General features: G+C 44.9%; 1 protein-coding gene across 1 annotated transcript; it reads left to right on the top strand.

Moving 5' to 3' along the window:
* The first annotated feature begins 2,015 nt into the window (after positions 1-2,015).
* Susd6 (sushi domain containing 6) lies at positions 2,016-120,277 on the top strand. The gene is made up of 6 exons (XM_004649292.2): positions 2,016-2,142; positions 61,139-61,350; positions 104,785-104,982; positions 106,150-106,288; positions 111,283-111,710; positions 116,582-120,277. Exons 2-6 carry the CDS (start codon positions 61,230-61,232, stop codon positions 116,605-116,607), a joined length of 912 nt encoding a protein of 303 aa, XP_004649349.2. The 5' UTR covers positions 2,016-2,142; positions 61,139-61,229; the 3' UTR covers positions 116,608-120,277.
* Positions 120,278-144,179: the final 23,902 nt, after the last annotated feature.

Consider the following 144,179-nt stretch of genomic DNA (forward strand, 5'->3'; position numbering starts at 1 on the left):
AGGGTCTCACTCTAGCCCAGGCTGATCTGGAATTCACAAGGTAGACTCAGGGTGGCCTCAAACTCAAAGTGACACTCCTACCTCTGCCTCCCAAGTGCTGGGATTAAAGATGTGAGCCACCAAACCCAGCCCCCCTCTCTTTTTTTGAGACAGGCCTTGTACTCAGAATCCTCCTGCCCCAGCCTGCAGAATGCTGGTGTTACAAACGGGCCTCACCACATGTAGCTCTGATGATTGCTTTTCAGCCTCTGAATGGTCTGGACAGTGCAGCCCCACTAGGATGGGGAAATGTACAGAGAGGGCAGGTGTCCACATACCCCAGGAAAGGAAGAAAAGGCAGAGAGGGGTGGAGAGATGGCTTAGCGGTTAAGGCATTTGCTTGCAAAGTAAAAGGACCCAGGTTCGATTATCCAGGTCCCACATAAGCCATATGCACACGGTGGCGCTTGCATCTGGAGTTCGTTTGCAGTGGCTAGAGGCCTTGGTGTGCCCATTCTCGCTCACTCTCTCTCCCTCTTAATCTTTTTTTTTTTTTTTTTTTTTTAAGGCAGAGAGCAAGGGCAGGCTTATGGAAAAGGTAACAATGCATGATGGGTTGCTCAGGGATCCAGAAGGGTAGCGCTCTCTAGAGAATGGGTGTGTTTGGGTGTGGGGAGCACTCTGCATGTCTTGAACTACTTCAAGGACACACACGGTTAATTAACAGCATTTTTTCCTGAAAGCCTTCTAGGTGAGAGGTTCTGAGATGACTTCATGTCCAAAGGGCATTTGGCAAAAGAGAAAACAAAACCAAAAACAACAACCCTCTTCCGGGGGGTTATAGCTCAGTGATAGAGTGTTTGCTTAGCATATATGAGGCTTGAGGTTCTCTCTAGCACAATGAGAGAGGAGGGAGGACAGACCGAGGGGGAAGGGCAGGGGGAGAGAACGAGCGAGCACAACTGGGAGAGGAGGCCTGCCTGAGTCCTCTCAAGAGGCGGCCAAGGCCACCCCGATTGTCCAGTAGGATCGTCCCAACAGTTGCTGAGCACCCCTAAGGCAAAGCAGGCCAGGAAAAGGACCTGGGAACAAAAAGCCACACGGTTCCCACCGTTAAGGGACCACGAACCTTGTAAACATGTATCCAGTGAGAGATCACCAATGAAAGACCCAGTGGGCCAGTGCACAAAGTGGTCATTTAGGATTTGCAGGACAATAGTACAGGAAGGTGAGGTCAGGAACAGCGGGGACGGCCCCAGCTCCGCCAGTCCTTGCTCGAACTTCAGGTTCTCAACCTTGAGATCCCACCGTGTGCCTTCTAGTGTGCAGAAACATCAGGCACGCTTGCTAAAGCGGATTCGCGCTCAGCTTCATTGGACCCGAATGGCTGGAGCTGCATTTACACAGGCACTCGCACCACAATCCAGGAGTCCTGCTTAGTAGGGGAGATTTGATCACCTGCTTCAGAAGAGAGGTCAAGAGCTAAAAAGAAAAAAACCAAAAAACCCGCAACGTGTGCGAATGAGCAGCCCCCTCCCTCAAAACTCTACATAAGATTTAAACCAGATCCGTTCAAAGATCCGGAGAGTGCACCGTAAACGCACCGAGAGGTTCGAGCCGGTACCACACAGCAAGTAGGCGCCCGCTCAATCAGAGCGACTGTTTCTTTAAGGCTCCCCCCCTCCCACTCCCGGCCAGTGCGTCCACCCTGCCAGTCTCTTCCGTCGGCTTTCCGACCGGCTCCGCAGCGCATGCGCGCGACTCGGCCGCCCGGAGGTCTCCGCGGCACGACGCCGGCGCTTGTTGCGTGCGCGCCTGGCCCCGCCCACTCCCTTCCCTCCCCACCCCCCCCTCGCGGGGCCTTCCCCGCCCGCGCCGTACAGCTGGGCCAGTGACGCTGGCGCTACCGCCGCCGCCGCGTTCAGTTCTCCCGAAGCCGGCGACCGCCTCGCCGCCGCCTCCCTCCCTCCCTCGGGCTCCCCTTCCTCTCTGTCCTCCCGCCGCGCCGGCCAGCGCGAGCCAGACCGGGGCACGCGGGGCGTCACCTGGGACCCCCGAGACGGCTGCGCGCGGCGCGGCGGCGGCGGCGGCGGAGGAGGAGGACGGGACTCGGCGGCGCGGAAGACGCTGTGAGCGCCCGGAGGTCTCTGCGCCGCTTCGGGGGTGAGTTGTCACCGCGGCCGGCCGGCCGGCATTGTGTCATTGGCGCGCGAAGGTCGGCTGACAGGGTTCGAGTCGGGGTGCATCGAAACCCGGCTTCGTGAAGCTCGCGAGGGGGCGGGGGGAGCGCCCGGTGTCGCTACTGGCAAAAAAAGAAAAAGAAAATAATAAAAAGCTCCGCTAAGGTGGCCCAGGGAGGACCACCCGGACTGGCTGGTGTCCTGGAGCTTGGGGCCGAGCCGGGAGGGCCGAGCTGAGGCCCTCTTCTTTTGCTGGCGTGCTTTTTCCCCTCCGGCCGACCGGAGCTGCGGTCCTGCTGGGTCCGGGCCGGGCTGCCGTGGCGGAGGTGGATTTCCTGGGAATATCATGCAGCCGCGCGCGTGTGTGTGTGTGCGTGTGCGTGCGTGAGCTTTCTGGACCCCCCCCCCCCACCCTGCGCCTCCTCTCATCTTCAGTCTCACAAACTTTTATTATCTGAGCTGAAACTTATTGAAGTCACTTCCTGCTTTTGTGTGTGTGTGTGTGTGTGTGTGTGTGTGTGTGTGTGTGTACACACAGAGACTTTTGTTTTTTTAATGCCTGTTTTTTTTTTTTTTTCTTAAATAGACTCAAAGCATTAGCTGAGTTGACTCTTCCTTACTGAAGTGGAAAAAGTTACCTGTAACGGGATTGGGAGGGGCGTCTGGTTAAGAGGACTGATTGCAAGACCCCGGAGAAAAGGCGTGGGAATCGAGCCTTTGGACTGACTGTTCCGGGGGGTGGGGGGTGGGGGGGTGAACGTCACGTCTCCGCTGAGAGGCCCTCGGCCCTGCGGCTTGTTGCCACAGCGTTTTTCAGTGGGTGACAAGGCACGGTTTGCTGCGCTTTGTTGTGACCTGCTAACGGGGGCGAGGGTGGGGGCTGAGTGTCTTGTCTGGAGTTGCAGGGGTATTCTCCATTTCAATTAAGTCATAAGTATTCACTCTCTTTCTACATCATCTTCACAATGGTTAATTCACTTGCTATTTGGATCTCTTTGGCTTTAAAAAAAAATAATGTGTGAAAGATACACGCGCTCAATCACTTTTTTTCTGCTTTGGGAATTCTACACCCATATTGTCACCACTTAGCGGAGGCTAGTAGAGACATGCCCTTGGTGGCACTGAGTTCTGAGCTTTGCGTTTTTAGTTGGATGCATATTCAAGCTGAAATGAACATTTTTCTGGTCTGTCTGTCTGTGTGTGTGTGTGTGTGTGTGTGTGTGTATGTGTGTGTTTCTATATCATAGAAAAGGAGAAGGAATAATTTAAGAAAGCAACAATGTAGTATGGAAAACTTTTTGAGGCCTTACTCAAAAACTTGTGCTGAGAGTTTCACTCTTTTTTCTTTTTTAAGACTTAAAGAGGTAAAGAGAAGAAAAGTACAGAGATCTCCTGCCATGTGGAAGGCAACAGGCAGTAGGGAGTCCACTGTGGGAATAGGGGTCCCCCCCCCCCATTCAGCCTAGCAGGGCAGATGAGGAGGGCTTACCAGAGCAAGGACCTGGAAGTTCAGGAAAGGGTAAAGGCCAAGTCTCTAGAACTTGCACAAAGCACTGCTACTTCATTCAAGCTGTTTCTCAGAGCATGGACATCCTTAATTCTTTCTCCAAGGCACACATTTATGCTTGCGCAGCACTATTTTTAAAAAATATTTATTTGAGAGTGAAAGAGACACAGAGAATGGGCTTGCCAGGGCCTCCAGCCCCTGCAAATGAACTCCAGATGCATGTGCCACTTTCCGCATCTGGCTTTATGTGGCTACGGGGGTCCTTAAGGCTTCCGAGATGAGCGCCTTAACCACTGAACCTCAGTACTATGTTTTTAAGCAACTATTACTTGTTCACTCGTTTTTGTCTGTGAACTTCACAAGTATTATGTGTTATGGAATGTATTCTGGGCGCTGCCAGGTGTTATGGATACTGTGATGAGTAAAACAGAACCCAGTCGTGTTGCTATGGAGTTCAGTCTTTAAGTCAGTTTATTTTGGTTTGTGGTGTTAGTTTTCATTAGTGGCTATTTGCTGCTTAAGAAACTTTTGCCCAGTAAGTTAAAGAGAGGACAGCATCAGAATTGAAGCCTGTAGATAGGATTTCTGTTCCTGTCCACAGAGTGATTTTTTTGATAATTATTAAATTACTATATTTATTGAGGGAATACAGAGACAAGGAAGGGCACCATGTGGAGGGCCTGGAAAAACCGTGGAAGGAAAAGATAGTTTAAGGAGTTCCTGCCGTGTTGGGAGCTGGGCGGGGAAAGGAGCCCTGTGGAGATTTGATTTCTTTTCTTTTCTTTCTTTTTTTTTTTTTTTAAATCTTCAAGGTAGGGTCTCACTCTAGCTCAGGATGACCTGGAATTCCTTAGGCTTTGTAGTCAAATGCCTTAACCACTAAGCCATTTCCCCAGCCTCACAGTGCTTTTAAAGAAAAAAAATTTTTAATGAGAGAGAGAAAATGAATTGGCACACCAGAGCCTTCAGCCACTACAATTGAACTCCAGAGGTATGCGCCACCTTGTGTGCTGGGTAACCTTGTATGCTTGTGTCACCTTGTGTGTCTGGTTTATGTGGGATATGGAGAATCGAACATGGGTCCTTAGACTTCACAGGCAAGTGCCTTAACCACTTAACCATCTCTCCAGCCCCAGACTTATTTTTAAAAAATACTTTTTAAATTTTTATTTATTTGAGAGACAGAGGCAGATAGAGAGTGGGCACACCAGGGCTTCTTCCCACTGCAAACAGACTCCAGATGCATGTGCCACCTTGAGCATCTGGTTTATGTGGGTTCTGGGGAATTGAACCTGGATCCTTTGGCTTTGCCGAAAAGCACCTTAACAGCTAAGCTATCTCTACAGCCTCCCCCGTGGCTTTTTGAAGAAGGGTCTCACTGCAGCCCAGGCTGACCTGGAATTCACTAGGTAGTCTCAAGGTGACCTTGAAATCTTGGCGATCCTCCTACCTCTGCCTCCCAAGTGCTGGTATTAAAGGTGTGCACCACCAAACCTGGCTAAAAAATATTTTTGTTTATTTGCAAGCAGAGAGACAGAGAGTAAGAGACAATGGGCACGCCAGGGCCTCTAGCCACTGCAACTGAACTCCAAATGTATGTGCCACTTTGTGCATCTGGCTTTATGTGGGTACTGGGGAATTGAACCCCAGTTGTTTGGCTTTGCAGGCCAAGTACCTTAACCATTGAGCCATCTCTCCAGCCCCCCCCCCCCCCTTTTAAAATCTCTTTAGGAATGATACATGAAATAAATCCTCACTGACTTTGTTAGGCTTCTGGGTGCTCAAAGTTTAAACCGTGAGAGCAAACCCAGCGTCACATGGCAGAGTTTGGCTTGCTTATCCCCCCAGCCTTCTCAAAACCTGGGATTTAGGCCCATTGAAAAATGAGGCAGACAGGTAGAAAGAGGTGTTGCAGGCTGACAGGTGGCAAGAGCTCAGTGTTTTGTGGTTTTCTGGCTGGTCTCCATGGTGTGGTCATTGAATTGGAACTCTTGTGTAATGATGCATCTTTCTGACAGGGGATTTCTTCCTTGGCTGTTGCTGGGGCAGCAGTTCCTGCCTGTTGCACCCCCTCCTTCACACATACACATACATGTACCCTGCGAAGGTAGTCATTCTCTTGGCTTTGAAAAGGTTTTTTTTTGTTTGTTTGTTTGTTTTGAGGTAGGTTCTTACTCTAGCCCAGACTGACCTGGAATTCACTATGTAGTCTCAGGATGGCCTCAAACTCACGGCGATCCTCCTGCCTCTACCTCCAGAGTGCTGGGATTAAAGGTGTGTGCCACTATGCCTGGCCCCCAAAAGAAAACTTTTTAAGTATATTTCCTATTTTGCTGTGCTTTTCCATTTCTCAGATAAAAACTTGCTTTTGGTTGGGCATGGTAGTACATACCTTTAATCCCACCACTGGGGAGGCTGTGGCAGGAATACCATGAGTTTGAGGCTAGTCTGGGATACACAGTGTGACTGTCACCAAACCAAACAACAACAGAGCCTTGCTCTTTTTATTTTATTTTTAAGATTTAGAGAGACTTTCTTAGACTAAAAGAAGGAAGTACAGAGAGCTCCTGCTATGTGTTTGGCAGGAAGTAGAGAGCCCCATGCCTTGCTCTTTTTTTTGAGATGTACATTTTCTTTTTTCCTATGTCTTTAGGTCTCCTGACTACCAGTTTACTATGCAATTCTCTGTAGGCTTGGGGCAATATGGTGTCTTTTTTAAAAAGTCAGTGATGGATTGGGGAGATGGCTCAGTGTTTAAAGGTGCTTGCTTGCATAGCTTTCTGGGCCAAGTTTGATTTCCTGTACTCATGTAAAATCAGACACAAAAAGTGGTGCATGTACCTGGAATTCATTTGCAATGGCAAGAGGCCCTGGCACGATATGCATTTGGGCTCTCTGTCTCTCCCCATACCCTTTATTTCTCAAATACATAAATTAAAACAAAAAAGTCAATGAAGTCTGAGAGACAGATATTGTTCCTTGTTTCGGTACCAAAACAGGCAAACTGGGAGAAGGAAACTGCTGCTTCCTGGCAGTGAAAGCCCGAAAGCACAGGTCCTTGCCTTTTCCCTCTGGTTTCTCTCTTACTGAGAATTCACAGAAGGTAGTGGCTGGGCAATGGAATCCACTTGGAGATGCACTGGGCCTGGTTGTGTATCTGCCATACATAAAAAATTTACTGAACTCCTGAGTTGGCATACAGTCCAGCTGAAGCTGACAAGCAGGGTTTACTTTTTTGTCTTTTAACTGCCTGGACTCTAGGGATTCTTGTGGGAGCATTCCCTCAAGAACAGGAAGGAACAGATGGAGGAAGGAATCCTGTAGCTTTTTTTTCTTGTTTTTAACCTTGAAAGCAGATACTGTTTCACTTCAGCCTTGAATGTTGAAGATTGTGACATTTGAGTTAAGGGTAAACTTTGAGACAATACGTGAGGAAAAATTGTCCTGGTTTCTCTGTGAGATTGCTTCTGTACAAGGATCACCCTCTTAGTGTTCTAAGTCCATTTTCTGAAACTTAAAATGCCTCAACCTTGGTGATCTATAAAGATGTTTATTTGACTCACGGTTTTGGAGACTGGGAAGTTCAAGAAGTTGGTGCCAGCATCCTGCATCATAATGTGGCACAGAACATCACATGGTGAATGGAGCAATCTTGGTGTAGCTTGGGTCTCTTCCTCTTCCTCTTCCTCTTCCTCTTCCTGTAAAGCCACTGAAGGTGGTATGGGAGCCCCACCCCCATGATCTCATCTAATACTAATTACCCGCCAATACTAAGAGGCCCTGGTGTGACCATTCTCTCTCTTCTTGCAAATAAATAAATAAAATATTTACAAAAAAAGAATTCAAGTTGGGTGTGGTGGCACCTGCCTTTAATCCCAGCACTCGGAGTCAGGAAGACCATGTGATTGAGGTAGGTCAGCCTGGGCTAGAGTGAAATCCTGCCTTGAAAAAACAAAACAAAAAACCAGGTAAACAAAAGAAATAATTTGAGGATTAAGTTTTAAATACCTGAATTTTTAGGGGACAAATGAAGCTGTGGGAAGTAGAGGCAGGAGGTTGAGACCAGTGTGGGCTACATAGTGAGTTCCTGGCCAGGCTTGGCAGTTAAGTAAGATTGTGCTTCAAAAGCACAAAACAAAACCATAGCATCCACATATGCAATAATAACTTCATTTAGTGGAATGGTGTTTTAGAAAATGCATGCTCTTAAGTCATATGGCCACACAGTACGCTATTTAGAAATAGCACTGAGAAATACTGCTTGTGATGGGGGAGGACTGTCTGCCTGTAGATAGGAGGAAAGAATGCAGTTTAGGATTGGGGGCTCAAGGCTTTTTGATGTGTATTTGCAAGCGCCAATAGCTGTGGATTTGAGACTCAGGAAGCAGGCAACCCTTGGAGTGACTTGACCTTGAGCATGGAAGTCTGTTCACTCAACCATGGCTTAGGTTCGAGGCAGTCACCATTGTTCTTTGGATGACTGTTCATGAATGTAACCATGTAAAAAGTCTTTTATGTGAGAAGGTAGAGATTCTGGCGGACACCTGTGTTGTCTTTTCTTCTTCGTGCTCATGTCTTTTGTTGTCCCCCCCCTCCCCGCCCCCACACTCTTGGGCTAGAAACCAGCAGGATTCTTCCAGTTGGCCTTTCATCCTGCAGTTTCTCACCTGGCTGTGGAGGTCTCTTGTCAGGTGGTAGACCTCACAGTGGTGTTGAGCTGCATCCTTGTAGCTGGGAAAGGCTAACTATTGTTGTCAAGGCCAAGGGACAGTTGGGTCTGTCAACGTACTGGGTTTAGGGATAGCAGGAGGTATAGCAACTGTAGTGAGAACTTAGCTGGTTTCAGACCCTGGTGGTGTCTGGGGTGCACTCTTCCTGGCGCTTATATCTCAGAAAAGGAAAATAGCCACTCTGGAAACATCGGAAGGCTGCACCCCAAGAATTCACGTAGCATCCCTGAAACAGGGTATCACTGAAGCATTTTCTCAAGCAGAAACACTTGTGACTCCTTGTCACTGTAGCCAGTGTTTGTAGATCTCTGAAATTACCTGGTAGTGGTGTGTCCTGATATACCTCCAGCCATACACATGCACACATTTTGTTTTTATTTAAAAAATTTTTTTTTTGTTGTTGTTGTTTGTTTATTAATTTGAGAACAACAGACAGAGAGAGAAAGAGGCAGAGAGAGAGAGAGAGAATGGGCGCACCAGGGCCTCCAGCCACTGCAAACGAACTCCAGATGCGTGCGCCCCCTTGTGCGTCTGGCTAACGTGGGTCCTGGGGAGTTGAGCCTTGAACCAGGGTCCTTAGGCTTCACAGGCAAGCGCTTAACCACTAAGCCATCTCTCCAGCCCTCGTTTTTATTTTTTTGCAGAGCTCCTTGGATTGGTTTGGGGAAGTTAAGCCTAGGATTTCTGGTGGCAGCAACAGACCCTCTGTGGGTTTACAGACTTCAAAGGTGGTGATTGACAAACCTTTATTATTCACAAAAGGATCTATGTCTTTTTATTTATTTTTTTTCATTTATTTGCAAGCGGAGGGAGACAGAGCAAGAATGAAAATGAGAATATGAATAGGCGTGCCAGGGACCTTCTGCCCCTGCAAACTTTACGTGGGGTACTGGGGAATCGAACTCTGGGCTATTAGGAACCCCCTTAACCACTGAGCCATCTCTAGCCCATCTTCTGTGGTGAAAAACTAAAGGATTTAGGATACTGTCTCCTGCAGTGTGAGATTAGAAACAAAGCCTCAGAGAAGAGGCCTGAATGGAGACTCCCAGGTACTCTCCTTTTTTACTACCTTTTGCGAAACGGAACATCTATCTAATACGCTCAAATTGAGTATGTTACCAGCAGTGACTTGCCCATACCCACAGAAATTTAAGATCAGTGTGGAATTAACCTTTATGTAGACTCTTAGCTAAAGTTGTCTTTGGCTAGATTAGCCTTTGGCTTTTGACACAGCCAGTAAAATGAAACTGGCTTCTGGGAATGGGATAGGATAGGAGTGTATTTATCTAATTCTTCCTTCTTTGGGTTGTTCTCAGTGGATCCCAATTAACTAACTGGGTGTAAATCTGAAAAAGGGAGCAAGGGGTGTTTGCTTATTTTTCATTTTATTTTTTTAAAATTTTTATTTTATTTTTTTATTTGAGAGCGACAGACACAGAGAGAAAGACAGATAGAGGGAGAGAGAGAGAATGGGCGCGCCAGGGCTTCCAGCCTCTGCAAACGAACTCCAGATGCGTGCACCCCCTTGTGCATCTGGCTAACGTGGGACCTGGGGAACCGAGCCTCGAACCGAGCTCCTTAAGCTTCATAGGCAAGCGCCTAACCGCTAAGCCATCTCTCCAGCCCCTTATTTTTCATTTTAAATTGCAGTATGTACAAACTGAAGGAAGAATGAGGGAATATTTCTTTGAATTGTCAATGAAGTAGGAAAAAAAATGATGAGGGCAGAAAAAAAAGTCATGACTCTTACCAGCCTAACACAAATATCCTTTCTATGTGTTGTTTATTCTGTCGTGTATATATAATCACAACACACTCAATTTTGTGTTTTTTCACTTAGCATTATTCTGTAAACAGTTCCCCATGATATACCCTTTCTTGTTTAAATAACTTCATAATATTTCACATATAGCTGAATCATTTCTAAGTCCCCCCCCAACCGGTAGGTGGGGTTTCACTCTAGTCCAGGCTGCTCTGGAACTCTGTAGTCCCTGACTGACCTCAAAATTGCAATGATCTTCCTACCTCTGCCCCCAGTACTGGAATTAAAGGCATGCACTACCACACCCAGCTCATTTCTAAGTTTGCTCAACATTTTTGGGAAATTAGCGTTTTATTTTGTCATGTACCTTTTTTAAAGAAAGAGCTTTGCTAACATAATTTACATAGCATAAAATTCACCCTTTTAAATTGTGGCTTCTTTCACTTACCACGTTTTTAAGGTTTATGTTGTATGTGTATTCTGTCCTTTTAAATTAATTAATTAATTATTTTTGTTTTTTTGTGATAGGTCTAGCCCAGGCTGACCTGGAATTCACTATGTAGTCTCAGAGTGGCCTGGAACTCATGGCAGTCCTCCTGCTTTAGCCACCTGAGTGCTGGGATTAAAGGTGTACCCCACTATGCCTGCCCCCCACCCTTTTTATTTTGTTCATAGTTTTCGTTTATATAAACATTCTGCTTTATGCATTAACTGATTGATATTTGTGTGCACAATGCAACTGTCTTTTTTTTCTTTCTTTTTTTCCTGAGGTAGAGTCTCACTGTAGCCCAGGCTGACCTGGAATTCACTATATAGTCTCAGGCTGGCCTCAAACTCATGGCAATCCTCCTGCCTCTGCCTCCCTAGTGCTGGGATTAAAGGCATGCACCACCACGTCAGGCCATAATGCAACTTTTTTTTTTTTTTGGTTTTTTGAGGTAGGGTCTCACTCTGGTCCAGGCTGACTTGGAATTAACTCTGTAGTCTCAGGGTGGCCTTGAACTCACGGCGATCCTCCTACCTCTGCCTCCCGAGTGCTGGGATTAAAGGCATGTGCCACCACACCCGGCACACAATGCAACTTTTAAAAAATATATTTTCAGTGGTTGGAGAAATGGCTCAGTAGTTAAAGGTGTTTGTTTGTAAAGCCTGACAGCCTGGATTTGATTCCCCAGTATCCATGGAAAGCCAGGTGCACAAAGTGACGCATGTGTCTGGAGTTTGTTTGCAGCAGTTGGCAGAGGCCCTGGTATGCCCATTCTCTTTCTCTGTCTGTTTGCATATAAATAAATAATACATATTTACAGGCCTGGAGAGATGGCTCAGTGGTTTAGGTGCTTGCCTCCAGAGCCTAATGACCTGGGTTCAATTCCACAACCCACATAAGGCAGATGCACAAAGTGGCACATGCATCTGGAGTACATTTACAGTGGTAGAGGCCCTGGCATGCCCATACTCACACACACACTCTCTTTCTATGTCTCTGTATCTCTGTAGTTGCAAGTAAATACAAATATTTTAAAAAATTAAAAATATATTTACAGTGTTGTATTGCATTACCCTAATCTAGTTTTAAAGCCTACGTGAAATCTATTAGTAATCACTATTCCTGCATGTTCTTTGTAGACTTAGGCCACCACTAAGTATTTTCTCTATGCATATTTGCCTTACCTGGATATTTCATATAGATATAGTCATGAGGGTAGGAGAGATGGCTTAATGGTTAAGGTGCTTACCTGTGAAGCCTAAGGACCCAGCTTCCATTCCCCAGTACCCACCTAAATCAGATGCATAAGGTGGCATGTGTCTGGAGTTCATTTGCAGTGGCTGGAGGCCCTGGTGCGTCCATTGTCTCTCTACCTATCTCTTAATCTCTCTTTCTTCTCTCTGTCAAATAAATAAAAAAATATATAGTCATGATATGTCTTTAGTCTTTAGTCAGTTGCTTCTTTCATTTAGTATGCCCTTTCTGTTATGTGTATGTGTGTGTGTGGAGGCCAGAGGACAACCTTGAGTATCGTTACTTAGGAACACTCTGCACCTTTTTCTTTTGCTTGAGGTAGGAACTCCCTCTAGCCCAGGCTGACATGGAATTTACTCTGTAGTCTCAGGGAGGCCTCTAATTTATGGTGACCTTCCTACCTCTGCCACCTGAGTGCTGGGATTAAAGGCATGCGCCACCATCCCTGGCTCTTTTTTTTTAATTTAAATTTTGAGACAGAGTCTCATTGGCATGGAGCTTGCTAACAAGGCCAGACTAGTTGGTCAGTGGTCCTCAAGGATCATCCTGTCTCTACCTCTCCCTAGTACTGGGGTTCCAAGTGCACACTAATATACCAGGCATGGGCTCTGGGGATTTAACTCATGTCTTCGTGCTTGCAAGACAAGGAGTTAGTTTACTGACTCAGTTATCTCCCCAGTCCTCAGTACGTTTTTAAGGTTTCTTCATGTAGGAACGTGAATCTATAGAAATATGAATCCTATTTTGATGCTGAATACTGTACCTTTGTATGGATAAACCACATGTTTATGCATCAGCTGAGGGACATCTGCACTGTTTTCATTTTTAGTTATAAATAATGTCTCCAAGAAGATCCTTTTTTGTTGTTGCTTATTTTGAGACAGGCTGGCCTGGAATTCACTATCTAGCCTAGGCTAACCTTAAATTCGCAATCCTGCCTCTTCCTCCCAAGTGCTGGGATTACATTCAAGTCCACCACACTCATCTAAGAGTATGCTCTTGTGGACACATTTTCATTTCTTGAGGTGATATTTTAAAGCTGCATCCACAGTCTACTTTGAAGTCAGTGTTCTACCTTGGTTATGCAGTTTGAAGAAGAGAGTGTAGTTTTTTTTTTTGTTTGTTTATTGTTTTTTTTTTGCTCTGTTCTTTTGAGGAGATTGCTCTGAAATTTTTGTTGTAGAACCTAACTCATCAGTGAAAGTTGACAGATGCAGTAGTGCTTAAATTTAGTACACATGTGCCACTGCTTAAAAAAAAAATTAAGGTTTTCAGTGTGAAGGCTCAGTTCTAAATCATGCATTTACCAGAGAGACCATTACCATATAGCCCACAGAACTTTCCTTATCAAATGTCATTTACAGTTCTCAGAAGCTTTTCCTTCCCTTGTGGAAAACTACCAGGGCTCTGTGCCCCTGCTTCTGCCAGGCTAGGGAGCCAACTGGCAAGTAGGGGAGGTCTGGGGGCCCTGAGTGCAGTGACAGTGCGCTCTCACAGGGCTCTTACAGGTACGTTTTGGCTTCAGACAAGGTTAAAAATACAGGCTCGGCTAGACACCAGGAGTAGCAGATGGTGCTGCTGAGTGTCATTTCCTCTGCAGGATCTACCCCTGGGTGCTTTACAGTCAGGCCAGGCATCTTACTGGAAGAATGCAGCAGCATGTCTCCTTTCGTCCTTGTCCTAATTGGAACTGGCATTCATGATCAATAGCTGGGTTTGCTCCTAGATCCCTACCAAAAGCTCTTGCAGGTTACCTGATTGCTTTGCCACAAGGTCAAAATGGTTCTATCCTAGAGAAACATGTAGGATGAGGCGCATGCCCTTTGTTCAACAAGACAGGCAAAAATGAGGAACTTCACTTAGCTTTGTCTGGGTTCCTAAATCTGGAACCAGGCCAAGGATTAGCCCTTCTGTGTGTAAATGTGTTTAAATGCAGCCATAGCTTACTTGCCAAGATTTATTGCCCCACTTTTTGGGATTTGGATGAGGTCTTTATTAATACAAATTTTAGTCTTAAGTCATTGGAGCTTCAGAAAGTTGAAAGAGTCAGATATTTGACTGGATATGTAGATGCTACCAAGATTCCTAGTGCAACAAACCCAAGTATGTGAAGAGAAACTGTGGGCTGATGGAAGTTATAAGAATTGAACCTTACCTCTTAAAGAAATGACAATTAGGAGTTGGAGAGATGGCCCCATGATTAAGGAGCTTGACTGCAAAAAAGTCTGACAACCCAGGTTTGATTCCCCAGTACCCAAGTAAAGCCAGATGCAATTGGAGTTCGTTGGCAGTGACAGGAGACCCTGTCAGTCCCATTCTTTGTGTCTGTCTGTGTCCTTCCACTTGCAAATAAATAAAAATATTTTGAGGAAAAAAATGACAAATGGGTCATAGATACCCAGAGCTGACTTTGAAAGAGCCAGTAGATAGCCCAGACTCCTAGTTTCTAGTCTAATGTGTCCCCCCCCCCCCATGTGATCATCTTGTTCCATTTCCTCTGGGCCTATCCCAGAGTCCAGGCACTCCTCAGGGTTTGTTTCCATGTTGTTCTGAATTAACCCTTACTCCTTCAGTCGTGTGTGTGTGTGTGTGTGTGTGTGTGTGTGTGTGTGTGTGTGTTTCCCTTTTCTACAGCAGGGTCTCATTACTTACTGTGTGTCTGAGGATGACCTTGAACTTCTGATCCTTCTGCCTCTACCACCACCCTTGGTGCTGAGATTACAGGCATGTGTTGATTGTGTGTTTGGGACTCAAACCTACCCAGGGCTTCATGCATGCTAGGTAGGCGTCTACATTCTCAACCCCTGTGGTCATGGTTTGAGTTTAGTAGTGAGTTACAAAGGAGAATGTGCCTTTGAAGTGCTTCTCTGTGGGAGTACAATTCTAAAAAAGGGTACATTTGCCTGGTAGGCTGGGCCTCTTAACTATTTATGCTTCTTTGCTGTTCAAAAACACCCACTTGACCCCAGGCCAGTGGGATGTGTTCTCTTGTTTTTTTTTTTTTTTCTCCTCAAGGCTTCCAGGTGCTCTTCCTAACCTAGACATAGTAGGATTGCTTAAAGATTGTCTGGGAAGTAAGTCATCTTAAAGAACTAGTTCCATCCCCTTGACTCCAGTCACATTCTCCTCCCTTCTGCCCATAGCAGACCCTTCACAGCTGTGGGTTTGACTGCCACAGACTCAGGTTATGTAGAATTACCACCTACTGAACCGCAGTGTGAGCGCTCATCTTCAGCTCCTTGTCTCTAGTCTGCTAGGAAGGAAATGGCTCATATATTCTGTTTGGCCCCGTTCCTGAAAGGCATTGAACAAAGTTTTATCTTAAGTGGGTGCTGCTGCTTCAGTTGGCTTGCTTGGGACATTTCTAGACAATTAGCAAAGGTCATGTTGGCTAGTGTACGTGCACCTTTATCAGTCCTTCGCTTCCCACCCACCTCCAGGGAGAAACTGCAGTGGGAAGGCCATCTGCCCTCTTGTTTCAGTCCTGTGGGGGAGTTTGCTTGTTACACACAAGGATAGCAAGAAAAACAGGCTCTGGCTTTCATAAAAGTCTATTGGTGTCATTGGTCTATCTTTTACCCCCTGTTTATATGTACCCTGAAGTCATAATAATTTGTGAGCTGATAATTTGGCTCTGACTCTGTCTGATGAGAGGAGGGTACGCAGAAACCCAAAGGAAGTCAGTCATTTGTCTGGCATGTAGTGACTGCTGGGCTAGGCATCAGATATGTTGTGACAAAGAGCAAAATGGACACAGTCCTTGCTCACATGGAGTTAGCAGTGTAGAGGGTCATCCAGGTGTGAATTGAGGTCATATTGGAGGACTCTGATGGAGATAGTAGACAGCCTACCAGTTCTGACTTTGTCAGTGATTTCTGTGCATCAGGCCAGCAGTCACATGGAAAGGAGGACTAGAGAGTATCCTTGGGGACTTCCTGGCTCTCCAGCAGTGAGCAACTTGTTTCTCTCTTCAGTGAACTAGGCTTACTAAAGGTGATTGGTCTAGAGTAAGTATTCTGCTGTCTAGCTTTACTTAGCCGATCAGATTTTAAACTGAGGTGTGCTGGAACCCTGAATATCTTTTTTTTTTTTTTAAATTAAGAAACATGAAAGTTATAGTAAAAAGAGATCAGTGACATGAATTCCTTAGGATTTTTTTTTTCATTCTCTTATTTCCCCTAAGCCTTTACTTTTTACTTCATTTTATTTTAGTTTTTAAAAACTTACTTGCTTATTTGTGTGCATATGTGTGTGGAGGCCAGGTGTTTTCTTCACTCCTCTTCCATGTTGTTTTACTGAGACAGGGTCTCTTACTTGAACCCAAGGTTCACCTTGACTAGCCAGCCAGCTTGCCTCAGGGATCCCCTCACTGCCTTAAGAACACTGGTATTGTTGCAGGAGGGTCTCCTGCTCACCTGGCATTTACATGGGTGCTGGGGATTTGAACTCTGATCCTTAGCTTGCATGGTAAGTGCTTTTATTCACTGAGCCATCTCCTTAGCCAGTCCCTTGTTTTGGCTTTCTGAGACAGTCTTGATACTTGTATCTCAGGCAAGCCTAGAACTCACTATCTAGCTTAGGCTGGCCTCACATTCTCCTGCCTCAGCCTCCTGAGTCCTGAGATGGCAGGACTGTGTCACCATACCCACTCTAAGCCTCAATTTTAGATAGAAATGTTGGTTGCATCTTAGTGTAAGACAAATTCTCTAGAGCTCCAGCTCTTATTTCTTAGGTATCCAGCTATTTATTATTTTTGAGACAGAGCCTCACAGCCTCAGGAATAGCTTGAGAATTGGTCATGGTGGGTCGTGGATGTTGCTTTGTGAGATCTCTTTTTCTGATACTGTATGTTTGTGGCTTTATAATCCCTTGAGACAATTGAGGAAATAGTCTCCCAATAAACCTAGGCTCCTGTATGTTTTACCTCTGGGTAGTTATTTCTGTGTCAGCCTAGGTTTCAGGCTGACATTGGAAGTTCTCTGAAGTCAGTGACTTATCTATTTTTTTTCTTTTTTTGTTTTTATTTCAGGGTAGGGTTGAAGGTAGGTGATCCTATCCTACCTTTGCCTCCCGAGTGTTGGGATTCTCGTATATTTTTTAATACTCCTCAATCAATAAGCGATTGATCAGGCATAAAGGATTACAATTAAAAGTGAAGGTTGGGGCTGGAGGGATGGCTTAGCAGTTAAGGCGTTTGCCTGCAAAGCCAAAGAACAAAGGTTTGGTTCCCCAGGATCCACATTAGGCAGATGCACAAGGGGTGCATCTGTCTGAAGTTTGTTTGCAGTGGCTGGAGGCCCTGGCATACCCATATTCTCCCTCTCTCTCCCTCCCTCTTTCTCTGTCAAATAAATAAAATATTTTTTTTTAAAAAAGTGAAGGTTGGATATGATGGCTCATGCTTATAATCCTAGCATTCAGAAGGCAGAGGCAGGAAGATAGTAAGTTTGAGCCCCCCCTAAGCTACATAGTGAGAGCCCTCCATCAAAAATAATATGTGGGGCTGGAGAGATGGCTTAGTGGTTAAACCTTTGCCTGTGAAGCCTAAGGACCCTGGTTTGAGGCTCAATTCCCCAGGACCCACGTTAGCTAGATGCACAAGGGGGCACACGCATCTGGAGTTCATTTGCAGTGGCTGGAGGCCCTGGCGTGCTCATTCCCTCCCTCCCTCCCTCTCTCTGTTGGTCACTCTCAAATAAATAAATAAATAATAAACAACAACGAAAAAGTAATGTTTGGCCTGAAGATGGCCCAGAGGTTAATGTTCTGGCTTGCAAAGGCTAACAGCCTAGGTTCAGTTTCCCAGTGCCCATGTAAAGGCAGATGCACAAAGTGGCACATGTACCTGGAGTTTGTTTGCAGTGGCAGGAGGCCCTGCTGTGCCCACTCATATTCTCTTTCTCTCTATCCCCTCTCTTTTGCTAGCAATTTTTTTTTTTTTTTTGCTTTTTGAGGTACAGTTTCAATATAGTCAAGGCTAACCTGGATTCACTATGTAGTCTCAGGGTGGCCTCGAACTCCTGATGGTCCTCCTACCTCTGCCTCCTGAGTGATGGGATTATAGACATGCGCCACCATGCCCGGCTTGCAAATCAATTTTTAAACGTGTGGGGCTAGGCATGGTGCAGCAGGTCTTTATTCCCAGCACTCAGGAGGCTGAGGTAGGAGAATCACCAGGAATTCGAGGCCAACCTGGGGCTACAGAATGAGTTCCAGATCAGACTGGGCTAGAGTGAGACCCTGCTTCAGACAAATAAATGAATGAATGTATGTGTGTATGTGTGGGAGGGCATGGTGATATTTAGGTCTTCAACCTTGATGATGAGGGATAAAAACCACGAATTAAAAAAAATTATTTGTGCCTACGTGCACCGACATAACCAGATTCTCTTGTTGCCAGAAATGAATGTTGGTCCGCCTTTATGTATATGGTTGGAAAATAGAAACTGGGCAGGCAGGGCTTGTAAGCAAGTGCTTTTAACCACTGAGATATCACCCATGATTTTATTGATGAGATTCTAAAATGCAAACATTTGGAGGATGGCCTAATTTGAATGAAAAATGTAAAGAAGGTGGTAAAAAGCTGTTAATGTTTTCCGAGTTCCTGATTGGTGGCAGGAAAAGATGACAGTTTAGGAACTGTGGCTGTGGTAGGTAAAGGAAAGATGGAAAGGATATTGGAAATTGTCCAAAATATTTTGGCAAGGCCAATCAAAAACAAATAACAGAGCCCTTTAAGTGCTGTGGTCAAAAACCACCAGAAGCCAGACATGGCACATGCCTTTAATCCCAGCATTTGGGAGGCAGAGGTAGAATCGCTACGAGTTCAAAGCCACTCTGAGACTACATAGTGAATTCCAGGTCAGCCTTGACTAGAGTGAGACCCTACCTCAAAGAAAAACAAATAAACAACAATAACAAAAAAAAAAAAAAAAAAAACACAGCAACAACAACAAAAACCTACCAGAAATGTGTGTCCACAAGTTTTCAGGTTTAGGGCTTTATTTGTAAAATCTTGTTGGCTTTTGTAAAAGCCCTGGTAGGCATCAGTCATGCTCTTAAGACCAATTTATGCAAGTGCCTCTGCAGTTTGGAGAAATGAATATATTAAGCATCCACCGTGAATCAAGTTGAAGGCAAGGAAGTAGTTAACAAGATGACTTGTTTCTTTGTTCTCTAGAACTGAGCTCTTTTGGCTGCATTTCTCCTGCTTCTGGAATTATAAAATTCAGTTGTGTGGACTCTTTTTTTTTTCTTTCTTGTGTATGCTTTTTGAAAGGGCTGCTTTGAACAAATGCTGACTTGCTGTTCTAGGCACATAGGTGAGCAGGAGCTGTGTGAACAGATTTCAGAGCTGTTGGTGTCACTCTATGAATAGGGATGATATTGGTAGAGTGACAAGGTGAGGAATTTTTCAAGTAATACATCTGAATTCATTTGGTAATTAAATATTTATTAAACACCCTCTTCCATATTGTTATCTTCCCACAAGGATATTTTGTAGCACATAGTTTTAACACTTAATAATGTTAATAATGTCTTTTTATTCTCCAGTGTTTTAGTTAGTCTTACAGATTTCAAAGCCCTTGAGGATGGTTTTGAGTTTCCTGTGTTCACTATGCAAGCTGGACATCTGTGGTAATAGCAGCAAGGATTTCTTCATTTTGCAACCTGCTTCCATATAAGACATCTCATATAGAATACAGTGCCTCTCCATAACCATGGATAATAATCTGAGGATTAGATTGAAATTTTTGAGGAAAATGTGTGGAGAGATGATAGCAGGCTAGAGCGCTTGCTGCTCAGTGAGCTGGAGACCACCAAATTCGACTCCCAAGAACCCACATTAAAAGCTAAGCTTGGCCACACACATCTGTACCCCAGGCTCTGAGGAACAGTTATGGGTTGAAAGTGAGAACTCACATACATAAGTGAGAAAAAAAAAAAAACCTCCAATGTTTTCCTTTGGCCTCTGCATACGTGGGTGTAGCGTGTACTCATTTACACATACACATGAATACACCACATATCACACACACACATTGTGTGTGTGTCTTGAAAAATGTGTGTAGGCTTTTTTTCGTGTTACTCTCAAAGCAGGATAGCATAACAAGTATTTGATTAGCATTTACATTATATTAGGCCTTACAGGTAATCTAGAGATGTAATGTATGAGAGGATGTGTATAGGTTCTTTGCAAATACTATGTCATTTTATATAAGGAACTTGAGCATCCTCGGATTTTCATATCCATGAGGGTCCTGGACACCAAGGGATGACTATACCTAGATTTTCTCCTATTTTGCAAGTGGGAAGGGACAAGACCTTTGGCCGTGAATAGGTACTTGGCAGTTACTGTCCTTGTACTTGGGGTGCAGAGTCAGCTGGGGCTCAGACCTTACTTAAGTCCAGCATTGGTAGTGCATGCTGTGAAACGGGGATTGCAGAGGAATAGCAGTAGCTCATTTTCTGTTCCTCTAGCTACATCTCAGCGTAGGTACCCCAAAGTCTGCATGTTTTGTGTACTGATGGTAAGAAATGTGAATGTGAACATACTTTGAAAGGACAGCCTTCATATCTTAAGGAAGACTGTTCCTAGGCAATAAAAGTGATTTTATTTTTATTTTTTGGAGGAGAAGGGGAAGGCCCCAGGAAGAAAAACCTTATTATCAAAAAAATCTATGTAGTTGACATGTTATTAAATAGTCTAGATGGGATAGAAACAAAGTAGAAATTCTGAGTTCCTTGAGGTCCAAGCACTGTGCTTGTTAGAATTTTGGTTCTGCTGGAGTGGTGGCGCACACCTTTAATCTCAGCAATCAGGAGGCAGAGGTAGAAGGGTCACTGTGGGTTCTAAGCCAGCCTGAGACTACATAGTGACTTTTAGGGGTCAGCCTAGGCTAGAGAGAAAGAGACCTTACCTCAAAAAAAAAAAAAAAAATGCCGGGCGTGGTGGTGCACACTTTTAATCCCAGCATTCGGGAGGCAGAGGTAGGAGGATTGTCATGAGTTCGAGGCCACCCTGAGATTACATAGTAAATTCTAGGTCAGCCTGAGCTAGAGTGAGACCCTGCCTCAAAAAAAAAAAAAAAAAAAAAAAAGAAAAAAAGAAAAAGAACTTTGGTTGTAACAGTGGTCCACCTGCAGTCATATTCAGACATGCCATTTCCAAAGGGGGCTGTTTCTGCCTCCTTCCTTTTGCTGCTGACGGGTCAGGGGAGAGGGAAGCAAAGCCCCGAATCTTCTATAGACCAACTGCCTCTCCCCCATTGTGGTGACAGTTTTTTAGAGGCTGGAGATGAGCGTGGACAGTGAGGAGGTTGGAGGTGGAGGTCTCGCCTCGTAGCTTGGAGAGAAAAGGCCCAGGAAACAGTGCCAGTGGGCCACACTTGTGCATGGACAGCCGTCTGATTTTTTGCATTTAGTTGGAAAGAGGAGGAGTGAGACTTGCTATATAGGCCAGGCAGTTACCCTTTCCTGTTTCTAGTGGTAATGTACGGTTGTTTTCATAAGTGAATACTTGGTGTGAGGCAGTGGAAGGCTGGCTTTGGGTTCAGAGTCCCTATGTTTCCAGTCTCAGCTCTTCCACTTACCAGCTGTGTGACCCTGAGCAAATTGAACATCTTTGATTCTGCGTCTCCCACCCCCCCCTTTTTGAGGTAGCATCTCATTGTAGCTGTGGCTGAGAGAATGGATATGAATAAGAGAGAGGAAAGGGGCACTAAGGGCCTCTTGCCAGCCACTGTAAACAGACTTCAGATGCATATACCACTTTGCACATCTGGCTTTGTGTGGGTGCTGGAAAATTCAACACAGGTCATCAGGCTTTCTAGCAAGTACCTTTACTTACTGAACCATCTCTCCAGCATCTCCCTTTCCCCCTTTTTTAAAAGCCAGAGTCTTTGTACCCCAGGCTGGCCTTTAGCTTACTGTGTAGCACAAGCTGCTCTTTAACTCATAGTGATCCTCCTGCCTCAGCCTCCTCAGTGATGAGATTGTAGGTATGTGTCATCATGCTTATCTGATCCTCAGTTATCATTTGTAACATTGAAATTGTGTTAACATCATCTTTAGAAAGATAGCTTATGAATGACTTAATGATTACCTGGGTAGGGAATTCTGGGTCATAAAGATAAAGGAAACTAGGTTTTAAAACTTCTTTTTTGAGTTATTTAATTTTTCATTAGTGGTATATATAACTTGAGTAGTTTATTTAAATTACATTTAAAGGTCTGGAGAGTGGCTCAGAGGTTAAAGGTGCTTGCTTGCAAAGCCTGATGGCCAGGGTTCAATTCCCCAGTACCCACGTAAAGCCAAATGCAAAGTGGCACATGTGGCTCATTTGCAGTGGCCTTAGGCCTGCCATGCCCATTCTCATTCTCTTTCTTCCTCCCTACCTCCTTCCTTGCAAACACATAAATGTTTTTTCAGAAGTGGAAAATCTGGGCTGGAGATATGGCTTACTGGTTAATAAGCTTGCTTGCGAGGCCTAAGGACCCAAGTTCGATTCCCCACGTAAACTAGTTGCACAAGGTGGCATGGCACATGTGTCTGGAGTTTGTTTGCAGTGGCTGAAGGCCCTAGCACACCCTTCCTGCTTCTCTCTCTTTTTCTGTCTTTCAAAATAAGTAAATAAAATATTTTTTAAAATGAAAAAATTTTTAAATTACATTGAAAGATATCCCCTAATAAAATTGTTAGGAAAACAAATTGGTATATTTAAAACAGAAGGTCCGGGCTAGAGAGATGGCTTAGCGGTTAAGCACTTGCCTGTGAAGCTGAAGGACCCTAGTTCGAGGCTCAATTCCCCAGGACCCACATTAGCCAGATGCACAAGGGGGTGCATGCATCAGGAGTTCGTTTGCAGTGGCTGGAAGCCCTGGCGCACCCATTCTCTCTCTCTCTCTCTCTCTCTCTATCTGCCTCTTTCTCTCTCTGTCACTCTCAAATAAGTAAAAATGAACAAAAAATAAATAAAAAAATAAAACAAAAACAGAAGGTCCAGTCCTGATGGGCATGGTGGTATGCACTTTTAATCCCAGCATTTGGGAGGCAGAGGTAGGAGGATTGCCATGAGTTTGAGTCTAGCTTGGGCCCACAGAGTAAGTTCCAGGTCAGCCTGGGCTAGACTAATACATTGCCTTGAAAACAACAACAAAACAAAACAAACAAAACAAAACCAAAAAAAAGAGGAGGAGGAGGAGGAGGCTCAGTCGTAACCACGAGAAGGTAATTCATATAGCAGTTTGGGGAAGAAGTAATATATCAGCTGACCCTTGCTTTCATAATGTGGAATTTCCATTTAGATACAAGGCTTGTAAGTAAAGTCTCTTAGCTAAGTCTCAGTTTCTTCAACTTAATAGTAGCATGTACTATACGTAGTAGGTTTTGAAGATTAAATGAAATAAGACATCTAATGAGCCTAACACATGTTCGGCTAACAATAGTGTCAGCTGTTACCTATCCTCATAATGATGCTTGAAGTGAGGTGGGAGTTACCAAAAGTTGGGGTAAGGCATAGAGAGATTAGGCAACTTTGCTTCCCTCCCGTTTTCTTTCTTTTCTATCTTTTTATTTTTATTTTGTTTGAGACAGGGTCTTGTTATGTACAGGCTGGCGTGAAACTCATGTTCCCTTTTTCACAGTCTCCCAAATGCTGGGATTTCAGGCATGTGCCATCATGGCCAGACTTGTGCTTAGGGGAATTTTAAGTCTAGCTGAAATGGGGTTGACACTCTGTGGGTCTCATTCTGTCAGTCAGCTGTTGCATACTGGAGATTTTGCAGATGTACATACAGAAGCCCTTCTAGGGACTGGACTTCAGTGCTGTGGAACACCACTGATCTGGGCAGAAGGGCTTACAAGGGTCAGTGTGGTAGGGTTGACTGAGGCGCCAGCTGTGGACCACATCCTGAGTGACAAAAGGCATGGGCTTGTTTCCTTTAATTTTTTCTTCCACATTCACCAGCTAACTCTAACATTGCCCTTATTTGATTGAAATCTCTGACAGGCCTTGAACATTCAGGTCTGTTTTGTGAAGCTGTCCCTGCTATTAGAGGCCACCTAGCAAACACACTACCCAAGCCTGCATACTTTATTTCCTCCTCCATCCCAATAGTCCTTCAGAGGACAGGTCTAGTTTCACTCAGAAGAAGACCTCCCTCTCTGTCCACTTTGGTGGCCTCAATATTGTCTGCCTGTTGAGGTACTTAAAGGTGAGGCAAAGTCATTTTTGGTATTAAATAGGTTCTAAGTTTCACTGTTTTACATATTAACATTTTGAGATGAAAAGGCCTTGAATGATTTCTAACTGGTAGTTTCCAGAGAGCAAAAGATTCTCATCCTGAGTAAGGCCTGGTGGCCAGAGCTGATGGATAAGCCTCTGGCTTGTCACCTTGGGTCGTTCCCCCCCCCCTCCCGTAGAGTCTCACTGTAGACCTGGCTGACCTGGAATTTACTATGTAGTTTCAGGGTGCCCTTGAACTCAGGGTGATCCTCCTATCTCTGCCTCTCAAGTGCTGGGATTAAAGGCGTGCGCCACCACGGCAGGCTCTTTACCTTGGGTTTTTACCATACACTTACCACCCCTTGCCCTTTTCATGCTCCTAATTGGAGAAATCCATATTTGCCCACTGTCTTCCATTTTTAGAGGGATCCTAAACTACTTGATAGGGATAAATAGAGGTAACACAGTGTGAAACCAATATAAGTGTGTATAGTAGCTGGGAAGAAGGAACATGTGTATTTATACAACTCTGTACTCGCTAGTGTTTGTTGTTTACATGTGTTTAACATACATCCTTCCCCAAATTTATATTTGGTGTTTGCTAGCAAACCCTGTAGTCCACTTTTCTTAAGAGTACCTCCTTGTCGTGGATATTGGTTTCACCATTATTCCCTGCAAGGATCTGAAAAGTTTAAGGGTCTGCTCTAGAGGCACCCACTTTCTCATACTTATTACCTACCACCCAAGTGCCTGCACCTCTTTACACTGATCTGTTGTTACGCCCCCTCCAGCTCAGGTTGACCTGGAACTCCCTCTGGAGTCCCAGGATGAGTGTTGGGATTAAAGGTATGTGCCACCATGTTCCCTGCTGTCACTCTTTTTAAAATTTTTTGTTGTTGTTGGTTTTTTTTTTTTTTTTTTTTTTTTTTGGTTTTTTGAGGTAGGGTCTCACTCTGGTCCAGGCTGACCTGGAATTAACTCTGTAGTCTCAGGGTGGCCTTGAACTCATGGCGATCGTCCTACCTCTGCCTCCTGAGTGCTGGGATTAAAGGCATGCGCCACCACGCCCGGCTGTTGTTTTATTTTTTGAGGAAGGGTCTCACTTTGGTCCAGGCTGACCTGGAATTCACTATGTAGTCTCAGGGTGCCCTTGAACTCATGACTATCCTCCTACCTCTGCCTCCCGAGTGCTGGGATTAAAGGCGTGTGTTAGCACACCCGGCTTTTAAAATTTTATTCATTTTTAATTTGAAAATTTTTATGAACAACTTCCATAATTACAGACAATAAACTATGATAATGCCCTACCCCCCTCTTCCCCTTCGCAACTCTACTCTCTATCATATTCTTTCCCCCTCTCACTCTCAATTAGTTTCTCTCTCTTTTTTTTCCCCAGGTAGGGTCTCACTTTAAGCCCAGGCTGACCTGTAATTCATTATGTAGTCTCAGGATGGCCTCGAACTCAAGGCAACCCCAAATGCTGGGATTAAAGGCGTGTTCCACCATGCCCAGCTGCTTCTCTCTCTTAAAATTGCAAAATAAGACTTCTCAGCAGGGAAGCCGCTCTTTTATGGGGAAAGTCCCTCTAAAACACAAATTTTGTTGAGTGTTGTGGCACACATCTTTAATCCTCATAAAACAAACAGAAAAAAGTAAATTGCTCAATTTTTTCTGGTATTCATCTGGTTTTTGCAAATAGTCTTGTTTTTGAAAGTAGTCATGTTTAATTCTGGTTGTAAGGGTGATAATTGAAAGTTTTGGAGAAGCTGTTTATAAAAGAACCATGTTCTAGATTTATTTCAAGGCTCATCATGAGCTTGCAGGAGCAGCTTCAAGACACCAGGTAGAAAAAAAGAAGACATTGTGCCCAGTCTTGGAACTGTCATTAAGGATGACACCTTGTGGGATTCAAATTGTCGGCAGTCCTGGCCTATGTAAACTCATGCCTGGGTCTTATTAGAAATGAACCAAGGGCTGGAGAGATGGCTTAGTGGTTAAGGGCTTGCCTGTGAAATCTTAAGGACCCTGGTTCGAGGCTTGATTTCCTTAGGACCCAGGTAAGCCAAATGTACAAGGTGGCGCATGCATCTGGAGTTCCTTAGCAGTAGCTGGAGGCCATGGTGTGCCCATTCCCTCTCTTTCTCTCTCTTTCTGTGTTGTTCTCAAATAAATAAATAAACAAAATTTTAAAAAAATGAACCAGTGTAGTGGCCGAGCCAGGTTGGGTGTGGTGGCGCACGCCTTTAATCCCAGCATGGTGGGGGGGAGTGGGCAGAGGTAGGAGGATTGCTGTGAGTGTGAGGCCACCCTGAGACTACATAGTGAATTCCAGGCCAGCCTGGATCAGAGTGAGACTCTAACTCGAAAAACCAAAAAAGAAAGAAAGAAAGAACAAACGAACGAACGAATAAACCAACCATTGGCATTTCTAGCAAAACTGGTAGATGTTTTTGCTATGAGAATTAATTTAAATTTTTTACATGTGAAGTATGGAATTATGTGACTGTTACTCCTGGGATTTTGTTCACAGGTGGAGAAGCTGCCCTTACCATGCAAAGGCTTCTTAACTCTTAACTCCCATCCCTTTTAATTTCTTGTCCCACATGAGTCATTTGAGGAGGGGGGAGCTGCTACAAAGGGACCATTCCTTTAGGGTTAATTGAAGTTTGCTGATAGGTTGCATGCTAGCTACAGAGATACTGTTACTGATGAAAGACACTCTTAATGTGAGACTTCTGGATTTATCAGGAGTGACACCTAGGAAGAGTAATGCAGAAAAGGAAAGACCAAAGTTCCCTAGAGTATAGGACAAGTCAGGAATTACTTGGGTGGGTGGCCCTGTGCTAGGTGCTTTAGGTGGGCTAGTCTTTTATAGATCAGGACATTAGCCTCTGCAGCATGATGTACTATAATGTGCTTTGTTGGAACTAGAATCAAAGTTGGAGTGGTTCCAGAGCCCATGTTTCTTTATGGCAGATAAAGTCTGGGGATTAGAAAGCTTCAGTGTGGGCTATGAGATGGTGAGGGAGACAGAACAAATGCCTGGAGAAAGGAGAGTAGATCCAGATGGGAGCTATCATGCCAGGGATTCTTGGGGGAGTAGGTTGTTTGGGTGAGGGTGGAAAGGAAAGGTCAGCAAAAACAGACTAAAGTGGAAAAAGAGGTTGGTTGTGTGTGTGTGGGGGGGAGGGAGAGGAGTCAGTGTTGGAGGATAGTTCTTGCCTAAGGGAGGCTCCCTGGAGTTTGCTTGGAGGACCAGAGAGCCTCTGTATTTAGGCAGAAGCCCCCACAGGAAGCCTTTTAATAGCTGATATTTATAGACTGGCCTATGCTTTGTGAAAGGCAACTCCCATTTCAGTTAGCAAGCAGCATTATGTACCTTTGAAGCATTTATGGATCCCTGTCTGGCCTGGTGGGTGGACCTGTGCAATGTCCACTACTTTATCCTGACTCCCTGATGCCTCAGAGGTCATTTGTACAGGGACAGTTCTGACATCTGCCTCTCAGTTACCTCTGCTTCCTCCCTTTCAGGGGTGAGGTAGAATCTGGCCTGGAAAAGGTCTTGTCTCTGTTCAGGTTGACCAGGAGTGATGCTTATGATTTGTTCTCCAGCCTGTAGTCACAATGCTGCGGTTGCTTGTGGACTGTTGTAGTCAGTCTTTTCTTTTTGGTTTTGAAACAGGATCTCACGATGTAGCCCTGGCTGGCCTGGAACTCACTGTGTGCATCAGGCTACCCGTGAATTTGTGACAGTGCTCTTGTTTCTGCCTCCCAAGTGCTGGGATTACAATTGTGAGCCATCATACCCAGCCACTCAATTTAATTCAATGTGGATTGATTGAACATCTGCTAGTGTGGTATACAGAGGGTATACAGAGATGATGGAGACAAGTCCGTGACCTAATGAGGCAGACTAGTGTGTAATCAGCTCCTACACTTGTTATGAGCATGTAAGGACCAGCATATGGTCCAGGGACAGTTTAGATAAATAAGTTTGTTTTTCTTTGTGTGTGAGAGTAAAATTGCAAAGTCAACCTTTGTAAGCAAAAATCTAAGAAAAAAACTGAGTACAATGACATAGTAAGAGATTACCAGAAGGTGTGTGTGCAACCCTAGATAAGTAGTGGAAAATACAAAAAACCCAGCTGCTTAGCAGCCGTTGTCCCAGTCCTCCCGACACTATGACTGACTGAACGGCTGCTCAGCGGTCCGGACTGAGACCTCCGTGAGACGCATCGCTGATCCGAATTCATCTGCCCGACACGCTGTCCGAACGACCGAGACGACTGAGACTCGCCTTGAAAACTGCGAACCGAGAGAAAGTCGGAGCACGGACCCCGCGTCGCCAGGTTGTGACGTCAGAAATCTCACAGACCGAGTCTCGCGATACTCCCAAGTGTCGCGATATCAGGTTGTATACATTTTAGACTCACTAGAAATATTGTGTTAGTAGTGATGAATATAATTTGGATATATATTATATTAGCTATAATATTAGTTGTGATAGTTTGGACTTGCTTGTGTGTGACTTTCATCCCAGTAAACTCCTTTGCGAGTACACCAGCGTCTGAGTATTATTGACCTTCATGGGCGGAATCCTCTCAACCAATCACCTTTGAGAGTGCTCGCGACAACACTCCAGCTAGTTCTTTTTTCTTATAGCAAGAAATGTTCATAAACTGTTTCATCTAAGGTACATGGTTGTTGTGAGTCATAATAGATTGAAATTCCTCAAATATACAAAGCCTTAAATTTATATAGAACTTTCTTAATATTATAAGGTAGACTAAATAATAAATGCTAGCATATATTGAGTGACTTTGTTATTAGGTTGTTTTGAGTCAGCATTTGAAATGTAGCCCAGGATGGCTTCAGACTTGTTATGTAGCCCAGGCTGGCTTTGAACTCAGGAGCCTCATGTCTCATCCTCCTGAGTGCTGGGATTACAGGTGTGTGCCATCATGCCTGACCTCATCAAAAGCTTTCTATGTGCTAGATACTGTTCTTAGTGCTTGCATGTGTTAATTAATCTTCTTAGTAACTTTGATACAGGTTGCTTATTTTCATCCATCTTAGACTTAAAAGAGAATCTTCTTTTCTTCCTCCTTTTGCAGACTGGGGATTGAACTCAGGGCCTAATGCATTCATGGCAAGCACTCTTACCACTGAGCTACATCCCTCAATCCTCTTCTTACATTTTTTTATTTTTTTGAGGTAGGGTCTCACTCTAGCCCAGACTGACCTGGAATTCACTATGTAGTCTCAGGGTGGCCTTGAACTCATGGTGATCCTCCTACCTCTGCCTCCTGAGTGCTGGGATTAAAGGCATGTGCCACCACGCCTGGCCTCTTCTTACATTTTTAAAAATTTAAATTTATTGGGCTGGAGGGATGGCTTAGAAGTTAAGGCATTTGTTGGCAAAGCTAAAGGATCCAGGTTTGATTCCCCAGGACTCATGTTACCCAGATACACAAGGGGGTTCACGCATCTGGAGTTCATTTGCAGTGGCTGGAGGCCCTGGCATGCCCATTCTCTCTCCCTCTTTCTCTGTCAAATAAATATAATACTTAAAAAAATTAATTTATTTGCAAGCAGAGAGAGAGAGAGAAGAGAAGAGAGACAGAGAGAGTAGGCGTGCCAGGGCCTCCAGCTGGCGCATGAGCCACATTGTGTATCTGGCTTTATGTGGGTACTAGGGAATCGAACTCAGCCAGTTAGGCTTTGCAGGCAAGTGCCTTAAATGCTAAGTCCTTTCTTCAGCCCTGTTTTTACTTTTTATTTTGAGATAGGGGCTCACTCAATTGCCCAGGCTGGCCTTGAACTCATTATAACCTTTCCCCTCCTCAGACTCTTGAGTAGCTAGAATAACAGGCCTGTGCCAGCAGGCCTAGCTTAAAAGAGTATTTAAGAAGCTTACCTGGGCCGGGCGTGGTGGCGCACGCCATTAGTTCCAGCACTGGGGAGGCAGAGGTAGGAGGATCACTGTGAGTTTGAGGCCACCCTGAGAATACAGAGTGAATTCCAGGTCAGCCTGGACTAGAGTGAGGCTCTCCCTCGAAAAACCAAGTAATAATAAAAATGTACACAATGATTTTACCAGGAAAAAAAAACCAAAAACAGCAGCAGCTTACCTGGGCTGGCACAGCAAGTATTAGCAGAGCCAGGCTGTCTGAACTCATGGGCACGTGCCGCAGCCCCTGTAACAAGTCTTGTGGTGGTCAAGGAATCAAGGTGGTCCCATCCTAAGGAGAGGCAAGAGGAGCAAGGACTTACCAACTAGGACCAGAAAAGAGCATTGGGTGGTCAGGCTGGTGCCTCAGAAAGCATCAGCATTTTTGCTTAACTTAATTACATTACTAAAACTGTTTCTGAGTTTGGAACTATTTTTCCTGAACAGTAATATAATTGAAATAGAATACTTAAGCCAAGGAGGAAGGACAAAATTAGTGAGCTCACGTATGTGGGCAGATACTTGCTGTTGCTCTATTTTTTTAAGCATGAGGCACAACCTTAAAGTGAATGCATATGTGCTTAGTTCACAGACACAGAGACCCCAGCCACATGCTTGTGCTTGAAACCTTAAAACATCAGAACAACCACCCCCCCCAAAAAAAATTCCCTCTGTTTTCTACAGTAGTTTTTTACTAAGAATGTTTGAATTTGATCATCACTAAACAGTGCATTCATCTTGGGCAGTTATTTTCTAGAGAAAACAGGCTAATCCCTCCCCCCCTCGCAAGTTGGAGTATTACTGTAGCCCAGGCTGGTCTCAGCTCACAGTGATCCTCCTACTTCTGCTTCCCAAGTACTGGGATTAAAGCATGCATATACCACCATACCTGGCCTAGCATCTTTTTTTTTTTTTTTTTTTGAGGTAGGGTCTCACTTTAGCCCAGGCTGACCTGTAATTCATTGTGTAGTCTCAGAGTGGCCTCAAACTTATGGTTATCCTCATATCTCTGACTCCTAAGTGCTGGGAATAAAGGCTATCATACCTGACTCCAGCTCACTTTTTTATTTTAAATTTTTGTTTATTTTTATTTGTTTGTTTGTTTGACAGTGACAGAGAAAGAGGCAGATAGAAAGAGAATGGGCACGCCAGGGCCTCCAGCCACTGCAAATGAACTCCAGATGTATGTGCCCCCCTTGTGCATCTGGTTTATGTGAGTCCTGGGGAATCAAGCTTCAAACCGGGGTCCTTAGGCTTCATAGGCAAGCATTTAACCGCTAAGCCATCTCTCCAGCCCCAGCTTACTTTTTCGTTCCTTTTATTTATTTGAGAGAGAGAGAGAGAGGGAATGGGTGCTCCTGGCCCTTCAGCCACTGCAAATGAACTCCAGACGCACGTGCCCCTTAGTGTGCATGGGCAACATTGAATGCTTGCGTCACTGCATTTGGCTTATGTGGGACCTGGAGACTCAAACACAAGTTCTTAGGCTTCGTAGCCATCTTTTCAACCCCAGCGCTTTTTTTTTTTTTTTTTTTGCAGCGGCTTTTAGCCAGGTTATTTCAGATGCAAAAGATTTGGAGGATTGGTCTGGGGAGATGGCTCACTGGATAAAGTGTTCTCTGCTCAAGCTGGAATTCCCAAGTTTGGTCTCCAGACCCCACATTAGAAGCCAAGCCAAACCTTGGTAGGCTTCTGTGATCCAGCACACTGATGCTGATGGCAAGATAGGGGGCACAAACAGGAGAATTTCCTAGAAGCTTATGGCAAGTGCAGCAAATAACAGCACAGTGAGAACCCAGAACAGGAATCCATGTTTCAAATGAGATGGACAGGCGAGGACCAACCTGCAACTTGTCCTCTGACCTCCACACATGTGCACCCTCACTTATGCACATGTGCACACATAAATAAAAGAAGATGGACCATGACACTCCATATGTCAATGGCTTTGTTAGCATATGGCACCTATGACTAAAAGTGATTGTACATCTCATTAACATTTTAGGGAATTACCCATCATCTAGTGATGTGTGTACCCAAATCTTGTAGCAGCTTTAGGAGTTATCTAAAATACCCCAAAAGTATCAAATCTCTATGTGCTTTGGAATCACAATCATGTGATATAATCATAGAAAAGGGATTGTTTTGACAGAGAAAGGAGACCAGTGCTGGTCCCATGGTATAAAGGTTAGCCCTCTGAACTCTGAGGAAGGAACCAGGCAAAGGAGGAATTGGAGGATGGAGATGGTGGTGATGGGGTGAATGTGATCAAGGTTCAATGATACATGTATAAAAATGCCATAAGGAAACCTAATATTTTGTACACTAAAATATTTAGCTTAAAAAAATTTTTTTAAAATGATGATCCTGAGGAGGCTCTGAGCCTCTGCATTTTTCCCCCTAAATTTTATTTACTTATTTGCAAGCAGAGAGAGAGAGAGGAGAGGAGAAGAGACAGACGGACATAGAGAGAATGGGCATGCCAGGGCCTCTAGCCACTGAAAATGAACTCCAGATGCATGTGCCCTTTGTGCTTCTGGCTTACGTAGGTCCCGGAGAATTGAACCTGGGTCCTTTGGCTTTGCAGGCAAACACCTTAACTGCTAAGCCATTTCTCCAGCCCTTAACGATTTTTTTCTTTTGGATTTTTGATGTAGAATCTCCCTGTAGTCCATGCTGACCTGGAATTCACTATGTGGGCTCAGGGTGGCCTTGAATTCATGGCAGTCCTCCTCCTCTGCGTTTTGAATGCTATGATTACTGGCATGCACCACTAACACTATTAATTTTTTAAAATATTTCTTTTATAGAGAAGGAGAGAGAATGGGAGAGAGAGAGAAAGATAGATAGATAAGTAGATAGAATGGGCTCATCATGGCCTCTAAGCCACTGCAAATGAACTCCAGATGTATGCACCACCATGTGCATCTGGCTTACGTGGGACCTGGGGAATCAAACCTGGGTCCTTAGTCTCTGTAGGCAAGTGCCTTAACCACTAAGCATCTTTCTAGCCTCCCCCCAATTTTTTTTAAAGTTAAGACTTTTTTTTATTATTTGAAAGTGATAGAGAAAGAGGTAGATACATAGAGAGAGAGAAAGAATGGGCGCGCCAGGGCCTCCAGCCACTGCAAACGAGCTCCAGATGCGTGCACCCCCTTGTGCATCTGGCTAACATGGGTCCTGGGGAATTGAGCCTCGAACCAGGGTCCTTAGGCTTCACAGGCAAGTGCTTAACTGATAAGCCATCTCTCCAGCCCTCCCCCCAATTTTTAATTAATAAAAAACAAACAAGACACACTGGGCTCACCCTAGCATACTAGCTTTTCAAAATCAGTCCTCATGGATTTGATAGAACCCTGGCATTCACATACTCTGAAAGGTTTTTCCTCTCCTTGAGTTCTAAAGTCCAGTCACCTTAGGGGGTATATAACTGCAAGCATCAGTGTGAAAAAAAAAAATTATTTATTTATTTATTTGAGAGCGACAGACACAGAGAGAAAGACAGATAGAGGGAGAGAGAGAGAATGGGCGCACCAGGGCTTCCAGCCTCTGCAAACGAACTCCAGACGCGTGCGCCCCCTTGTGCATCTGGCTAACGTGGGACCTGGGGAACCGAGCCTGGAACTGTGGTCCTTAGGCTTCATAGGCAAATGCTTAACCGCTAAGCCATCTCTCCAGCCCTGAAAAAATTTTTATAAGGCTGGAGTGACGGCTTAGCAGTTAAGGCGCTTCCCTGCAAAGCCTAAGGACCCAGGTTTGATTGCCCAGAACCCAGATACACATGTTGGTTCATGTGTGTGGTGTTTGTTTGCAGTCGTTGGTTAACCTGATGAGCCTCCCCCCCATAAATAAGTAAATAAATAATTTTTTATGGTTTCCTGTTTTCTTTTTATGAAAATTCCTGCCCTCTATGGTCATGATAATAGTAACTTTTAAAATGACAATATGCGACGTGAAATTTCATGTCTACCAAAATTGCATGCTTTGGGGTCAGACTGCTTAGTTGAAATCATGGCTTTGTTAACTTAAATCTGTACCTATTTTCTTGCTTAAAAGTGGAGATAATAATAGTACCTACCTTTTAAGGTGGTTGTGAGAGCTAAATCAGATAGAAGATAGAAAGTAATTAAATCCATGCACAGTGAATAAGCATCTAAATGCCAGTTAATAATAATGACAATGTTGATGTTATCCTGAGGGTTTATGGAACTATGACCACCCAGTTACAAAGGATGGTGAAACATTCCCCTTGGATGGGTAAAGCCGGCCATAGTCTTGTAAAGGACTGTTTATCATCTCCAGTCCTAGGAAACGGTCGTGCCTCCTTGACTTAACTTTCCTGAGGCCCTTGTATGGAAGAATACAGCAAGACTGTTCCAGGGTAGCTAGAATCTGTCATGGGTGGGAGGGAAGTACTTATTTAGAAAATGTCAGAGAACTCACAAAGTTCTTAATAACCAACAACCATTTGTTCTCCATTCAATCTGTTCTCTTTTCCCCTTGTGTTTATTTAATGGTTAGAAAAGAATGCCAGGGGCTGGAGAGATGGCTTAGTGGTTAAGGCACTTGCTTGCCAAGTCTAAAGACCTAGGTTCGATTCCCTTGTACCCATGTAAGCCAGCTGTGCAAGGTGGCACATGTGTCTGGAGCTCATTTGCAGTAGCTACAGGCCTCGTGCCCATTTGCTCTCTATCTCTCTACCTGCCTGTTTTTTTCTCTCTCCCTTCCCCCCCACCTCTTTTTTTTTTTAATTTTTTAAATTTATTTATTTGAGAGCGACAGACACAGAGAGAAAGACAGATAGAGGGGGAGAGAGAGAGTGGGCGTGCCAGGGCTTCCAGCCTCTGCAAACGAACTCCAGACGCGTGCGCCCCCTTGTGCATCTGGCTAACGTGGGACCTGGGGAACTGAGCCTCGAACTGGGGTCCTTAGGCTTCACAGGCAAGCGCTTAACCGCTAAACCATCTCTCCAGCCCCCCCCACCTCTTAAATAAATGAATAAATAAAATTTTTAAAAAGAATGCACTTTTCCTTTGTAAAGATGCCCATCTGAAAATGATTCCTCCTAAGGAACTGAATTGTTTAAAAAATTTTTTCAGAAATCAAACATTAGGCTTGTTTTTTTCTTCTTTTTTTTTTGTTGTTTGTTTGTTTTTTGAGACAGGATATTGGTATAGTACAGGGTTAAATTCTAGGTCTTCCTGCCTTAGTCTTCTGGTCTCTTGCACCACCCATCATACCTAGTTTCATTTTAAAAATATATTTTTAAAATTTATTTTATATATTTTAGGAAAAGAGAGGGGGACAGATAGAGAATGGGTGAGGCAGGGCCTTCAGCCACTGCAAACGAACTCCTGACATATGCGCTCCCTTGTGTATCTGGCTTATGTGGGTACTGGTGAATCAAACCTGGGTCCCTAGGCTTCGCAGGCAAACACCTTAACCACTAAGCCATTTCTCCAGCTCTTCATTTTTTCTTTTTTTTTGTTTTTGTTTTTATTCAGGTAGGGTCTCACTCTAGCCCAGGCTGACCTGGAATTCACGCCGTATTCTCAGGGTGGCTGGGTGGCCTCAAACTCAATGGCGATCCTCCTACCTCTGCCTCCCGAGTGCTGGGATTAAAGGCGTGCGCCACCATGCCTGGCTTTCATTTTGTTTCTTAAAGAAAGGTTAGTAATACAGGGTAATGACAGCCATTCCGGAGATGGCCTGTTTACTCTGTTCTGGTGCTGATTGTCCCTCTGGTCTAGGATGGTTAGGGGTGCCATCTTGGTTGGCTGGCAGGGTGCTGGTCTTCACTGGTTCACTGCACATTTCTGGGAGCCAGGCTAGCTGTGTGTTGCTGGTAGCCACACACCACTTCAGGACAAGCACTTTGAGACAGTGTCCCTAGGTCCTGTCCCCTTCCGAGCCGTCATGGTGTGCAGCGGTGCATGTACTTGGAAGCATTTTTCGATCTCTTGTGTAATGCTTCTTTCCTGGCTTGATGCTCAGTTTTCACCCAGCCAGGAAGTGAGGGATCTAGTGTTCCTCCTCTGTGTAGGAACTAGTCTTGTCCCAGGGCTCAGAGTGGATACTTGGGAGCCATTGCCTCTCACCACCACCAATACAGCCTGGGAGGGTGTACCTACGAGGGGAAATTATTGTGTAAAAAGAGTGCTTCCTTTATGGCTTTCAAAACCAGATGCTTCCTTCCCCATTTCTCTTCCCAGAATATGAGCTGCCGGTAAAACTGTAGTAAAGGACTTTTGAGATGTGTCTGTTACAGTGTGGTGGTAGAAGACTTGCCAGTGTCTCCTGTCCCATTTTTTCCATCGATCCTCTTGCAACTAGGAATTACAGGAAATCACAACTAGCATATTAAAACCACAGGCAGATGGGAAGAATGAAATGTGTAACCCCCATTCCCAGAATCAGGCAGAATGCCCAGCTCACTGACCTTAGCATTTGGCTTCCGCTGAGCCAAAGCATTTCGGCCTGAAGATAATGGCACCATGTGGGAGTGGAAATCCAAGTCTTCCTGCTCCACCCAACGCTCCTCTGTTTACGCCCCTCTGGCCAGCCCTTGTCACCTTCTGCAGGCTCCTGTCCCCAACATCTTGATTGGACCATATGGCCAGTTTGAGCTCTCTTTCAGGCTTGATTTACCTCCTGGATTAGGTGATGGAATCAAGCCTGTGTGTCAGAGTTTTGCCGTGCATCCCTTCTGTCACTTCTTGAGTGCTTCTTGGGGGCCTTTAGAAGATGCCCTAAAGTTGCATTCGGTAGATTTCATGTTCAAGAACAAGTGGCCCTGCTGCCTACCTATCCAAGGCTGCATTTCTCTGTCTGATTTTCATGGCTGTGCAAGCTAGTGTTACCTTAAGATTCATGTGAATGCTTATTGCTTCTTGGAATAGGGGCTGAGGAGATGGCTCAGCAGACCAGAGTCTGCTAGGTGGCAGAAACTAGGGAAACCAGTAAGAATTGTGCCTTACCCTAAAGGATTTTTTAAAAAAATTTTATTTATTTATTTGAGAGTGACAGAGAGAGAAAGAGGCAGAGAGAGAGAGAGAGAGAATGGGCGCGCCAGGTATTCCAGCCACTGCAAACGAACTCCAGACGCATGTGCCCCCTTGTACATCTGGCTAACGTGGGTCCTGGGGAATCAAGCCTCTAACTGGGGTCCTTAGGCTTTACAGGCAAACACTTAACCGCTAAGCCCTCTCTCCAGCCCACTAAAGGATTTTTGAATGGAATTTATTTTCTGTTACTCCCTGATCCTTGGCCTTCCAAGGATCAGGGTGTTCATTTCAGTGTTCCTACATGAGAATGAAAAGTGGTTGCTTTTATATCTCTTGTTTGTTTCTCAATACTGCTTTTGAGATACTGGCCTAATAGGGCCCAAGCTGGACTTGCCTCAGCCTCCCAAGTGCTGAGCTTAGAGGCGTTTGCTCTACATCACGCTGCTGCTCTGCACTTTTTAAATCTCTATGATTATCTGGCTCAGATTATTTACTCTGCTCTTGTGTGAGTATCCACAAAATAATAAAAAATCAAAAGTTGGTGCTGTTTTTTTGCACCCACATAGAATGTTAAAAATAGATACTTTTGTTTGTGATTACTTGCTGTCTGAATTTCTAGCCTCCTTATCTTCATTGAAAGATTTGGTGGCCTGAGGACTATTCCTTCTGTGCATTTTGCAAGCTGTGTGTAGAAAGACTTAGGAAATGACGGGACAGGATCACACAAAAGTAACCATTGGAGGTGAGAGAGAATGTGATTCCCAGCAGGATTTTAGATGGCCCAGAGCAGAGCAGGGAACTGGAGAATGGATGCCATTCAGGAGTTTTAGGATTCTGGGAACCAAGCCTGAGAGAAACTAGAAAGCACAGACAGGGCCAGTCTTGTGCCCCAAAAGTTCATCCCACCATGAGATTTTCGTAGAAATTTATTTGGGTTCATATGGGTATTTTTTTTTTTTTTGCATGTGTGTGTGGTTGGTATGAATGTGTGTGTGTGTAGGTGCACATGTGTGCATGTATCCAGAGGTTGATGTTGGGTGCCTTCTTCAAATATTTTTCATCCCATTAAATATTTTTATTTATTTTTTATTTTTGCAAGGAAAGAGAGAAAAGAGAAGAGAGAGAGAGAGAGAATGGGTGTGGTAAGGCCTCTAATCTCTGCAAACCAACTCCAGACACATGAGCTACCTTGTGCATCTGGCCTTTCATGGTTATTGGGGAATTGAACATGGATCCTTTGGGTTTGTAGGCAAGCGCTGTAACCACTAAGCCACCTCTGTGGCCCTCCACCTCATTAAAAAATATTTTATTTACATGTATATGTGTATGGTGTGTGTCCATGTTCATATATATGTGGGTGAATGTGTGTACAGGTATGTATATGCACTTGTATGTATGAGTCAGAGATTGACATCTTCTCACTCTTGACCTTACATTACTGAGGCAGGGTCTTACTTGAAACCAGAGCTTACTGATTCAGCAGTCTAGCTAGCCAGTTTATCCCCAAGGTCCTTTCCACCCCCAACATGCTGGGATTACAAGCAGTCTGGCACACCCACCTGGCATGTATGTATGTACTGAGGATCCAAATTCAAGTCCTTCATACTTGCTTTATCTACTGAGTCATCTCCCCAGCCCTTCTGCCTTATTTTTGAAGCAGTCTCTCATTGAACCTACATCTCACATACTAGCTAGTCAGCAGGTCCCAAGATTCCTTGTCCCTGCCCTGCCTCCCAGTGCTAGGATTACAGGTGTGCACCACCATGCCCAACATTTTTATATGGGAACTGGGGATTCCAAGCTTGGGTCCCCATGCTTGCATGGCAGGTACTTTACCCACTGAACCATCGCCCAAGCCTGTGACAATACTTCTATTCCAGAAGATACCCAGGCAGAGGTAGGAGGACCTCTGTGAGTCGAGTCCAGCCTGAGACTGCATAGTGAATTCCAGGTCAGCCTGGGCTAGAACAAGAGTCTACCCCTCAAGGCAAACAAATGAGAACAGAAGATTGCTAGAGTTCTTGGGAAATAGTGGTAAGAACAGGTATGTATTTGATCCAGGCTCATTTTGTGGTGAGTCACCACAAAGAGAAATGTGAAAGAAGCCTGGCCATAAGGGAAGCTTGCAGTTCAAGGGAACAGATAGAAGCAATGGTAAGCAGATCTGTCAGACTGAGGATTTAATTTATTTGTATTACTGACATTTGCACTGATTTTTCTACACAGTTTAGAGGTTTGAATGGATCCTACAAATACAAACATCCTTTGCTTTTAGGCTTATTGTGGTGGTTTGAGGCAGGTGTCCCCATCAACTTAGGTGTTCTAGATGCTACATTCCCCAGCTGATGGCAATTGGAAATTAAAGCCTTCTGGAAGCAATGTGTTGTTGGGGGCGGGCTTATGGGTGTTATAGCCAGTTTCCCCATGCCATTGTTTGGCACGCTCTCCTGTTGCTATGGTCCACCTTATGTTGGCCAGGGGCTGATGTCCATCCGCTCCTCATGCCATCATTTTCTCTTGCAATTGTGGAGCTTCCCCTCGAGCCTGTAAGCCAAAATAAACCTCTTTTTCCCAGAAGCTGCTCTTGGTTGGGTGATTTCTTCCAGCAATGCAAACCAGACTGCAACACTTATGTTGCATTTTTCTTAGAATAATAGACTCTTACATAAAATTGAAATGAGTGTCCTCTGCTTCTGATTTGGGGACAGAGTTTTAAGTATTGTGATGACTTTTCCCCATGCTTCCTCTGTTTCTCAGAACTACCTAGGAGTGTGGAACATTTTGGTAACATCTGTGGGAAAGGACCAGTTTCAGCTAATCAGATTCCTTGGGCATACTCAGTTTACTGGAATTGTAGGTAGAAAGAGTGATTGCAAAGCTCACACAAGTGTAATTTGTATGAAAATAAACTTTTCTTCTCACAAACAAGATCTTCTCCAAAACCTTTCTCTACCTCTATAAATCTTATTTTTGCAGTTGGGCTTTGGGTTAGCAGCCCCACTACTGTTGTGAAAGAGGGACGGCACATACTAGATTCTTAAAAACCTGGACTTCGACAAATGTTGTTGCTTTTGGAAGCTAACAATAGCAGAAGCTAGGCCAACTGTCTTAAATTTATACCCTCTTCCCATTCTGTTTGCACCCAGCAAATACTGTGGCCTAAGCCTTTCTAAAAAAGATGACTTAACCTTGCCTGAAGTAATATATAATAGTTCATAGTAAAGTTCAGTCTTTTGCCGGTAATGATGCTATTGAGCAGCAGGTACACTGGCTGAGTTATGAACTAGGACTTTACTTTTATTCAATCCTCTTCTCTTTTTTTCATTTCTTCTCTTTGTGGGACAGAGTATGACTATATAGCCCAGAATGACATTGCAGTCACTGTGTAGTGCACACAGCCCTCGAATCTGTAGTTCTCCTGCCTCATCCTCCTCAGTGCTGGGATCTCACATGTGCATGTGGCCATGCTCAGCTCTGAAGTAGTTCTTCCTAAGATTGCTGGTAAGAAAATTGCTAGCTTATGTTACATGTGAGAGTCTAAATGTCAGGTAGAGGAGGAAGCAGCTGTGGGATGTGGACACATCTGCCCAGATGTTACACTTCAGGGAACGTCTCTGAGGGAAGTGTGTTTTCTGTTTGGAATTGGATGCATTGCCTCTTCTGAAAAGGGCCTTTGAGAAAAGTACAGTGGCTCCTGTAGACCTCAAAGCCAGCTTCTTTTTTTATTCTCGAAGCTGTTTTTCCTTTAGGAGACCACTTATCTACTTTAAAAAGCAGAGAAAAAGGAAGTTCTGGAAATCAGAACTGTATTTGCCTTTGGGGAGGGCAAGTTCTGAAGGGTTGGTTGTTTGGAGAGAAGGCAAGTCTAGATATAGAGTTAACCACACACAGACACACAAATGCCTTCACCTCTATCCAGAGGCTTCTCATAGTTGACTTGAAGGAGTTTGGGACATAAAGTTCTTCTTATGACCTCTTTATACTGGAGCAGACATGGCTTTTTAGCCCTTGAGTAAGTCAGTTTTTCTGGCAGGCCACTTGCATGTCTGGCCTATGTAGTTGGTGAAGGTCAGAGCTAACCTTTTTCATAAAAAAGTCTCCCCATCCACTCCTTGTGGTGCTGGAGATGGAACCCTAGTGCCTCATACATGGTAGCAAGTATTGTACCCCTCAACCACACCCTTAGCCCCTAAAGCCAGCATTTAATGATTGCACTGGAGTGTGCAAAGGAATCTGAGGGCATTTGAAGCAGCAAAGATTTCTGATTCTTGGGCTGAAGAGGTAGCTCATTCTGTAAGGCGCTTGCCTCACAAGCATGAAAACCTTAGTTCAGTCCTCAGAACCCGTGTAAAAATGTGGGGTATGATAAGTTTGTAATCTCAGCCCAGGGGAGGTGGAGACAGGCAGATTCCTGGGGCTCCCTGGCCAGCCAGTCTAGCATAATTGGTGAGATCTAGGCCAATGAGAGACCCAGTCTCATAAAAAATGGATGCCATTCTTGAGGAAGGACACTGAAGGTTGTCGTCTGGCCTGTACTCACAATACATCACCTGCATCAAAAGATTTCTGATCATTAGAATGTTTTCATTTTGCTTTTGCTTCACAGTCTTGGAGTAGAGGATCACCAGGCAGGAAATAGGCCAGTGCATGGATTTGACCCTTTTGCTCCTTAGCCTCTTTCCGCAGCTTTAACCAGGTATATTGATATTGATAGCAACTTTGCTTTGTTAAGAGCAGAGGGAAAATTCTATTTTGGCATCTGGATAGTTGCACCTTCTGTTTAGAGTCTAGAGAGGGTCACAACTCCAAAAACTAATGTGTTTCCACCCACTCTACATAGACACTAATCAAGAGAAAGGGGCAAGCTGAGGGCTAGGCAGGGCTTGAGATGACAGGGCAGTCGCATCCTGCCAGTCTAGGGGCTTGGTCCTTAAGCTGATGGCTCATCCCCTAAGGCTAGGGGGACTGCTTCTCCACTAGATTACTGGGACCAACCAAAGAGAGGTGTATTCGTGAGGACTGAACGAGGGAGTCTTAATTAAGCTTGTCCAGTTTAGCCACCTCAGATATGCCTACTGCCCTCTGCTGGCAGATAATTTCCCTTAGCTCGTGTTTCCTGGGGGACCCATTTCTGATAATACTATATGTAGACACACCCAGACACAGAGCCTATCTTGGGTGCTGCTGTGTATGTCCTCTGTAAGTAACTGCTCCTATTTTGTTATGAGCTGCTCCTGCTGCGCAGATCCATTCCTGAGCAAGACCCATTCCAGGGGTGCCCAGGATAGACCAAACCCAGGGAGAGTAGGTCTGGGGCTGTTACTGTGTTGCATAGGAATTTAATACTCAGTGATCAGATTCTGGTCAGGAGATACCTGAGGGAACTCTATTTTGTGAAAGATAGGAGAACTGAGATCTGGTTTAGCCATTCAGAAGCCTTATGTCCTTGGGCAAGTTTTGACTGTGTTAAGGGCACAGATTGCTCTTAAATTGAATAGATTGGATTTTGAGATGCCCTTTAGGCAGTAATGATTAGAATATTGTAACAAATGTGAAAAAGGCTGGGGCAGTCCCCAGTTCTCCTGCCCCCAATCTTAGTTATTTCTTTTTGAAATGCCCTACTGTTCTAAGCCCTTTACCTCTTTCATTTCTGCCTGGCTAACACCTTTCCAAAACTAGGCTCTGTATGAACTGCTGTTTTCTGGGTGTCCCTCCCCTGTGTAGTCACACTGCCTGGTCCTGAGCACTTCCCCACTGTATTGCCATCTGTTTCCTTGCTCACCCTGAGCTTCCTGAGAGCAGATTGTCTGTTGTCTCCGTTTCCCTAGTTGCTGGTACAGTGCTTGGAATGCGGTGTATGCACAGCAGATGAGTGATTCGATCCCTAGGCCCGCAGACCCCTGTACCTGCTGGGAGTTGTGCTTGATCTTTCCCCCACTCCATTAGACTCCCTTCCCCACCCAGACTCTTTCTGAGCTGTTGTGGATGCTGGAGAACCTTGCATAATGCTGAGTCTCTATTTTTTCCAGGTAGGGTCTCATTCTAGCCCAGGCTGACTTAGAATTCACTGTGCAATCTCAGGGTAGCCTCAAACTCATTGCAGTCATCCTGTCTATGTCTCTCAGGTGCTGGGGTGAAAGGCATGTACCATCATACCTGGCTTGAGTATTGTTTTTGAGCTGTGCCTCACTGAGGCAAAGCATTGGGTAACTTTGCCACCTCCCACCCCTAGGGCAATCTCACAAGCAGTGGTGGGCCTTGATTTTGCCCTGCTCCTCTTCACATCCAGACCTGGGGGAAGGGCAAGCAGATTGCTGTCCTCTGCCAGCTGCCTGGGGCTGGGCCATCTGCTGCTTGTGGTGAATGACCTGAGCAAGGGGGAGGGAGTGTGGCGCTTGCAGCAGCCTAATCTTCAGGGAACTGGCAGGGTCCAGGCCCCTTCTTCCCAGCTCTGGCTCCTGTTACCAGGTCTCTGTTATGCTTCATTTCTCTCAGGCTTGGTTTTTGTTCTAGCTGCCATTCTGCTGGAGAATCCTGGCTGAGGCTTTGTTTCCTCTTTATGTTCACTTCACCCTTTGCCCTGGTCCCCAAGAATCATTATGTAATAGCAGCGGCAGCAAAGAGAAAAGGAGAAACAAAAACTTTGGACTTTGATTGATCTCTGTTCACATGCAATGATAGTTGTACCTTTGGGTTCATCGGCCTGTTTTCCATTCCTCCTCCTGGGGAATTTTTGAACAGTAGATGTAAGCTACATTCTCACTTGGAAGAATTGTGATGTAGCTGTGCTTCAAGCTTTGTATGTCTGTCTGTCTTTCTCTGGCCTTGTATGGAACTGAGAAGATACAAGGGGGAAGTAATGTGCTTTCATCACTCTTGAGAACCTAATTTGGAGGCTCTAAGCTGATACATGTTGTATGCATGTGTGTAAACTGCCAGGAGGGGGATTAGTAAGGGAGTGTGGGCAGAATCTTTAAAGTCACTTTTCCTAAGTGAAGAAGTAACAAAACAGGGACAAGGAAGTCAGCACATACTAAGTCAAGATTTAAAAACTTTACCACTCTTGTAAACTCCCAGAGCAATCTTACTGAAATGCAGATTCTGATCCAGTAGATTTGGGTTGAAGGTTTAAGTTTACGGTCCTCCCCTCCCTTCCCCTTTCCTTTTTCCCCAGGTAGGGTCTCACTCTAGCCCAGGATGACCTGGCACTCACTCACCAGGCTGGCCTTGATCTCACAGTGATCCTCTTACCTCTGCCTCCCAAGTGTAGGACTAAAGGCGTGTGCCACCACGCCCAGCTTCATGTTTCTTTATCATGTGTGTGCGGGGACATGTGTCAGTACAGATACATATGTGTATGTGCATATAGAAGCCAGAGGACAGCCTTGTATGTTGCTGTATTCAGCACAGATTACTTTTTGTTTTTGACAGTGGTCTCTCATTGGCTTGGAGCTCACCAATTAGGCTAGACTGGTTGGCCAGCAAACCCAGGAATCAGCCTTTTTCAGCCTCTTCATCCCTGGGATTACAAGCACCCACCCCACCGGGGGACTTTTTTGTATGAGTTCATGGGATCAATCGCAGGCCCTCATGCTTTACCAATTGAACTATCTCCCTGGCTCTGAAGTTCATGGTTCCAACAAGTTCTTAGGTGATTCCAGTGCTGTCTTTTGATGAAGGCCTTGTCTGTCTTCTACCTTGTTCTTCATCAAAGAGACTGGCAGGAGGAAGGCTGGTATAGATTTCTATATTTTCTTCTTTTCTTTCTTTATTTTTTTCTCTGGTTTTTGAGGTAGTATCTCACTGAAGCTCAGGCGGATCTGGAATTCACCGTGTAGTCTCAGGGTGGCCTCAAACTCTCGGTGATCCCCCTACCTCTATCTCCCGTGTGCTGGGATTAAAGATGTGCGCCACCATGCCCAGTGAGAGGGTTTTTTCTTCTAAAAAATATTTGGGTGCACAGAAGTATTAATGATAGAGTGGAGCCTCCATTGTCTCCTGACTTGCATTTTTTCTGACTTGGAGTGTGCTGTAACATTTTCCCCTCCTCTGTATGCAGTGTCTATTCCCTACCCCCAAAGTGCTTTCAAATTTTTCTCTCTATTACATTTGTTTTCAAGGTAGGGTCTCAGTCCAGCCCAGGCTGACCTGGAGCTCATAGCAGTCCTCCTACCTCAACCTCCCAAGTGCTGAAACAAGGAATCACTGGGCTCACCAGCTAGCTTAGGAAAACAACTGTGTGCAGCTGCTTCCACAATCACACTGATTGATGGGAACTGGAAGTTACGTATTCCTTTTTTTTTGGAGGTAGGGTCTCACTCTAGCCCAGGATGACCTGGAATTCACTATGTAGTCTCAGAGAGGCCTTGGACTCATGGCGATCCTACCTCTGTCTCCTGAGAACTGAGATTAAAGGTGTGCGCCACCACGCCCAGCAACTACCTGTATTCTAATGTTGTACGCTCTCTGGTCCAGGAGTCAGAACCTGGCAGCCCTTTGGGTGGCAGGGATGAGAATATCAAGCATGTGTGTGGTTGGCTTCTCTGTTTTACCTGGCCTGCTTTGTGTCAGACCATGGAAATTTTCAAAAGTAAATGCATCCATCTCTATCAAGTAGGTACTGATCATTCCAAATCTTTTACATGTTTGTGTGTGTGGTATGTGTGTACATTTTTGTGTATGGGGATACACACACTTGTATATGATGTGTGCATGTGTGTGCACAATGTTGGTATCTTCCTAAATCATTCCATTTTATTCTTTGAGGCAGGTCTCTTGCTGAACCTTACTTACTGATTGCGCTAGACTAGCTATCTGGTGAGCCCAGTGACTCCTTGTTCTCTGTCTCCCCAGTTCTGGGATTGTAGGTGTATGCCACCATGTCCAGCATTTTACATAAGTGCTAGAGATCCAAACTCAGGTCTTCATGCTTGCATAGCAAGTACTTTACCTGCAGAGCCATCTCCCTAGCCCTGTTAATCCCTTTTATTTTATTAGAGAGAATGAGAATGGTCATGCCAGGGCCTCCAGCTGCTGCAAATGAACTCCAGACTCCTGCACCACCTTGGGTCCTGGGGAATTGAACTTGGGTCCTTTGGCTTTGTAGGCAAGCACCTTAACTGCTAAGCCATTTGTCCAGCCCAATCCCAATTTAAAAAAATTATTTTTATTTATCTATTTGAGAGACAGAGACAAAATAGGTGCACCAAGTCCTTCAGCTACTGCAAATGAGCTCAAGAAGCATGTGCCACCTTGTGCATCTTATATGGGTCCTGAGGAATCAAACTTTAGTCCTTTTGCTTTGTAGGCAAGTGCCTTAACCACTAAGTCATCTCTCCAACACCCCCCTCCCATTTATAAAGAACTATTCTTTATTCTTTATTTATTTGAGACATACAGAGAGAATGGGGGCACCAGGGCTTCTAGCAACTGCAAATGAACTCCAGATGCCTGCACCACCTTGTGCATCTGGCTTACATGGGACCTGGAGAATTGAACCTAGATCCTTAGGCTTCACAGGCAAGCACCTTAACCACTAAACCATCTCTCTAGGCCCCCCCCCACCTTTTTGTGTTTTGAAGTAGGGTCTCACTTTAGCCCAGGCTGACCTGGAATTCACTCTGTAGTCTCAGGATGGCCTTGAACTCATGGTGAACCTCCTACCTCTGCCTTCCAAATGCTAGGATTAAAGGCGTGCATCACCACGCCTGGTGGAAAAGACCTTTTAAAAAATAATTTTATTTATTTATTTGAGAGAGAGACAGAATGGGCACACCAGGGCCTCCAGCTATTGCAAAAGAACTCCAGACAGGGGACTGGAGAGATGGCTTAATGATTAAAGCATCTGACTGCAAAGCCAAAGGATCCCTGTTCGATTTTCCAGGACCCATATAAGCCAAATGCACAAGATGCACAAGTCAGATGCATCTGGAGTTTGTTTACAGTGGCTGAAGGCCCTGGCGTGCCCATTCTCTCCCTCCCTCTCTTCCTCTCTTGGTCTGCCTCTTTCTCTGTATTAAATAAATAAATAAGTGTATATACATATTTTTTTTTAAATGAACTTCAGACGCATGTGCCACCTTGTGCATCTGGCTTATATGGGTACTGGAGAATTGAACTTGGGTCCTTAGGCTTCTCAGGCAAGGTCCTTAAATGTTAAACCATCTCTTCAGCCCAAAGACTCTTTTTAAATTTTATTTTTTATTTCATTATTTTTTGAGGTAGGGCCTCACTGTAGCCCAGGCTGACCTGGAATTTACTATGTAATCTCAGGCTGGCCTCGAACTCTACCTAACATCATCCCTCCTACCTTGTCTCCCAAGTACTGGGATTAAAGGTGTGCATCACCACGCCTGGCCCAAAGACTTTTTAAACAGAAAACCTTGGTGTAAGGATTTGTCAATATTAGAAATAGGTAGATTTACCCCTGTGCTGCTTTTAGGGTTGCCCTAAAAGCTAATAGAGAAATCCTTTTTGTCGTTCAGATAAAGTGTGTGAAGTCTGATTGTGCTGGCTCAGAGGAGTGTTGTTCATGGCATTCACAGGAATACAGGCGTGCAGGGTATGCCGTGGGTTTATTGTAATAGGCAAGACTTTCCATTTGGGACAATGACATGTCCCATTTTAACTATCTGATGGATTTCCTTATCAAATCCTATTGTTATTAACATAAAGGCTGTATTTAACTGATCTGTATTTAACTGTCATGTTTTGCCTAGTTTCCCCCCACCACCACTTTTTTCTAGTACTCGTTTATTTTATTTTATTTTTTCTCAAATTTTTAAAACATTTTCCATGATTATAAAAAATATCCCATGGCAATACCTCCCCCCCCCCCACTTTCCTTTTGAAATTCCATTCTCCATCATGTCCTCTCCCCATCTCAATAAGTCTCGCTTTTATTTTGATGTCTTGGTCTTTCCCTCCTCTTAAGATGGTCTTGTGTAGGTAGGGTCAGGCACTATGAGGTCATGGATATCCAGGCCATTTTATGTCTGGAGGGAATCTAGTACTCTTAAAAGAAAAACAAAAAAAAAAAAAATGTAGGAAAAAGTAACAAAGAATAATAATCATAGGATTTGAGTCCAGAAAAACTCTGTCCTGAAAACCGTATTTTCCATGATTAGGACATGATAATGATAGGGAGACAATAGTAACTACCATTTTTAAAATTACTTATTTATTTGTTTGTTTATTGGTTTTTCGTGGTAGGGTTTCGCTCTAGCCCAGGCTGACCTGGAATTCACTATGTAGTCTCAGGGTGGCCTTGAACTCACAGCGATCCTTCTGCCTCTGCCTCCCAAGTGCTGTGATTAAAGGTGTGCACCACCACGTCTGGCTAAATTTTATTTTTTATTCTTTTGGTTTTTCAAGGTAGGGTCTCACTCTAGCTCAGCCTGACCTAGAATTTACTATGTAATCTCAGGGTGGCCTCGAACTCACAGTGATCCTCCTACCTCCGCCTCCCAAGTGCTGGGATTAAAGGCGTGCACCACCATGCCCAGCTCTTTTTTTTTATTATTTTATTAGCATTTTCCATGATTATAAAAAAAATCCCATGTTAATTCCCCCCCCCCATACTTTCTCCTTTGAAATTCCATTCTCCATCATATTACCTCCCCATCACAATCATTGTACTTACATATATACAATATCAACCTATTAAGTACCCTCCTCCCTTCCTTTCTCTTCCCTTTATGTCTCCTTTTTAACTTACTGGCCTCTGCTACTAAGTATTTTCATTCTCATGCAGAAGCCCAGTCATCTGTAGCCAGGATCCACATATGAGAGAGAACATGTGGCGCTTGGCTTTCTGGGCCTGGGTTACCTCAGTTAGTATAGTCCTTTCCAGGTCCATCCATTTTTCTGCAAATTTCATAACTTCATTTTTCTTTACCGCTGAGTAGAACTCCATTGTATAAATGTGCCACATCTTCATTATCCACTCATCAGTTGAGGGACATCTAGGCTGGTTCCATTTCCCAGCTATTATAAATTGAGCAGCAATAAACATGGTTGAGCACGTACTTCTAAGGAGATGAGGTGATTCCTTCGAATAAATGCCTAGGAGTGCTATAGCTGGGTCATATGGTAGATCAATCTTTAGCTGTTTTAGGAACCTCCACACTGTTTTCCACAATGGCTGGACCAGATTGCATTCCCACCAGCAGTGTAGAAGGGTTCCTTTTTTTCCACATCCCCGCCAACATTTATGATCATTTGTTTTCATGATGGTGGCCAATCTGACAGGAGTGAGATGGAATCTCAATGTAGTTTTAATCTGCATTTCTTTTTTTTAAAATATATTTTATTTATTTATTTGAGTGAAAAAGAGGTAGAGAGAGGGAATGGGCGCGCCAGGACCACCAGCCACTGCAAACAAACTTTACATGCATTTCCCCCCTCCCCCTGTGCATCTGGCTTACGTGGGTCCCGGAGAATCAAACCAGAATCCTTTGGCTTTGCAGGCAAGTGCCTTAACCGCTAAGCCATCACTCTAGCCTGAAACTACCGTTTTTAATTACTCATTGTGCTAGACATTTTGCTAAGGTGATAATGAACATTTCTGTATAGTACTCATGAAATAGGTATTATTGGTGCCATTTTACAGATATGGAAACTTAGTTCCAGACAGGTTGAATAACTACATTGGGATTAGGGTTACACTGAAGCAGCTGCTTCTTGTTTGCTTAAAGTCAATTTTTCTAGCTAGAGGCAAAACCTAAGTAGGACTCTTGTTTCTTGACCCTGACCTCAGTTGATCACTTTTTTTTTTAACCTCAATATTCATTTTCTGTGGTCATTTTGTCTCACTTACTCTCTACCCATTTAATTTCACTGAAATTGAATAAATTAGAAGGAAGGGTGGTTTAAAGTTGGGGGTTTTGGTGAGTTTTTAAAGTTTATTTTTAAGTAGGCAGCCTTCCCAGCCTGACCGGGAATGTAGCAGGCCTGAGAACCAGGAAGTGACACAGACCTGTTTATACCTTCCCACATGGGAGCCTTTGGAAAGCCATTCCCAGAGATGGTGGAAAGCAAACAGCATTCCAGCAGCCCTGTCCCTTTGGTTGGCTGTTTTTGACCTAGAGGAGGCGTTTCCTGCACAGCTGTAAGTACTTTGCAAACCAAAATCCAGGTCCTTGCACCCCTCAAATGAAGTCATAGAGACGCTTACTTCTTGTTCCAGATAGCAGCATTCTGTGGTTGTAAGCAGATTAAAAAAGTCATATACCGCATCCTTTTTTGGTGAATTGTTTTCCTATTTCTTTATAAGTAAACAGCTCTCTATATGCAGAAGACTGACTATCCTGGGAGCTTGCTAAGATGTGTCAGTTCAAGGTCTCACTCAAAGCTTTCTTCTTCCCTACTTTGCTCCTGTCAGAGGTCTTTCTTCCCAACGCCTTTCAGTTTTCTCATAGCACTTAATTTTTTTTTTCTTTCAGGCTCTAGTAACAATTTAAGTGTCCTATAAGTACATGTGTCATTTCTGTCCAGTATATTGTGAATTCCTTGAGAATAAGAACTGTTCCTCATTTCATCTTTGTGATCACCCAAACCTTGCGCAAAAGATAGCCAGTAAATATTTGCTAAATTGCAGTCCCTGGAAATGTAGAGTCCTAAGAGTCAGTGTGAGCAAGTCAGCTTCCCTAACTTTATTTATTTTTGGTTTTTCAAGGTAGGGTTTCACTCTGGCCCTGGCTGAGCTGGAATTAACTATGTATTCTCAGGATGGCCTTGAACTCACAGTGATCCTCCTACCTCTGCCTCCCAAGTGCTGGGATTAAAGGTGTGCGCCACCATGCCTGGCTTCCCTAACTTTATTTGTAAGGGGGGGAGGGGTGGTATGGATGTCATGCAGGTTGTTTGTTCAAGTTAGCAAAGAATTGAAAACATAGACTCAGAGGGGTAAATTATGAATTATAAGGTTTATTTTAGGGAAAATTAGGATCCAGAGGGAAGGCAGCTAGAAGACCCAAGCCAAAAGAAGTTCTCCCTTGTTGCTGGAAAGGAGATAGGAAGTGGAGAAAGTATCTCTCCCTATTGCATGCCACACACACACACTCTGTCTTTTCAACCCCTCTCCCCCACCCTCAGCAAGGCAAAGGAGCCCAAACCACAAGATCACCCCTCACTTAGGGGGACAGAGAAGTCTAAGAGATGGTCAAAGACTCTGAGCTTAAAGAGAAACATCACATGTAACAAAGCAAGAATACATCCCAAAACAAAGGCAGGAAAGTGCCCAGACAAAAAGAAATCCTTCCCCTTAAGAGGCTTGGGTGAGCCTGCCATCAATCTGTATCCGGAAGGGGCCAGCCTACCTAGGTGTGCTAAGCCTGGGGAAATGCAAAAGCAGGAAGCACTGCTGAGTTGTTGCTTGTAGCCATTTTGAATGAGACTGAGTCAGATATGGGTTCTAGTCTTACCAGGGCAGGCAAGGTGGCATTGCTTTGGGCCTCTGTCCCTTGTGGATTGCCTATAAAAGACTGTTTTGGGTGGGCATGATGGTACACGCCTTTAATCCCAGCCACTCAAGAGGCAGAGGTAGGAGAATTACTGTGAGCTGAAGGCCATCCTGGGACTACAGAATAAATTCCAGGTCAGCCTAGGCTAGAGTGAGACCCTGCCTTGAAAATGCAAAAAAAAAAAAAAAACAAAAAACCTAAAAGAGGCTTATTGCTCATATTCTCCTTCCTAAGCCTTTTCATTCAGCTCTGCTGGGAGCAAGCACAGGGTATGCTTTACATGTAAGATGTGTCCCTGGCCATAAACAGTTGTGGATGCTGCCACCAAACCGCTGTTCTGTTCCTTGGCCACAGCTTGAGGTGTTACCCTCTTTTCCTCCTTGTTTTGTATCTGTTGCTGCTTTGCCATTTTGTGTGTTCTGCGCAAGTCTTGTTGGACTCACCTTTCCCCCCTTCGTGGGTGTGGGGGATCAGACATGCTGGTGGTCCCTGCAGGCATTGATGGACCTGTGTAGGCATTGAAGAAAGCCTAGTAGCTGAAATGGCTTCAGAGAGGGATGTGTTTGGTTGTCTCAAGCTGGAATTGAGCTTGACTATTAGGAAAACTAAAGAGCAGAGAACCAAGGTAGAGAAAGACTTGTAGATTCCTGATATTCCACTTTATCTATAGATAGAGCCATGCCACCTTTTTAATAGAGGGGGAGAGGAGGAAAATACATCCTAGGGCTCTCAGACACTGTTAACTATTTTTGTCACAAACAGGTACTTAATTATTAAGTTTTTAGTAGAATAGGGATAGTTTAAGTGCCTTAAAAATAGTTTTGGAATTTGTTTGGGAAGAACTTCTGAGGTTCACTTGTGTAACCCATTGGCCCTTCTGAACTGACCTTGTGTCCAGAGCTGCTTCACAGGACATTTGTTTCCCAACCAGCTGAAAAAGGGTGCCTTTTGAAAATCCACTGGGGGTCAACCACAGCCTGCTAGAACAGGAACGGGCCCTGGCCAGCATTAATTTGAATGTCCAGTTTCAGATACCATCCTCTGCCTTGTGCATTTTTTTTGCAGGCTGATCTGGAATTCACTGTGTAATCTCAGGGTGGCCTCAAACTCATGGCACTTCTCCTTTCTTTGCCTCTGAGTGCTAGGATTAAAGGCATGTGCTACCACAGTCTGTCTTGTGCTTTTTTTTTGTAATGTGAGAGAGAATTGGCATGCTAGGGCATCCAGCCACTGAAATTAAACTCTAAATGTGTGTGCCCCTTTATGCACATGGGTGAGCTTGCACGCTTGTGTTACTGTACATCTGGCTTACATGGGACCTTAAGAGTTGAACATGAGTCCTTAGACTTTGCAGGCAAGCACCTTAACCGCTAAATCATTTCTCCAGGCCTATCTTGTGCTTTTTACAAACACCTCAGATGTTCCAATGAGTTCAGTATGATTTATCCAGTTTACCGATGAAAACTGAAAATAACTTGTTTTAGACTATTCAGTTAATGCCCAAGCAGACCAAATATTAGTCTGGTTTACCTCACTGTCCCTGAGAGATACTTAGTTGAACTATTTCCTTCCACTGATGAAATAGGAATGGGAAGTGAAGTTTTTGTCATAGGTAATCCCATTAGCCCACAGTGAGCTGGGTCCTAAAAAAGTGGCTTCTGAGGTTGAGGTAGGAGGATCACCATGAATTTGAGGCCATCCTGAGACTACAGAGTGAATTCCAGGTCAGCCTGGGCTAGAGTGAGACTGTACCATGAAGAAAAACCAAAAAAGGAAAGAAAAAAGTGGCTTCTGTATTGAGGGTGAAAGGTTATGTCAGTCTGAGTTTTCCTGCCCCCAAGCACTCTCTTCTTATTCTCCTGAGTGTTTCTTGCTTTGTTCTCCTCTTGTATCCTTTCCTCTTGCTCTGTGCGTGCGTGTGTGTGTGTGCACACACACACACACACACAGACACACACACACACAGTTTTTGTTGTTGTTGTTGTTGTTGTTGTTGGGCATTTGTTATTTTTGGAAAGCATTTTAAGAACAGTGTGTACTGGATAGCCAGCACAAATGTGCTTGTGGATTGATTAAGCTGTAAATGGGAAAGTGAATTCTTTTGGGTGTGTTGCAGTGTAGAGGGAGATTGGTGAGACTGGTAGAGACTGGACTTAGAAGATGAGGTGGAAAAGGACTCCTCCTTTAGAACAGTGAGGATAGATTTAACATTTCCTCCTTCCATTCAGAATTTCTGTTGACTTACGTTGTCCAAGGAAGTATTTTTAGGGACCATCCAGGTCCATCCCTTGAACCTGGTTGTCTACTCTGTCAGATTCCTGCTATTAGGTTCTAGAAGAAAGGTATTGGAGTTTGTGAAAAGAGAGGACTTAAGGAGGGCAAGGAATGTGTCTGCTCGTATTCCTGTTTGCAAGCAATCTGGGAAATATATTTGTGGGCAGAAGGTCTATGGGTTGGGGCCAGCAATTCTAGGGGAGCAAGACAAGGGTGCAAGGAATAGCGTAGCAAGTTAAGAAAGCCCCTGGTAGTATGTAGATGGCTCAAAAGAAAGGCTGAGGGTGGTTTTTCTGATTTGGCGGGGATGGAATTTCAACAGAAGTTTGGGTTTGGGGCTCATAGGTAGGAGTTGTACACCTCTCTCAGCACCCAGGAGACTTAATGAGGCAGGAGGATTCAACCAGCCCAGGCTGTCCTGTGTCTCCCTCACAAACACATAAAAATAAAAATGGATAGTATAATGTTAGGCCAAAGGACCTCAAATTCCAGTAGAAGAATTTGTGGCTGTTGAAGCACTGAAATGCTAATGGCTGGCACTAGGGAAACAGGTTAGTGAGTAGGAGGAGGAGGGAGTTACTGTTCACAGGGGGAAAACAAGAGACCCACTAAAGCTAATACCTCCTTTTTGGAGTGTGTAGTAGAAGGTATTCAGATGCCTTTCAAGGTATTGTTGGCTCATTTCAGAGTGAATGGGAGTAAAAGAGGGAAGCAGTTTCAGTCTCTCTTAAGAAAGTGAGGAGTAAGAAAGGGTCCGGGTAGCTTTGGCTATGCTAGTCACTTCTCTTACCATCTCCTAGAGAACTTTGGACTTACCCTTCATTACACTGGTTAAATTCATATACATACACACACACACACACACACACACACACACACACACACACACACACGTATATGTATAATTTATGAGAGAGAGAGAGAATGGGCATGTCAGGGCCTCTAACCACTGCAAATTAACTCCAGACACATATCCCACCATGTGCATCTGGCTTTATGTGGGTACTGGGGAATTGAACCAGGGTCCTTTGGGTCCTTAGGCTTTGCAGGCAAAGCCTTAACTGCTGAGCCACATCTCTGGCCTTACACTGGTAAAATTCTGTTCACACTTTGGAAACCGGTCTTTGTTCTTTCCCATCACAAGGCTGCAAGGAGATTGGTGAATATGGTTGGTCAGAAGAACCTTAAACTGTTTGGTTCTAGACTATCACTCCTTCTCTACTTTCTAGATTAGTTTGAGGCAAGAAAAGGATTGAAGTTGGTTTTTTTCTTCCAGTTCCCTTTGCTAATAAATGGGCAGGTGATTCATGGGTTAGCAAATAATTTGTCTTAAAAAATTACATGTTAACTAAGGCTGCTTCATGTACTCAGCACCTGCAAGTTAAAACTAACTGAGCTAGGCCCCTCTTGACTACACAGAAGAGAGCACAGTGTGACATGACTCCACACCTCCAGCTGGACTGTGGCATTCTCCACAGGGGTATGCCCAGGGCATCCGCCTGGTCTGCCTAGGAAACAGTGCCTCACTGTTTTGAGACTTGAGTCCACCTGCTGCTGCCATCTCAAATGTGGAGTCAGTTCAGGGCACCTTGAATCTTAGCAGGCTGTGGGGTTAAACTGTAACATGCAACTGCAAGCAGATAAACCATGTGAGCTTTAGTTGCAGGTTCTCCCTAGTAGAAGCCAGCCTGTTTCTCCTGTAGTCTTTCGATATCTTGGCCTGTACACAGAAACCCCAGGTTAAGTTTATATAGCTTTTCCTCACTTTTTTTAAATTAATTAATGTATTTATTTGAGAGTGACAGACAGAGAGAAAGACAGATAGAGGGAGAGAAAATGGGCGTGCCAGGGCTTACAGCCTCTGCAAACAAACTCCAGACGTGTGCACCCCCTTGTGCATCTGGCTAATGTGGGACCTGGGGAACTGAGCCTCAAACCAGGGTCCTTAGGCTTCACAGGCAAGCGCTTAACCGCTAAGCCACCTCTCCAGCCCATTCCTCACTTTTTTGTACTGTGTAAACATCACCCAAACCTAGTAAGCATCAATGCTGTCCCCAAATATGAGGTAAGCGACTTCCCTGAAGTCAGAAGTACGGCTCAAAGGCATGTGGACCAGAAGTGAGAGTTTATATTCGTTCAGCAGAATGCAGTCGCCTAGCCTAACTTTGTTGTGGATTTGCAGGTGTCAGTGGCTACCTCTGTTCTTGTGGGGCCAAACAGTCTGGCTCAGGAGCTTTATTCTACTGCCCACTTCTGGAGCAGTAGCCATGTTTGCAAAGAAAGAAATGAAAAGTGCAGGGTTCCTATGTCTCTTCCTGCCTTGTGTTCTAGAGAGGAAAGCAGCTGCTTAAGAAGGACCTGAGAGTTGGGAGAGATGCTCAGCAGTTAAGGTGCTTGCCTGCAAAGCCAGAGGACTCAGGTTCAAGTCCTCAGGACCCACATAAGCCAGATGTACAAGGTGGCATGCATCTGGAGTTCATTTGCAGTGGCTGGAGGTCCTGGTGTACCCATTCTCTATTTCCCTCTTTCTCTCTTTCTCTCAAATAAATAAATGGATAAATAACAAATTAAAGATCTGGATTTTTTAAAAAGAAAAGTAGAATGAGTGAATTCTGTAGCTGAGACTAAAAAGAAAAAAAAAACAAAACTGATAAATGACCTAAGAGTCATTTTCAGATATGGAAGCCAAAGCCAGTGAAATTTTATGATCAGCCTGTTGGCTGGTGGCAGAAGAGGGGCTAAAGCAGGCCCAGACCCTTTTTCTCTTCTTACACATTCAGCGTTGTATTTCTATGAGGATAGATGAGTGCTAGCTTTAAAAATGAGACGGTGTTTTTAGTCCCAGCACTTGGGAGGCTAAGGTAGATAGATTGCTGTGAGTTGGAGGTGCACACACTCTCTTTCTCTCTCTCATAAATCAATAAAGTATTTTTAAACGTCCATGTTCAAAGCAGACCATTGTTTTAAATGATTAGATTTATTGTATAATCTTCCCTCCCCCCATGTCTGGGTTATTCCATATTGGGTGATACTCTAGAATCTTATGGGTTGACTTACTTTTCTGTGTCACTTCTTAGGCAGTAACTCTAGACCATCCTTTTACATAAATATTCCATTGACTACCCTCCATTTATCGTTTCTTGGTTTTGCAAAGTCCCCCACTTTCTGCATTGTATTCTTGATCAGGTCTTAGGTTTCATGGTGAAATTAGCTCCTTGGCTCTGGTGCCCATCTTCCCCCCAGTTCTGGCTCCTCCCCACAGTATTTATGAATTTGGCCAACATTGGTCATCTTTTTGTCAGGTCTCAGGCCTAGCTCTTGAGAGTTCCAAATACAGTAATTCATAGTCTTTGCCTTCAAGAAACTCTCAGTCTGGTAAGGTGAGGCAGGTAAGCAATAAGCTCACTAGTCTTTTAAGGTGCAGTAGTAGCAGGGTGCTAAGAAGCCAGGTCTCCTGGGGATGGCCGTGATGGGAAATGCCAGTAAAGGAGTCTTCTTGAAGATGACTTGAGTGTTGAACCCTTCATGTGACTATTCTTGAGACTTATTGAGGAGAGATGTGGTCTATATAGGAATATGGTTCAGTAGGTAAAGTGCTTGCTATGCAAGCATGAGGATCAGAGTTTAATCACCAGCACCAGGCATTGTGGTACGTGCCTATAATCCAAGCACTGGGGAGGTGGAGACAGAAAGATGTGTGCAAGTGTGTAAAATAAGACATTTAAGATTATGGTCAGGTGATCCCAGTACTCAATAAGTGGCTAGAGTTGGAGAATTTCTATGAATTTAAGTCCAGCCTGGGCAAAAGAGTGTGTTCCTGATTAGCATAGGCTAGAGTTAAACCCTTCCTCAACAAACAAAACAAAATGTTGCTTACAACATCTCTTCTCTGTTCCCTGCTAACTGTCTAAAACCCCTTCCAGAGAGATCTTTAATGAATTTAGTCTTGTAATTACCTGCTTGTCACCCACGTGAGTACTACCTGCTTTCCAGGGTAGCCTTTAAACTCCTTGGCTTGGCTCTCCCTAGTCTCTGCCAGGAGTACTAGCTCTAGTACTCTAGTCCATTTGTATTTGGTGCCCCTTGTTTTACCCCCCCCATACACACACACTACACAATATGTAAGACTGAGCCTCACATCAGTTCCTCTGGGTGGGATTTCCTGACTCCCTACACTTAATATATGTAACATCACCGGATGTAGCCTCCTCTACTCACCCCTTAAATATTCACGTGCTCTCATGTGTCACACACACAGATGGCATTCTTGATGGTTCCCAGTTGTTGCCCTGAGGAAATGACAAATCCTCATAGTGTTATTTGATGTGGACACATCTGAAATGGTAGCATCACAGAGCTCATTGTTAATCTGTCAGTAGCCAGCTGGGGCCTCGGGAACATCCTTTAGCCTTTTGGGGCCTTGGTTTTGACATCTGTGAATGAGAAGCAACTAGAAGGTCCTTATTGCTCCGGTCTTCTTGGTGATTATGACAGCAGTGGCAGCAAGGGGAAAAATTACATAGGGCCAGACACTTTGCCAAGCACTTTGCCTGAGCCTAATCCTTACATCAGTGCTGTTTCACAGAGGGGAAACTGAGGCTAAAAGAGGTTCAGTGTCTTTACTACAAGTTCCACAATAGAGCAAACAGGTTTGAATGTAGGCATTCCAACTCCTATTCTCAGCCATATAAATACACCCACCCTGTGTGCATTTGTATACAATTTTCTGCACTGTTTGCATCATTCATAGGTTCTGCTTCCAGATCTCTCCATGAACTACTCTGTCTATAGTTTTAAAGATTCAGGTTGGAGTTTGGACAAAAGTGGGCATAGAAGATGCCACAGTTAACCACCAGAGGGAAGGGGGTGAAAGAGCAGTGGCTGACTCTGTTCTTGATCCCTAGCTAATGCTTACTGGAGATCCTCATAGCTGCTACCGCTTTGGACTGAGAAAACTCATGTTGTTGATTACATTTACCCACCCAGGAAGGATATGGGACTTGAGTCAAGGCTTCAGACACAGATTAAAGTCAGTTCTGGTTAATATATTTGGTAGAGTCTCAGGGCATCCATTATTAGGGTTGTAGAAAGCAGATCTTCCTTATCTGTGCTTATAAAGCCTTAATAATGGAGAAGGAAATTATGGAATTCTTAAAAAGGAAGTACAATATTATTTAGGATATCTGCTATAGGGCTGGAAAGATGACTTAGTGGCCAAGCCCTAAGTACCCAGGTTCAATTCCCCAGTACCCATGTAAGTCAGATGCACAATTCTAGAGTTTATTTGCAGTGGCTAGAGACCCTATTATGCCCATTCTTTCTTTCCCTCTATCTGCCCCCCTTCTCAAATAAAATAAAATAAATGTGCTTTTTAAAAGAATATTTGCTATAAACTACAATAATTGAATAGCTGGTAAATAAAACCAAATAGCTAAAATAAGCCCACACTATTATACGGTGTCATCAACCCATGTTCTTTCCAAAAGTCATATAAAAAAATAATAAAGTATGGGCTGGAGAGATGGCCTAGTGGTTAAGGCACTTGCCTGTGAAGCCTAAGGACCTAGTTTGATTCTCTAGTATCCACCTAAGTCAGATGTACAAATTGGTGCATGCATCTGGACTTCATTTGCACTGGCTAGAGGCCCTGGCATGCTATTCTCTGTTTCTCTAATAAATAAAGTATTGACTCCTGATTGGTTATTTTTTTAAACGTTTTTATATATTTGCAAGCTGAGAGAGAAAGAATGGGTGTGCCAGGTCTCCTTGCCACTACAAATGAACTCCAGATACATGTACCACTTTGTGCCTCTGGCTTTACATGGGCACTAGGGAATTGAACTCAGGCCAACAGGCTTTGCAAACAAGGGTCTTTAACTGCTGCGCCATCTCTCCAGCCCTGGTTTTTTAATTAACTAATTAATTAATTTTGTTTTTTTGAGATAAGGTCTCAATTTAGCCCAGGCTGACCTGGAATTCACTATGTAGTCTTAGGGTGGCCTTGAACTCATGGCGATTCTCCTACCTCTGCTTACTGAGTGCTGGGATTAAAGATGTGCGTCATGCCCAGCATATTTCTTATTTGTTTTTCCAAAATTTATTTATTTGCAAGCAGAGAGAGATAGAAGAGTGACAGAGAGGGCTGGAGAGATGGCTTAGCGTTAAGGCGTTTGTCTGTGAAGCCAAAGGACCCTGGTTCAATTGTCCAGTGCCCACGTAAACCAAATGCACAGGGGCGCATGCATCTGGAGTTCATTTGCAGTGGCTAGAGGCCCTGATGTGCCCATTCTCTGTCTGTCTTTCTTCTCTCTCTCTCTTTCTCTCTCTCTGCTTGCAAATAAATAAATAAAAATTTAAAAAAACGTTCCAGGGAGGATGGGCACAGCAGGGCCTCTAGCCACTGCAAACAAACTCCAGGTGAATATGCCACTTTGTGAATCTGGCTTTATGTAAGGATACTGGGGAATTGAACTTTGGTTGTTAGGCTTTGCATGCAAACACCTTAGCTGCTGAGCCATCTCTCTAGCCTCTGGTTTTATTTTTTATTTTTTTTTTTATGGTTTTTATATTTTTTTAAGACTACTGTGTAAGTCATCCTGAAACGGCATGAGTGATGGGACTAATTAGCAACTACAGCCTGTCCTCCACCACCCCCATCTTTGTCAGGACAGCTAGCAGAATGTGGCCATTCTGGTCACAGGTGTGTCGGGTGAGCCTTGATTAATTAGTCCATTTTTGAGATTCATGGCTGTCGAGTCAGATCCTCAGGGGTTCCTTCAGCCTCTGACAGGTTAGGTGCCTGTGGCCTTGGCACCCACTGCTGCATTCCTTCTCTAGGTGGTGTATTTCTTTCCCTTTAAGACTCATGCTGTTTCTCTCTCTCTCTCCTTTTTGGTTAGTTGAAGTTGCTCCCGAGTCTAGGTGGGAAAGGCAGAGCCTGACTCAAAGCATAGCGCCCCCTTGTCATTAGCTGCCTCTCTGCTGGAGCCTTCGAGGCCAGCGGTGGGGCAGAGCAGGGAATCTGAAAGCTCCATTAGCGCGGCTGGCTAGTCAGCTCATGTCCAGGTGAGCTAGGGCTGTCTCCTGACCTTTTCAAAAGGGACTGGCTCCTGGGTGGGATGCTGATGGCGGCTGGCTTCAAGCCCTGGCAGTTTCCCAGGAAGACCTGAGAAGCTACTTCTGTGCTTGTCTCTTCTCTTGGTAGCAGGGATTTAGTTACTAGAATTCTTTCAACTTGATATGTGATTGTCTTCCTTAAAGATTGTTTGCTTTTAACTATCTTATAAAGTTTTCACTTAAGTCCTTGTTTATTTATTTTTATAGGTATATATACCTCTGACTGGCTTTACGATTCTTACTTCTGGATTTAAATTTTTTTCTTTAAATAAAACAAATAAACTTGGACGGATGAAAGATGTGCCATGGCAGGATAGCACCAAAGAGCAGCTCAGCGTTTGCCGTAGCCTCTGTGGGACATGGAGTATTCCTTCCACTCGTGATCCTCAGCACCCTGTTTGGAGATGGATTAGCCTCTGGTAAGTCCAAACCTAGCACCTGTGTGTGGGAGGGAAAGACTTCATGTCAGTATTTCTCCTGGGGTGGCAGTTTTGTTTCTGGCAAGCAGTTGTGGGAAAAGCAGAGGTGGAGGGCTCTTGTGCTATGGTACGAATAGCAGGGAGCCAGTCCTGGGGTCTTGTCTAATGAGCCAACAGTAGAGAGTGGTGGGGGAGCCTACTGACATCTTTTATTTTTCCCCTCTCAGCTGTTGTCATCAGTGGGACAGAGATCTGGGATTCTGAGCATGATATATAGGAAGAAGACAGGCTTTGCAGTCAGACTGCCTGTGTACAATGGCCCATTTCTGCTGCTTGCTGAACAAGCGCTGGACTTGGCTGCTATTAGCCTCCAGCCTCCTCGGCTCAGAGTGGCATAATAGTAGTATCCATCTTACAGGGGTTTGTGAAGGTGTTCAGACAGCACCCTAAACAATGATGCTTCACTCTCTTAGTTTGTTTGTTGTCTTTCTCTCAGACTGGCTGGATAGTTGAAGTATTGTGATTTAGTGAAGTGGGACCCAGGAACTGACCACAGACATGATTTTGGACAAGCCATTTAATTATTCTGTGGCTCAATTTTTCCACCTGTTAACTGAAAGTTTACCCTTAGCTCCCTCCATCTGTACTGTCATGATTCTAATGACTTTTTGGTTGGGGATGGAAAGCTGGAATGTCTCTAGCTGAGGCTGGAAGTACAGCAGTGAGCCATTTTGAGTTTGTATGGTTCTTATTACCTTCAATAGTGCTCTGAAGTTCTGCTCACTTGTCTTTGTCTTCACACTTTACCAGAAAGGACATACTAAAGTGTATATAGTGTCCACTGAGTGATACATCAGCGCCTCTGTCCCCGTGAGTCCGTGGGATCATTGAAACTCAGTAGTGATGGTATCCCTGCCAGACTTCTTCCAAAAGACCTCGATGGTGGTTTCTTTGGACAACATCCTTGGAGAGGGATCTGAGACCTAGATTCTGGAGGGGGACTTGGTGGTGGTGGGTAGTGGTATGCCATGGCTGTAGAGTGCTATCTCTTTCTTTACCTTTCTGTTGGTTTCCACTGCCCACTTAACCAATTCATACTGATAACGACACAGGCTCATCTAATCTTGTTTTTTTTTTTTTTTTTTTTTTTACCTTCTGAGTTATTGGGAGAAACAATTATTGATTGATTTGTTGTTGTTCCATAATAGCCTTCCCCACCACATACATTTCTTTTTCGCTGTTCGTTTTTGTTTATCAAAGTAGGGTCTCTCTCTGGCCCAGGCTGACCTGGAATTCACTATGTAGTCCCAGGGTGACCTCGAACTCATGGAGATCCTGCTGTCTCTGTCTCCCGAGTGCTAGGATTAAAGGTGTGCACTGCCATGCCCAGCTTCTTTTTCTCCTTTTTTCGTTTGCTTCCACCTCTATGGGTCACACCTTTCCTCCCTAGCTATGAGGAGCCCTGACACAAACCCTCAGGCCCATTGATGGTTGGATCATGGTTGTATGAGGTTTCAAAGGTGAAAGAAGACTAGATTCATGTGCAACAGTATGAAGCAGGGCTTACTTACGGGACTACAGCCAAAGGATACCTCTAGAAGTGTTAATTATAGAAACAGAGTATGAAGGCTAGCTTGCTCACCATTCTAACAGCAAACTATGATGCTCTCTAGGCCAAATCCTTCCAGCTCTCAGGTTCTGTCTCCCTCCCCTCCTTTTATTTCTTGTCCTCCCTCCCTGTTGGTGAGACAGGGTCTTATTGTTAGCTAAGGTTAATCTAGAAAACTCCATGCATGCTACCCTTGAGTTTGAGGTTCTCCTGCCTCTACCTCCCGAATGCCAAGATTAAAGACATAGGCCACTATGCCTGGCTTATCACCGGCTTTTGTGTGGTCTACATGTTAACCATTCTATTTTTAACTGGCTGGAAAAAAATCATAATATTTCATGAAATGTAAAAATGTGACATTCAAATTTCAGTATCTATAAATAAGATTTGATTGGGGCTGGAGAAATGGCTTAGTGTCTAAGGTGCTTGCCTGCAAAGCCAAAGGACCCAGGCAGGTTCGATTCCCCACGATCCATGTAAGCCTGATGTACAAGGGGGCACACGCATCTGGAGTTTGTTTGCAGCAGCTGGAGGCCCTGGTGCACCCATTCTTTCTCTTTCAAATGAATACAAATAAAATATTTTAAAAAGTAAGATTTGATTGGAATATAGCATGTCTTTTAGTATATGTATGTGTGTGTGTGTGTGTGTGTGTATGTATATAAATAAATAAATATATATATATATACACATACACACACACACACACACACACACAATTATCAGGTTTCATCCTGGCTAGATAAAAGGATTAGTATTCTGCAATGTAGAAAAATATATCTGTTTGGCTCGGACAAGATTGGGAAAGTTGGCACTCCCTCTGTTTCCTCTCCCCTGTTGCAGAAGTCCTTCCTCAGCCCTGAGAGCTTCCCTGCTCCATGTATTATAACACATGGAGACGCAGGCAGGAGAGGGTCACTATTACTTAGATCCAGTGTGCCAAGTTGCTGCCAGTGCTTTTCCCTCTCTGGAGTGGCTTCTAGGAGGAGGAGGTACCCATCCCTTTTTCTGAAACCCAGAGCACATCTGCATGGCTGTGACTGCTGTGAGCAGCGTGCCAGGCAAGCTCACTGGGAAACCAAGATTCCCAGATGGCGTGAGGCCAAAAGGCAGTTCTTTGGGGGAAACGCTGCTTCTTCCCCTCTTGCATTTCTTCCCTGGTTCTGTAGCTGCTCCTGAATACCCATTCCAAAGACATATTAATAAGGGTTCTTATAGATTCGGCTTACACTCACTTGTCACGCACATTCATGGTGTGAGAATTCCGTTAGACCACGGACAGATGAACTTTGCCAGAGACAGTGTGCCAGCCCAACCTCCCGTCATAAGCGCCACAGTCATGTTCCAGTCTTGGTCGTAATTTTAGAGTGAATAGAAAAGAATAGTGTGAGGAGGCACTTGAGAGGCCTGGGATAAAATTACATCATGTTTATAGTTGGATTTCCATTGTCTGTTTCCATTTGGGGGGGGAGGGGTGCAGCAGGCTCACTCTAGCCCAGGCTGACCTGGAATTCACTCTGTAGTTTCACGCTGGCCTTGAATTCACAGTGATCCTCCTACCTCTGCCTCCTGAGTGCTGGGATTGGAGGCATGTACCACGCCCAGCTTTTTTTTTTTTTTTTTTTTTTGGTAGGGTAGCCTAACTGACCTTGAATTAGTGATCTTCCTATGTTAGCTAGCTTCTCATATGCTAAGATTACAGACGTGTGCCACCCTACCCAACTGTCATTTCTTTTTGGCTCAAAATTTGAAGTTATAGCAGGAAATTATAGCTTTCCTCTTAGTCTTTCCTTTAAATGAGGAAGATTATTGAAATGATTAACTTTTTAGAAATGGCAAAAGGAAGCATATCTTTTCTTTACACGTAGTCACACCATACTGTGGGAAGACTAAAATTAAAAATAAATTGTATATGCATGCTACTCAATTTGTCTTTCTTGAATTAGAGAGGAACCAAGAGCTCAGCTTCTTCCAGCTCTTTCTCTGTGTGGGTTCTAAGAAACTTTCAGTATGACCTTAGGCAAATCACCTGACCTTTTCATGTTGTCTCCTATTAAACAGAAACAAGTCCTTAAGAATATTAGGTCGTGTGTTGTGTAGACTAATAAAAATGATTGCAGGGCACTTGACATACAAAACATGCAAATATTATTCCCCAATGACAACAACAGAGATGGTGTCTGACTTACTGTTGAGTCATGTTGCACAGGAGACTTCATGCAGATGACAGCCTCTGCTGTCATAAAAACACAAAACTAAGCGTGTCAAGTCACTGGGCTGGGGATACGGGATTTGGGGACAGTGTCAATGATGAACGAGTAAGTTGTTCACATAGCTTGAATATTTCAACCCAGCTAGCCTGCTGTCTCATACAAAAAGTTTTGCTTTAAATTCTCTTTGTTTCAGGATACTGAAAGCTCAGCATTTTCCTTTTCTCTGATATTTCCCTCACCAAAATGTTACCACAACACATTAGACCATGCTAAGTATCACAGTCACCTAAAGCAGTTTTGAAAAAGCTGCCATCCACATTTCTACACAAGGGTAAGAAAGCCAGGTACTTAATTTTTTTTTTTTTAGTAAATTTTTTTTTTTTTCAAAAAAAAAAATTAAGGAGCCAGGTGTGGTGGCACATGCCTTTAATCCCAGCACTTGGGAGGCAGAGGTAGGAGGATCGCCATGAGTTCAAAGCCACCCTGAGACTACATAGTGAATTCCAGGTCAGCCTGGACTAGAGTGAGACCCTCTCTCAAACCCCCCCCCACAAAAATATGCATTTTTTATTTATTTGAAAGAGGGAAGGAGGGAGGGGGGAGGGAATGGGGACACATCAGGGCCTCTAGCCACTGCAATGAGTTACAGACGCACATGCCACCTTGTGCACCTGGCTTATGTGGGCATTGGGGAATTGAACCTGGGTCCTTGAGTTTCGCAGGCAAGCTCCTTAACCACTAAACCATTCCTCCAGCCCAGTACTTTTTTTTGTTGAAGATGGAAAGTGATGAGAGCCAGGTTCTCTGAGAGATGGTGGCTTTGGCCCTAAGTATTGTCGTTGAGGAGAGGTATTGGCAGTTCGCCCTGGCTTACCTCACCATCTCTGAAGGAACTTGGAATCAGGTAATGCACACCATTCTTGGGGCTGGTAGTGACAGGGTGCAGATATGGAGCACCATTTCTGGGTTAGACTCTTGGAACACATGGAGTAGATGAGAGAAAGTGAGGCAGAGAGGTGTTGGGTAGCTTTTTTAGAGACATGATTGTAAGTGGTGGAGTTGGCTGGGGTTTGTGTCCAGTCTGACTCTGCTTATGACTTAGTTAGCATCCTGCTTGCTGAATGACACGCATCTCTGAGACCCATTTATTGATTGATGTACTCATACCAGCCTTTAGAGAATAATTCTGACAGAGGAAGAAAGACCCCATTTCTGCTCTTTCCAGTGGATAAAAAACACACAGGATGGCTTGGAGTGATGGGGCATGCCTTTAATCCCAGTACTTGGGAGGCAGAGGTTGGAGAATCTCTGTGAGTTCAAGGCCAGTCTGAGAGTACAGAGTGAGTTCCAGCTCAGCCTGGGCTAGAGTGAGACCCTACCTCAAAAGATAAGAAAGAAAGGAGCCATCTCTTGGTTCTGTGTTTCCCTTTGTGGTTGTTCTGTTCTTACCCACAATGGTCCTTGGTTGTTTGGTTCCAGTTTAGGGACACAGTTTGCCAAGGCGGTTCTATTCTTGGAAATGAACAATAGAGACCATAGCAAAGTGTTTCTAAATGAGGACGTAGTTCCCAAAACATCCGCAGAGCATCTTCCTGTCAGCTGCAAACCCTACTGACAAAAGTGATGTAATCTCTCCATGGAGTAATTACCTGTGACTATAAAAAGACTTGGGATTGTGGTAGGAGGCTGGATGGGTCATTACTGGATTTGTTGAACCCTCACATCACAAAACGACACTGAGAAATTACCCTCCACAGACTAATTTGTTGTGCCATGTTTAGGCATTACAAGTGCATGGTACTGCCCTTATACTATCTTTAAGAACACCTTCCTGGATCTCAGTTGGTTTAAAGCCCTCATTAAATACAAACTTTGTCTGCTGAGCAATAGTATTCATTACCCTGGCCTAACTTGCCAGCTTAGAGATTATTCTTACCTGTCTACCTTTTCAGCAAAAGGGGATTCACAGAGTGCTAATAAAAAAAAAAATTAGGAAGCTGGGCGTGGTGGTGCATGCCTTTAATCCCAGCACCCGGGAGGCAGAGGTAGGAGTTCAAGGCCACCCTGAGACTAAGAGCGAATTCCAGATCAGCCTGGGCCAGCGTGAGACCCTACCTCAACCCCCCCCCCAAAAAAATTAGGGTTGTTACTCAATTTCTAATGATTGATTGTAGGTAGGTTTTCTAGATGAAGTCTTTGTTACCTCCTACCCACTGGAAGATTCCATTCCTCTGTGTCACTCAGAGCATGAGGCTGCAGAAGGTGTGAGCAGCCTCCCATTCCAGGTGGCCTGTGCTGCTATGGCTGGCTGCCAGGACTGTGGTCAGATAGGAGTGACTCTGGCCTGCCTGCTGTTTACCTTTGGGGCCCAAAAGAACAGTAGTGTTTAGAAGAAGCCTTTCCATGGTGCTGTGTATGTGAGGGGTATGCTGGCAGCTCCAGCCAGTTCAACACAAGGAAATAGGGATTTACTGGTAGAAGAAGTTAAGATTAACACTTTTTAAAAAACTGTCCCTTGCTTGGTAGAATGGGATTTAATTCATATATACCATAAAATTGCAAATACCACCTATAGTTCTCAGAGCCACTGAGACGTATTCTATCTAGCTGTCATTTGGCTTCACCACCCGCCTTGGTTTTTAGAGAGGCAGTGTAGTCTGACTGCCTAGAGCCAGGTCGTCTGTGTTTGAGCACTTCCTCCACTGCTTGCTACCTGCGTTACTTGGGAGATTTTTTCCAGATCTTCCTGCATTTCCCCAGAATGGTGATACACTAGCACCTAATTCATAAGAGCACTGTGATGATTAAATAAAATAGCATATGTAAGCACTTAGAGAACTGCCTGGCACATACGGAAGTAATTCTGTATTGGGAGTTCAGATTCTAGCTCCAGTTCATGGCATTCCACACTTGAGCGTTTATGATACCACGGCTCATGGGTTTGGACAGCTGCAGGGGTTAGATGTTCCTTGTTCCTTCTGCATCTCTGAGATTCTTTTGATTCAGTTAAGTATAGTACAGTAGAGTTAGACCCCTTATAGTCATGTGGTTCCCTTAAGGGTCAATGCTGCATGTCGGCATCCTGCTCATGAGCATACATGGAACAAAGTGAGTAAAGCCTTCGTTTGAGTTGTTGGTGCCTGCAGGTGCCCGGGTGATACCTAGGTGGTCACACAGCCAGCCACCCCATGAGTGAGGTTTTGTGTTGGTAGTTCAGAGCTGCTACGTGTTAGGATTTTGGGAGTCATTGTTAAAACCTTACGTGTTAAGTTTGAAAATGCTAAGCGTAGGCTTTTAAAAACAGTATATTTCAAAGCTGGAGAGATGGCTCAGTTGTTAAAGGAGCTTTCTTGCAAAGTCTGACAGCCTGGGTTTGATTCCCTACTACCCATTTAATCCAGATGCAGAGTGGCACATGCCTCTGGAGTTTGCTGCTGTCGGAAACCCTGGTGAGCCTATTCGTTCTCTCTCTCTCTCTCTCTCTCTCTCTCTCTCTCTCTCTCTCTCTCTCTCTCTTTCTCTTTTCAAATATTTTTAGTTATTTGCAAGCAGAAAGAGAGAGAGTGCATGTGCATACCAGGGTCTCTAGCCACTGTAGACAAACTCCAGAGGCATGTGCCACTTTGTGCATCTGGCTTTATGTGGGTCCTGGAAAACTGAACCCAGGCTTTCAACTTTGCAAACAAGTACGTTTAATCACTGAGCCATATTTCCAGCCCCCCTTTCTCTCTCTCGCTCTTTCTCTTTGCAAGTAAATAATAATATTTTTTAAAAAATAGTTTATTTTGTCAGCATAGTTGTATGATTTAAGGATTGCACTTTAAAAGATTCCAGAGCACATCTGGAAGAATGGGAATTAAAAGAAATAGTCTCTTGCTGGGTGTGGTGGCACACACCTTTGATCCCAGCACTTTGGAGGCAGAGGTAGGAGGATTGCCATGAGTTCAAGGCCACCCTGAGACTACATAGTGAATTCCAGGCCAGCCTGGGCTGGACTGAAACCCTACCTCAAAGAAAAAGAAAAAAAGATATGGTCTCTTGTGTTTTTTTTGTCTCCCCTTCCCCCTCTTTTTTGGGGAGGGGGGTTTTCGAGTATGAGGCCAGCTGGAGACTACCTAGTGAATTTTCCAGGTCAGCTTGGGCCTAGAGCAAGACTCTACCTCGAAAATTTAAAAAAAAAAAAAAAAGTTTTGTGTTTTGTTTTGACATTGCAACCCCTTTGGAAAGCACAGAATGGGCCTTGAGTTGGGGCTGAGGACAGTAGGGTTATAACACCTACTGTAGTCCTTGGTGCTCTGAGTAACAAGCAGCACTTTATGAAATACTCTTCACGTGGAGCAGACACATGTCTCCTTCAGAGAGGGTGGCCCGTGTGTAGTCACGGGCTTGAGTTCCGCCTTGTTGACGCAGAAGTGGCTGCAGGCAGGAGAGAGTATTCTGGCATTGTTGCACGCAGGCAGGAACACAGTGAGGGCGTGAGGCGGCCTCTGTGTTCAGAGCATGGGCTGAGGTGCACAGAGGCCTGGGGAGAACGGCCTCTCCCCTTCCCAGTTGATCTTACTACTCTCAGAAACTGGATTGCAAAGAACCCAGTGGTGTCTTGAGCCAATTTAGCACACCTAAGGCATCTTGATATCTGTGCAATCACTTAAACTTGCTGATTCCTGGCCTGTGAAGTTACCTGGAGACTTCTTGTGGCTGAATAGCAAACCCTCTGGTTTATATTCTCACGCAGCAGACTCTTGGTTTCTGAGCTTTTATTTGACATGAATTTTGGGGTTTGAGTTCTTTTGTGTCTGTGCCTCTCAGTTGCTAGTTCTTGAATTTTTCCCCCCTTCAGGCTCAGTCTCTCTTTTTTTTTTTGGAGGGGAGGGAGGCTGGGCAGGGTTGGAACTCACTCTGCATGGGGCCCTAGCCCCAGTCTGGCCTCAAAACTCATGGCAATCCTCCAACTTCTGAGGTATGTGCCACCATGCCAAGCTCACCTTCTTGTTCTTAATGTATTTGTCCAAAAGCTGGTTGAAGGTGGGAACAATGTCAGTTATATGCTGTGCTTCGCTGTAGTCAGGCCAATAGGCATCCCAGGTAGACCCGTCAGGTTACGTTCTGGTGACAGTGCACCATAGGTGGGGTTTCCTCATGGAAGGATTATGCAGAAGTATGATTTGTCCTCTGTGTGAGAACATGCAGGACCAAGTAGATTTATGGTTTTTCATAAGGTCCTTGTTCCCAGCCTTCTGGCCAGGGAATTAAGAAACATGTGAAAGCATCTTCAGGCTGTGGGGTCTAAGTGATAGGGAAAGGAGAGGATGCAGCTGCCTGCTGGGATCCACTGCAGTGTGTGCTCACTTCCAGCCTGGGTAAGGAACTTGAAGCTGGGTGTGGGTCCCCTTAGGCCTTGAGGAGAAAAGGGGAAGGAAATAGGAAAGGTGGGGTATGGAAAAGGGGAGGTCTAGAGGGCGAGGGAGACAGACGCCTTCATACCTGGGAGTACAGGGGAAAGTTGAGGTGTAGGAATGTGGATAAAAAACCATAGCAGCTCTGATCACATCTTGACATTGGGGAGGGCTGTGAAAGTGCTGCTGCATGGATTTGGCTCCTCCCCTGGCTCACCTCTGCAGCTCAACCTCTTCTCCCTCTGTCCCCTTAGAGCCTCTAGCTCTAAAAATCAACATCAAGGGACTGTTTATTGACTCTATATTAGCACCGTTCTTATCCTGTTCTTTCTGTGGCTGGAATCCTACTACTTCCTCTCTTTTTAGGTCTTTTTATTTCCCAAGGTCCAATTCAGTGTGACTTCCTATATAAGACCACCTGTCCCTTACCACTCTAGGGTCCAAGGAAGGAGAGTAGGCTTTGTGCATATGTCTACACTTCATGAACAGAATTAACAGCAGGTCTTAGTCCTGGTCCTTTCTCTTGGGTGAATGCCAGAGTAGTTTTCCTAGGAAAAGGATTCTAATGTCTAGAATCTTGACTTGAAAGGAATGGCCAGGTTAGTCATATTTCTGGGTATTGCAACTTTGGGGAATCTGAACTCTTTGTTCTGCAAATCAGGATACACAAAGAATAGATCTGCTCCAAGCTCGAATGACCCAGACTTGCCCGAGTTGCTGTGGGACAGGAATTTTCATCTTCAGCATTAACTCCTTTATTCAGCAAGCCTGGGCGGATGGCAGAGCTATGGTTTTGTGCTCTGATTAGTCCACAGGTACTTAGTGAGCTCCTGCCTAGACTGTGTCATTTCTGTGAAATTGCCACAGTTCTGATATCTGTTCTGGTAGGGAAGCAATCCCTGTACTGGAGTACTGTTTTGTCCGGGGGGAAAAAAAAATCTACTGGTGCTAGGGACATAACTCAGTGGTTAAATGTGTGTCCTTGTAAAGCCTACTGGCCCAAGGTTCAGTTCTCTAGCACTGGCTTCACTTAAAGCAGATGCAAAGTAGTGTACCTATGGCAGTGGGAGGCAGAGCCAGGAGAATCAGCTGGGCTAGCTAGTCTGACATTCATTTGCAGTGTGGCAGTTCTGTAGCAAGAGATCCTGTCTGAAAACTTGCACACTATAGCACATACACACAAGTAAATAATTTTTTTTGTGTGTGTTTTTGTGGTAGGGTCTCATTCTAGCCCAGGCTGACCTGGAATTCACTATGCAGTCTCAGGGTGGCCTTGAACTCACGGTGATCCTCCTATCTCTGCCTTCCGAGTGCTGGGATTAAAGGCGTGCGCCACCATGCCTGGCTACAAGTAAATAATTTTAAGAAGTGATCTAAGATAACTATACTTTAACTTTTGGAAGGCAAGTATGCTCAGCACTATACCACCAGTGGTACTTCCAGTTTTTTTAAAAAATATTTTATGTAGTTATTTGACAGAGAAGGGGGTCCAGAAAGAGAAAGAGAGAGAATATAGGTGCACCAGGGCCTCCAACCACTGCAAACAAACTCCAGACGCTAGTGCCCCCCTGTGCATCTGGCTAATGTGGGTCCTGGGGAATCAAACCTGGGTCCTTTGGCTTTGAGGCAAATGCCTTAACCACTAAGCCATCCCTCCAGCCCTTTTTTCAGTTTTGAATGAGTGAGATCATTAGGAATATAGCAGGCACAAGTGAAAGAAGAAATGGTATGTACAGATAAAGAATAGAACATCAAATCAGATTGGTGGTGGATGAAGTCCTGGGCAGAGGTCTTTTCAGGTGCGGCTGTACATTTGCAGTTACTCCCATAGGCATTTTTATACCTTGGGATAAACAGTAGTGACCTCTGCTCAAGTCTTAAGATGTACTGGGGGTGGGGCAGGGCAGGTTGCCAGGCAGTCCGTCCGGGAAATGATTTACCTTCTAGCTATCTTAAGGGGACAGTGTTTTCAACTTGGTCTGTAAACAAAACCTGGGTCTGAGACCAGGGGAGGGGGGGTGGGGATGAGGGCCTTACCCCCTGTGGCAGCTAGTCTCAGTCTCTGGGATGAACACAATTACTTTGTGGGAGGAAGGAATGTATTTGAAGCTGAAGGACACGGGGAGGTTCTTTGTGTAATGGCAAAAGGAATTAGTCCCTTTCACAGGAGGGAGCAAAGAGAGAAGCCCACTGCCAAAGCAAAAACTGGCAGCTAAGCAGCCTGGAACCCAGGCAGAACTCGGGCACTTTGTATATTTTAGGGTGGAATTCAGATCGCCCCAAGTGACACAACCTCCAGCCAGGTAGCTGGAAATCCAGGAGCTTTAGTAAAACTCCTGAATCTGTTGGGGGACATCTATTCAAACTGCAGCTCTAAATAAGCTGTAAGAGCACATGACAATTTACTACCATAACTGTGGTACAAATGTACATATAAGGGGCTCCTGACACAGTTTGGGTTGGTCATGGGAGGCTGTACTGAGGGAAAGAAGTCTACACTGAGAGCCAGAGGCAAGCAGGAGTCAGAGTGAAGATGGCGGCGTAGTTAAGAATGCTGTCTCTTCGGCTCGTCTAAGCTTCGTTTAGCCATGAACATGTGCAGTTTTGAGCAAGCTTCTCAAACTCTGTGCATAGTCTTGAATGTAACATTGGATTGGTACTATACACTACATACTAAACGTTGTGTCACTGCTACTATGGGATAGCACTTTGATGTGGCTGCACAGCTAGCATGGTAGGGGTCTTGGAGAGGAGGAAAGTTGGTGAAGCATCTGCTGTCCTTCCCTTTTCTCCGAACTTGCTGTGCCGCTTGTGTTGGACCTGGGAATCTAGTCCACTGTATCCCTAAAGTGGTTTACCCTTGCCTTGGATGCTGAATGTGTTTGCCTTTGTTTTAATAGACTGGGTTCAGAAACTGAGGTTTTAAAAGAGGAAATTGAAGGCTGAAGAGATCGGCTTAGTGGTTAAGGTGCTTGCCTGTGATGCCTAAGGACTCAGGTTCCCCAGGACCCACGTGAGCCAGATGCACAAGGTGGCACACAAGTCTGGAGGTTGTTTGCAGTGGCTGGAGGCACATTCTATCTGTGTGACTCTCTTTCTCAAACAAATAATTAAAAAAAGAAAGAAAGAAAGAAAATTGACATCTAGCCATAGCCAGAATTCAAGAATTTAGACTGAACAATACAAAAAGCAGTTTGGGGAAGCACCCAGAGATGTAGGGTGCTGCTGCTGGAGACTGGTGCCCCTCCTAGCTGAGTGACGGAGCTGTAGGAGTAGAACAAGCCCTGCTGGAGGAGCTGAAGGATTAAAGTAGCAAGAAAATCAGAAGTTAATGGACCATGGTGTTGAGTGAGCCTAAACGGGGAAGTAAAGGGGGTCAGAAGAGAGTAATTTTAAGTATAAGTTGCTTAAGAAGATTTGGGATAATAAGAATAGTAGTTGGATCCCTATTTGCCCATGGAAACAGGAAGTGACAAGTTCAATGAGAGGAGGAGTCAGGACAAGCCCTGAGCCCATGCCCTTCTCCTGCCTCAGCCCAGCCAGCCCATGGAGATGTGTCCAAAAATGATTCCTTATTTTCCTGATGCATTGTGAGAGGTCCCCAGTGGGTCTTGACTGGCATCACAAATTCCATGGGGGAGGCTGGAGGGCATGGGAGTCTCATAATTGATTTGGGGAGGGGAAAAGGTTAGAGGAGCAGCCAACCTCAGGACCATGTGAATGTGTGCCAAGGTTCATCATCTTGCAACCACTCTCCTGGAGTGACTGAGAAAGAGAGGTGAGGACTGTCCAGTTTGATTTGTTGTGAGGTGCAGAGGACAATTGTCACCTTCAGCAGAGATGTGTCTCAAGTTTCTGTAGAGTGGTTTTTAGCAAAGGAACCTTTATTAGGCAGTTCAGAGGCTTTGGTTCAACTGGTTCTTCCCTCTGCATTCAGAAAATTCATTGTTAGACTTTATTATTTATTATTTGTAATGTTGACTTTTTGTTCCTGTGTCGTAAGAATGGCTTTTGCCCAGATTGTAATCACTATTAAGGTTATATATTTTCCTTACAACATTAAAATCAGTGTTCAGTGTTTGGGAGAAAGCACGTTGCAGTAGTAGTGATTGTGGACATTGGCATGAAGTGGGATTTGTCACATGTGTGAGAGTGCTAGTTAAGTTTTAAAGTTCTATTCCAATGGAATAGTTACAATGTCTTGTTTTCAGTCAGCATTTCTTTTTTGAATTACTCAAAACACTTAGTTAATACAAACTGGTTCATCATTCATCCCTGGGTGGGAGGCAAGAATTTAGTAGCCCTTTTGTACACAACATCAGATGAAATCTTCTAATAGATCTTGAGTGAGTTTGTGTCCCGCATTTATTTGGTCTATATATAGAGAGCTTGGACTTCCAAATGGAATGGTTTCTTATTTCTGGTAGAAGAAGCTAAGAGGAGAAAGAGAGAGATTGTTAAAAAGAAAAAATTTTCAGGGGACAGCTGGTCATGTCAGACAAGGATATTGTAGTCAGAGTTTGAGTCTGATATCTGTTTTATTATTGGGAATGAGACGTGCTGTGGGCCAGAGTTTGAGAAGAGTAAGTCTGGGACTAAGAATGGGAGGCAGAGAAGTTGCTGGCAGATTTCTTGACTCTGTTTTCTTAGACTGTGATAGTATCTGGGATGTTGGATTGGGTGATACTTACTTCCTGGAACATAGCTGTGGAAACCCACTTTCCTCTCTGATGTGTACTGGGCATGTCAGAGGACCCACAGACATTCCATGTGGGCATGGGAGTAGGACTCTCTTCAATGAATGGCCTAGGTCATTTTGCTACAAAACAATTGCCTAGTCTAGTTTGGTAAAGTAGGATTTGGGCAGGGAGACCTTATGCCAATTTCCAGTCATAGAGAAGTCTAGACCCATTGGCTTACCTGTGACACATCCAGAAGTTTCTCTTGCCGACCAAGAGGTGGTGTGGCAAATCCTGATTCATTCCATAATTAGATGAGATACTTGAAGTGCTGGAGGCAGTGGTCAGCAAACTTTTCCCCAACTCCATGCTTACTGGTTCCATTGTCACTGTGTGTATTCTCTCAAACCTAAGAGGTAAGAGAAGTATATGCTGAGAAGCTGCCACTACATCCAGTGGCAGCTATGTGGCTCCCATGCTTGAAATTCTAATGGTTAAGAGGCACAAACCTAAGAGGGGATCAGTAAGCCGACCTTAGAGGTTATTTGCCCCAGTGGATCTCAAATTTGACTCTGCTGAGCTTGTTGGCCAGATTGCTGGGCCTCACAGAGCTTCTGTTTCAGAGGATCTGGATGATGTTTGAGCATTTACATTTCTTCTGGGTTCTGCTGATCTGGAGACCACACCATGAGAACCACCAGTTTACACATGGGATGAACAAATGTGTCTTGCCCATTTCAGAGCAAATTTTGATAAGGTGTGGACAGCAAACGGGGAGCTCTTGAATCCACTGTTAAGAGTAGGTTTAGAAATGAGGTGACACAGGTGGACCAAACCTAATTTCAAAGCTCAGCAAAGCTAAATGATTAAGGGAGGATGTGGCAGGTCTCTGTCTCTTCTAGGCTGTTCTGGTCCTTGTCAGCTCTACTACAAAAAGGAGCTGGATTATCTTGGGCAACTCCTTCCTCTGCTTGTTCATCCTTTTTAGCAGACTGAACTCCAACAGTCTGCATTTCAGGAAGCTTTTCCTCAGCTTGGGCTCTGTGGCATGAGAAGCAAGAACCTGAGCTGAGTTCCTGGCCATCAGCCTCAGCATCATCCCCAGGAAGCCCTTGCTCAAGGGGGATGATGCTCCTGGTCCTTTCCTTTAAAAAAAAAAAAAAATCTTTTGGGCTGAAGAGATGGCTTTTAGCTGTTAAGGTGCTTGCCTGTGAAGACTAAGGGCCCAGGTTTGATTCTCCAGATCCCAAATAAGCCAGATACACAATGGTGGCACATGCATCTGGAGTTCATTTGCAGTGGCTAGAGGCCTTCTCTCTGTCTCTCCCTCTTTGTCTCTAATAAATAAAAATAACATCTTTAAAAACTTTTTTTCAGTCCTTTAAAAAAATCTTTTAAAAATACCTTTATACATTTATTTGATGGGGGTGGGGAGACAGGCATGACAGGGCCTCTTGCCACTGCAAACAAACTCCAGACACGTGTGCCCACCACTTTGCACATCTGGCTTTATGTGGGCACTGGAGAATCGAACCTCACCTATGAGGCTTTGCAAGTAAGTGCCTTTAACTGCTGAGCCATATCCTCAGCCCACTCCTTCCTTTTCCTTTTTCTTCCCTTCCTTTGCCTTCCCCTATTTTCTTTTTGGCACGTACATGCACACGTGTGTGTGTGTGTTATGAATTGTATGTGCACATGTGTGTGACCCATGAAGGTATGCGCACTAACACAGACTAGGGTTACACTTCTGTGTGGCCATGCTGAGCTCTTATTGTGAATTGAACTCTGGTAGTCTCAGGCCGTCATGCTTGCATGGCAAATGCTTTTAACCACTGAGCCATCTTCCCAGCCCCCATGCCCTGGCTCGATAATGCTGACAGTCTCCCCCTTCCCCAGGTTAGAAACTTATGCATGTTACTTGCTTTAATTTTTTTTTTTTTTTTTTTGGTTTGTGAGCACTGTGATAGACAGCACTGCATCAAAATGCCATCCAAAGACTAGCTTGGAAAAGTGAAAACCAGCTGGCTGCTTTCCTAACACCTGCCTGCAGAGAGGAATGACTTAGCATCATTGTCACATCTCTTGTCCCTTTTCCCAAGATTACCACACTACTGCAAGACTTCACAGGCTGTCTGATGTATTCTGATTGCAGGGTACACATAATTATTATTCATTGTCTGCTGTCTGGCAAAGGGTGACATGTTGCTGGGTTGATGTGATAGGAAATTTCATCAAGTCCCTCTTTTTCTTTCCTGTAGTTTCTCCCTTTTAAAAAGTATTTTTAAATTTTTATTTATTGAGAGAGACAGAAAGAGGCAGGGAGGAGGGGGGAGAGAGAGAGAGAGAATATGAATATGAATGGGTATACCAGGACTTCCTACCACTACAAACTCCAGACACATGTGACCTTTTGTGCATCTAGCTTTGTATGGGAACTGGGGAATGGAACTCATGACATCAGGCTTTGTAAGCAAGTGTCTTTAACTGCTGAGTCATCTCTCCAGCCCAGTTTCTCTTTGTGTGTGTTTGTTTGTTTTTTAGAGAGAGGGAGACAGAGATTTGGCAGGCCAAGACCTCAGCAATCAAACTCCAGTCGCTTGTGCCATCTAGTGGGCATGTGTAACCTTGTGTTTGCCTCACCTTTGTGCCCCTGGCTTATGTGGGATCTGGAGAGGCTTTTTAGGCAAGTGCCTTAGCCGCTAAGCCATCTCATCAGTCCTCTTTGTTGTTCTTTTTAAATATTTTAATTATTTATTTACTTATGAGAGAGAGAGGAGAGAGAGAATGGGCACACCAGGGCCTCTAGCCACTGCAGATGAGCTCCAGATGCATGTACCACCTTGTGTATCTGGCTTTATGTGCATACTGAGGAATCGAACCAGGGTTCTTAGGCTTTGCAGGCAAGCACCTTAATGGCTGAGCCATCTCTCTAGCCCCATAGTTTCTCCCTTTTTAATACATCCAGGCGTCTTCTTCCCCCATCTCCTATCTGTACTTTAGCTGTTAGGATGTGAGGTACAGACGAGGTGATCACTGTATGGACCTGTGTGGCGGTCATTCCAGTACTCTCAGTCTTCTCTGCTTCTCTTTCTGCCCACTCTATCCAGGGGAGGTATGACTTACAGACTTTTGACCCAGGGGAGTTTACTGTTCTGCAAGTTGAGCTTGATGCTGTTTTCTGCCTGTGTTTCTTGCTGAAGCCTGGTGATGTTTTTATTGGCAAGCTAAAGGACTTCAAGAGTAGAGAGACTTAGCACATTCTGCCTCAGATCCATTGTCTGACTGAGTCTTTCCAGTTTGTAACTGAGGGGCCAAAAGGAAAATTCCCTAGCCTTTGTTAATTGTCACTTAGCCACTCTGATCCAGCCTGGACAGCTTTCAGGCGGCTCAAGCACTAACTAGCCCGAGGTCTCTGTTGAAACAGGGAAAAGACTGAGGTTAATTTAATTCATTTTAAGTAAGAGCAGCAGCCTTTTGATGATTCCATTAATTTCCTCCCTTCTGAACACCCTCCTGTTGTTAACAGTAATTGTAAATCTTGTCTGTTTCTTATTTCCCCACCACACTGCTTTAATCTGAAGCAGCCTGGATAGTGCATTCTGCTTTTTCATTTATGGGAAGAGTAGTTTGAAGGTAATTTGAATGGCTGGCTCTGCCGTTATTTACTGAAGCTGTTGCTGTGATCAAGTTCACACTCATGTAGGGTCTCAGTCTTGCTTACCTTGCTCCTGGAAGGCTACCTAGTTGATGGGACAGATAGGAAAAGTTCCCATAGAATAGTATATCTGCAAGGTTTTTTTTGTTATGGCCTTTTTTTTTTTTTTTTTGTCTTGATTTTTCAAGATAGGGTCTCACTCTATCCCAGGTTGACCTGGAATTCACTGTGTAGTCTCAGGGTGGTCTTGAACTCACAGCAGTCTTCCTACCTCTGGGGGTAAAGGCGTGTGCCCCCACAGTCATCTTCGTTACTCATTTTTAATCACTCAACATTTGTAGACCTCCTATGGTGTGTGGCATGTTGTCCTAACACTGAATGTGTTTCCAGTACCTCTTCCTAGCCTATGTGGGAGTGCAGAGGCTTAAGCAGGCGAGACTTGAGTGTGGTGCTGGCTATACAGAGACCATGGGACTTGTAGCAACACCTGTCACCTTTTCATGGCTGCAATTCCAATTTTTTGGCTTTAAAGAGAAAAAATAGCAGCTACCTCTTGAGGCCAGAGAAGTAAAAGGTAGTGGTAATCATAACATCTAGCATGTGAGGCAGTTGCTTACATACTTTATTATATTGTCCTTATAATAAACATGTTACAGCCCCTAAAGGATGAAGCAAATATTTGAACACTGGTTCTCCCAGGTCCTCTCATTGTAAAACAAATACTTTCTGTACTAAATTATTTTTTCCTTTTTTTTTTGGCAAATGTGTATGTGTATTGTGTGTAGTATGCACATGTGTATATGTGTTCATGTGTTTGGGTTTATGGATGCACATGTGTGCATGTTTTTTAATATTGACTTCACGTACCATTGTCTAGTTTTGTTTTATTTTCTATTATTTATTTAGTAGAGAGAGAGCAAGCAAATGCATGCCCACTAAGGCCTCCAGCTACTGCAGACATCAAACTCCAGACACATGTGCCACTATGTGAATCTGGCTTTGTGTGGGTACTGGGGAGTGGAACCCAGACCAAAGGCTTTGCGAGCAAGCACTTTTAACCTCTCTAGCTCCTAGTACTGTTCAGCTGCGGCCTCAGCTGTCAAGTAGCAGGTTGTCATGCTGTGTGTATAGTTAGGCCTGCCAGTTGTCTGGCTTGCTTTGTTTGTTTGTTTTTTGAGGTAGGGTTTCACTCTAACCCAGGCTGACCTGGAATTCACTATGGAGTCTCAGGGTGGCCTTGAACTCACTGCGATCCTCCTACCTCTGCCTCCCGAGTGCCGGGATTAAAGGCGTGCGCCACTCTCCCAGCCCATTTGGCTGTTGCCACTGCTGCTGTGGCCATGCTGCTGTGGCCATGCTGCTGTTCTGCTTTGTGTGACCAGCCCAGCTTGCACTACTAAAATCTGGCAAGAAAAAAAACCACGTGAGAAAAACTTCTATTAGGCCTGATTTTACAAAATTAGGAGAGGCAGCTCCTAAGAGCATCTTCCAGCTGACTGAGACCGTGCTTATACAGCCAGAGAATGGGTGTTTGGATTAGTCATAGCCGTTTGGTTTGAAGAAGTCACATCCTTGCCTCTTAGCACTGGTTACAGCCATTGAGGCTCATGCTCTAGACTAGTCACTTTCTCTAGCACTAGTCCTTCTTCTAGGGTACCCCCGCTGATGTAGGTGAAAATGGTTGAAGGGTCCCCAAGAGTTCACCAAGGCTTGTAATAACCCAGAAGTCTGGTAGACACTGTTGGAAACAGCCTTGGCAGAGGCTATACCTTCAGGAACTGAGACAATCAGCTACAGTTATAGTTCTCTCAAAGTGTCAGTTGAATGTTCCAGATGGTTGGTGCTGGCATTACAGTAGTTCAGCTGGCTATTTAACTGATAGTTCTTTTGTTTAAGGCAGCAAGAGAGAGTGTTAACAGCTGCCAATTAGGGTGTCAAATTGCCCCCCCCCCACACCCAGTGGAATCTTTGCTTATTTATACAGGAAGGTGAATTTCAGAAGGAATGTATAATAACTCAAAGAACTTATCATTTACACTTACAGTGATTTTAACAGTGCTTAACACCTGTCCAGGGCCCCAGGGAGGGGTGAGTCCCTGTCACCTGTCTCAGTACCTCTCCAGCTTTGCTGTGCTTTTAAAATCAGATTCCCTTTCCCACACTCATGAACTAGACCTGATTTGCAGGCCAGCAACCTGACTAAAAGTTGTTAATAACCTAAAGTAGTTCCCAGACTCTCAGTTCTCCTCATTGAAAAGAAGAAACAGGTTCCATTTGTTCTTCGCAGAGACAGAAACTTCACCTAGCTGCCCCCATCATTCTATGGCAGTTGGTGGTGGTAGCCCACACTGAAACACAAATCCAAGGACATTCTGGTGTCCTCCATGTTGCAGAACACACCAGGAATCAAGGATCTGGGTTTTGATATAAAGGTACCACTGCTGAGGCCTAATTGAAAAGAGGGGAAGAAAGGCTGTAGTGGATCATCAAAGATCTACACTAATGTCACTGGCAGTATCTCATTCAGGCTGGCTCCCAGCTTCGTTTGAAGGCAGGTGGTAGGCCACTGAGGCTGAGTGCCTGTCAACAAAGATTTGGCCTGCTCACAGTTTAATCATGGTACTCTTGACTACTAAGAAAACTGTCTTTACAGATCCTGTTTGATGGCTTCTCTTTCATATGAGTGTGTTTCAAAGAGGAAACAGAGTCAGTCAGTGGGTTGATGGAAACAGTCTGCTGTAGGATTTGGTGTTCTTGAGTTATTAGGAGTTTTGCCTGTACTTGGGGGCTGAATGGGGTCTAAGGTTCAAAGATTAGAAAGTAGTTACCAGAGACCTTGGTAAGAAATGGTGTGCCTTAGTTTTAGGGCATATGAAATACTGTAATGAAGTGTCAGCTCACCTGTTGTGCCAGGTCAAAACAGCCTTCATGCCTTGGAGGGGCACAGGGTTGCCCTCAGCCATGCGTGGGGCTCGTCCTAGGAAAACTATGTAGGGTTGTTACAGCATTGCCTGAAGATAGGAGAAATAAATTCTAATTGGTCTAAAAAAATACTGTCAAAAAACCAGGAAACAATTACATGTGTAGTATGTTCAAGCTAATAGCCACTTTAAATCTGTTACCATCTTCAGTTTTTCAGTGAAAATTTGTAAACATAGTTTGTGTGCCTGTAATCCCAGCACTTGGGAGGATGAGCCAAAAGGATCACTTAAGTCTGGAGATTATAACTAGTTTCCTAAATTGACATGTATCCTCCCAACAATGTTTCTTTGTCTATACTAATATAAACATTCACATATATTCTTAAGCAATGTAGAATGTTTTTGTTTTAGAGTGTTATAACCTTCCATAGCATCTTTTTTCACTCAGTCTTCCTCCTCCTCACAAGTCAAGGTCTCACTCTTGCCCAGGCAAGAACTCACTCTGTAGTCCCTTGCTGGTCTTGAACCCACAGTAGTCCTCCTACCTCAGCCTCCCAAATGTTGGGATTAAGGGTGTGTGCACCTATGCCTGGCTCAACACAACATTGTTGTTCATATTGGCCATTTTGATATGTATTTGTTTAATATTGTATAGCATTTTGCTGCATTAATTAATAATTATATCATTATATTAACAAAACAACTATTCTTATTGGTGGATCTATAGGTGACTTTTTTCCCACTGTTAGAACAATGTTGCAAGCAATATATGTGTATCATAAGTATGTGTACAGACTTCCCTGGCATATACCCCTAGTGGTGGGATTGTTGGATTGTTGGAGATGCCTAATTCCTATATTATATATACTGTCAAATAGATCTCCAAAGTATTTTTACTAGTTTAGAAATTGTTTTTTTCAACATGCCTATAACAGCTGGTATTGTTAGATACTGACTTTTTGTCCATCTGATGGACATGAAATGAAAACTTCAAGGGACTTGAAGTATCCTTGGTTATTGCTCCCCAGTTTGTAGGTTACTTTAACTTCCTTTATGGCAGCGATTCTGATTTTTTGAGGGGATTGACAGGGTTGACACTGACTGTTGCTATTACTGACATGTTGTTCGGCTGTTTTGCACACACTGTGTGTGGTAGTTTGATTCAGGTGTCCCCCATAAACTCAGGTGTTCTGAATGCTAGGCTCCCAGCTGATGGAGATTTGTGAATTAACGCCTCCTGGAGGCAGTGTGTTGTTGGGCAGGCTTATGGGTGTTATAGCCAGTTTCCCCTTGCCAGTGTTTGGCATAGTCTCCTGTTGCTATGGTCCACCTTATGTGGGCCAGGGGTTGATGTCCACCCTCTGCTTATGCCATCGTTTTCCCCTGCCATTGTGGAGCTTCCCCTCGAACCTGTAAGCCAAAATAAACCTCTTTTTCCCACAAGCTGCTCTTGGTTGGGTGATTTCTACCAGCAATGCGAGCCTGACTGCAACACTGTGTATGGGACTTAAATTGTAGAGTCTGTGTAATGTGTTCTCATGATCTCTCTCCAGTGTTAACATCAGTTTATTATTAATATTATTTAATATTTATTTATATGAGAGAGAGAGAGAGAGAGAAAGGCAGATAAAGGGAGAATGGGCTCTCCAGGGCCTCTGGGCCACTGCATATGAACTCCAGATGCATGTGCCACGTTGTGCATCTGGCTTTATGTGGGTACTGGGGGATTGAACCTTGGGTCCTTAGGCTTTGTAGGCAAGCATCTCAACTGCTAAACCATCTCTCCAACTTAACTTTATTTTTAAATATGATAATACTGGTTGGTGTAACACAGAAACAAATCACTTTAGAGGTCATTAACAATTTTTCTTTTAAGAAATGGATTCTCAGTATGCTTGCCCATATCATCTGCCCTCAAACTTACAGGCTCAAGTGATCATCCCCATTCAGCTTCCAGGTACCTCAGACGACTGCACATGTACACATATGTATGCACACACACTTTCTTTTTTTCATTGCTGGGGATTTAATCTTTAATAATTTTTAATAATTCGGGACCCAAGTACAGTTTGAGAACCACTACTGCTGTAACAGTGTTAATTTTGTCAGTACCTTTTCTTCTCTGAAATGTGTTTTCTTTCTTTGTCCCATTTAAAACATTCTCTGCTACCCAAATTTCATAACAACAAGGTTTTATGTTTTCTTCTAGAAGTTTTGGGATCTATTTTTATGGTTAACACCTACCATTTCCCAGGCCCTTCAGTCACTAGGAATAGTATTTTAATTTTATGCCTTCCCAAAAGCACTTAGAATGGAATATTTTCTAAAATACTTTTTTTCCCCCTGGTGGGGAATGGGAGCTGCACAGGCAGGGATTCAGCCACCTTCTCCAAGCCCTTTTTGTTTGAGACTCTCCTGTCATTTTGCAGGGTACAACAGCATTTCCCTGAGGTAGTGCATACTATTCACTTTGGGCCTTGTGATCGTTGGTTTGTAGCTTGCTGTCCAGAGACCAGAATCCATCAGTGACAGGGATTCCAGAGGCACCCATGTCCTTATTCCTGATGGTGTCTGTAATGGGGTGGATGGGTGGGCAGCCAGCCAGCTGGGTAACAGCAGTCAAGGGCATAAATGATGGCCCACTCTAAGCAAAAAATAGCAATACTGACATCCAAGGTCTTGTTCTGTTTTACTGGTTTCTGTCTTTCCAGTATCTTCTCCACCCCTGTCTCCACAAATCTGTCTTCCATCATGATGCCAAAATAACTCTTCAAACCCCAGACTTGGTGTGACACAAACGAAAGACAGCAGTTCCAGTAAGCCTTGTGGTAAGGGCCGTGCTTGATAGCAGCACAGCCCTCATGTGTGCGTTTGGTGGTGCTCCAGCACTGCGCAGTACCTTGTGACATTGGCCGGGCTAATGCTAGTTTCCCTTGGATACCGCCACGTGCTCCTGCAAACCTTGCTTATGCTGTTCCAGCCAGTTCAAATGCTGCTCCCCAGTTTTGTCTTGGACTCTAGAAAACTCAACTCTTAGTCATCCTGAGAGGACGAATCCTTTAACCTCTCTGCTGACTCAGCGTTTACAATTGAAATGAAGCTTCAAGTCTTTGTTTTCACTTGTGGCTTTCTTACAGGAAGAAAGCTGTTATATCTCATCCTTTCCCTCAAGTTCCTTCCCCATAAATTCTGCTTACACGGTTGGCCGCCATCATTTTGCAGTCTAGTTCTTTTAGTAGCTGCAAGAAAAGGGGATTTGTTTTTTTGTGGCTAAGGAGCTGATGCAGACATACTAACAAGTTGTCTGACAGCATATCTCGCCCACAATGAGAGAACACATGAAACAGACTCAGAGAAATACTCATCCTTTCCTTCCTATACTGTTAGTTCACATATTGCTCATTCTGAAGACTGTTAGGTTGGTATGTGGTATATTTAAAAAGCCGTACATGAGGGGTGTCTTTTGGTTACTGCTGCTTTCAGGAAGGCCCTACTGGAAGGAATTCTGGAGTTAGTGTTTTCTGCCATTTAGCCACACCCTGCCCCTGACTCCACTTCGGCATTAAAAGTAAATTTTAATAAACTTGTCAGTAAAACTAGGCAGATTAATCTTTATTTTCTGAAAGAGTTTTGTAGCAGGAATCCAGATGGCTACTAAGAAAGGAATCTCCTGTTTAGGAGCAACTGTCTGCAGAGTGGGCTTGGGGGAGAGAGCCCTGCAAGGGAACCTAGTGGAGTTTTTGACATCATTGTTGCATCCAGTAGAATCAGCTTTCTTTGACAGCTTGTTTATGGTCTTTTCATTTGTTCTTGAGAATGGTCAGTGTGAAAGTGGGGGAATGCAAGACCCATAGCTCACGTTACTGTTAACCACGGAAAAGCTAGAAGTTGGTGTGTTACATGCTGCCTCTTAGCCCATACAAACAGGCGAGGTGGGGATGAATTCTTATAAATGGGGTATGTACCCTCACAAATGCTCTATTACTCTGTTAAATGTTATCAGAACACTAAGCTTTTATTCACACGTGAATCTGAGAAAAGTTGCTTTTGAAGATGTTACTTTTCTTTCCTCTTACTCAAAGAGCACTTCCAGTATTGCAATAATGTTCAAGTAGTAGGTTTTTTTTTGTTTGTTTGTTTGTTTGTTTTTTGAGGTAGGGTCTCACTCTAGCTCAGACTGACCTGACTGACCTGGAATTCACTATGTAGACTCAGGGTGGCCTCGAACTCAGGGTGATTATCCTACCTCTGCCTTCCAAGTCCTGGGATTAAAGGCGTATGCTGCCACACCTGGCTTCAATTTAGTAGTTATTTTTAAAGTGAAATATGATATATAGATAAGCTTGTGTATCAGGCAAAATAATGGGAATTTTCTCCTTTCCTGTAGTTTATACATTTCCCCTCCCTGAAAACCTAAGCATTCTGGTATATGTGAGAAAATAAGCATTATAATCAAGCCCAATGTCTGAAATATCAAATTTTATCCTCCCATTTTTTTAATGTGAGACTATTATAAAAGGATTTTCTAGTCCTACAAAGGAATCACTATACAGTTGTTTTTAAGTAACAAGTGTTCTGGTCTGTCTAAAATATGATTGTCTTTGCACCCAACTTTTTAGATCACATTTGTTGTTTATGACATGTAAAACAGGAGGAGCTAAACTCCAAGTATCAAATGCAGCATCAGATGGGGCCTGGGATTCTGGAAACTACGCTGAATTTGTTCCACATCTGGCCATAAGTGATGGCCTCCCTTTTGCTTACAGCCAGTGCCCCCTCCCAATTCCTGTACATGAGATTTTGTCAAGATGAAGAAGGGCCTAGATGTTAATTTCTCTCTCTACTTTGGCAGGGAAGCTGTTACATTTTCCAAGAAGCCATTTTTGCACTTGGGGATTTTTTTCCCCCTCTTATGGGAAGTTGCTTCATCATTTCCCAAAAATGTACAGCACCTCATGTTTAAACAGGGTGCCCTTCAAAGAGCTTTGGAGCCTGCAGCAGGAGTGGGATGTTGTGAAATCCTTTGTCTGATGCAAGCTGGAATGTGGGCTGTCTGTAGGCCAAAGTCTCACAATTGACCAGGAGTGGGATGCAGGGGGGAAAGACTCTCTAAGAATCATGGTCAGCGGTCTGTTTTTAGCATTTTGTTGTTCTGTGATAGTTATCAGCCCTTCTGGACACAGGCTCCATCTGGTATTTGTCTGGTGACTAAAATGTGGACACAGGGCTGGAGGGATGGCTTAGCGGTTAAGGCACATGCCTGTTGAAGGCAAAGGACCCAGGTTTGATTCCCCAGGACCCATGTAAGCCAGCTGCAGAAGGTAGTGCATGAATTTAGAGTTTGTTAGCAGTGGCTAAAGGCCGTGGTGTACCTATTCTCTATCTGCCCCTCCCCTCTCAAATAAATAAAAACAAATATTGAAAAAAGTAAAGTGCGGACAGTGTGGTAGAAGTGCCCTGAAGCTTATTGCTGCTAGAAAAGCAGGACATGTAACATTTTAAAAGGTGAATGTAGTGGTATATGTGTGTGCTAGATTGTGATACATTGAGGGCAATAAGTCAAAGAGAAAGAAAATTAGTTCCAGGTCAGCCTGGGCTAGAGTGAGACCCTACCTTGAAGAAGAAAAAAAAAAAAAGGAAGAAAATTATTAAAGAAGGCATCAAAATGTGGCTTTCAGTTGAGTTGAAAGAAGAAAAAAAAAAAAAAAAGGAAGATAATGAGGGAGGAAGAAAATGGAGTTGAGAAGAGCCAGAAGACTTAGCTGACGTGAAGCTATGGGCAAGGGTGAATGGTTGCCTTGCGGGACTTGATATTGGAGGGATGGACTACACCAGAATGTGAAAAAAATGCATATTCTGCAGACTAGGACATATAGAAAGAAACTGGCAGCCATAAAGAAAAGATTATGAAAAGAAAAGATCATGAAGAAAAATGTGCTTAGGGAAGGCTAACCTATGAGGACAAATTGGAATATGCCTCAGGTGGGCAGCAGGGAAGAGCTCTGACTGCCCCCATGCAGTTGGGCACTGGGAAAGAAGGGTGGTCTGAAGGGATGCCTCTGCTTTTCTCTTTTCTACTTTTTTTTTTTAAGAGAGAAAGGAGAGGAGAGTTAGAGAATTGGTGCACCAGGGCCTCTGCCACTGAAATCGAACTGGGCGCAGTGAAGTCCAGCATAATAGAGTTATTTTTGAATGAAATTGGTTAGGGATTACTGCTCAGGACCCATGAATACCAATTACTCCATTCATATACAGCAGAGAAAGCCCCCACCCCCCAGGGTCTTGCTGTAGCCCAGGCAGACCTGGAATTCACTATGTAGCCTCAGGGTAACCTCAAATTCCCAGATCCTCCTACCTCTGCCTCTCTGGTGCTGGCATTAAAGGCGTGCGCCACTGGTGAGAAAATGTTTTCTAAAACCTGGGCCGATGTTCTGTGAAACTACCTTCCCGTTTTTCCTTGAGGTTTGAATAGCTTTGGATTGAAGTAAAAGAAATCAGCAAAAAGTGTTCTTGTTGGAGTGTTTAGCAGTTGCTTTGGTAAGAAATGGAAATTGACAATTTTTTATTGCAAGAGATCTTGTTAGTGGGAACAAACAAACATAAACATGCTCATTCTAAAATCCTGTTAAACTCCCATAGAAGTAGGGAATGTAAATGGTTCTCTACAGAAGTACTACTTCCCACAGCTAGAAACTGCTTGAGCTTCAGTTCCAAGTGCTACACCTGAGTGTCATTGCCACTCCCAGCCAGGCTGCCCCAGGTGTCTGGCAGGCCCTTACAGTGTGGCCCACAGCCCTGGGAAGTGAGCATTTTCTCTTTGTGGATCAGTCCTACCTGTTGCCAGGGCAACACTTTGCCAGAGCTGAGGCTCTGTGGCTAGCCTTGACACACTTCTACCAAGGGGTTTCGGGCTCTTAAGGCAGAAGAGGCACCAAAGAGGAGCCCCAAGTCCCCCCTTCTCTTAAGCTGCTGTTTTGATTGCTGACAGAGCATCCTGCAGCATGTCCGTCTTTGTGGCTGAATAACAGTGCTCCCTAAAGTAGTTTTCATTTGGAGTGGCTTTGCCCACATTCTCAAAAGTCCCAGCAGAACTTTTTGTTTATTTACTTTTGTTTTTATGAGGTAGGATCTCACTGTAGTCCAAGCTGACCTGGAGCTCACTCTATTCAAACTGGCCTCAATCTCACAGTGATCCTTCCACTTCAGCCTTACAAATGCTGGGTTTATAAGCTTGTCACCGTGCCTAGCTTCCCCTCCCCCTTTAAAGGAATCATTTATTTATTTAGTTTTAAATAGTTGTGAGGAGAAGGAGAGGTGGGCAGAGGGTATGAGTGACCAGTGACTCTTGCTGCTGCAGACAGTGTGCCACTTTGCTTTATGTGAATACTGGGGAATTGAACCTAGTCTGGCAGGCTTTGCAGGCAAGTACCCTTAACTGTTGAACTCTCTCTCTCTCCCTAACCCCACTCTTCAACAGCACCTTTGAGTTTGTTTTCTTCTGTTCTGAGGATGAGAATATTGAAGGGATCCAGGAAGGGTTGAAGGCCAGGCCCAGAGGTCCAAATCAGTTTCCTGCAACATCTGTGAATACCCTTTCAGCTGTGTCATTTTGTATGGGAAAGATAATGAGTACAAACGGACTGACCCTAGAGGACATTATCCAGTTGCAGAGTATTGTGAGCAAGTTGATTCTGTTTACCACAGGCTAAGTAAGCAGCTCCGAGGAACTGTTGTGCTACTAATATTTCACTGCAAGGTCTGTCTGGAGACATCCATGGAGACTGCTCAGGGCCCCAGCTGCTCAGTTTACAGGTCTTTTCCATCAACAGTGCAGAGGCTGGGGAAACCCAGGATGAGCTGTCTTCCGAGTAACTGGCTTGTGCAGGTGCTGACTGGTTTGACTTTCCTTGCAATGCACTCCAAACCTCTGTAAAACACAGGTGTGTGTGCTGAGTGCCAGAGAGCCTCAGTCATGGGCACATTACTCCTTTATAGGTGGGGTTAACCATGACTATGTTTACTGCTGTTTTGGAGTAAGAGAATAAGGGGGCAGAGAATCTAAATTTGATTGATAATCAGTGAGGAGCTTCCAAAGCAGCACTAAGCATGTGTGCTTCTAGACATTTGTATTAGGAACAACAAATTGATGCCCAGTTGCCCTTACATAAGGAGTTTGCACTTTTGTACAAGTGAGAAAAAGCCTCCTGAGTGGTTGTGAAGTGTCGTTATCTGCCAGCCATTAGCAGACCCTAAGCACACAGTACTCTGCAGCATCTCCTGCCCTGTCAGTGTGATGGTCTGTGCTGCAGCAGGAACTTGGAAGTATTTGCCCTTTTAGTTTGTAAAGTTGAGTTGAAAATAGAAAAATGAAACTGCTGGTGTTCCATTATAAGAAGTATAGTTCTTCTAAAGTTGACATAATTAAGAGATTTTAGAAATCAGTGAGTGTTCCAGACGTGGAGAGTCATTGTGTTTGGAATGTTTAAATAAGTAGTGTAAATCAACAGCCCTGCTCAGCAGAAAACACACGCAACTAAAGAATTGTGTCTGAATCTCCCAGATTCCATTACCCAAGGTTGTGTCCAAGAGGCAGGGTATTAGGTATTTAGGATCTTTTTTGGCTTTCTGAGAACATGAGCTTTTAAATCACTATGTAAACCTATTGTTTTAAAGGAACTAAGGGGACTATCTGAAATAGGTTCTACTATGACTTTGAGTCATGAAGAAACAAGACCCCTTTATAAGCCTGAAAGATCCTTCTAGAACTCTGAGAGTATTTTCTGGAACACATTATATATGTACCATATATATGCGTAGTCTCTCCATGTATTAATGCCCATGCATTATACTGATTTATATATGCTAATTCATCATCTTTATTCCTCCTGAATATTTGTTTAGCCCCTGATTTTAGGCTGTATGGTAACCTGTTATTTAAAAGGGTGGCCTTGTAAGAGATTGCTAGCCTTCTCTCACTGGTAAAGCCTCAAGTTTTTAAGAGTCTAGAGGAAAACAACCACCAGAAAGTAAACCCACTGCCATGCTATGAACTTTTCCATACTTCCTAGCCCTTAGTCCCTAACTTTGTATGTATAGACTTGTTGTATATGTTATGGGAAAACAGTCAACATCCTACACTAGGATACCATTATCACAAAAAAGAGAAAACTCTTAATTACAGCAATATCTCAAGCCTTTCCATGCCTAGCTACCCACTGAATGGAGTTGATAAGCGTACAGTGTCTTTCATGCTTGCTGTTACAACATGTTAATTAAGAGAATTCAGCTGTGGCACCAGCTGAGGATGTCTGGCTTTGTGGGAGATTGCAATTAGATGCTGTATTTTCTGTCTTTTTCCCCTTTCAACTTTGGTGGAATGCCTTTGAGAAGGGGCTTTTAGTCTCAGCAGTATAAGTACTTTAATGTGCCTAACCATGTAATCATACGGTTACACTCCTCTGTGGACATACACACCATTTTGTAGATTTTTATCCCCTTGTCTAATACATGAAACATATTGCCTACTTTTTGGTTGGAGCCAAACAGTATGTGGGGCTGGAATAAAAGAGGGGTCAGAGGCATTTAGTGACTTTCCTCTGATGATTCCCTTTTTGTCTCCCCTCTGCCTCTTCATGGTCATGTCCTTCATACCCTAGCAAAGTCCAGATAATTTATATAAGATTGGAAGATTGGGTTTTGTAATATTCTTGTCTTTCAAAGTGTGTAGTATTACTTTTCCCAGTTCTCTGTTCTGGCAGGCACGGGCCTTGGAGACTGCATGGGAGAAGCCAACATGCAAGCACAATGGGACCCATTGATTTCTGGCATTCAGCCTGTCCATAGAGGACCTGTGACCCCAGCTATTAGAACCAGGACCTGAGAGCAGCTGCTTTCTGGGGTCCAGTCCTCCAGGGAGGCACCATCTGCTGTCATGTAACAAAGCCTGGGAAAGAAATTGACCCCAAGACATATTTGTATTCCTTTCCTTTCCACCCGCTTCTCTAGTTCTCTCCTGTCCCCTTGCAAAACTGAAAAACAAGATGACTATATTGGAAAACTCATAATTTCCCTTTCTCCACCCCACCACACAGCCAACTCCATTGGAAGTGCTTTTTCCAGGATAGGCAGGCAGATTTGTATAGCTGGCTTCTTCAGCAAAATTAGCACTATAGAGATGACTTTCATTTCATTATGAGTATCATAGCTCTGCTGACTGGAAGGATACTTAAAAACTCATCTTTTGGGGCAAGTACCCAGACTTCCACATTCTTTAGACATGCCTTCAGGGCCTTCCCTGGTTTTCTAAATCAGACAACACAAATCAGGCTTTTAATTTTGAGACAAGGTCTCACTGAGTAGTACTGGCTGGCCTCAACTTTACAGTAGTCTTTTTGCCTCAACTTTACTAGAATTGGGATTAGAAGAATATGTCACTATGCCCAGTTTACTGCCCTTTTTTTTTTTTGTTTGATTTTTTGAGATAGGGTCTCACTCTAGCCCAGGCTGACCTGGAATTCACTATGGACTCTCAGGGTGGCCTTGAACTCATGGCGATCCTCCTACCTCTGCCTCCCAGGTGCTGGGATTAAAGGCGTGCGCCACCTTGTCCGGCAGCTGCCCTGATTTTTTTTTTTTAATTTTTATTAACATTTTCCATGATTATAAAATATATCCCATGGTAATTCCCTCCTTCCCCACCCCCACACTTTCCCGTTTGAAATTCCATTCTCAATCATATTACCTCCCCATTACAAACATTGTAATTACATATATACAATATCAACCTATTAAGTATCCTCCTCCCTTCCTTTCTCCACCCTTTATGTCTCCTTTTCAACTTACTGGCTGCCCTGATTTTTAATGCTAGACACGTGGCTGGTTCCTGTCACAGGCACTTTTGCTGCTTTGCCTTTGTGCTCTTACCTCTCCTTCCCCCAGAGTGTTCTTCCCACTGTGCATTATCCTCTTACCCTCACATTGGAGTGTATAGCATTGCTTCCATCTCCTCAGGTCTTTTCTCCATTGGATTAATCCTCTTTTGGAACCTCCTGTGGCCCGTGTTGATTTATGTTATGGTCATTGGCCAGGAGTCTCCATAGGGCCAGTCATTCCACCTGCCAGAGTGCTTATGCTTAGAAAATCTCAAAGAATGGGTGGATACATGTAGTGCTTACATGTACTCTGGAGCTAAAACAAAGAGATATTATTAGAGCCTGTCCTCCTGGAGATACAGGAGTCTCCTCAAGGATAACCCCTGTATTTACTCTTGAATTTCTAGCATCATCCTGTGATATAATGTAAGTGCTTAATACATGATTGCTAAGTCAATGAAGGAATTACTGTTAGGAAGGTGAAACCCAGTGACAATAAGATTAACACATACACACACACACACACACACACACACACACACTACTATCTTCTGAGGGAAGGTTTTTGAACCTACTCTTTAAGAATAAGAGATCAAAGGTCATTTCTGTTTATTGATGTGGCATTTGGACATTGCCTTCTACAGACATACAGAGTAAGCCTTCACCAGACAGTATCGCCTGACAAGACTCTTAGACTGGCCAAAGGAGGCTTGCTAGAAGCTGGTCACAGTGCTACATACCATAATCCCAGCTACTTGGAAGGTTGAGGCAGGAGGGTCTGAAGCTTAAGGCTAGCCTTGGTTATATAAGGACCATAGCAGGCAACAGAATTATGGCTCTCAGCCTAATAAATAGAAGCATAGTTGAGACTGTGACTGTCTAGGTCCAAGGTTCACAAATCTGTTACAGGTAGACTGATAGGTAGGTAGATATTTTGTTTTTGAAACAAGGTCTCACTACATAGACCAGGCTGACTTTGAACTTTTGATATACCAGAGTCATCCTTTCAAGTGCTAGGATTACAGGTGTGTGTGCGCGCTACTCTGTCAGGCTCAGAATTGATGTGTTCAGGTTGCTTTATGTAATGGTCAGGGAACCAGAGCAAGACTGACTAAAATATAGGCTCACAACACAGGCATATCCTAGATCTTGAAGGCCAGGCACTTGCTTTGGACTTGGCAACAGGTTAGAATTGATTAGTGTAGTTTTAAAAGGCCTTTAAGAAAGCTTAAGTGTGGCTTCCTAAGAGAAAAGCACATGGAAGGATTTACAGGAAAGAGTATTGGAGGAGAAAAGAGATTTGCTGGGAGCACTGTGCAGAGCAGCCCTCATCTAGAGTGATAGAGGGCCAGGCTTTAACTCAGTGGTCTCAGCCACAATTCGTGAGCAACCAAGGGGTGGATCTGATTCTTCTCTTTCTCTGATAAACTGGTGAAAGTTTTCTTCTGAGAAGTGCAAAGTAAGCCATTAAAGCCTTTTTCTGGTGGTGGCTGAATGAGGGAAGGTAGTTTGAAATCTGATGGAGGGAGAAAGATCCAGATCTGTGGATATTAAAACTTTTGACCCTACCTATACATATACTGTAGTCACAGACTTTTCACATACACACACCCCATTTGTCCCTTTGAGTTCCGTGGTCATTGTCTCCTGATTAGGGCCAGGCTAGACACAAACTCCCTGCAGTACAGAGCTCACTTCATGGTTTGTTTTAGACCCAATTTCATCTCTTTCTTGAGAAAAGACCACTTGTATTTCTGCCCTTGAACTTTTCAAAGACCACTGCCTCAGGTGGCCTCTGTGACCACCCCTAATTAAGGTCTGAGAGCCTGGTTCTTTGCAGTTGTCCAGGCCTCTGAGTCACGGTGGCCTCTTGAGCACCTGGGAGAAACCTGCACTGCCTGGCTCGCTGGTAATAGTGGAAATGAAACCACAGCTTTAACCTTGGTAACCCAAGAATTCAGTCCCATATTAAATAGTGGTGGGAATTGTTTATTTCTAGCTTTGGTAGATAGGCTTCAGGGACCCTGTAAATTCTGCATTTAGTGGCTGCCTTCCCTTCACATAATCCTCTTGGAAGATTTGTGTTCTCTTCTGAAAACGCCTCCACATCTTCTCCCAATTGCAATTTGGGTATCCCTGATCCTCAAATAGCTCCAAACTTTGCAGTGTACAGAGATTAGTAAAGAAAACTATCTGGGCCGGGCGTGGTGGCGCACGCCTTTAATCCCAGCACTCGGGAGGCAGAGGTAGGAGGATCGCCATGAGTTCAAGGCCACCCTGAGATGACAGAGTTAATTCCAGGTCAGCCTGGACCAGAGTGAGACCCTACCTCAAAAAACCAAAAAAAAAAACAACAAAAAAAAGAAAACTATCTGGCTTTTACTCCTGTCTTCTCTGGGAAAATGTTGCCCTCTAAGCTTTGAAGCAAAGCAAACTCCCTAGTTTGTATCCTTCCCCAGATGGGAGTTGAAACAGCTAGTGTTCATATCCCCGCACTCAAATAATATTTTGCAGGTTTGGGGGTCATTTTTTCCTGTGTCATATGTAATTGGGGAGCTTTCTTGTAGCAAGGAGCAAGGCAAATCGGGTTTGAATCCAGACTGTACAGTTTAGTAGCCATGTGACCTCAGGCCATTAATTACTAAATTTTTAGAGCATTGGTAAAATAATCCCACAGAGGAGGGCCCCAGGGAAATGGGAACAGGGGAGAGCAAATAAAAGGGTATAATCTACTAAGAAATAAATATAAAAAATTTGTAGGGTGGGATAATTGATTTGAGTAGGATGGCAACTCAAGAGTAGTGCCTAGGGCTGGAGAGATGGCTTTAGTGATTGAAGCATTTGCCTGCCAAGTCTGAGGATCCAGGTTTGATTCTCCAGTACCCATGTAAGGCATATACACAAAGTGACACATGTATCTGGAGTTCATTTGCAATGGCTGGAGGCCCTGGTGTGCCCGTATTCATTCTCTCTCTCTCTCTCTCTCTCTCTCTCTCTCTCAGTAATAAATGTTAATTCTCTTCCTTCTACTCTATGGGACAACAGAGATTACATCTGTCTTAAATTTAAATGTATGCTTTTTGAGGGTCTGCTATGCTGGGCATGTCTGATACCGAACTTGGTATTAGAAGTTACTATGAAGTGGCACACGCCTTTAATCCCAGCACTCGGGAGGCAGAGGTAGGAGGATTGCCATGAGTTTGAGGCCACCCTGAGACTCCATAGTGAATTCCAGGTCAGTCTGGGCTAGAGTGAAACCCTACCTCGAAAAACCAAAAACAAAAAAGGAAAAAAAGAAAGTTACTATGAAATAGTAGAAGAAATGAAACCACAACTTTAACTTTTGTACTCAAGACTCCAATCCCATGTTAAACCTTAAGAACCCTCACTTAATTATCACAGACTCATAATTACCACCATCATCACCCCCCAAGATTGGGCAGTGCTGGAGAGCTGCCTGGTGCCTCTTTGTGCAGGGAGGGAATTCTGAGGGTCAGAGAGTACAGCTGGACAGCTTACATAGGAGACAGAGTGAAGATGAGACCAGGTAATCACTGCTGATGATGGAAGAATAAATGTCCTTTTCTTTCTCTCAGCCTTTGTTACCACTCAGGGGAAGCATTGATAATATATTAGCACACCAGAATAGCCTGGGTGCTGAGCTCCTCGGGGCAGATAACAGGGACAGCTGTGGGCTGTATTCTGTAGGTCAGTGAACTGGGAGGCTTTAGTACTGAATGGCCCAGGCTTGGACTGGAGTAGCAGGATGAAGAGTCCCTCCTGCCTGCCTCATCCTTTAGCTGTCATAGTGGGAGGGTCCAGCTCAGCTGGCAGCCTGTCTGCACCCCCCACACACATACACACATATCTTCCTAAGCTGTGAAAAACAAGGGAGGTGAAAGGGTAATAGGCCATGGAGAAGCTGTTTGTCAGCCAAGTGCAGCAGGGAAGGGCTGGCTTTTGCTGAGATGGAGAGAAGGCAAAGAAGACTCCCATTATGTTCATCCTGCCCTATTTTGAAATGTTTCCTCTCCAGATATCCAGAGGTATCTGAAACAGCTTTCTTCTTTGCCAGTTATATGCCAAGCATGACACAGGTATTTTCTTAAATGTAGTTTATCTAGTCTACTCTCCATCTGGTGAAGCTGGATATTGCTGTTAAGTAAGGCTCAGAGGAGACAGGGCAGTTGACAGAACAGTGCTCTGAGCCCACATGTTAGGGAGTGTATTTTTATGATTAGATAACAGTTTGGAGAATAAAAGGCTTACCTGGAGAGGGATTCTTTTTGCTATTACATGACTCATCTCAAATCAGAAAACATTGTGGCCCATTGTAGTTGGGGGGGGGGGTTCGAGGTGGGGTCTCACTCTAGCTCAGGCTGACCTGGAATTCACTATGTAGTCTCAGGGTGGCCTCAAACTTCCGAATGCTGGGACTAAAGGTGTGTGTCACCACACCCAGCTTGGCCATTGTAGTTTTAAAAACAAGATAGGATTTGCAAGTTGGCAGAAATTTGTAAGCACATGATCATTTTCTACTACACCTTTAACTGTCCGCCAGATTCTATATAAAGCACTGGAACTACAACAAAGTCCCTGTCCTACAGTTTGGGTGGATGGGGAGTTTAGGGAGGACTCGTATAAGTAAGTAAGTACAGGGCTGGAGAAATAGTTCAGCGGTTAAAGCACTTGCCTGCAAAGCCTAAGGACCAGAGTTTAATTTCCCAGTACCCACGAAAAGCCAAATGCACAAGGTGACACATGCTTCTGGACTTTGTTTGCTGTGGTTAGAGGCCCTGAGTTGCCCATTCTCCCTCCCTTATATCTCTCTCTGGCTCCTTTTCCCCCCCTCTCAAAAGAATAAGTATTTTAAAAATATTTATTTATTTGGGAGAGAAGAGGCAAATATAAAATGGATGCACCAAGGCCTCTAGCCACTGCAAAGGAATTCCAGATACATGCACCACCTTGTACATCTGGCATTACATGGGTACTGAAGACTCGAACTCTGGTCCTTAGGCTTTGCAGGCAAGCATCTTAACCACTGAACCATCTCTTCAGCTTAAATAAAATATTTTTAAGCTGGACGTGGTGGTGCATGCCTTTAATCCCAGCACTCGGGAGGCAGAGGTGGGAGGATCACTATGAGTTGGAGGCCACCCTGAGACTACATAGTGCATTCCAGGTCAGCCTGGGCTAGAGCAAGCGCCTACCTCAAAAACAACAAGGTAGTCTCAGGGTGGCCTCGAACTCATGATGATCCTCCCATGGCACAAGCATCTGGCCTTCTGTTTGCAGTGGTAAGAGACCCTGGTGTGTCTGTATTTACTTTTTTTACCCCCCAAGGTGTAAGGTCTTGCTCTAGCCCAGGCTAACCTGGGATTTCCTATGTAGTTTCAGGGTTGTCTTGAACTCATGGCAATCCTCCCACTTCTGCTTCCCTAGTGCTGGGATTAAAAGTGCGTACCAATACACCTGGCTCTAAATTTGTGATACTTTTCACATCTCACTTTATATGGGTGACTAGGGAATTGAACCCTGGTCAGCAGGCTTTACAAGCAAGTGTTTGTAACCACTGAGCTGCTTCCCCAGCACATCACTTATTGAGATAGTCTCTTACAGAACCGAGAGCTCACTGATTAAGCTAGACAGGCTAGCCAGCCAGCCCCAAATAAATAATTATTTTCTGAATAACCTTAAGGGACTCTTTGTGCCAAATGTGATTCCTTTCCACATCTGCTCTGCTCATCTGCTCCCTTTCCTTCCCCTCCTCTCCCTTCCCCGCTTTCTTAGTATTTCACCATGGAGCCCAAGCTGTCCTTAATGTCACACTCCTCCTACCTTAGCCTCCTGAGTGCTGGGATTATAGGACTGTGTAGCCATGCCTGGTTCACATGCTCGACCCTACAGAAGGCCCTGGCATGCCCATACTCAACTCTGCCTCTCTTTCTTTCTAATAAACAAAAATATCTCCTGGTGTGGTGGCGCGTATCTTTAATTCCAGTACTCGGGAGGTTGAGATAAGAGGATTGCTACGAGTTCAAGACCAGCCTTGGACTACAGAGTGAGTTCCAGGTCAGCCTGGACTAGAGTGAGACCCTACCTAAAAAAAAAAAAGCTGGGCATGGTGGCACACACTTTTAATCCCAGTACTCTAGAGGCAGAGATAGGAGGATTGCTTTGAATTCTGGGCCAGCCTAGGCTAGAGTGAGACCCTGCCCCGAAAAACTGGAAAAAAAATTGAGAGAGAGAAGGAGAAAAAAGAAAAGAGCAGTGCTTATGAAGTTCCCTCTCTGGATATGGAATTGCTAGAGAGCCTGACACTCTTACTGGCCAGGACCTTTGCTTCAGGAAGCTGCTGGGTGGTTTATTTGCTGGGTAGGTTTTGCTCTTCCTTGATGTTCTTCCCTTTCCTTCGAACATCAGGTTTCACTAAGGGCCGTCCGCTCTAGCACCTGCCCCTAGCCAGACTCCCTGGTCTCTTCTTAGGACCAAAGAGCACTATTCATTGTGTGTGTGTGTGTGTGTGTATCTGTCTATATCTCTCTCTCTCTCTCTCTCTCTCCCCGTCCGTCTGTTCATCCATCCCTTTATAATGACTTGCCTGTTTTATTTCCTGACTCTTCCTTCTAAAGTGTCTTTATTTTCCTCCTAGGGACTGTACATCTTAATGCTAAAACTACTGAACTCCAGCATCTTTCTTTTGAGTGATTTTCATGGATAAACATTTTTTTTTAATGTACCAAGTTTATTTGACCACATGAAAATAATCTATGGGGCCTTCCACCTCTGGTCCACCTTCTTTCAAGAACTTTCCACAAACCAGGCATGGTGGTGCACTCCTTTAATCCCAGCACTTGGAGGCAGACATAGGAGGATCAGCGTGAGTTCGAGGCCACCCTGAGACTACATAGTGAATTCCAGGTCAGCCTGGGCTGCAGTGAAACCCTACCTCACAAACAAACAGAAGAACTTTCCACGGCTTTCTCCTTGAATGTATGCATTTCTTGTTGCAAGTCAGGCCCTCTCCAAGGTTTTTTTCTTTTCAAATTACTAACTTTGGGGGGGGGGCAGTTTTTCTTTGTTAATCAGCTTAACTAAACTGGCCTATTCAGTGTTCTCTGAGCTTAACCTACATTTTCCCACCTTATTGAATTTGTTTCAAATTACACCTCCTTTCCTGATGAAGTGGAATCCCATCTGACATGCCACTTCCTCCCAGAGTGGTTCTGAGTCCCCCACACTAGAAGCTGTTTCTTTCTTCTGAGCTTCCCCTCTGCAGTGGCAATCCTATTTGATATATACTAGCAGAAATCTGCATGCAGAAATCACTTAGGAGACCATGGAAGACCCATGTCAAGTACCTTTAGAGAAAGGACCTGAGCAGCCAGAGCACTCTGGTGGGGGGCGGTGGGGGGGGGAGGCTGGCTTTTCACTGTATACTCCTTTTGAATTTTATTTTAATTTATTTGTTTGAGAGCGACAGAGAAAAAGGCAGAGAGAGAGAGAGAGAGAGAGAGAATGGGCGTGCCAGGGCCTCCAGCCACTGCCAACAAACTCCAGATGCGTGTGCCCCCTTGTGCATCTGGCTGACGTGGGTCCCGGGGAATCAAGCCGCAAACCAAGGTCCTTAGGCTTCACAGGCAAGCGCTTAACCACTAAGCCATCTCTCCGGTCCTCCTTTTGAATTTTATAACTTAACAGAGTCCGATATGTAAAATGTTAAAAGAAATTATCGTCAGCCAGCATGGTGGCACATGTCTTTAATCCCAGCACTCGGGAGGCAGAGGTAGGAGGATTGTTGTGAGTTTGAGGCCACCCTGAGACTACATAATGAATTGCAGGTCAGCCTGGGCTAAAGTGAGACCCTACCTCCAAAAAACAGAAACAAAGGCCGGGCGTGGTGGTGCATGCCTTTAATTTCAACACTAGGGAGGCAGAGGTAAGAAGATTGCTATGAGTTCAAGGCCACCCCGAGACTACTTAATGAATTCCAGGTCAGCCTTGGCTAGAGTAAAACCCTATCTCCAAAAACAAAAAAAAAAAACAAAAAAAAAAAAAAAAAGAAAATATCAAGTATGTTTAGAACCTCCAGTAAAGAAAGTATCCTTAAATTAACCCAAAAACCTAGAAACCATAATGAAAATGATTTTTTTTTAATGTTTTATATGTTGTACCTATAATCCTAGCTACTCTGGAGGCACTAAAATCAGGAGTTCAAGGATGTAGCAGACAGCTTCAGATTTGCTGAGATGAACTTCCAGACCAAGCCCAGTTGTGGAGGAAGGGATTTATTGAAGTTTACAGATCCAGGGGAAGTTCCATAATGGCAGAAGAAGCTGGCCTGCCTTCACAGGTTCAAGCAGAGAGAGAGAAACACAAGCCAAAAAGCCACAGGGCACAGCACACCTCAGGAACTCCAGCTAGGCACACTTTGCATATCTTTAGATTGAAATCTCAAACCTACCACCACACCTTAAGATCCACCCAGTGACACTGCCTCCAGCCAGGTGGCTACAGATGCAAACTACAAACTAATAAAACACTGAATATATTGGGGGCCATCTATTCAAACCACCACAAAAGCCCTCCAGTATTTGTTGAATTCAAGGCCAATGTGGTGTAGGAAAATGATAGCTCAATGAAACAAAACAAAAAAATTTGGGGGGCAGGGGGGAGGGTTTGAGGTAGGGTCTTTCTCTAGCCCAAGCTGTCCTAGAATTCACTATGTAGTCTCAGGTTGGCCTCAAACTCTAAGCAATCCTATTACCACAGTCTTCCTCCAGAGTGCTGGGATTAAAAGTACGTACCACCATGCCTAGCTTTTTTAAAAAATTGGTTAAAATATTTATGTGTTTATTGTCCTATTCCTGTTGGTATGCATACTTAAAGTGCTTCTTTTTTTTTTTTTTCCCCCCTTTGGAACCATAGCACAGTGATTCCTACATGGTTATCTGTGAATGACTATTAGTTGGGTTGCTATTAAAATTAACTACAAAAAAAAAAGCAGGGTGTGGTGGCACATGCCTTTAATTCCAGCACTCAGGAGGCAGAGATAGGAGGATTACTGTGAGTTTGAGGCCACCCTGAGACTTCATAGTGCATTCCAGGGCAGCCTGGGCTAAAGTGAGACCCTATCTTAAAAAACCAAAAAAAAATTCAAGTTATTTCTTTACTGACCTTGCCTTCTTCACTTATAAAGTGAGTGCTAGATGCCCTCCAGGGCCTAATATTGTGTCATCATCTTACAGGGTTTACAGGCAAAAATGTCTGGCAGAACAGTCAGGGCATGGCCCTGCAATCTGTGGTCCTTCCCCTAAGAACCTTTCTCAGCAGCTGGTCAAGTCTGTGTGGGTTCTGCTTACTCTTAGGATGTGCCTAGAGTGCACAGCATTAATTATGCCCAGGCAGTGAACCAATTAGACACAGTCTGAGGAGAGCCAAGAGTGAGTCTGAGGTCTGAGGCAAGGGACTGCCGTGAACAAAAGAGGGAAAGTGAAGGAGTAAAGCAGCCTGCTGGCCAGCTCTCTGACCCACGGAGCCATAGCTTCAGTGGCACCAGGGCCATTCTCATCTGCTTTCCTCCTAGAGTCAGGCCTCTAGGCCAGGGGGCTGGTGGAGAGATCCGAGGGATGACTAGGCTGCTTATTTGAACTGTCTAGTTTCATAGTTGCTGCCATACTTTACCTATTCCAAATTTGTTAGCAACTTATTAAATGTCACTAAGCTAGAAATGTAGTTCAGTGGTAGAGTGTGTGTATACTTAGCATATGTGAGACCTGTCTGTTCATTAGTACCTATAAAGAAATAAATAAAAGGGCTAAGGAGATGGCTCAGCAGCTAAACCTGCTTATTTGCGAAGCCTGTCAGCCTGGATTCACATCCCCAGTACCCACATAAAGCCAGACGTACAAAGTGGCACATGCATCTGGAGCTCATTTGCAACTTCCAGAGGCCCTCCTGATGTGCCTATACTCACTCATATATTCTCATTCTCCCCCCCCCTTTCTTTCTTTCTCACATCTCGTCCACACACAAATTATTTTTAAAAAAGAAAGAAAGAAATCATGGGATGTGGCTTAAAAATAGAGTTCTTGCCCTAGGCAAGTTCCTGGTTCAATCCCAAGCACCCTTCCAAAAATGAAGAAATGAAACAAAATATGTTATCTTTTCTCCTCATTTCCAGTGATGTGCAGCCTGGGGGTGGAAAGCATCACTTTTTTTTTTTTTTTTTTAAGGTAAGGTTTCACTCTAGCCCAGGCTGACCTGGAATTCACTATATAGTCTCAGGTTGGCCTTGAACTCATGACAATCCTCCTGCCTCTACCTCCCAAGTGCTGGGATTAAAGGTGTGCACCATCACATCTGGCTCCAACACGTTTTGTACCTGCTGTCGACCCCTAGCCAGGCTGAAAGTCAGCCTGCATAGTGGTATTGGGGGTCAAAGGGGGCTAGAGCTAGGGGAGGCTCTAAGGGCGCATCTCCAGTGTGGTCAGGGGCACATACCGATGGAGTGAGCCATGCCTTATCTTAGGCAGCCAGGCACTGTTGTGTGACTCCTAGTCATGCTGCCCCTGTGAGAGGAAGTAAGAAAAGAAACTTCCATTCTGATTCCCAGATAGATGTCACAGTGATATTCAGCATGGGATGGGTACATGCTTAGCAAAATTGAATTTTTTGAGGAAAACCTTTTGTTTATATTGTGTTTGTAAAGCATTTGGAAAGTTGAAGATCATGAATGCCTGGCCATCTTGCCTTACCCCAGCTCAGAGTTTCAGTGAGTCCTTAGTTAGCCCCACTGGCCCCACCTATTTTGGCGTGGGCACACCCAGCAGTGCCTGGTTTGGGCTTCGGTTCTGTAGTCTGTCTGGGATAGAACAAGACACTGTCCTACTGCCTCCCCCTCCCCCAATACAGGTTCTCACTCTAGCCCAGGCTGACCTACAACTCGCTCTGTAGTTCCAGGCTGGCCTGGAACTCATAGCGGTTATCCTACCCCTGCCTCCCCAAGTGCTGTTATTAAACATGTGCCACTATGCCCAGCAAGAGGCCGTCCTTCTGAGGGCTCCTCAGACCTTCCAACTGTGTCAGCTTATCTGGGCCACAGTCTTACCACACCTGGACTCTTCAAACTACTAGTTTGAAGGTATGAAGGGAAGTGATCTTTATACATCTAGCCTTACAAATTACTCAGTTTATGGTATAGGAATGGGGATTCCATGGGAGGTAGATGGGTTAGAATCAAATGACCTGACTCTGGTCCCTAATCGGCCTTCACTCTGCCTTAATTTTGTCTAAAAGTCATTTCACTTTTGGGAACCTTAGTTATCTCAGAATTGTAAGGACACATAACAGATGATGGGGGATTTAAAATGTAGATGAGGGCTGAGCATGGTGGAACATGCCTTTAATCCCAGCACTTGGAAGTCAAAGGTAGTAGAATCACCATGAGTTCAAGGCCACCCTGAGACTACATAGTGAATTCCAGTTCAGCTTGGGCTAGAGTGAGACTCCACTCAAAAGACCAAAAAATTTCAAAACCTGGATGAAAACTTGAGGGAGGAGGGAGGCTGTGGGTTATAGAAAAGATCTTTAAAGAATGGAAGAGGCACAGGGCTTGGGAAGCCTCCAGGAAAGCCAGTGGAAACCCCCTTAGAGACCAAGCTCATGCCTTTGTTACACCTTGTTGTCCTTTCTAATGTGATGTTAGAAACAGGCTAACACTTCCCCTATGGGTTGCCAGCACTTCATCTCCTCTCTGGTTCATTGTGTCATAGGCTTTAGTAAACCCAGCATCCAGTTGCATGATTGTATCAGTGTAGTCCGCTGTCCAGGCCTCACTTCCTTAAAGCCCAGTAGGGAGGGAGAGGGGGAGGGAAGGTGCTGCAAGCAGCCAACACTGTGGCTCACGTACTTCCCTCTCTGTGGATGACAGCCTGAATTCCAGGGTTTGATGAATAGTCTTTCTGTGGGATGGCTCTTTGTCCTTCATGTGTTCCTATGGAGGCCTTCAGAGCTGTGTCACTGAGAGCACATTACCCACTGAAAGCCTGACTGTGGCACCTGCCACTCTGCTCTTTGTCTTTACAGTGTGTCCCCTGCCCCCAGAGCCAGAAAATGGTGGTTATATCTGCCACCCCCGGCCCTGCAGAGACCCCCTGACAGCTGGCAGTGTCATCGAGTACCTGTGTGCAGAAGGCTACATGTTGAAGGGTGACTACAAATATCTGACCTGTAAGAATGGCGAGTGGAAGCCAGCCATGGAGATCAGCTGTCATCTCAATGAAGGTCAGTCTGCAAGTGAGAAGGCATGCTGCCTAGGTCTTTAGCTGTGCCAGTCACATAGCCTCCATTCCTTTGGGGCTTCATATCTTTGTGGAAGGTATAAGGGTTACTGGTGCATGGCACATTGTATTTCACTAAGCAACTGAGGGGTTATTTATCTTTTGAGGGACATCTTCCCTGCTACATTAAGTCCCCTTGATGTTTAGGATCTCTTGTTTACCTAGTTAAGTGCTGGTAACTTTATTTTTATTTTTTATTTTAGAGAGAGCAAGGGAGGGGGGAAGAGAATTGGCATACCAGGGCCTCAGCCACTGCAATTGAACTTGAGACGCTTATGCCACCTGCTGGGCATGTGTGATCTTGTGTTTGCCTTACCTTTGTGTGTCTGGCTTATGTAGGATCTAGAGAGTTGAACATGGGCCGTTAGGCTTCACAGGCAAGCACCTTAACCACTAAGCCATCTCTCCACCCACGTGCTGGTAACTTTGGACTGTGATCTGTTAGCATAGTTAGTAAATGCTAACACCCCCAATGTCTTTTTATTTTTCATTGAGGGAAAGGGACTATTTTGTTATGGAGCTACAATTGGGCAGAAGCCCCCTCTCCATTCCTGCCTCTTCTTGTCTTGCATTACAAGGAAATGCAGCTTCCTAAGAAGTGTCTGTCATCTTTGTGCTTCACCCTTGGACTTTGAGACCAGAATGTGTTTAACCTGTAACATCCCAGAGGAGGAAAGGGACAGACCTGATATTTACAATGAAGGCTAGAGGTCTTGTGACAGGAACTTTTTGCTCAGTTCTTAATTATCCTGCCACATAGGGGTGGGGTGGAGAACAAGGTAGAGCTCAAGATGGCAGAATGATGTGCCCGTTTTAATGGTTGGTGTTTACCAGCTTGCTGTTACAGGGGTAGGAAGTCCTCTAGGGCTAAGTAGCTTCAGATGGACAACAAAGGCTAGAAGTGATAGGGAGCTTGTATTCAGGAAATAGGAAAGGAAAATGCTTCGGGGAACACTGTGTATACACAGGCCACTTTACATGGTTTTCATGAAAAGTACTAACTGTCCAGTGTCTCTGTTGGCACCATGCAGGGGCCTTCGGCTACATCAGCTATGGAACGCATGCATTTTTCTGAGTATAAAACTGTTCTGACGATGGCTTGTTTCCATAGACAAAGAAACCCACACATCACTCGGGGTCCCTGCTCTGTCCATAGTGGCTTCCACTGCCAGCTCGGTGGCGCTCATCCTTCTCCTCGTGGTGCTGTTTGTGCTGCTGCAGCCAAAGCTGAAGTCTTTCCACCATAGCAGGTGAGCCCAGAGCCTGTGCTGCTTTGCAGCGGGCAGCAAGCAGCCATGTGGGACCGGCCCCTCCTGAATGAGAAACGTGGCACTCTGGCCCAGTGAGGAGGTCCACAGCTGTCCCCCACCACCACCAAGAATACGCTGTTGCATGCCTGTATTTGTCAGCCACCGCCTGTACTCGTCGTTTCTAGCAACAGGTGTACCTGCACCTCCCCCAAATTCTGATTGATTTGGTTTGGATTAGGATCCTGGCATTAGCATTTTTTAAGAAAGCTGCTCCGGCAGTTTTAATATATAGTGAGGATCCAGGACCAACGCACCACACTTGAATGTGAGGATGTGGGGTTTGGCTTGCGCTGTCCCTTTCCTAACGTAGTACATTCTCTGTGAGTCATCCCGATGGTGGGATGGAGGGTAAAAGTGGCAAACAGTGGAGCTCCAGTGAGTGTGGTCCTGAGTGTGTCCCTGATGGAGGACTTCTCCACACTCTCTGGTTCCTGCTGTTGCTCAGCCCCCACTACCTTTGAGGAGCTCACCTTTTACAGTGTTGTAAGCCTGCACCAGTCGCTGCTCAGTTTACAGGCACAGGTCAAACTAAACTGTTCTCTAAAGTACTCCAGACTTGGAACTTACGTATAAGGACAACCTTATTTTTTTAAAAAGTATATTTTTATTTATGTATTTGTAAGCAGGAGACAGAGAAATAAAGAGAATGGGCATACCAGGGCCTGTAGCTGCTGCAAATGAACTCCAGACACATACCCCAGTTTGTGCTTTATGTGTGTCCTGAGGAATCAAACCTGGGTTGTTAGGCCTTCTCTTCAGCCCTACCCTAAATTTGTCTTTCTTCCTTTTGTTTTGTTTAGAGGGAGAGGTGGGAGTTACTGTTTGTTTTAATTTTTGAGGTTTCACTCCAGCTTAGGCTGACCTGGAACTCACATTGCAGCCCCAGGATGGTCACAAATTCAATGCAAACTATGTATTCACCCTCCTCAGTGTTGGGATTAAAAGTCATCCTCCGGGCTGGAGAGATGGCTTAGCAGTTAAGCGCTTGTCTGTCAAGCCTAAGGACCCCTGTTCGGGGCTTGATTCCCCAGGACCCACGTTGGCCAGATGCACATGGGGCGCATGCATCTGGAGGTCCTTTGCAGTAGCCAGAGGCCCTGGCATGCCCATTCTCTATCTATCTTCTCTATCTATCTATCTGCCTCTTTCTCTTTCTGTCTGTCGCTCTCAAATAAATAAATAAAAAACAAAAAATTAAAAAAAAAAAAAGTCAACCTCTACCATACCAGGATCTAGGTTAAAGAGTTTTATTTCTCCTATAACTAGCCAATAAGTCTATTAAGGTAATGGACTGAATTTTTTGTTTGTTTGTTTGTTTGAGTAGAAGGGCAGTCTGTTCTTTATTTTGGAGCCCATGTAAATTTTGTACTGTATACATGCACTTCCTAAAACAACAGCTTATTTTGAATAATAAAAAGTATATGCACTACTTCCTATGCCAGTTTACCATGAATATTTTCCTTCCTTCCAAAAACCTTTGGGCACTTCTAAAGCTGCCACCTCTGGTCTTCAGTACATGTGCAATGTGAATTGTGAGACACAGACTGTATCTCCAGAGTACAGGCAAGAACCCAAGCAGCCTTGTTTGAGTAGTACGGGGTGGGCTGGCAGCGGGCCAGCGTGTCTCCCATCATAGGAGCTGATTGGACACTTCCTCACCTGTACAGTGTTCTTGGCAAAACTTGACCTAAGTCCAGTTCTGAGGCAACAAATATAACCAGGTTGTGGGACATCCTACTTGACAGCTGGCCTGAACGCTTCCAAAGGTGTTAATATCATAAAAGTACAGTGGAATGCGCTAAGCTGACGGAGAGGAAAGGGACAGGACAACTGAATGCAGTGTATTATTTATTAGATCCTGAATAAGAACACAGCAGTGCTGCAGTGGCTATGTTTGCGGATACACTGGGAAATTTATATTACAGTATTTGTGCCATTGCTAAATTTCTGGAATGTACTGGCGCTGTAGTCACATGGAAGAGGAAGTCCTGAGGGAAATGCTGTCATGGGGCTATGAAGAGGGCTCATGAGTTAAAGGTGCTTGCTGCAAAGCCTGCTGGAGTAAACTTGATTCCCCAGTACTCATAAAATCAGACACAAAAAGTGGCTCATGTCTAGCATTGGTTTACAGTGGTAAGAGGCCCTGGTACACATGTGCACACGTGTATTCACACACACATAAAATATTTTAAAAATACATTTTTTAATTTATTTGAGAGAGGGAGAGAATGGAGCACCAGGGCCTTCAGCCACTGCAGACAAACTCCAGATGCATGCACTCCCTTGTGCATCTGGCCTATGTGGATCTTGGAGAGTTGAACTGGGATCCTTTAGCTTTGCAGGCAAATGCCTTAACCACTAAGCTGTCTCTCCAGCCCCAAATAAAATATTTTTAAATGCTAAGTCATATCTTCCTCACCATTCTTGTGTGTGTGTTTGAGGAAGGGTCTCAACTCTAGCTCTAGTTCACGTTGACCTGGAATTCACTATGTAGTCTTAGGGTAGCCTTGAACTCACAGCAATTCTTCTGCCTCGGCCTCCCAAGCACTGGGATTAAAGGTACCACAGCACCTTGCTCTTCCTCAGCATTCTTTCAAATAGCTTAGGAAAAAAAGATGTGGGTTTATAACAAAAGTGATCCATAGAAAAGGTGCCTGAATGAATAACCCTCATATACAATATTGAACAAAAGAAGCCAGATATACATATCTACACATATAAATTATTGTGCATCCCATTCATGTAAAGATAAAAAACGTGCAGAAGTCAATTGATGTTGAAGGATCCATGTTGTAGTAAAACTATTAAAAAACAAAGGATGAAGCCACATAGTGGTTGTGTGCAAGGCACTGTCTCTAAAAATAGCAACCAAAAAAAAAAGGAAAGAAAGGAGCAGGTATGGTGGAGGCATACGCCTTTAATCCCAACACTCAGAGTGAGAGAGAGGTAAGGGGATCTCCGTGAGTTTGAGACCATTCTGAGACTACATAGTGAATTCCAGGTCAGCCTGGGCTAGAGTGAGACCCTACCTCAGGGTGGGGAGGGGGAGGAAGAAAGAAAAGGCAAAGGAGTGATTTATGTGTGTAAGTCAGGATGGTTTGGGTAAGGTCTTTGTGCTAGTGGGGATGGCTAGAAGAGTCACAGGAGTGTCTGGATTGAGATTCCTGAGATAGGAGTTGTATACCAGTGTTATCTTTGTATAATGTGGAAGCTGTATGTAGACTTTCCTGCATTTCTGTTATAATTCTTTTTTTTTTTTTTTTTTTTTTTTGGCTTTTCGAGGTAGGGCCTCACTCTAGTCCAGGCTGACCTGGCATTCATTATGTCATCTCAGGGTGGCCTCGAACTCATGGTGATCTTCCTACCCCTGCCTCCTGAGTGCTGGGATTAAAGGTGTGCGCCACCATGCCCAGCCTTATATACCATGTTTTTTAAGGTTATGAAATTTAAGAAGCAAAAGTACCTGAGGGACCTGAGTCAAAACAAAATTATTTTAGTTTCCCAGTCCAGCATAACATTTCAAAGCAGGACACCTCTCTCTGTCCCAGCTTTATGGCAGTATATCCGTGTACCATGCAGTGTACCCAGTAAAGTGTACAATGGCTGGGCACGGTGGTGCATGCCTTTAATCCCAGCACTTGGGAGTCAGAGGTAGGAGGCTCCCCATTAATTCAAGGCCACCCGGAGACTACATAGTGAATTTCAGGGTCAGCGTGGGCTAGGAACCTACCTCAGAAACTAAAAATAAAGTATACAATAAAATGGTTTTCAGGCTATTTAGTGTGTGCCTATGTCAGTCTTTCTTACCCTAACTGTTGAGTGAATGGCCCTATTTCTTGATCTCTAGGCTCTTAGCTTTTACACACAAGTCCAGATGCCTGTAGAACCCACAAGTTAAGAAAGTCTTTAAAGGGTTTGGGAAGATGCCTCCATGATTACTGGCCCTGGTTCAATTCCCAAAATGCCCATGTAAGCTGGACACAAAAAGTGGCCAGCCTGGGACTAAAGAGTGAGTTCCAGATCAGCCTGGGTTAGAGTGAGACTCTACCTCAAAAACAAAAAAGCAGAGAAGTGAGCAGCTTACTCCTTTGCTTTTTTTTTTTTTTTAAGTGTTTATTTATTCATTTGTGAGGAGAGAGGGTGGGGGAGAGAATGGGCATGCCAGGGTCTCTGGTCGCTGCAAATGAACTCCAGATGCATGTGCCACTTTGTGCATCTGGCTTCACATAAGTACTAGGAAATCAAACCTAGGTCCTTACGCTTTGGAGACTAGTGCCTTAACCACTAAGCCATCTCTCCAGCCCTCCTTTGCTTTTTTTTAGATTTTTTTTCTGATATTTTATTTTTATTTATTTGATTGAGAAGGAGGGAGGAAGGGGGAGAAAGAAAGAGAGAGAGAGAATATGAATGGATGTGTCTGGGTCTCTAGCCACTGCAAACAAAGTCCAGGCACATGCATCCCCTTGTGCATCTGGCTAATGTGGGTCCTGGGGAATCGAACCTGGGTCCTTTGGCTTTGCAGACAAATGCCTTAGCTGTTAAGCCATCCCTCCAGCCCCCTCCTTTGCTTTTTAATAGTTTTACTACAACATGGATCCTTCAACACTAATCTACTACTGCATGTTTTTAATCTTTATATGAATGGGATACACAGTAAGTCTGTATGTGCAGATTTGCATATTTGGCTTCTTTTGTTCAATATTGTGTGAGAGTTATTCATTCAGGCACCTTTTCTGTGGATCACTTTTGTAAGCGAGTGCCTTTAAACCACTGGGCTATTTTTCCAGCACTGTGGATCGGTTACACACATACCCACACCTTTTTTTTCATAAACCATTTGGCATATAGTAAGTGCTGAAGAGTGATGGTGGTTGGTTTCATGTTATTTATCTGTGTATTCTGACTCTCCCTTTGTTTCTTTCTTTTCTGATAAGGCGTGACCAGGGAGTATCTGGGGACCAAGTCTCCATCATGGTGGATGGAGTCCAGGTTGCACTACCATCGTACGAGGAAGCTGTATATGGCAGTTCTGGTCACTGCATGCCGCCTGCTGACCCCAGAGTGCAGATCGTACTGTCAGAAGGGTCTGCACCCAGTGGGAGAAGCATGCCAAGGGAACAGCAACTACAGGGCCAAGGGGCCTGCTCCTCTGCAGGCGGAGAGGATGAGGCCCCAGGCCAGTCTGGACTGTGTGAAGCCTGGGGCTCACGGGGCTCAGAGCCTGTGATGGTGCACCAGGCAACCACCTCTTCCTGGGTGGCTGGCTCAGGGAGCAGCCGGCTGGCGCACAAAGACACCGCAGATTCGGAGAGCAGTGACGTACAAAGCCTTTTATCCCTCACGTCGGAGGAGTGCACGGATGGTAAGTGGTCTGTGCGAACTGCAAAAAACTCCTTGCTGGGAGTGAGGAGTGCCTATTGGTTTGCTATAGTAATTGGTGAATTTTCAGCATAGAAAAATAGTACCTGGGATATTAAGTTACAAGATAGGACTTTGTGCTCAGAGTGCCAGATAGGGCCTTGGACCCTCTGAAGTGAGACTTTCCACTGTTACCTATGAATTTTGATAGTTTAGAGCCTGAGTCGAGTCATAGCCTCAGAGCTGTGCAGAACCAAAAGGTAGACAAGTGGGGCGGGGTGGGGGTACCGTCCCATTGCGCAGTTTTTACATTCATGAATGGTCAGGAATAAGAAGAGTGGGCTGTGGTGCTGCACACCTTTAATCCTCGCACTTGGGAGGCAGAGGTACGAGGATCAGTGTGAGCTTGAGGCCAGCCTGGGTCTACAGAGTGAGTTCTAGGTCAGCCTGGGCTGTAGTGAGAAACCTACCTTGCAAACAAACAAAAGAAAAACCAAATAACAAGAAGACTGCGTTATTTTATGGAGAAAACAGGAGTGGGTCTTTTCTGTAGAGCAGACAGCTGCTTCATTCTCAACAGGAGTACACCAGCTACCTGTTCGTTAGCGTTAAATGATAGGCCTTCTGAGTAGTAGGTAGTTATGATTGCCCCATTTTACAGAGGTGGAAACTGGGACCTACTTTGACTTTTCACTTATCCCTTGGTGAATGATAGATCTAGGATCTGAAGCCAAATGGTGCTAGCTCTAAAACCTGCATTAAAAAATAGTTTTAAAAAACATTTATTGGGTTTATTTTTACTTATTTATTTAAAACAGAGAGAGAGAGCGAGAGTGTGCATGCCAGGGCCTCCAGTGGGCCATTGCAAACGAACTCTAGATTTATGTGCCACCTTGTGCATCTGACTTACATGGATTCTAGAGAATCAAACCTGGGTCCTTAGGTTTCCCAGGCAAGCACCTTAACCAATAAGCCATTTCTCCAGCCCTATTTATTGGTTTACTTATTTGAGAGAGGAGAGATAGAGGAAGAGGCAGATAGAGAGAGGGAATGGGCCTCTAGCCACTGCAAATGAACTCCAGATGCATGTACCACCTTGTGCATCTGGATTACATGGGTAGTGGGAAATCAAACCTTGATCCTTAGGTTTCACAGGCAAGTATTTTAACCACTAAGCCATCTCTAGCCCAGGCTGATCTGGAACTTATTCTGTAGTCCCAGGCTGGCCTCAAACTCACAGTAATCCTCTTTCCTCTGCCTCTTAAGTGATGGGATTAAAGGCATGAGCTACCATGCCAGCTTGCTTGCTGGCCTGCTTTCTGTCTCACGTTCACTCTCTTTTCTTTCTTCCTTCCCTTCCCTTCCCTTCCTTTTCCCCTTCCCCCTTCCCCCTCCTTTCCTTTCCTTTCCTTTCGTATATGAGCATGTTGGGGCCCACTGCCATTGCAGTCAGACTCCAGACATATGCACCACTTTGTTAGTCTGCCTTTGCATGGGTACTAGGAAATCGAACCTGGGCCCATTAAACTTTGTACCAAGTGTGTTTAAGTGCTGAGCCATCTCTCCAGCCTGTAAAACCTGAATTTTGAGCCCATGTTGCCTCCCAGGTAACTAGGTCCTTTGTGGCAAACTGCATATTAGTGTGAAATTACTACCTCTTGATAGTTTGCCTTTCCTGGAACCTGGAGAGTTTAACTTTGATTTGAGTATCGCTTGGAAGAATGTCTTTAGCTGAAATCTTGTGTAGTTCAGGATGCTGACAAAACCTAGAAGCTTCCCTTATGATATGATCCTTTCTGCCCTCATAAGACCTTCCTAAATGAACCCTGGAAGAAAATTCACCTACCCTGAGAATCCTGGGAAGAGTCCATGTCTAAAAGTTGGATGTTGTTGGACAGAGATCATGTTTGTGGTTTCCAGACTTATCAGTAACATGCCTTCTCTTTTCTTTTTTTTTTTAAATTTTTTGTTTATTTATTTATTTATTAGAGAGCGACAGACACAGAGAGAAAGACAGATAGAGGGAAAGAGAGAGAATGGGCGTGCCAGGGCTTCCAGCGTCTGCAAACGAACTCCAGACGCGTGCGCCCCCTTGTGCATCTGGCTAACGTGGGACCTGGGGAACCGAGCCTTGAACCGGGGTCCTTAGGCTTCACAGGCAAGCGCTTAACTGCTAAGCCATCTCTCCAGCCCGCCTTCTCTTTTCTTGATCAGCCAGAGAGATGGCAAGCGGACTTAAATAGTTATTCTACTTTGGAGATGAAAGTCAGTGACCTTCTGGACAGTTAGCCACTGTATTATGAGACATATCTAAGGGCACATGGCAGCTCTTATCCTCTAAGAAGCCAAGGGCCTTGAGTTTTCTGTTATTCCTTGTTGTCTGCATTGTTCATGTATTGAATATGGTTTGGGGGTTTTGTTCTGTTCTGTTTTGCTTTCGTGGTTCCCCCCCTCTCCCAGGCAGGGTCTGCTCTAGTCCAGGCTGACCAGGAATTAGTCTCAGGGTGGCCTTGAACTCACAGCCGATCCTCCTACCTCTGCCTCCCGAGTGCTGTGATTCAACGTGTGCATCACCACACCAGCTTACTTTTGCTTTTTTGAGACAAAGACACGTACTTCAAGCTGACTTGGAATTCACCATCCTCTGTCCCAGCCTCTTTATTGGCCAATTACAGACCACCTACCTGGCTTGAACAAACCTTTTTTTCCCCCCTCATTTCTTTTTTTGTAATTTTTTTTTTTAATGAGAGAGACAGAGAGAGGAGAGAATTGGTGTGTCAGGGCCTCTAGCCACTGCAATCAAACTCCAGACATGTGCAACCTTACACACTTACATCACCTGGTGCATCTGGCTTATGTGTAATCTGGAGAGTTGAATATGTGTCCTTAGTCTTCACCTAAGGCAATAAGCCATCTCTCCAGCCCTTGAACAAACCTTTTTGATAGCCTAACACCTGTTTGGTATTCAATGAGGTTACAGGAGTGACATGAAGAAATTAAGATACATGCTCTTGGGCTGGAGAGATGGCTTAGCGGTTAAACGCTTGCCTGTGAAGCCTAAGGACCCTGGTTCGAGGCTCGGTTCCCCAGGTCCCACGTTAGCCAGATGCACAAGGGGGCGCACGCGTCTGGAGTTCGTTTGCAGAGGCTGGAAGCCCTGGCGCGCCCATTCTCTCTCTCTCCCTCTATCTGTCCTTCTCTCTGTCTGTCACTCTCAAATAAATAAATAAAAAATTTAAAAAAAAAGAAAAAAGAAACATGCTCTCTGCTGTATCTGTGTATATCAGCCAGTTGGCAAGATGAGGGGACCTGTAGTAGAGAAATACTGGAACCAGAAACTGTAGGATTAGCTAGATATGATAGCTCACATCTGAACTTGTAACACTCCAGAGGCTGAGGCAAGAGGACTGTAAGTTCAATCCTAGTTTGGTCTACAAAGTCATTGTCTCAAATAAATGCTGAGTAAATGAATGATGGATGAATAAGAGAGCTCCTATCCTAAAGCGGTATTCAGAAAAAAACGACTTCCGGGCTGGAGAAATGGCTTAGTGGTTAAGCACTTGCCTGTGAAGCCTAAGGACCCCAGTTCGAGGCTTGATTCCCCAGGACCATCATTAGCCAGATGCACAAGGGGGTTGCACATGTCTGGAATTCCTTTGTGGTGGCTGGAAACCCTGGTGTGCCCATTCTCTCCCTCCCTCTCTCCCTCTCCCCCTCCCCCTCCCCTTCCCTCCCTCCCTCCCTCCCTTCCTCTCTTTCAAATAAACAAACAAAAAAATTATTTAAAAAAGAAAAATAAAAAGACTTCTATGTCACTGAGTTGATAAGTTGTGCCTCAGACTGATGTCATAGGAAATCCAAAGCTTGAAGCTTGGGTTTCAGTACTCTCCCTCCTTTGATATATGAGAACAAGGGAAGTGATTTGTCCTGGATCCTACAGCTCCCTTTAAGGAGATGGTGGGCCTCATAGGAAAGGAAATAATTCATTGTGACTATGCCAGAAGAGGCTTTCTGTTGGTAGAACCAAAAGGTGTTTGATTGTCAGGCTCAGCATTGAGATCTTATCACATAGGCAGTGTAAGAGTGAGCCAGGTAGACTTGAAACAGGAGACAGAGGGGGTGGCGTGTGTAGTGTGCACATCACACACGCCATGTGCATGTGTGCAGGGGCCAGAGGAGCATTAGGTGTTCTCTATCACTTCTACATTGTTTTCTTGAGGCAGAGTCTTCCACTAAACCTGTGAGGCTTTCAGTCAGACTGCAAGGCCAGCAAGCTCCAGTGATTCTGTCTCTTCCCAATAGGACTGGGGATACAGGCATTCATAGCTACACGCAGCATTTTTACGGGAGTGCTAGGGGTCAAACGTGGGCCCTCCCAGGCCTTTATGCTTGCATGGCAAGCACCCTTAACCACTAAGCCATCTCCCCAGTCCCACAGAGAATCTTTGGGCAGAAGTATATAAATGGAACATTTAAGTTTATCTCTCTTTTTTTGCATGTATATCCAGATATACACACCCCTTGTGCCCACCTGCAGAGGCCAGAGGGAAATATCAGGTGTCATCCTATCACTCTTCTGCCTTACTGACCCTGGAGCTCCCTGGTTTTTAGTTAGGATGCGGCTGATTCGGGAGCCTCAGTGATCCTCCTCCTCTGCCCCGCCTCAGTGCTGGGGTTAGTGGATTTACGACCGTGCCTGACTTTGTACATGAGTGCTCCAGTCCTCTTGCTTGCATAGCAAACTCGTACAGACGGAACATTCTGCCAGGCCTCTTACTTCTTTAAACTAGGGGCTATCTGGTGAGCTCCGCAGTGGAACTGGGAGTGCTCTGAAGAATCCTCTTTGGATAACCACCATGCTTTGTCTTCCTGCAGACATCCCGTTGCTGAAAGAAGCATGAGGGTGCAGCTGGCCTCTCCTCTCTGCCCTTTGTCCTTCTCCTGTGGGTGAACACCGTCTTCTCCAGCTGCCCCACCCGGATACCTGAGCTGCCACCTGTGTATCTGTGTCCCTGAAGGCCTGCTCTAGGAAACTCCAGGAAGACTCTCGCCATCTGCCTGCTGGACAGCTGGAGGGGCTGTCTGTCTGCCTGGCCCAGCCTTCCCATCTGTCAGGGACATATTTGAATGTGCTGGATCGAACCCTCCCTTTCCAGAGCCTTCAGGTCCCTCCCAGCCAGCTCTGGTGGCAGCTCCCACAGCTGTGAGGCCCGAGCACCCGCTGTGTTTACTTGTGCCTTCCCCACCCTGTCCAGGCTCCTGTCATGCAGGTGGGTTGTATCCACAGGCCTTAGTGGTACTGCCACCTGTGCCCAGGGGCTGGACCCAGGGCTGCAGAAGCAGGTTCCAGAGTGAAGGTCCTCGTGGCCAGAGTATGGGTCCCTGGACTTGCCCTGTGTGGACACACACGGATGGTGTGTTTCCTTAAGTGGGGATTGAGGATCTGGGAAGTCATGCCAAAGCCCCAGCACTCAGATGTCCAGCTGAAGTGTAGGCTCCTGGCCCTGTAGAGTTGAGCATTTCCAAGAAGCACCCAGAAGACCCTGCAGGAGGGGAAGAAGGGGTCAGATAATGGTCGTCTTCCTAATATGCAAATTTTCATTTCCTGCTTCCAGCATTGGCTGCCTTGGACTTGGTTTTTCTTTTCACGAATAAGAGGGAGTTGCATGCTGTCTTCTGGGCTTTGTCCTAGGCAGCTCAGCTTCCTTGCTGCCCGTAGGGCCCTGGGGTCTGCTGAGATGCTCTGATGGCTCATCTGGGCTCTGGCAGTCAGGGCAGGTTGCCCCTTTCTAGGTTTGTGGTGATGGAGGGGAGGCCGAAAGGCACAGACCAAGTTCCTGGGTGGCTGCAGGCAGCTCCAGCCTGGTCCTGAGGATCCTCTTCACCACGGTCACGTGCCTTAGTAACTATGCCCCGGAAGTGACCTGCTGTGTCGCCGCTTTTCCTCCACCTGCCCCTTCCCGCGCTCCTCCACATGTGTGCTGACAGTGAGCCACTCCTTATCTTCTGTCAGGCCGAGAAAGGTCCTCGGCACCCCTGGCCTTACCAGCTGAGGCAGGCTGATGGATACCCTGAAGCCCGACTCCCAGGCCCTTGTAGACCTCAGATGTCGGCCTGGGGCAGGGAGCTGTTGCTGGGGCCTCCGGTACCACTGCACTGAAAGCTAACAAGTCTGGGCAGCCAAGCCCCGCCAGTCGGCTACCTTTCGGGGAGGACAGATGTGGCATTAAGGAATGTTTGCTTTTGTTTTTGTTGTGTTGTATTTTTTTCCTCCCCCTGAAGTGATAGGGCTGGAAGCTTTGAAGTTCCTCCCCCAAGCCTCTCTGGAATGGTAAAAATAACGAAGTCCAGTTTTCACTTTCAGCCCTGACAAGGTTAGCTCCAATTATCGCTGGTCCAGAAGATAGGAGAATGGCTGAGTTTTCCCAGCCTACCGCTCCCCACCTCTGCGCTTACAAAGCACTTTACTCCCAGTCACGCTTGGCCTCCTGCCACCCCCATCTTCTTCCTCTCAGGGTTAGGGCAGTGCCTGTTGTGCCTGCTGGCCATTCCCATCCTGTACCCAAGAACCCTGTCTTCGTGTCTGAAGTCCAGGCAAGTGTGGTTGGCTAAGGAATAATGAGTTGGAGAAGGTACTGGAAGCCTGGGGAAGATAAGACATACCTACTAGTGGTTGCCATCATAGGCATACTTTGGGGTCCCAAGGCCTCCAGCCACGTTAACATGGCTGTCTTTAATCCTCAGTGGCCCCCTGCAGGGAGAAGTAGGGTGGCGGACAGAAATCTCCTCAATGATCCATCTGCTTTTGTGTGCTGCTTTTCTAAATTCTGCTCTGGCATAGTTGTAAAGTGTAAGGTCCTGCCCTTTTCTCTGTCTCTTGGGGTTTTTGCTCCCCAAGAGATTACACTTTTGTTTTGTGTTTATTCAGCCAGGTAGGCTTGGTCCATGGGTGAAAGAACCGCCCGGTTTCTCCTCCTGTTTCACTAGCCGTTGAGCTGCTCTTGGGATTACAAGCCCAGGCTTGCCTAACCAGAGGACAGAAGGGCCGTGCTGTCCTGTCACTGACTGGAGAGGGCCTCCTCCTGGAGACCCTCATTCACCTTTGTTGGCATTGTGACTTCTTCCTTCTGTGTTTCTCTTTCCCATGAAGTACTCTCTTAATCATTATCCGTGTGCTTCAGCTCCTGGGCCTCGTCCCTTGCAAAAGGTCTGGGGACTCCACAACTGGCCTGGCTAGAAACAGGGCCAGTGGCAAGTGGCAGTGTGTTGGGCACAAGAAAGCATGGAGCAAGTGGGAAGGAAACTAGCCACAGCCCAGCTTTCCCAGGCTCGCTGGGGCGCCCTGCAGAAGACCTGCAGGGGAGACGGTCTTTCACAAAGTTTGTTCGTTGGGCCCACCCTTGAGCTGATTCAGTGCAGTCACACTCTATCAACTTTCAAGGGTCAGAATGGTAAAAATCACTCAAAATTTCCGTCCTCCCATGCCTTAGTTTAGCCAGTAGGCTCTGTCTTTTGCCATTTCTGTCTTTAATGTGCTGTGTTCCTGTTTCACTGGGTGTAAACTGTGAAATGGGCTGAGTCCTGGCCACTTAGTGAGTTTGGTTTTATAAGGCATTTCAGTGTACATTGTACAAGCACTCCATTTGCAAAGAGAACTGTAACTAAGACTGTCTCTCCTATTTGGCCTGCCCTCCTCCTCCCACCTCCAGCTCTAAAGTTGTTTGGAGAAGCTGGGCTACCAGACAGACAAAGGTATACTTTTCCTGCTTCATGAGTGGCAGCGTGGGGACAGATGGCACTTAGCCATTTTTCTCCCACTCATATCAGAGCTCTCAAACCACTGGCTTCCCACTTAACAATATCTCCTCCATTTCTGAGGAACATTCTTGCACAGAGAATGAAATATGCTGCAAACATTTCTAGTAGGTCCTTGCTCCTCCCGCCCTTCCTCAAGAGCAGAAGGGGCTGTAAGGAGCGTGGCACGGGCTTTACAGCTTCATCACAGGTGTTCCTGCCCCTTACTGTGCGGGTTGGGGGGGGGAGGCTTCTCTGCAGGGCCTGCTGGGTCTCCTGCAGAGCTTAGAAAACCTTTTGTTTAACAGATATTTGGGCTGAAGGTTGTAGTAGCTGGTTCCCTGGAGAGCCAAAGGTGGCAAGGCCTGCTTTGCTGAGAAATGATCTTTAATTTCAAGTGTATCAACTTTGAAGAAAGTCCTCTGCCTAGCAGCAGAGCTCACTGGAGAGGATGCAGAACAACGCACTCAGATTGCTGAGCAGGGCAGGGGTAGCTCGTTGGCCTGGCGTTTTAAGGTTGTCTCACCACTATGGGACCCTTTGCAGAATGGTACTCGTATAATGGTTTAAAACAACACATGCATAATTGACTGTGCAGGATGTCAATCAATTTGGGTTTGCTTTATTTTATTTTATATATATATTTTTTGGTATCCTGTACATTGCAGTGGGTGTGAAGATAGTATTTTAATATTTGTACAAAGTTTAATTTAATTTTAATTGTCCTATGTATATAACTGCATTTCTAAATAATAATAATAAAAAAATTCTTATGAACACAGTTGTGGGATATGTGATACTCGCAGGAAGTAGCAGTGGCTGATAGCAACTGCTCTGCAGAAGCCCCCAGCTTTCATGCAGCAAGTTGACAAGGCACAAGCCTTTACTAAAGCTCGGGCCCCCATACCGTGTGTGACACTGAGGCAGAGAGAGGCAGAGTGAGTCCTTGCCTTGGGGGGAGTAGGGGATAAAATGGCTCACTTGAAGTGCAGCCAGAATTTCAAGTGGGTGACCACCCTCCCCTATCAGAAACTGCTGGCCTCGTTCCAAGCACAGGCCCTCCCGGGCATTGCTGCCTCCCTTCTTTCTACCTTTCAATTTCTGTATAACCAGGGGGCTTCAAGTAAAGGAAAAACTCATTTCAATGCAGAGAAATGGCCCACTTTTCACTAGTATAAACTCAAAGAAAGGGACATACCCAGTATGGTGTTGAGGTGGCACTTAAGTCCTGCAGAACATGATCAGAAGTGAGTTTACAAAGCAACAAACATTGTTCCTGCCAAAGAAAAAAGGGATACCCGCTTATTTCAGTAACAAGTCTCCTCCTGTCACACGTCCCATCAGGTAAGGAAACTGGCTCTGTGAGGCAAGAAGGGTGAGTCTGGTGCCAAAAGGCTGTGAAGTTTTCACTTTCTCTTAATGGAAAGGCAAAGGGTGACAAAGTTATTAAGCCCACAAGACCAACAGAGTCGCTACAACAAGGGGCCTGTGAAAGTGGCTCAGCAGTTACACAGGCTCTTGCTTGCAAAGCCTGTCCACCAGGGTTCATTTTCCAAGCCATCCATATAGCTGATTGCAAAAAGTGGTGCAAGCATTTGCCATTTGTTTACAGCAGCAATAGGCCCTGGCACGCCCATACACATATGAAAATAATGTTTTAGGGCTGGAGAGATGGCTTAGTGGTTAAGCGCTTGCCTGTGAAGCCTAAGGACCCCGTTAGCCAGGACCCACGTTAGCCAGATGCACACGGGGGCGCACGCATCTGGAGTTCATTTGCAGTGGCTGGAGGCCCTGGCGTGCCCATTCTCTCCCTCTCTTTCTCCCTCTCTCTCTCTCTCCCTCTGTCGCTCTCAAATAAGTAAAAATAAATAAAAGAAAATAATGTTTTAAAGTGTGTGTGAGGTTCATCCTCTCTGAAGTGGTTCAAGTGTGCATGGCAGAGGTAGGATCAGGGGTTTTGAGGCCAGCTTCAGCTATATAGTGAGACCCTGCCTTAAAGAAACCATGCAGTGGGGGACGCCAACAGCAAAAGATGGCCAGCAACAGAGCTTCTATTGCATGTTTTCTAACCTTAGCCTTTAGTCACTCTAGTCCAAGTAACCATGCTGGGTGAGGGCCATTATAATTAGCCTTACCTTTGCAGATGAAATAAGATCATAGGATTGCAAGCTCAAGGCGAGACTGGGCTACATATTAAGTACATCTCAAAAAAACATAAAAGGGCTGGAGAGATGGCTTAGCGGTTAAGCGCTTGCCTGTGAAGCCTGAGGACCCCAGTTCGAGGCTCGGTTCTCCAGGACCCACGGACCCACGTTAGCCAGATGCACAAGGGGGCACATGTGTCTGGAGTTCGTTTGCAGTGGCTGGAGGCCCTGGGGCACCCATTCTCTCTCTCTCCCCTCCTCTCTGTCACTCTCAAATAAATAAATAAAAATAAACAAAAAAAATTTAAAAAAAAAACACATAAAAGCCGGGCATGGTGGTGCATACCTTTAATCTTGGCACTCGGGAGGCAGAGGTAGGATTGCCATAAAATCAAAGCCACCCTGAGACTACATAGTTAATTCTAGGTCAGCCTGAGCCAGAGTGAGACCTTACCTCGAAAAGCCAAAAAAGTAAATAAATAAAAAGCAGATAGGGACATATCCCAGTGATAGAGCTCTCGGCCTAGCATACACAATTTCTGGGGTTTATCCCTGGCATTGCAATATACTAATAATACTATATTTTTTGGTGAAATGCAGCTTTATCATGAGATCACGCTCCTATGAAATGATGGAAGCCAGGATTCAAAACAGGACTGTCCTCTGCCCAACCACGTAATAGCTCCATCAGACAATGCTGCCCGTAGCATCTAGGCTTCCTTGTGGTTAGGAACAGAAACGGACTAGCTGAAACCACCACTCCCTTCCCTCATGAAAGAGAACCAGGCTGGCACCAGTGTTAAGAGTGGGAAAGAATGAACGACAAACCAACTTCTCAGTGGTCATTTGTTTCCAATGTCCTGTTCTGCAGATAAACACTGGTGTGCATGGCTGAACATGCTAACTGTCCAAGGCTAGAAGTTCTAACCCCTTATCCATCCCTAGTGTGTCCTGGTCCTAATGCCCTCAGTGAGGCCATTCTTCTGCTTTGCTTTAATATTTTTATTTATTTATTTAACAGAGAAAGAGGGGGGAGGGAGAATGAATGGGTGCGCCAGGGCCTCTAGCCACTGCAAACAAACTCCAGACGCGTCGTTGGGCTTTACAGGCAAACGCCTTAATGGCTAAGCCATCCCTCCGGCCCCTGCTTTGCTTTAAAAAATATTTCAAATATTTTCAATAAGCCAGGCATGGTGGCACACCTTTAATTCCAGCACTCGGGAGGCAGAGGTAGGATTGCCATGCATTTGAGGCCACCCTGAGATGACAGTGAATTCCAGGTCAACCTGAGCTACAATGAGACTCTACCTTGAAAAACCAAAATAAGTAAAATAATTTTAAAGAGGGAGGCTGGAGAGATGGCTTAGCACCTAAGATGCTTGCCTGCGAAGCTAAAGGACCCAAGTTCAATTCCCTGGGACCCATGTAAGCCAGATTCACAGGTGGTACATGCGTCTGGAGTTCGTTTGCAGTGGCTGGAGGCCCTGGTGCACCTAATATCCCTCTCTCCCCCACCCTTCTTCTGTCTCTTGTAAATAAATAAATTATTTTTAAAAATAAAAAGGGGGGGCTGAAGAGATGCCTTAGCAGTTAAGATGCTTGCCTGCGAAGCCTAAAGACCCAGGTTTGACTCCCCAATACCCATGTAATCCAGATGGCACAAGGTAGCACATGCTTCTGGAATTTGTTTGCAGTGGCTGGAGGCCCTAGTGTGCACATTCTCTGTATCTTTCCCCAGCCCCACCCATAAGTAAATAAATAAAAATTTAAGAGGGAGGGAATTACCATGGGATATATTGTGTAATCATGGAAAATGTTAATAAAAATTAAAAAAAAAATTAAGCTGAGTTTGCTGGCACATGCCTTTAATCCTAGCACTTGGGAGACAGAGGTAGAAGGATCGCCATGAGGTTGAGGCCACCCTGAGACTACATAATGAATTCCAGGTTGGTCTGGAAAATAAAAAAAAAAAATTATTCATTCATTTGTGAGAGAGGGAAAGAGTATGCGCACCCCAGGACCTCTTGCTGCTGCTGCCGCAAATGAAATCCAGGTGTATACACTGTTACTGTGCTTCTGGCTTTATGTGGGTACTGGGGAATCAAACCCAGTCTGTCAGGCTTTGCAAGCAAGTGCCTTTAGCTGTTGAGCTATCTGCCTAGTTGCTGATTGGCTTTTGAGCAGAACTCCATCCTTCTTCCTCTGCATTCTGAGCACCAGCTGCTCACTGCTCCAGGTGCTGCCTCAGGCAAGCTCTAAGAGGATCGCCCAGCCAGAAGACCCAAGCTGTCCCTAACTCTGTCACGTTCTCCCTAGCTCCTTCAGACAGGGCCTGGATGGAGGCACCGAACGATAATTCAGCATGTCGTCTTCCCTGGGAGCGCATCCCGGAGTCTCAGACCTGAGCACACCTTCATTTTCAACCCTGTCCCTCCTCTTCCAGGCTAGACCTCCTGAGAGGCCTAAGGCTGTGTCTGACCTGCAGCCAATGGAGGGAACTGCTTGCCAGGCAGCTGGCAGCCTCTGTCCTGTGCTGGAAGCAGCAGGCTCTTCGGTTCCACTGGCCAGAGGCCGTGAGGCAGAGACCCCACTGAGAGTACCAAGGTCAAGCTCAAAGGTGCCCTCTTTCCTCTCTCACGCCTGGGACTGAGAAGAATGAGCCGGAGGGTATTTGGGGTGACCCACCTCATTGCAGGAGCTGCTGGCCCATCTTCCCAGCACTGACCCAGGATGAAGGAAACCCCGCCCATGCAACCAAGAAGCTCCATGAAGTCTCCAGCGTGGTCTCAGGCTGACAGACATTAGGGCCAATGCAGTTGTGCCCTGAGGACAGTGATGAGGGGAGGAAGTCAGTTGCTTGCAAGGCAGAAATCATTCACCCATTTCGCAAGCAAAGAAAGCCAACTTTAGGGATGGAGAGATGTCTCAGTGCTTAAAGGCGCTTGCTTTAAAGCCTGACAGGGTTTGAGTCCCTAGTAACCAGGTAAAGCCAGATGCACGTGCGGTAGGGGTTCTTTTACAGTGACAAGAGTTTCTGGCACGCCCATTTCCCAACAGCACCCCCATCCTCTGTGCTTGCAAATAAGTAAAGAAAAATAGTTTAACTTTTTTTAAAGGTGGGGTGCTAGAGAAATGGCTTAATGGTTAAGGTACTTGCCTGCGAAGCCTAGGGACCCAGGTTCAATTCCCCAGGTCCCACATAAACCTGCTGCACAAGGTGGCACATGCATCTGGAGTTCATTTGCAGTGGTTGGAGGCTCTAGCACACCCATTCTCTCTCCCTCCCTCTCTTTTTTTCTCCCTCCTTCCCTCTTTCAAATAATTTTTAAAATGGACTGGAGAGATAGCTTAGTGGTTAAGGTGCTTGCCTGTGAAGCCTAAGGACCCAGGTTTGACTCCCCAGTACCTACATAAGCACAAAGTGGCACATGAATGTGGAGTTTGCAGTGGCTAGAGGCCCTGACGTGCCCAGTCTCCAAACCCTCCTTCCCCCATCCAAAAGAAAAGAAAGACAAGTTCAAGTGCAGCTCAAGATCATATAGGTGACATCACCCACTGAGCTGGGATTTGAATCCTGGCTTCCCTCTCTGAACTCTGGACCTTACACTGCTCAGTAGTCACACCTCTACACCCCCCTTTTTTCCCCTTCCTGGTCTCTACTTTCTGGAAACATCCTTCCCAGAATCTAACCGTATCCCAACAGTCTTCCTAGGACACTAGCCCTTGCAGAGCAACGTGCGTGGTCCCCAGTGGCTCTGTTCTTCCCCACCAGACAGGATGTCTCCTGGTCTCTGGTGAGTGGTGACCCGCAGCTAGGTTGTCTGCTCACTGCCTTGTCAGGAAAGGTGACACGTGGACCTGGAGACGCTCTTGATTCTGGGTCTTCTGCTTTGTCACTGAATCTAGAGGCTGGGGCATCGCCAGGCTTTTCTCTCTTGCTATTAAACAGGATGACATCTGGCTGGACCTGGGGTCACAGCGCACACTCCAGAGCTGCACCTGGGTCCATCCTGCAAACTGCCTGGCAACACAGGAACGTTAAAACAAGCACAAGGACGACCCATCCCACACTCAGTAGGGAAGTAACTGCCTGGTGTTTTGGATTTCCCCTGACACCCTAGCATCCCTAGAAAAGGAAATTTCACAACATCAACATGTCCTGAGCAGCCTGTCTGGACAGATTAGACTGAGCAAGTGGGAGAGCAGTTGATACAATGGTTGTCAACTTGGCCAGACAAGACAGGGGATTGGCGAGTGTAGACATTCCCCCAGGAGAACTTCCTACGGGGTGCAATAGTCTGGCCCCAGGGGAAGGCAGCTTATTTGAAGATGAAGGCTTCCAGCTGAGCACAACATCTGGAGGAGGACTTCTGTTCAGCGTAAACACACCAGGCGTGGGCTGCCTGACTTGTGGGGCCGCTCTTCTCCTGAAGCCCTTGAGCAGCTAGCTGCCCTCTGCAGACTGTGGGACTCTTGTGCTACAGCCTCTCTCTAGGATGGTCATTCCCCTCCCTGCCTCAATCATTTCAGTGTCCACTTTTTAATTTGTCCAACAAGCTATTATCTTATACACAAAGCCTGGCACTAGGTTCTCAGGGCACAGGGGCAAGTAAGCCTCAGTGTGTGCCCTCAAAGCATTTGGAGACCAACTGAGAAGATTAAACAGCTGCAGAAAACTTAAAGCAGAGTTTTGAAAAAATGGAAAAAAAAAAAAAGTGGTCATGGTGGCACATGCCTTTAATCCCAGCACTCAGGAGGCAGAGGTAGGAAGATTACCATGAGTTTGAGGTCACCCTGAGGATGGTCAGCTTGGGCTAGAGCGAGACCCTACCTTGAAACCTCCTCTCCCCCCCTCCCAAAAAAAAACCTGTAATGACAGATTTACAGAGTCAGGAGGAATGTCTTTGGTGGCAGGGGGGCAGGGAGTCTTCAGAAAAAAATAGCAATTGCTTTGAGTCTTAAAGGATGAATTGTATATCAATATTCTTTTTATATTAAAAAGGGAATTTATTGGATTCATTTATGGTAGTCCAATAGTTATAGGCCAGAGAATCAAGGAACCTGGTAGCTGCTTCGTCCACGTGGCCAGGTGCCTCAGCAGTCCCGATCTGGCTCTGAAGGCCTGGAGGCTTCCTGAGGAGCCGCTGGTCTTCAGGACACAGGGTCTTCAGTCCGCGCTGGAAGGCAGCAAGCAGCTCCAGTACCAATATTCTTTTCTTTTCTAAGCAGTCTCATTCTAGCCAAAGCTGATCTGAAACTCAATGTAGCCAAAGCGGGCCACAAGGGTGCCATGGCGATCCTCCTGCTTCAGTCTCCCAAATGCGAAGATTAAAGATGGTCACCACCATATCCGGCTTTTTCTTTCAATACTTATAAGTGAATGAGGGTCTGTTGGGTAAAGTGTGATGGGGGGGCGGGGGGAGCTACAGATACCCATAGGGATAAGAGAAACACTATTTAAACCTAAGAACTACAAAGATTGCCAAATTTCTTTGGAGATGTTTTGTTTGTTTAGTTTTATTTATTTGAGAGCGACAGACAGAGAAAGAGGCAGATAGAGAATGGGCACGCCAGGGCCTCCAGTCGCTGCAAAGGAACTCCAGATGCATACACCACCTTGTGCATCTGGCTTACATGGGTCCTGGGAAATTAAGCCTCGAACTGGGGTCTTAGGCTTCATAGGCAAGTGCTTAACCTCTAAGCCATCTCTCTAGCCCTGGAGATTTTTTTTTTTAATGATGAGTTATAGACAATTTTTTAAAGGATTCATTTATTTATTTGAGAAAGAGAATGGAGCTTCTAGCCACTGCAAACAAACTCCAGACACATGCACCACCTTGTGCATCTGGGTTTACAGGAGTACTGGGGAATCAAACCCAGGTCCTTAGGCTTTGCAGACAAGCGCCTTAACTACTGAGCTATCTCTCCAGCCCCAGTTATGGGCAGTTTTAACCAACATATAATTGTTTTAATTTTTTTTCATTTTTTTTTTTATTTGAGAGCAACAGAGAGAGAAAGAGGCAAGTAGATAGAGAGAATGGGTGCACTAGGGCCTCCAGCCACTGCAAACAAACTCCAGACATGTGCGCCCTCTTGTGCATCTGGCTAACGTGGGACCTGGGGAATCAAACCTCAAACCAATATCCTTAGGCTTCACAGGCACGTGCTTAACCGCTAAGCCATCTCTCCAGCCCTATATAATTGTTTTAAACTCTACTGAAATGACATATGTTTTGCTTTTCTCAGTTAGACTATACATGTAAGTGAAAGAACAAGTTTCAGGATACCCCAGACAAGTGCTAAGAAATTTCCTGTCTAGAAGTCTGTTACTAAGATGAGCAAAGCTTTCTGCTCACAGGGGAGCAGCTCAGGCCTCCTGGTGACAAGAGGCATCATCAGAAATCCTGTTAACTGGGCTGTAGAGATGGCTTAGTGGTTAAGGCACTTGCCTGTGAAGCCTAAGGACCCAGGTTTGATTCCCCTGGACCCATGTAAGCCAGAGGCACAAGGTAGCACTTATGTCTGGAATTCCTTTGCAGTGGCTTCAGGCATGCCCATTCTCTCTCTCTCATTCATTCATTCATTCATAGATAGATAGATAGATAGATAGATATAGATATAGATATATGATATATTTTTAAAATCCTGTTAACTGATCAAGTCTTCAGTATAGACCAATTTGCTTGCTTTATGGGTCAGACAACAGAAGGCACTCAGCTGCTTGCTGTTACAAATTTTCTGCCAGCGCAGCTAAACAGCTATTCCAGTGTTACACATTTACCCTTCTATTTCCTAGGATGCAGATCAAAGGAGGGAGCCAGTCAGGGGGATCATAAATTCAAGGCCTGTCTCAAAATGAAAAACAGGGCTGGAGCTGGGCATGGTGGTGCACACCTTTAATCCCAGCACTCAGGAGGCAGAGGTAGGAGGATCGCCGTGAATCCGAGGCCACCCTAAGACTACATAGTGAATTCCAGGTCAGCCTGAGCTAAAGTGAGACCCTACCTCAAAAAAAAAAAAAAAAGTGCATGAAGAGATGGCTTAGCAGTTAAGGAACTTGTTTGCAAAGCCTAAGGACCCATGTTAAGTCTCTAGTACCCATGTAAGCAGATGCACAGGGTGGTGCATGCATTTGGAGTTTACAGTGGCTGGAGGCCCTGGCTTGCCCATTATCTCTATCTGCCTCTCCCTCTCTCTCTCAAGTAAGTAAATAAATATTTCGAAATATGAAAATATAAAGAAGAGCCAGGAATATAGCTCAGTCTATGCTAGAGTGCTTATCAGCATGAATGAGGCCCTGGTAAGCTGGGCATGGTGGCGCGCACCTTTAACCCCAGTACTCGGGAGGCTGAGGTAGGAGGATCCCTGTGAGTTTGAGGCCACTCTGAGACTACATGGTGCATTCCATATCAGCCTGGGCCAGAGCAAAACCCTACCTCAAAAAACAAAAAAAAGAAAAAAGAATGAAGCCCTGGGCTCAAGCCCCAATACAACACTCAAGCGAGAAATTGCAGAAGACACTAGGAAGTGGAAAAACCCCTTGTTCCTGGATCGGAAGAATCAATATTGTGAAAATGGCAATCTTACCAAAAGAAATCTACATACTTAATGCAATACCCATCAAAGTTCCAAAGGCATTCTTCATGGAAATAGAAAAAACAATCCAAAAATTCATTTGGAATCACAAAAAAACCTTGAATATCTAAATTAATACTGAGCAACAAAAATAAGGCTGGTGGTATCACCATACCTGAGTTTAACCTATACTACAGAGCCATAGTAACAAAAACAGTGTGGTACTGGCACAAAAGCAGACATATAGATCAATGGAACAGAATAGAGGACCCAGATGTAAGTTATAGCCACCTGATATTCGATAAAAATGCCAAAAATACTCATTGGAGAAAAGACAGCCTCTTCATCAAATGGTGTTGGGAAAACTGGCTATGTATCTGTAGAAGGATGAAAATAGATCCTTCTATGTCTCCATGCACAAGAATTAAGTCCAAATGGATTAAAGACCTTAACATCAGACCTGAAACTCTGAAACTGCTAGAGGAAAAAGTAGGGGAAACCCTTCAACACATTGGTCTTGGCAAAGACTTTCTGAATACAACCCCAATTGCTCAGGCAATAAAACCACAGATTAATCACTGGGACCTCATGAAATTACAAAGATTTTGCACTGCAAAGGACACTGTGAATAAAGCAAAGAGGCAACCTACAGAATGGGAAAAATTCTTTGCCAGCTATATATCTGATAGAGGATTAATATCTAGGATATACAAAGAACTTATAAAGTTAACTAATAATTAATCAAAGAAGCCAATCAAAAAAATGGGCTATGGAGCTAAATAGAGAGTTCTCAAAGGAAGAAATATGAATGGCTTATAAGCATCTAAAAAAATGTTCTACGTTGGGCTGGAGAGATGGCTTAGCAGTTAAGCGCTTGCCTGTGAAGCCTAAGGACCCTGGTTCGAGGCTCGATTCCCTAGGACCCACGTTAGCCAGATGCACAAGGGGGCGCACGCATCTGGAGTTCACTTGCAGTGGCTGGAAGCTCTGGCGTGCCCATTCTCTCTATCTGTCTCTCTCTCTCTCTCTCTCTCTCTCTCTCTCTCTCTCTCTGTCTCTCTCTCTCTAATAAATAAATAAAAATAAACACAATAAAAAATTTTAAAAAAATGTTCTATGTCACTAGTCATCAGGGAAATGCAGATTAAAACTACATTGAGATTCCATCTCACTCCTGTCAGATTGGCCACCATCATGAAAACAAAAAATCATAAATTTTGGCGGGGATGTGGAAAAAAGAGGAACCCTTCTACACTGCTGGTGGGAATGCAATCTGGCCCAGCCATTGTGGAAAGCAGTGTGGAGGTTCTTAAAACAGCTAAAGATTGATCTACCATATGACCCAGCTATAGCACTCCTAGGCATGTATCCTAAGAATTCATCTTATTCCCTTAGAAGTACATGCTCAACCATGTTTATTGCTGCTCAATTTACAATAGCTGGGAAATGGAACCAGCCTAGATGTCCCTCAACAGATGAGTGGATAATGAAGATATGGCACATTTATACAATGGAGTTCTATTCAGCCGTAAAGAAAAATGAAGTTATGAAATTTGCAGAAAAATGGATGGATCTGGAAAGGATTATACTAAGTGAAGTAACCCAGGCCCAGAAAGCCAAGCGATACATGTTCTCCCTCATATGTGGATCCTAGCTATAGATGGTTGGACTTCTTTTTGAAAAGGAAAAAACTCAGTAGCAGAGGCCAGTAAGTTAAAAAGGAGATATAAAGGGAAGAGAAAGGAAGGGAGAAGGGTACTTAGTAGGTTGGTATTGTATATATGTAAGTAGAATGATTGAGATGGGGAGGAGATATGATGGAGACTGGAATTTCAAAGGGAAAAGGGGGGACGAGGGTATTACCATGGGATATTTTTTATAATCATGGAAAATGTAAATAAAAATTGAGAAAAAATATTAATAACAAAAATAATAACATTAAATCATCAGAAATGGGCCTGGAGTGGTGGTGCATGCCTTTATTCCCAGCACTCGGGAGCCAGAGATAGGAGGATCACTGTGAGTTTGAGATAATCACTTTTTATTTTATTTATTTATTATTATTTGGTTTTTCCAGGTAGGGTCTCACTCTAGTCCAGGCTGACCTGGAATTCACTCTGTATTCTCAGAGTGGCCTCAAACTCACCTCGATCCTCCTACCTCTGCCCCCCGAGTGCTGGGATTAAAGGCGTGCACCACCATGCCTGGCAAAAAATAATCACTTTTAAAAAACAATTGCCAAACCACTGCTTGCATGTCAGCGAAGGCCCAAGCGAAACCACAGAGGAATTGCTGCTTCCATGGTGAGAGCCTGATAATCAGTGCCAAGGTGAAGGAAACAGACCCTGAGGACTCTCAACACACACCAAAGCACAAATCCAGAGACTCCAGAGAGCTCACAGCTGAAGTAGACTTAAAACACATCTATTAAGGCTCAGGGAATGTTGCAGAACAGGGGGCGGAAAGATTGTAAGAGCCATGGGTTGGGACGTCATGCCTGGAGGCACTGCCTACCCCCAGTAACTGGCTGCTGCTCCCACAATGCATAACCCACAACCCCGTGGGGAATACCAGCAACCCCAGTGAGGAGGGACCCTGCAAAATAGGAGCAGGGAGGAGGGAAAAATGGTACCAACACATGATGTATCCATACAAAATATGTCCTTGGTTTAAAAACACTAAAAGAAGCCAGAGCTCCTGAGAGAAATGACTGACTGCAGAGCTGAGGAGGAGGCCCACAGAATGAGCCACTCTGTGCCCAAAACAAGGACGTGCCCAGAGGATGATGGAGCTGTGCCCAAAGGACTCCCACTCAAATGGGCAAAAACAAGGATGACTGGAGCTTCACAACAATAGCCAGCCGGGTGTGGTGGTACACACTTTTAATCCCAGAACTCAGGAGGTCCAGGTAAGAGGATGATTGTGAGTTCAAGGCCAGTCTGGGACTACGGAATGAGTTCCGAGCCAGCATGTGCTAGAGTGAGACCCTATCTTGGAAAAAATCAAACATACACACACACACACACACACACACACACACAATACATGAGATGAAACATGAGAACAAGTGTCCATGTGTGGGGCAGCTATGTCCTCCGCTTGGAAACTTTGCACCCTAAGAGCACAGGGAGTACCTGAAAGCTCATGAAATTCACAAGACACTTGCGAGACTCAGGAAGCTCACAAAACTTCAAAGATTCAAAGTGGCCCCCTCTCCAGGCATAGCAGCTCCTTGCTCCTTGCTGGAACAAAACACAATGTGTAGTAGTTTATAGAAAAAAAAGAAAAAAACGTTTCTTTCTGGATTACAGGTTATAGGGGACATTTCATTGTGTCAGAGAAAACACAGCAGGAGCATACAGCTGGTGTCACTTCTCCACAGCAGTATGGAGGAAGTAGAGTGAGCTAGCTAGCACTGGCAAGTGGCTGGACTGTAAAATCACAAGGTCCCCACCACCTCCCAGTGACAAACTTCCTCCAGCAAAACTCCACTAGCTGGAGATTAAGTATGAGGATTAATCACAAACACTTGAATGAGGCTATGGGAAACATTTTACGTTCAAACCACCACACCGAGTTATATAAGCAGTAAGCAGTTTCTGGGCTGGATATGGTGGCACACACCTTTAATCCTAGCGCTAGGTAGGAGGAGGATCACTGTGAGTTCAAGGCCAGCCTGGGCCTACAGAGTGAGTTTCAGGTCAGCCTGGCTGTAAGGAAACCCTGCCTTGAAAGAAACAACAACAACAAAAAAAATAAATAAACAATTTCTGGGAAAGAAAAGACTTTGGAGCAGCTACCTGCAAGTGACTTTTTTGTGAGTAATGGTGATTGTCTGGACCCAAGGGTGGCAATGGGGATGGAAGAGGTGGACAGATCTTATAAGCTCTTTCTGGGTGGACACACTAGATCTGAATGATTGACAGATGGGTCATCACTTTGCGGTAGCAGGCTCTCTGAGGTGGACGAGACAGGAGAAGGTGCTGATGGGACAGACTGAGAGCTCCCCACTGGACATCAGCAGTTACAGATGTTGGTGACCCACCCAAAGGGGGCCTGCCGAGTTGGGAGTTGAAGTGTCCTCCAGGGAAGGGACTGGGCTCCTCCACCTTCGCTCCCCTCCTCCATCCTCACACTTAGGGACCCTTGCCCCAACTTAGCCCAGTGCCTTCTGGTAAACCGTTCTATCTCCTCAGGCCTTGCAAGCTCACCGCCCCCAGGCCTGGCTGGCCCCTTCTCCGCAGCCTGGGCAGCGACAGCGTCCTGCGCTGAGGGCCGCAAGGAAACCGCCAGCAAACACACAAACGCTGAGGCCGCAAAGCTGGCAGGACAATTTGGAGAGGAGAGGATCTGGTTTCCACCTCAACAGAGCACACAGTACTTTCTCAGGGAACAGCTTAAAGAAACTGGATATCCGATCATCAGCTTGGATTGGAGATCGCAGCCTGCAAAGGGGTCACTGACCCCCACCAGGAATCCCCTATCCAGCTCCAGCGCGCCAGGCTGCTGCGCTGGTTCAGCCCGCTGGCGCCATCTGGCGTTGGGTTCTGCGACGACCCTCTGCTAGTCTGAGAAGGCTTAGCCAGAGCGAGGTGGACCAGATAACCAACGTTAATATCAGGTCCCTGAGGATTGGGCACCTGGAGCCTGGGTAGACGGAGATGAGCCAGGAACACAGGAAAATAGTATTTTGTTTGGGCTCTGTTCGTTTCCTAGGAATTCCTCGACCAATTCCTCGACTAGCTGGGAAGGGTGTGTCTTTATGCAACAGGAGTTTATTATCTCAGTTCTGGAAACCAGATGTCCAAAATCAAGGTCTCAGCAGGGTTCCGCTCCCTCTGAGACCCTAGGGAGAACCTTTCCTCGCTTCTTCCTAGCTTCTGGTAGATGCCAGAAATTCTTGGTCTTGGTCTGCATATAGCTGTCCGGCTCTGACCTCCATCTTCTTGTGGTGCCCTTGTCCCTGACTCACGAGTCCATCGGATTAGGGCTCACCTGATCCGGTGTGATCTCGTCTTAATTAGTTTACATCTTTGAAGACATATTTCCAAGTAAGGCCACATCCCCAAGGTACCAGGGATGAGGAGGCACCTGACCATGCTGTGCCAAAGAAGAGGCACAGGTTCAACTCACCACACAGTCAGTTGGCTCAAAGGATGTTCAACCGGGCACTGCTGAGAGCCAGGCTAGGGCGGGCACGTGGAGCTGCTTTGTGCTGGTCTGTGTCTTCCCTTTTCACTCTTGGCTCTTCAGCTCCTGGCTGGGCCCCACTGACTCTTAGTATCTCATGATACTGACTCTTAGTATCTCATCTAGGAAAGTAAGAGGCAGAGGAGAGGAAAGAAGGATTACGGGAACAATGAAAAGAACGGAAAGAAGTGCGGGACATTTTGTTAGAACTTTCCAGGGCAAGAGGGGTTTGAATGGGCTCTTGAGTTTTCCAGGAAGAACGGAGGTGGGCAAGGAGGAGAGCTGTCTAGCAGAGCTAATGGTGTATTGGGGAGCATGAGGGAGTTGAGTAAGGCTGGAAGGAGACTGGGAGGGTGGGGGTCAGGCTGCATAGACCCGAAGACTGGCTCCTTGGCAAAGGGCCTTGAGGATCATACTTGCATTGTGAAGTGTCCTGCAGGTAGAGGAGAAGGTTTCAGTGCATGTTCTAGGTGTCAGAGATACGAGAGGCAGGAGGTAGAGATCTCCGAAACAAGGTCTGCACCTGGATAAATGTTATTAAGATCTGGACAGCTAAGGATCTAGCTGTTGGCAGAGTGGCTGCCTTGCATGAGCGGGGACATGGGTTCAATCCCCAGCACCACATTGTATATATCTCCAGAGCTTTGGGATAGCTGAACTTGTGGAGGTTCTTGGAGGGTGGCATGCTTAGAGAGGAGAGCCCCACCCCCTTCCCAAATGCCTTCACCTGCATCCTGCAAGCTGATAAACACAACCACTCCTCATGAGAACATGCCCAGCTAGTATGCTGGGGAACGTGGTAGACGTGAGGAGCTCACCCCAGTGCCTGGCAAAGCGGTCTCAAATGAACCAGCCCTAGCCCACTCAACCAGTGCCTTCTATGAACAAAATTGTTAAAATAGCCCATTGTAAAGCTGGGCGTGGTGGTGCACACCTTTAATCCTAGCACTTGGGAGGCAGAAGTAGGAGGATCACCATGAGTTCAAGGCCACCCTGAGACTACATAGTGAATTCCAGGCCAGCCTGAGCTAGAGTGAGACCCTACCTCGAAAAACAACGACAAAAAGGGGCTGGAGACATGGCTTAGCGGCTAAGCGCTTGCCTGTGAAGCCTAAGGACCCCGGTTCGAGGCTCGACTCCCCAGGACCCACAAGGGGGCGCATTGTCTGGAGTTCATTTGCAGTGGCTGGAGGCCCTGGTGTGCCCATTCTCCCTCTCTGCCTCTTTCTGTCTCTGTCTGTCGCTCTCAAATAAATAAATAAAAATAAAAAAATATTTTTAAAAAATAGCCCATTGTAGAAGTGCTCTTTCTTGCTGTCCACACTTTTTCCTCTACACACCCAAACCCACTTAACACAGCCCTGCTCTGCAGCAAACCTCTCCTAACATCCCCTGGATGAGGTGGTGATCTCCAGAGGCAACAAGTGCCCAGAAACCCAATGTGCATGCCTCTGGGCATACTCCCCAGTGTTGGACGGTGGCTATCAAAGGAGTGAAGGAAGTTCTTTTAATTGCCTTGATTGTTGGGGATTTGTTACTGGGCATTGAGAGTTCAGGAATAGAGTCCTATAACTCCAAACCCCGAGTTTGTGTTTGTATTTATCCAAAGAATTGAGCAAGCCAGACTGAGAAGGATAATTAATAAATTATTATATTTAGTTAGGGAAGCATAAAACCAAGGGAAGGGAAATGGGTACTCCACGTGGTCCGAGAGTCCAGGTGATAGTCCTGGAAAAAAAATGGGAAAAGAGATCTAGAGAGGAAAGAAAAGAAAATGCAGAGCACTCCTGCCATGTGGAGGGCATAGAGGGGGGTGGGGGGGTTCTCCCCTCATCTCAGTTCTGGAATGATGAAGGGGGGCAGCCAAGAGAGCCCCTGCCCCCGGTAAGGCTCTATGTATAAGCTTACCATTGTGGACTTCATCTTCAGGTGAGCCAGAGCAAGGGCTGACTGGTCTTGAGCTAGGGGCTGGGTTCAACCAGCCACAATGCCAGGATCACATTTAAATTCTGGGAAAGAGCCCCCCCCCACTCCCAGGGAGGGGTTCAATTTGCTCCAGTGGACTCACTTAGGCCAAAGGATCCAGGTTCGATTCCCCAGGACTCACGTTAGCCAGATGCACACAGGGATGCATGCGTCTGGAGTTCATTTGCAGTGGCTGGAGGCCGGGTTAGCCCATTCTTTCTCTCTCCCTCTTTCTGTGTCAAATAAATAAATAAATAAATAAATATATTTAAAAAATAATAATAACAACAAGTCAGTGCTCCATTTTATCACATGCCTTTTCTTTTTGTTAACTTTAACTTTTACTTATTTGGTACGGGGAGGGAAGGAGAATATATGGGGCACCAAGGCCTCTAGCCAGTGCAAATGAACTCCAGACACATTGTAACTTTGTGCATCTGGCTTTATGTGGTACTGGGGAATCAAACCAGGGAAGTAGGTTGAGCCATTTCCCCAGCCCTCACATGGTTTTTCTGTCTCTATTAAAATATCATGTTTTTCTTTCATGTGTTAATAGAATAGCTCATTTTAGATACTGATAGAGTTTATGGCTATTAAGCCATCCCTTTGATTCTTGTTGAAGCAAGCCTATGTGGCTATCACAAGTCATACCGAGTGTATATTCTCAAATATATTGCTGTATTTTATTTATGCCTCCATGTTCACAAGTGAAAATGGCCTATAATTTTCTTGTTCTTATTCGACATCAGAATAATAATCTGATGCAATGAAATATGATATATTTCATGAAAAATGAAATATTTCATTGCGTCAGATTATTATTCTGATGTGGAGTATTTCACCCTTCTTCATTTTATGAATAAATTTGTAGGATATAGAGCTTTTTAAAAAATATTGTTATTTATTTATTTGAGAGAGAAAGAGAGAGAGAAGCAGGTAGATAGAGAATGGGTACACCAGGGCCTGCAGCTATTGCAAACAAACTCCAGACGCATGCACCACCTTATGCATCTGGCTTATGTGGGTTCTGGGGAATTGAACCTGGGGCCTTTGGCTTTACAGGAAAGTGCCTTAACCACTAAGCTATCTTTCCAGCCTGAGCTTTTTGTTTCTCAATATTTTGATAAAGCTGATCAGTAAAATCATATGTGCCTGGCACACACACAAACTGCGGTCATTACTGGGGATACTCAAAATTCACCATAGTGCCAAGAAGTGACAATAGAGTATTCAAACATTAAATGACACATCTCTATCACAACAAGACTCAGGGACCATTGTGAAAGAGGTGGTGGGAAAAATGTAAGAGCCAAAGGAAGGGGAAGAGTGCTTACAATACTGTCTTCCAGACCCAAAGTGCCCATGGTATTCATGACCTCACAGTGGCTGATGCTACCTACACAAGACCTGCATAATAGGAGGGGAAAAGATAATGACATCAAGGGCTGGGGTGATGGCTTAGAGGTTAAGGCATTTATTTGCCTATGAAGCCTAAGGATTCAGGTTCCACTCCCCAGTACCCACATAAGCCAGATGCACAAGGTGGAGCGTGCCTCTGGAGTTTGTTTGCAGTGGCTAGAGGCCCTGGTGTGCCCATTCTCTCTCTGTCTGCCTCTCTCTCTCTCTCTTTCTTGTAAATAAATAAAATTTTTAAAATGACATTAACATAGAAGAGAAACTATTTGGAAACAAGAAGGGACTCAGTAGAAGGAGGACTTTGGAAGGGGAAAAGGGAGGGTAGTGGAGGAGATTATGATCATAGTATATTGTTTATATGTATTGAGGTTGTCAATAAACAGTTAAAAAACAAAACAGGGTATGGCTATGTAGCCCAGGATGGCTTTGAACGTAAGATCTTCCTCCCCAGCCTCTTCCTTTGGGGTTGGGCTGTAGCGGTGTGTGATGCGTGCAGCTGTGCCGGGTGTCTTTTGACGGGAGAGACTTTTGATTATGAGATGTTTCTTGAAAACTAGTTTTAGACTTTCCATTTTATTAAGGTAAGTTTGGCAACTTAAGAAATAAATATCTGGGGCTGGAGAGATGGCTTAGCGGTTAAGCGCTTGCCTGTGAAGCCTAAGGACCCCGGTTCGAGGCTCGGTTCCCCAGGTCCCACGTTAGCCAGATGCACAAGGGGGCGCACGCGTCTGGAGTTCGTTTGCAGAGGCTGGAAGCCCTGGCGCGCCCATTCTCTCTCTTCCTCTATCTGTCTCTCTGTGTTTGTCGCTCTCAAATAAATAAACAAAAATATTTAAAAAATAAATAAATAAAATAAAATTTAAAAAAAAAGAAATAAATATCTGGGGCTGGACAGATGGCTCAGAGGGTAAAGGCACTTGCTTGCAAAGCCTGCCTGCCTAGGTTTGATTCCCCAGTGCCCACTTAAAGCCAGATACACAAAGTAGCATAAGCAGTCTGTGGTGGTTTGAATTAGGTGTTCCACATAAACTCATGAATTCTGAATTCTAGGTCTCCATCTGGTGGCAATTGGGGAATTGGAGGCTCTTGGAGGAGCTGTGTTTTGGGGGATGGGCTTATGGGGTTACAGTCAGCTTCCCCTTGCCAGGGTTTGGCACACTCTCCCGCTGCTGTTGTCCACCTGATACTGACCGGGAGGTGACACCTCTGCTCATGCCACATCTCCTCCTGCCATCAAGGAGCTTGCCCTTTCCTCCCATCTGCTGCTCTGGTCAGGTGCTTTGTGCCAGCAATGACAAGGTAGCTGTAAAATAGCTGGGTCATTTGTACCAGCCGGAGGCCCTGGCGCTCTCTCTATCTCTCCCTCTCTCTCCCTCTCCCTCTGTATGTCAAAATAAATAAAGAAAAAATTTAAAATGTTGTAACATATATTCATAAGGAATAAACTCAGTTTATTGATATGTCAGCACCAAATTCATCTCGGGGGGTGCCTGGGAGAAGGGGTGCTTATTAAGTACTTACTTGGTGCAACAAAGAGAGGGAGGTTTGCTGGGTCCTCTGGTTATTACATTCTTGCCCAGCAGAGCTCTGTAGCCCATCTTAAAGCAACTCATTTAACTGACCTGATGTTATCTGCTCAAATAAAAGCGTCAGGCAGGAATATGGGCTGGGCAGTCCAACAATGGCTGTTGTTAGCATGCTGGACAGTCTGAGAACTTGATTCCTGCTTAAGGCCACAAATCTAGATGCCTCAGCAGTCCTGATCTGGGACTAAAGATCTAGAAGATTTCTGGAGAGCTGCTGGTCTCTGGTCCATGTTGGAAAGCCAGAAAAGCTGGGTTCTGACTTCAGTGAAGGATGGTAGCCACAGGGTAGATGCCTCACCAGCAAGAGGGTTGGCAAAGTGGGGCACTGCCCTGCCATTGTAGAGACTGACTCTTGGATTACTTGCATGAGAGTGGACTAATGGCTTTTTAGAGCAGAGCCTGAAAGAAGGGAAACAGACCATCAGAGTCATTTAAACCAAGAATGAGCCCTCTACTTTTGCTGCTGTCCTGATGTCATTGCAGCTGTAGTATCTGCTGATTAGTATTTTTATTGAACAGCTAAACAAAAAATAAAACAAAACAAGCAAACAAAAGAACACAATACGTGAGTGAGCTGAACATTACATGGGCAAAGGACAGGCACTATTTGAGTGGAAGGCAAGGAACTTTTGACTCCAAATAATTTTTTAAAAATATTTTTAAAATATATATTTATATATTTTATATATATTATTTACTTATCACAAAGAGAGAGAGAGAGAGAATGGGCCTGCCAGGGCTTTAGCCACTGCAGACGCATATGTGCCGCCTTGTGCATCTAGCTTATGTGGGTCCTGGGGAACTGAGCCAGGGTCCTTTGGTTTGGCAGGCAAAGGCCTTAACGGCTAAGCCATCTTCTCCAGCCCATCCAAATAATTCTTTAAGTATTTGTTAAAGGAAGGGATTTAGAGGTATGACATGTTGGACTCTGCCGATCCAGAACACACATACACGCCGTTCACAGATGCCCTCACAGGAAGCCCACCTGTTCCTTTAAACAATTCTGTGGGCAATTACTCGCTTTTCACCAGAGTCTGTTGCTTTCAACATATGGCCTGCATATCTCATGCACAATGTATGCATTGTTCTGGTCAAGAGAGCAACCAGCCTTTGAGGAAGCAGGTCAAAGAGCATAGCCTAAGATCATCCAGCATCTCTTAACGTCCTTTGTCAATGTCAGTCATCCGTGCTGTTCAGGGCAAAGGTGAACTAAGGCAGAGCTGTCCTGGTCACACTGCTCTGAGCAGGTGGATTACAAGGCTGGAACATTAACTTCATGGCAAGTCACGTGGCAGGAACTCAGCAGAAAAAGTGTGTCATAGCAACATTCCCAGAAAAGTTATTTTCAAGGTATTAAGAAGTATTCTAACAGTTTTCCTATGGTTCATTTTTGTATTTCATTTTCACAGTTTGTTCTTAGAGTTCATTCCCACAAGGGTGAAGGCAGGTAGCCAAAAAGTTTGACATGTTGTATTTAAAAATAATGAATTAATTAATTTGAGAGAGGTGAAGACAGAGGAAGAGGCAGAGAAAGAGAGAGCATGGACACACCAGAGCCTCCAGCCACTGCAAACAAACACCAGATGCATGTGCCACCTTGTGCATCTGGCTTATGTGGGTACTGGGGAACTGAACCCGGATCCTTAGGCTTCACAGGCAAGCACCTTAACTGCTAAGCCATCTCTCCAGCCTGACATGTTCTATTTAAATGTAATTTTTTGGGCTGGAGAGATGGCTTAGCGGTTAAGCGCTTGCCTGTGAAGCCTAAGGACCCCGGTTCGAGGCTCAGTTCCCCAGGTCCCACGTTAGCCAGATGCACAAGGGGGCGCACGCGTCTGGAGTTCGTTTGCAGAGGCTGGAAGCCCTGGCGCGCCCATTCTCTCTCTCCCTCTATCTGTCTTTCTCTCTATGTCTGTCGCTCTCAAATAAATAAATAAAAAATTTAAAAAAAATAAATAAATGTAATTTTTCACTTCTTTTAAATACTTTATCACAGGATCTATTTTATTTGAATATGTGATGTTGCAAGTCACTTTTCATGTCTTTATTTTCCAAACATTTAAATTTTTTGTGTGTTTGTGGTATATGCAGAGGCCAGAGGAGACCGTCAGATGTTCTCCTCTATTCCTCTTCCACTTTCTTTCCCTAAGACAGGGTCTCTTACTGAACTATCTCCCCAACGTCCCACCCAGGTTTTGTCTGTTGTCACATGTCCCATGTCAAGACGCTCCATGGTCCTATACTTCAGCATGTTTATATATCCTGCCAAGCCTCCTCTTACTTGCTTCCCTTGGATGGCTTTCATTCCCTCTCTCTCCCCCCTCCCTTCCTTCCTTCTTTTTGCTTTTCTGAGGTACGGTCTTGCTATAGCCCAGGCTGTCCCAGTACTCACTCTGTAGTCTCAGGCTGCCTTTGAACTCACAGCCACTCTCCTACTCTGCCTCCTGGGTACTGGGATGGAAAGTGAGCACCACCACACCAGGCCAATTTGACTTGGTTTACTTTATTTATTTATCTATTTTGGTACATGGCACTTTTTCTGATTAAAGCACTGGTGAAGGTTAGAAGTAGATTGCAGAGTACAAATGAATAGTCAGGCAAGGCAAATGGATCTCGACGCAAAGGACAGCACTTCTTTCAGAACGTTTGAAGAGCTTTCTTCAGTGGTGACCAGGCTGAGCTCAGCTGGCACAGAAAGCATACCATCTGGCTTTGCAGTCTCCATCTCACTTGGGAAAGAAAAGATCCCCAGTTTTGCCTGGCATGGCGGCACACACCTTTAATCCCAGCACCTGGGAGGCAGAGGTAGGAGAATGGCTGGATGTTCGAGGCCACCCTGAGACTACATGGTGAATTTCAAGTCAGTAAGGCCTTGAAAAACCAAAACAAAGCAAAATGAAGAATGGTTGAAGCCATAGATTGTTACAAGAAAATTTCAGTGCCAAGGGTAGGATACCTTCCAATGAGTTGCTGGTCAGAGTGGCCCCTTGAAGTCCCCCTGACATTACAGCTTATTGCCTTGTTTGCCCACCAAAACTAGATGGTAAGACCCAGTTGCTAAAGACACCGTGTGTGTACTTGGGCTATAGGACACTGAGAAATCAAGCCGGAGCTGAGCTGAAACCTCCTCCACCCCTGTTGACTAGCTGTTATAACACTGGAAAGAGCTGTGCAGTCTGTTCGGGGAGCAAAATTATCAACAATCTTTTTTATTATTAAAGATTTTATTTTTACTTATTTATCTATTGGAGAGAGAGAGAGAATGGGTGCACCAGGGCCCTCTAGTCACTGAAAACGAACTCCAGATGCATGCACCACCATGTGCATCTGGCTTACGTGGGACCTGGATCATCGAACCTGTGTCCTTAGGCTTTGCAGGCATGTGCCTTAACTGCTAAGTCATCTCTCCAGCCTGATCAACAATTTTATAATCAGCAGTGGATCCTGAAAGCTTTATGGCTGGCCAGCCAAGCCAAATGTGCCAACTGGTACAATGGTGGCATGCCTACTTTCTGATTTAAGGTCCACTCTATAAGAGGGAATTCCTGCCTGGTACTGAAAACTTAATCAAAAACCTATGGCTTGAAAGGTCATAAGCCCTGGGGTGTGGGGGGAAGGACTGCTAATGTTGGTTGGATAAATGGACATATTATATCCACAAAATGACCTCTAAATATTTATGTTTATACCCATATATTAATGTTACTCTCACTTATGGTTAGTGAAGCTTCCTTTTCAGAGGGTGGTGACCACTGGAGAGACTCAAAACTCATCAAAATGTTGAGAAGGAGCCGAGCGTGGTGGCGCACGCCTTTAATCCCAGCACTCGGGAGGCAGAGGTAGGAGGATCGCTGTGAGTTCGAGGCCACCCTGAGACTACAGAGTTAATTCCAGGTCAGCCTGGACCAGAGTGAGACCCTATCTCGAAAAACCACAAAAAAAAAAAAAAAAATGTTGAGAAGAGACAGTGAAATGTTCAGCACTGACAGGCATCTCCATTATACTCTCCAAGGGACCACTGTGGAAGAGGTATTGGAAAGAATGTAAGATTTTTTTTCTCTCTTTCTCTCCCTCCCTCTTTTCTGTTTCTCTCAAATAAATAAAAATAAAATAAAAAAATTTAAAAATAAAATTTAAAAAAAGGAAGGAAACCATTTTTAGGGTTGGAGAGATGGCTTGGTGGTTAAGCGCTTGCCTGTGAAGCCTAAGGACCCTGGTTCGAGGCTCAATTCCCCCGGACCCACGTAAGCCAGACACACAAGGTGGCACATGCATCTGGAGTTGGTTTGTAGTGGCTGGAGGCCCTGGTGAGTCCATTCTCTCTCTCTCTCCCTCTTTCTCTGTCTGTCTCTCTAAAATAAATAAGTGAAAATAAAACAAAAAATTTTAAAAAATATTTTTTTAAAAAAAAGGAAAGAAGAATGTAAGAGCAAAGGGAAGGGCAGGAGTGTTTTGCAGTACTGTCCTCCAGACACAAAGGCACTCTTGACCTCACAGTACTTGATGTTACTTACACAAGACCTGCAAAAAAGGAGAAAAATGAAAATTCTGATAGCAAAATAGAAGAGACTAGTTGGAAAGAAGGGATTCAGAGAGGGGATAAAGGAGAGTGGTGGGAAGGGATTATGACATAGTATGTGGTATGTATGTACATAGCTTGTCAATTAATAAAGAAGGGCTGGAGAGACGGCTTAGTGGTTAAGGCGTTTGCCTGCAAAGCCAAAGGATCCCCGTTTGACTCTCCAGGACCCACATAAGCCAGATGCACAAGGGGGAGCATGCATCTGGAGTTCGTTTTAAGTG

This window comes from Jaculus jaculus, chromosome 7 (genome assembly GCF_020740685.1).
Source record: "Jaculus jaculus isolate mJacJac1 chromosome 7, mJacJac1.mat.Y.cur, whole genome shotgun sequence".
Classification (NCBI taxonomy): Eukaryota; Metazoa; Chordata; class Mammalia; order Rodentia; family Dipodidae; genus Jaculus; species Jaculus jaculus.

Bases quoted from the DNA above. Each gene is read 5' to 3' on its own strand.
- Susd6 (XM_004649292.2), top strand. From the start codon at position 61,230: ATGTGCCATGGCAGGATAGCACCAAAGAGCAGCTCAGCGTTTGCCGTA. The intron at 61,351-104,784 runs GTAAGTCCAAAC...TTGTCTTTACAG, and splicing joins TGGAGATGGATTAGCCTCTG to TGTGTCCCCTGCCCCCAGAG. The intron at 111,711-116,581 runs GTAAGTGGTCTG...GTCTTCCTGCAG, and splicing joins GTCGGAGGAGTGCACGGATG to ACATCCCGTTGCTGAAAGAA.